The sequence below is a fragment of the Pinus tabuliformis genome, chromosome 4_1, assembly GCF_031772625.1.
Source record: "Pinus tabuliformis cultivar Carrire ecotype Pingquan chromosome 4_1, CPIR1, whole genome shotgun sequence".
In the NCBI taxonomy this organism is placed as follows: Eukaryota; Viridiplantae; Streptophyta; class Pinopsida; order Pinales; family Pinaceae; genus Pinus; species Pinus tabuliformis.
In genome coordinates, this window is record NC_142303.1 from 349060499 (window position 1) to 349204677 (window position 144179).

Sequence of the window (144179 nt, forward strand, 5' to 3'; positions counted from 1 at the left end):
ATATTACACCAAGAAACCAGCAACACTTCCTTACAAGATACAAAATTCCAGCCTCTGGATCTCTGGGATGAGGGATCCGTACATAGATGTTTGCAAGGGGGGTGAGTCAGCTTTTGAGAGTTGATTAGTGTCCTCTCTCTGATAGTTCTTGATTCCACTTGGAGATTGATGATCTCTTACTCATCCATGGGCGAATGCAAAGAGGCAAGTGTCACAAGGGAAGTTTCTAGAAGATTCCATGATCCTCCACCTTGCAGATTGACCCTGCCATTTGTCCACTCTCGCCCATCGCACGCCATAGAAGGGCTTTTCAAGATGCATCACACCTCCTGTGTTTATTTAGGTGGGATGAAGTGTATTGAGATGGTCTAGTTTTGACCACTTCTGAGCAGTTTTTCATGGAGAACTTTTTGGAGAAGATGTAATCAGTTGACCTTGTTTTTTTAGAGGTTGGAACAACACTTTTAGGGACTTAAGAGCCCTTGGTTTATGGACATTTATGATTGGGGTTGCAGTGCCCAAAAATGTCTATAACATGAAGGGCGCGCTCCGGTTGATTCACCAACCGTAGGGCATTACAAGATGGGATGGGGCGAGGGGCCGGAGTCCAGGCTTTCTTGGCAGACTCAAAACCCCCGCATTACTTCCTGTGGTGGCATTACCGCCCTCGGGGTGGTTTCAGGTTTTTCGCATGCCCTTCAAGCCGGAAGCGGTATTTCGGAGTTGGGAGTGATTCCACTCACCACGCAACACGTGGCCAAGGGTGGGGAGAGAATACTGCCCTCATCGCGCGGTAATTCTTGGTGCTTTTGGCTCATGCGATATGATCCTCAACCGTAGGATCAAGCGAGGAGAATCCACGATCAAGAATAAGCGTGCATGTTGGTGGGTCCGAAACAGAGGTTATGTTTCGTGCTTATCGCACGACCTCACTGGAATCGCGTGCAAATGGTGGATTTCGGGCAGTTAAAGTGATTGGAGGTTATGACAAAAACGGACCCGATATGATTATTAATTATGGTCTATTGGGCTCATCGGGTCCGATTTGTTTGTTAAATGGTGTGCTTGTTGGCCACCCGATATGATTTTCATTCACTGGATCTTTGGCAAAGGATCAAATGGTCAATGATGGACTGCTCATTTGGTTTGGTGGGCCCTCGGCCCGTGGTATGTTTTGTCGTCTTGGGACCATAGACTAGGGTGTCGGGAATTTCTGGTTATTCCAAACAAAATACAGTGGAAAAATCCTCTGTTTCCACTGTTGAGAATTTTCTGATAAATTCCGAAACAACAAAAAAAATATGAACAGAAAGTAATACTCTGTTTTCGGGATTTCTGATAATTCAAAAACACAAAAACCGAGCATAAAATAATACTCTACTTTGCCTCAGGATCAAAAATTGATCAAAATAATACTCTGTTTCAATACAGCGAAAACAGAAAAAAAATCGCAACGCAGTTTTTTTCAGTTGTTGTAACTTGTGTTGCAGCAACGCTGTTCCTGGTGTTGCAGCAACATAAATTTTTGACGTCAAGTATTTTTTCAGTTACGGTATAACAGCAACGGGGATTTTTGACGCAATAACTTTTGGTGTAACAACAACGCACAGAAAGAAACTTCTATTTATGAACGATAAACTAACTGATAAAAATAAGTCTTCCTCACGTAGAGGGATTTCCACAACTCCTATTACAAAACATCTTCCTCTTAACAGAGGGATTTACCAATCTATGCTAAAGAGCATCTTCCTCTTTAACAGAGGGATTTACCAGTCTATGCTGAAAAGCATCTTCCTCTTGATAGAAGGATTCACCAAACACTATGCTTAAAAAGCACCTTCCTCTTGACAGAGGGATTCACCAAGGAACACTTCTGTTCCACACAAATAACATTTACCTCTTAACAGAGGAATTCCAACATGCCTGCTTCAGAGGCACTTCAATCTGTCCAAATTGACATTGTTGTGTCTGCTTGATATTTTACACTACTGTGTGTAAAACTTTCAATACATTTATGCTGTTGCATATACAGCTGTCTCAGCACTGCTTGTCTCAGCAACTCTCTCTCTCAGCACTGCTGTCTCAACACTATGTCTCAGTACTGCTGTTTCAGCATCTCTGTCTCACAGCAAACAATCTTAAAACAAAAAACATTCAAATCTGCACTGCTGTGCTTTTCACTATTCTGGAAACATTTTTCTTCACACTACTGCGTGCTCTCATCTGCTCTCTATATATTTCCCCTGTTTCTATTTATATTTCTGTTTCTGCTTCTATTCTTTCTTCACTGTTGTGTCTGCATTTTATAGTGCGGGAAAGGGTCATCACCGCTTTAACTTGCTGATGAAGTTTCTACTGTACTCTAATGCTCATAATGAATAAAATTTGATCTTTCTGACATTCTGTTTTGCTTCTTGAGTCGGTTATGTGGAAACCCATAACTGATAAATGCTGCGTCGGCTCGAGGCTGGTTCTTTTCTGTTTTAGTCGTTCTGCTCATTAATACAGTTGTTGAGAAGTAATGGTGTAGCATTGGATCTGATCTTTCCTCCTTCGGGAACACAAAAATAATTAAAGAGTGAAAATATGGTAATGGCGGTGACTTAAAATATCAGGAATACATGTGGGGCGCCGGATCAGGGCAAATGAATAAAATAGCTGATGTTGTTCAACTATTCACTGCAGTTCTACCGCAGATACGCCGACTCTTTTGTAAGTCCTCTATTGCGGCTCGCTGATGCGATATCGGCGATCACTCATCGGCGATGTCCCGCATCGCTGCTGCTGCACAGCAGTTGGAATTAATATTCCAACACTCCCCTTTTAATTTCAACTGCTGGGCGTTCAATCATACCCAGACATTTCATAAAAAACTCAAAACTTTTCTGATCCAATGGTTTGGTCAGAATATCAGCAACCTGCTCCTTCTCTGTTGTCATGGGAGATTTAATTCCATATCTCTTCCTTATAAGAAGATCTTCATCAAAGAATGATTGTTAATACAGTTCAGCAATAATGATAAAAAAATTACAGGCTCCCCTTTAGTGTATGCATTATCTTCTTTCGGCAGAATCTTCTCAAAAGAAACTTAGATCGGTTGTAGAGCTCAAGGGACTTCCGGACTGTATTTCCTTCCTTCTCCATACTTGTGTAACTTTCTTCTTTTGCATGGGTCTAGCTTGTGTAAAGGCCCAAGTTAAGTTACAGTCACGTGCCATATGCCCAATGTTATGACACTTGAAGCATTCAACATTGTTCATGAATAAAAATTCATGATTTCTTCTTGCAAAATTGTTTCTTGGAGATTATCGGAGACTACAACATCTATCTCTATGAAATGCTCTGCAGTCTTTTGCCATATGACCAAAGTTTGAACAAGAATAACAATAACCAAAAAATGAACTTTGATACTTGGTATATGGAGGTTTCCTTGATGTACTTCCGAAGCCTTTCTGCCTTCAAATTCTTTGCCGATAACCATTGCCTCTCGCATCATTGTCGTCATCAACATTTCTTCTTGGAGCTGGTTTTCTACTTGGAGTTGGATTTCTTCTATTGTAGCCTTGATTTTTCTCCTTGCCTTTGCTGGAACTAGGGGCATCACAATTTCTTTCTGCCTTCTTCACATCTCCTTTGCTTAAAGCATTTTCATTCTTGTTTGTGGGTTCACATACATACCCGAGTCCTGATTTATCATATGGAGATCTGTGATAGCTGAGCATATCATCCAAGGCTTGAGAGCTCTTCAAGATTTTGTTCATCCCTTCAACCTTTTTTCTAAGGAGGACAATCTCTTCTTCCAATCTTTCACACTCATCATTCTTCTTTGTAAGTTGTTCCTCAGTTTCTTCCTTGCTACGAGTAGTTTCAGCTGCTACTACTTTAAGAGAGATAATATCTGACTTCATTTTGGAGATTTCTTCATTCTTTGCTTGACTGCTCTCCATTCTCTTCTCAGCTTCTTGTGCCTGCTTCCTGGCTTCTTGTAATTCAGCCTTAAGAGAGGAGACCTCTGCCTTGTACTGTCCAATCTCTTCTACAAGTTTGTTCACTCTCTTGTGCCTTTGTTCAAGTTGATTTGACAAGATATCTTCCTGCTTCCTTGCTTTATTCAACTGATTTGTCATGGATATGACTTCTTCATGATGCTTCCTTTTGCATTGATCAAGTTCCTTCTTAAGCTTGGCGAGCTCTTCATCCCTTTCTTTTACTTGAAGCTTGATGAGGTCAACCTTCTCATTTTCAGCTTCTATGATAGGTTCAGAATTTCCTTCTTGACTGATTGTCGTGGTCAGTGCTCCCTTTGCATGAAGGTCATGAAGTCTGTCCCATATGTCCTTTGCTGATGAATATTTTCCTATATTCTTCTTTAAAGAATCAGGCAGCCCATCCAAAATTGTCTTTGCTGCTTTTGCATTGTGCTCCTTAGATTCTCTATCCATCTTGCTATCATCAATTACTGATTCCCAAATTTCAATCCCTTGAGACTGTAAGACAGTCCTCATTTTTATTTCCCACATATCAAAATTTCCATTAAACCTTGAAGCCTCAAATAGAATGCTTTCAAGTTGATTGTCTTCTATTTTGGGAGTAGAGGGAGACACATTCTTAGCAGGATTGGTGACTTTCTTCTTTGACCTTGCCATTTGACTGAGTATCTTAAAATAACTGATTGTTTCTTCAACAGCAACACAGAAAATTAATCTGAAAAATACCTTGACAGCGTTTTCACTTTGCTGGATAATTTGCTGCAGCAAGAAATCTTCTTTCAGCTTCTTTGATGTCTTCAAAGAGCCTGGACAAGCTCTGATACCATGTCGGGAATTTCTGGTTATTCCAAACAAAATACAGTGGAAAAATCCTTTGTTTCCACTGTTGAGAATTTTCTGATAAATTCCGAAACAACAAAAAAAATATGAACAGAGAGTAATACTCTGTTTTCGGGATTTCTGATAATTCAAAAACACAAAAACCGAGCATAAAATAATACTCTACTTTGCCTCAGGATCAAAAATTGATCAAAATAATACTCTTTTTCAATACAGCGAAAACAGAAAAAAAATCGCAACGCAGTTTTTTTCAGTTGCTGTAACTTCTGTTGCAGCAACACTGTTCGTGGTGTTGCAGCAACATAAATTTTTGACGTCAAGTATTTTTTCAGTTACGGTGTAACAGCAACGGGGATTTTTGATGCAATAACTTTTGGTGTAACAACAACGCACAGAAAGAAACTTCTATTTATGAACAATAAACTAACTGATAAAAATAAGTCTTCCTCACGTAGAGGGATTTCCACAACTCCTATTACAAAACATCTTCCTCTTAACAGAGGGATTTACCAATCTATGCTAAAGAGCATCTTCCTCTGGCCTTACCATACTATTTCTCTTTTACACGGGTTGATTACACGACACGGTGGCTCGCTACAATGGCTAAAATTCAAATCGACACTGCAACCCTCAAATCGACACTGCAACCCTCTTCCTCTGGTTATGACTGCGACTTAGCATTTATGGCAACAATGGTTACTTGTAATGCACAAGTGACATACATCATAATGCAACGATGGTTGTCAGTGGCTTCTCATAACGGCTAACTACAATGGAGGCCCCTTGCTCGAGTGAAAATAAGGAATGACTACTCTGCTTTCAGCATAACTTTGGCACAAGGAAGGATGTGGTGGCTCTCAGCGGAGGCTACCAATGGCTTGTTCAACTAACAACAATAATGAATAGAGAATTTTCTCCCTGGGTACAGCTCTGTAAAGCTACGGTTGCAGAATTGTAGATACTATAGCTCTTCCTCGGGTTCGAGAGAAAATTAGAAGGGAATGACTACTCACAGCTCCTTTTATGAAAAACTAATAAATAACTGGCTTATTACTCGGTGGTGGCGGAAAACAAAATTCAACTTTCGGGCGTGACATATCGCTCACACATTGCGACACATCAAGCTCATGCAACTGCAGAACCTTGGATACTCTGGCTCTTGAATCCTTTGGCTCTAATACCAATCAGGTAGATGGACAGAGGAGGAAACACATAATAATACACTCAAATATGCTTCTAAGTGAATTTCTTGATTAAGTTGATTAAGGTTACAAAATTATAAAGACCCAAAATCACTAAGAATAGTCATGCTCATCTTAGCTCTCGCACTGTGTCACACATGGATGACAATCAAATTTATCTTTTTAAAAATAACTCAAACTAATAACTAACTAGACTCAATGAGTTTAGTTAATAACAGAGATTATTATCTCATACAAATTAGATCCATTTGTAAGAAAAGAAGATGTCACCAATTATGTGCTAGTTCCAACGCCATCCCTAGGATCCCCAGTTGAAGATTTTGACTGCCTCATAAACACATTTGAAAGCTGGGAAACAAATAAGAAGTTTATTGGAGATATATTGGGACACAAAAATATGACACAGTGAAAAATATGGTGGATCATTGGAACTACCGTATATCACATGGCTCCGTGGGATCGCATGTTGGTCTATATTGTAGAGGCAGAGAATTTTCCCATTGTGGGGAGAACAATCGAGGCTTCAAACATCAAAGAAGAGAGCGGACCTGCAACCAGATCCTGGATGTGAAAACATGGTAGGGTGATGACTTTCATGTCTAACGAGGAGAGACTGTATGTGTCCTTGATGTGCAATGTGATGTGCAATGTGGAGGCCAGTAGGTTGAGCTATTGAAGAATGAAATCAAGAAGCTATAGGAGAGGGCAACATTTGTTGAAGGTAAAGTCTTTTTTTTTAATGGATTGCCACCTTCTTGTGATGAAGAGCGAGTCCATGAGAAATTTAAGGCTTCTGGTGAAATTGACACGAAATATGCCTATATCTAAGTGAAAACATTTTGGTGTTGGAGTTCAATGAAACCTTGCAACATGATTTGACAATTATGGACATTGAAATTCAAGGTGCTCTGACCGATTAGTTGAAGGGATTCTATGAAGTGCATATGTGATCAATGTTGAGAAAATGAATATGGACGTTGCTCAGTCTAAACTGCGAGATGCTCATACGTGTTTTATTGTCAGGATGATTCAGGGGAAATTTAGACACTTGCCAATTGTGGAAACTGGAATGATCATTCTCTACTTTATATTATAAAGTTCTTCTATGATGCCATTGCAAACAAGGAAAAAGTCAAGGCTAAAGAAAATGGAAAAGGAGAGTTTTGATCTATATTGATTTTGTTTTATTCTACAAGTCGAAGGAAAACTAGATAATATTCAAATGCACTGGAGTCCATAAAAATAGCTATGTTGAAGAGGTAATGGAGAAGTGATGAATGGTAAGAGGTGGCAAGGGCTATATTTTTTGTTTAAGAATTTTAATGGTTGAGAATTTTAATAAACTTTTCAGAATTCTTGTTATACCTAAGATGAAATTATGCATATGTGTTGTAACGGGTGGACCATTATTGTGGAAAGCACATGGTGCCTTATGTTGGATGGTGGCTTTATTCATGCGCTAAATATATTAAGCGTGGATATGAAAACTAAGGTCAATATCATAAAATTGCAAATGGATCCAGCTAATTTTATCTCGAAAATGGTAGTCCCATTTGCTAATAAGGTCTATGAAGCTATCAAGGTCTTTTTCTGAGGAAATATTTTCCTCTGAATTTAATATAGGTTTTTTTTTTTTTCAATTTTGGTGAACATTTGTGCACGATAAAAAGGGCAGATCTATGGCTGTAAATCACACCAAATGAGGAATAATAATTCAAAAATCTCAAGCCTTGTTGTGTCTATCACTTCTAGGCATATATCCAAACTCAATACATCATGGACAACCTTTTTTATTTAAGGCGAGGGAATTAATGCTAGGCTCATCACACAATGGATTGCACACTTTGTTTGGTGCAAATGGTACATAAAAATATATACATCAAGAAGAATAGGTTAGAAAATTGTATAAAGATCATACAATACAATATCTAAAACCCATATGCATTTTGAAGCTTACTCTGGTTGACCGATGCTTTTTCTTTCAATGTCAATCGAACGATGCAATGTATTTCTCAATTACTAGTTCACCCATCTTGATAAGGATCTTGTTCTCATCTTCTCTCTAATCTTGGATCTCACCTCAAAGTGATTCTCCGTGGTAGATCTAGGTCTACACACTCATATCATGTTTCCTCTCTCCCTCTATCACGCTACATCCTTCACCTCACCATACAATGCCACATATGTTTGATCTAGCATGGCTCTCTTAGAGCTAACTTGGATTTGATATCAAAAGAAGGAAAAAAAGACAACAATATTTTATTAAATTAGATTTGTATTTGAGACACACATAATCCCAAATTTATAGTAATGTGATCACAACAAAAGATAACCATAACAACCTGGAGGATAAAGACTCCTACTCAAATCCAACTCACTTTTACATTGGAAAATAATAAATTCTAGAATGTGACCTTGAAACTTTAATAACCTAGGACCTTAATTTATATCTTATCTCTAGTAGCAATATTTAATGAGTGAGAGTAGGATTTTTCAATATTAATATATAGTGTTGCCTAGTTATTTTATGTTTTAGAATTTTTTATCAAAATTTGACAAAATATTTTTTGGTGAAATCCTTCGTGTTTGTTTATTAATATAGGATCAAACAATCTATTGAGACATAATTTTGAAAGTATTATTTTATGTGTTTGTGATAAACCAAAAGAATTAAATAAGAAATTATTGAATTTATGGATATTTATTCAATTATGGTTCTACTTTCACAACCATCTTTGAATCAAGCAAGGAGACCTTATAAAGAAAAATAGGACTATGAACTATGTTAATAGTGGGTTTATTGACTTGGGATAAGGGTGTTATTTTTTTCTTAAGAGATTGTGAAAGATATTATGTTTATCAACATATAATATAGTGGTCATTTCAGATAATATTTGTAAAAAAAAATTATGGCTTCTCAATCTATTATTTTGGGAAGAGGTTTGAATTTCTTGGGCCCTACAATTTAACCAAATAGTCTAGCAAGTCTACCTGAATATTTCATTTATAAATTAGTTGAAGGTGTGTTGATTGATATAGAGTCTATTAATATAAATCTAACATTAAAAAATAGGTGGGTGAGAGAGGATAGAGTGGAAAAACATTTAAATCAGTTATTAGTATTTAAGGGAATGCCATATGAGTCTATAAAGTTTTCATAATGTGTCAGTTTTGAAGGTGAAGTAGGTCATTTTCTAGGTACATTGGAGGTGGTTCCTATAGGGAATAGGTCTCGAAGCTTAGTGAAAATTAAAGCAAAATTGCTAAAGGAGGAGGATTCTATCAATTTGGTTAAGGGACTTTGGAGACCATATGACTAGATGGTGGAAAAATGAGCTTAGCTACCTTCTATTCTGAAGGGAATTTGAAAAGAATTAATTAGGAAATTATTAGTCGGGATTCTCCAAAAACAAAAAAAAATGAGAATAATTTAGTAGATGTCAAGGAATCTCTAGGTGGAATATAGATATTGAATCATATGGAGTGGGATTTTTGTTCAAACCTAACTAAACTAGAAATTGTGAATTTTGAAAAATTGAGCAACAAATTATTGGAAGAAATGGCTTCTTGGGGGATAAAAAGTAGGTTACTTGGTTCGAAAAATGTGATGAGAACTTTGAGTTTTTCATCAGTTTTCAAGAATAAATGCTAACACTATTTGGAGTATTTTAAAGTTAGATGGGGGGAGTTGAGCAAATTTGAAGATCTAGCTACAATAGGGGTGAAACATTTTCATGATATTTTCAAGGTGATGAAAGGTTTTCAATTGCAAAGGTTATCAGAGTGAAGCAAGTCTTCACTAATTTCATCTACGAAGAAGATAATATCTCATTAATTGGTGAGGTCTCTCTAGATGAATTAGAAGCCATTCTTTATAGTCTTTAGAAGGATAAAATTCCAAGTTTGAAAAGTCAAACTGTGGAACTTTTTATGCATTTTCTAGAATTATTGGAAAGTTATTTGCTTCCAATGGTAGAAGATACAACATTGTATGGAAGAATGTTCACAATTCTCTCAATATAAAATCAAATAATCCATTCTCCTTTGAGGATATTTGCCTGATATATTTATGCAACAATATTTATAAGATAGTGGCAATGATTTTTGCAAATATAGGGAAAACTTTTTTTTAAGACAATTTTGGGAGAGCACTTGGTTTCTTAGCTGGTTGGAAAATTCATGAGGCTATTTATGTTACTAAAAAGTACATTCGCATCACTAAGGAATTTAAAGGTTGTGATGTTAAAACTAGATTTATTAAAAGGCCCATGACAAGGCCAACTTTCTTTACTTAAGGTTATTGATGGCATATTTTGATCCAAAAAATATCATGGATGTTCCACCGGAAAACTCACCACAGTAGATATGATAATATTATATTAAAAATATGAAGTTCTACATTATTACAGTTTTATTAGATTTTTGGATTTGTAGATTCACTATTAATCGTGCATGCATGAAAATGCAATTATGCAGAAAATAGAGAACACAAAAAGAAAATCTCACACACACATATAACACAAGATATGCTATAGGAAACCCTTTCAAAAGAAAATCCAGCTGGAAGGTGAGGTCGCTCTGCTTTCTTTCTCTGTCTGGAAATATGGTTGCAAGTACAAAGAAGTATGGTCCGTGGTCCATGGGATGCTAAAGTTCACAAATAATTTATGTATTCTCTACCTCCTATCCCTCTTGGCTATTTTTTCTCAGCTAATGAATAGATGCACTCAAAAGAATGGAATCCCATTTCCTCCTAGTGGCCCAGTTATAACACAACCCGATAACCTACTAGTGATTAGGTTTGACTACCTAAAATCTTAAGCAAAGTTACCATATAGAAGAATATTCTAGAGTCTTCTACATCATAATCACATGGATATCCCCTTTTCCATGAATAATGGGGGTTGACATGGCATCCTCTCGAATTATGGTGGTGAAAATATGAAGGTCAACTTCTAAGTGGCATAACTTGCGCATACAGACTCCACTTGACACAATTCTTGCACCGTTGGAAATATATCCATGTGTAGAATAGAATAAGAAGGTGTATCACTAAATAAGCTAACTTTTAGTCCAAAAAAATTTATTTTGATGCCTAAAAACCAAAAGGTTTGAGACCCTATTTTTCCAAACTAGGTCTTGTCAGTAAAAACAGTCCCATGAGCTTATTCCTCCACTTTTTCCACTTTGAATGCATCAATATGGATGATAAACAATTTATAATGATCCAATATAGATTAAACCTTCCCATTTTGAGAGGCTTTTGTTCCCAAAAGCTTCTACTAAATGAGGTGAGGAAAATTTTGCTCCATCGTCTCTTTGGTCTACCATTTAGCTTTGCATGGAAGTTGTCCTTTCAACCCAATCTACCAAAGTTCATGTTATCCCTGTCTTGTAGCTTTGGACCTCTTTTGTAAAATTATATCTTTGTTAACTCTACCTAACAAGCTGGAGCCAAATCCTCCACAGAGGAAAGGACATGTTCTTCTTCTTTATCTAGCGTGGAAGGCTCATAGAGTTTCAAATTCTCTACATTCACAATTGAGTAAATGTGCATATATGGTGGTAAATTGAGTCGATAATAATTATCACCCACATTTTCTAGTATCTCAAAGGGACCATACCTCGGGGCCTTGATTTTCTTACCAAGCCCCTACAACCTCTCCTTGTTCAAATGTATCCATACATTGTCTCCCATCTTGAACGATTTCTTTGTTTTATGTTGATCATGTCTAGCCTTATACTTCTCTTGTGACTTTTGTAGTGTGTCATGTACCTATATATGGATTTTCCTGTTCTTATCTATAAATTTATCATCCCTTAGGGAATCTCTTGTAAGGTCTACCCTCACCCCTCCTTATTTCTCATATGAAATATCCAAAGGTGAAGGCGAAAAATATCAAAAACAGGTTTCAAATGGGGGATTTCCTTTAGAAGTATGGACTTATTTGTTGTAGGAATATTGTATATATATCATATTTTCATCTCAGATCATTAAATGCTTCTAGATATATCACCTTAGAAGCTACACCAAAGTCTTATTGACTACTTCTATCTATCGATCTATTTGTGGATGGAATGTTGTAGATCTCTTCAACTTCGTGTCCATATTCTCCCACAATGTAGTTCAGGATGCACTGAGAAATCTTGTATCCCTATATGAAAGGATGATCCTCAGTATCCGAAAGTGCACCCAGACCTATCCAAAGAATAATTTTGTTCCTTCTTGTCCACTAATGGTCTTCTTACAGGGCATAAGAACAAACATCTTGTTGAACCTGTCATCTACCATAAATAGGTAGTCATGCCCCTTATTGGTTGTTGGTAAACCTCCCCAGAAAGTCCATCCAAATGCTTTTCCAAGGATGAGTAGGTACATGTAAGGGAAGATATAGACCATGTTTCGTATGGTTAGGCTTGCTAGTTCAAAAAAGCATTCATTGTCTTATGAACCTAGCTACTTGCTCTTGCATATTAGGCCAATACACATACCTTTGCATGTTGGACATAGTCTTCCCTACATGAAAGTTTGCTACAACCTTGGAGGTGTGAGCCATTTAATCATCTACAATCACTTACTTTAAGGGACACATAGCTTATCTAGCTGTTATAGACATATTTGGGGAATGCAACCCCAATCACATATGTCCATAAACTGAGGGCTTCTAAGTCCCTAAAAGTGTTGTTTCATACCCTAAAGGAGCAAGGTCAGCAGATTACATCATCTCCCAGAAAGTTTTCCATGAAAAACCACTCAGAACTAGTAAAAGCAGGACCATACAGACTGCCCAGTGCAAAGGGTGCGATGCATCTCACTTGCCACATGCAAAAAGTGTGATGCATACTGGAAAGCCCTTCTATAGGGTGCGATGAGTGAGAGCAGACAAATGGAACAAGTAGTTTGCTAGGTGGAGACCCTGAGAATCTTCTAGAAGCGCTCATTTGACACTTGCCTCCCTGAGTTCGCCCAAGGATGAGTAAGAGATCATGAAATCTCCAAGTGGAACCAAAAACTATCAGAGAGATGACACTAATCAAAATCCTAGAAGCTGACTCACCCCCTTGCAAACATCTATATATGGATCCCTCATCCCAGAGATCCAAAGGTTGGAATTGGGTAATTTGCAAAGAGGTGCTACTGGTTTCTCTTTGAAGACATTGTTGGGTGATCTTGCTTTGTATGAGGTGAAGAGGGCTTTCAAGTTGGGAGGATGGCGTTGGGTCAGACCAAGTGGTTGTAATCCCCTCTTCTATTACTTTTATCAATAAAGCTATTTGATTTTTCCTCCATATTCTTGTGTATCTCTTAATATTGTGTTGATATATGCATTTGTATGGTCAATATATATCTGATCCTATATTGTTTACAGTGATATATCTCTATGCTTTGATGGTATTATGATGTTGTGACTCTACAGGTGCTCTTTGAAGCGGCACAAGTAAGGAAGCAGTGGCGAGATTCTGTCACAGGGGAAAGGAAACAAGCAAGGAGCCAAGCAGAAGACTGAGGTTGGTACTCTCTGCTTCTTTCTCATCTATCTCTCGTAAATGAAAAATACAAGTGACTTTAATCTGTTTTTTTCTAAGATATCTACCCATCTTAGTGGGACTAGCAGTTCTGAATAGACACTAGATTTCCTGATAACACTAGCCTCTAGAGTAACCCATCCTAGAGATTGTAGTCAACATTGTTGTCACCATTGTGCACATGACTGTGAATCTGCAACTATTGATACACCTCCTTGAAGTCCTCATAATCTAAATATGCCTCTTTGTATGCATCATGGTTGAATGGCTCCATGTGCATAAGAGTCCCCAAAGCTATGATATTTAATGTGGGTGGTCTTGAAAGCATGTCAACTAACTTGTTTGTGCTTCCCTTCTTATACTTGATCGCCAAATAAAACTATTGTAAAAACCCCATCCACTTGTAATGCTTGGTTTGTTGTAGCTTACTGTAGCCCCGCAATTACGGTAAAAATTGGTGATTTTTGTGGAGGAATGTCTCCTTTCCCATTAGATAGTGCTTCCAATTCTTCACAACTTGTACAAGGGCATAAAGCTCCTTATCATAGGTAGGGTAGTTAAGAACTGATCCCTGAAATACTTCATAATGGTAGCATAACGACCTTTCTCCTTGCATCAAGATAGCTCCCATAACATACCAACTTGTGTCTGTCTCCACTTCAAAGGGCCACTTTAATTTTGCTAATGTTAGAATTTATGATTGATTGATCTTATTCTTTAGGTCCTCAAAACCCCTCTGCTGACCCATTCCCCATTGGAAAACATTGCCACTTGTTGTTATGGCATGTAGCAATGTTGTTACCACTAAAAATGAGGCTATGAATTTCCTCAGGTTTTGTGCTACCCCAATAAAACTCCTGACCTCATAAACATTAGTAGGAATTTTCCAATTCATGATGGCCTCCATCTTGGCAGGGTCTATCTTCAAATCTCCTCCACCTGTCACATACCCCAGATACAACAAATACTGAAATGCAAACTCATACTTCTCAAGATTTCTTAGGAGTTTGTGCTTCTTTTATGTCTCCAACACCTGCGTCGAATGTGAGATGTGCTCTTCCCAGGTAGCATTTTATACCAATATTTCATCCAAATAGACAATAACAAATGAATCTATAAAAGGGAATAGTACATCATTCATTAATCCCATAAACATAGTTGGTACATTACATAGGCCAAATGGCAAGACTAACCACTCATAAAAACCTTGACTAGTTTTGAAGGTGGTCTTCCAAGTATCTTCTTGTTTTACTTGAACCTAGTGATATTCAGACTTTAACTCCATCTTGGTGAAGTATTTTTCTTGCTACAACCATTCCAACAGATCATCTATCCTGTGCTTGCGGTATTTGTTCTTGGGCATGATTTTGTTCAATACCTTGTAATCTATAAACATCCTTATCCAGATCTCTTCAGCCAGCAAAATTAGCCAAGAACTTTCACTTCTATGATGTTACCGTAATTTCATATGAAAGAGTATGAAAAGCCACATGTGCATATCGTAAAGAAGAGGAAACATAATGACGATCAACAAATCAAAGACACACACACACAATGAAAATGAAGTTCACCCAATGTGGGTTACGTCTCCAGGACATGGTGTCAATAGTGAGGAGGACACTTCATTAAATGTTGCAAAATGATGATGAGTACATGGTACATTCTTTGTCATTACAAGGATAAATACCCTCAACCAGAGTGGAATGTCTATCCACAAGACATTCTCCCCATAGGAACTCTCACTCATATGGGCCTCCCTTTAGCATGAAAAGATAGTAAATTCGCAAATTACATGGCACACAAGTATCCTTAAACATGATGGAATCAAGTATCTCAACAATAAAATCATCATCTCAAAAAATCAAAAGAAAAGCATGGCATCACTACATCATATACCTCCGCTTTCGGGGATGGCAAGAAAATGTAAAGCTCAGCCGATGAAATGGTCTGCACTGTCGAATTCATGGCGTGAAATTGTGTCAAACGACTATAAACTTGGCCCCTTTTTGACACCAGAAAATTTAGGACCCTCAAGAACCTCGAAGATTCCCCTAAAGGTTCCTTCTTGGAGATGGCTGAAAAATCCGCTGCTCGGATGAAAATTCTAAGCACACCATTGTACGCCCTGCAAAATTATGAGAAAAACGACTTTAAAGTCAGCATAATTCTACATCTGTCTAAAATCAGCCTCCAAGGGAATCTTTTAGATTCCAAAAGATTTTGCAAAGATTCCTTGTTGTTGGTCACCTGAATATCTATTGTTCAGATGGGGAAATAGATGACAACATCACGTTGCCTCTGACATTTTGGTTCTTTTGAGTATAAAATTGAAATGATTATATCACTGAAAAATCACCCTCTAGGGAATCTTTTAGATTCCTCACTGCATCAATGAATATTATTTGGAATATTGCCCTAGAATATTACATACCTCAAAATTTGTGCCCATACCTAGTTGGGTTGCATCTGTACCTAGTTCCACTTGGAACTCTCTCTACTGATCCAATGAGAAAATCATTAAGGGTTAATATATTTTTTCGCAGCATTACAAACCAAGCAAGGCCACTTGGGCCATTGGTGGATGCCAAAATTACGTTGGGGGCCACCCGGGTTCCAGCCCCATGGCCATCGATGATTACAAAAATAGCATGTTATTTTTTTTGAAATATGCGCGACGAAGTGTAACATGTAACCATTGGTGGTGGACATAACGTTTGGTGTTGATGGTTTTGTATCAGTGGTTTTATGTGCTGTATGGCGTATCAAATGGTTAATGCTTTTGGTTATGGGACTGCTGTTGGCAAGCTGGCCCACCAATCGGAGCGGGTTCAACATCCGTTGCCCACATCATTGTATTGTATGGTGGGCCTTTGTAATGTGATAGGTGGCAGGGTTTGACCTGATCCAAATCATAGGGGCAGACCCCCAAGAAAAAAATAAATAAATAAATTGAAATGGACCTTGGGCAGGGAGGCCTCCAAAATTTGAAAAATTGAAATCCCAGAAGAAAATAGGAGAACACACATTAAACAAAACCACCAAGAAACTTTTAATTAAAATAGAGAATAACTGTAACAACTACATTATGGTGGACAATATGTCCTTTTACAAAAAGCGACTTGTTACTTATAGTATTTTTTACTTATAATACCACAGGTAAATTCCAAGGGTCAGTAGATACCAAGGGTGAAAATACCAGGGGTGGATCTCACTTACAATACCATGGGTGGATGCAACTTACAATACAATGGGTAAATTCCATGGGTAGATAAATACCTTTGGTGGATGAATACCATGGGTATATTACATGAGTGGATAAATACCATGGGTGGATGCCAATTTCCATTCAGATCATTCCTCCCTCCTTAAGAAGCAATGGTCCCCATTTCATGAAGTTCCCTCCTAAGAAACCTTTGTTTAATATGAAGAGCCACTGAAGAGAAGGGTTTTGTGTGGTTAACCCCTAACCATGATGAATGAAGATCGGAAGATAGAGATACCCTGTAATGCATGTGACCAATTGTGATACTGACAGTGTGTGGCCTAGAAAATGGACTTCAATGAAGTGTGGGTTTGTGGATGACCCATTACCATGAAAAACAAAGATCCGAGGATAGAGATACCCTATAATGCTTATGACCAACTGTGATAGTAACAATGTGTGGCCTAGTAAATGGACTTTGATGTCAAGGGTTCTGTGCAGTTGATCCATAATCATGAATCTAATTGTTGATGAAGTAGTAGGTGCCTACATAGCTTGGGGTGGGAAGGCATGTCGCCAAAGGGAACCCACTCTAAATGTTACTCCAGATATAAAAGCTAATTTAAAATGGGCATAACTTGGTCAATATAACTCATAATCTTTATTATAACCTATTTTGGGAAATAGAATGACCATTCTACATCTTCCCATGGGATTGAAATCGCTATCTGGAAACTCAGATTCACATTGCAAATGTCCCATCGTCACAAACATTCTAAAAAAATAGATGATTTTAAATCAGCGATATCTCCCTCATTTGACCTTCGATTTGGCCAATTTTTTTTTGAAATTGGGTAACTTTTCGAGAAGAGCTCAGATCTGCAATACACTTTCTGAAATTTTGCACAAAAATTGTAAAAAATGATAGGAGATTTGCCATCCATGAATTTCCATCAGAAAAATTTATGCAACGTAGTTGATTTTAAATCAACGATATCTCCCTCATTCAGACTCTAATTTGACCGATCTTTTTTTTTTTTTTTTTGGTATTTTTTTGCAAGGAATGGAGATATGTTATTCTGTTTTATAAAACTTTCACCAAAAATTTCATATCTGATATGAAAGCTCAGCACCCAAAAAATTCCCTCAAAATAGTGAAAAATAAAATAAAATATTACTTCCCACTTTGCCCAAAAAAGTGCTTTATGGAGGTCATATCACGTGTATGAAGTTTGTTGAAGATTTATACAAAACTTTGAAACTAAAATATGTGTAAATATCTCATTCCCATGGAGCCATAAACTGAATCTGATACCACTGACCTAGATCTTAGGGGGAGGCCCCCAAGATCTAAAAAATTGAAATGGATCTTGGGGGTAGACCCCCAAGATCTAAAAAATTTAAATGCCAGAAGAAAGTAGGATAACACAAATTAAACAAAACCAACAAGAAAAATTGAAATGTCAAAGGTTCGAATATTTCAAATGGCATATTATATGGCAACGTTTTACATATATTGGAATGACAAAGTGTATATGGGATTGGCAGAGGTGGGTTTGAACCCGTGACATCCCCACCCAAACTCCATGTGAAACCAACTGACCACTGGCGGGGATTTAAAAATCATTGCCACAAAATTGTATTTAATGTTGAAGTTATGTCCGATGATAGGGGAAAGGAGGGGAGCCAGCCCTACGGCTAGTCCCCACCCCATGCGACCACAAGAGCATGACCAAGGGCTAGCGGATAGGATAAGCTCTTAGCGCTAATCAAACTTAGCTTAAATTAATTTTGTTTAGCCTTACTTAACCCGAGTTTAAGATGGTGACAGTTTTGGAGAGAGCACCAAGTTCGGAGGAACTACCAATTTTGGCGGTGCTAACTTGAGTCTTCTCCATATTTAGCAAGGTTTCCTAAGGAAAAATTGAATGTAGCATATTTTGCTCAAGTTTCGACCAATTTTGGAAAATGAATATTCAACTGTGGATGATTTCCACCTTCTGAAGACATTGGTATGGGTTTCAGAGGAAATAGAAGATTTCTACAGGTGATTTTTACACAGGGAAGTTCAGGGAAGCTTAGAGCCACCAAGGAAGGGGGTCATACCCAAAGCAGCCAGAGTCAATTTTCAGAGATCCAATATTCAATTTGGGCTAATTTGGACATTTTGAACACATTGGTGTAGGTATCAGGAGCCATAGAGCTTTGTAGGTAGAATTTTTGCCACATTGAGCTAATATAGAGGCCAGAGCCATGGAAGCTGGACCAAGGAGATGTTACCCAGGAGGGGTGAACTCCTTCATCAAAACATTGTGTTAATGAGTCTCTTTGATGGTTTACTACACTGTACATATTTGTTGTTCAGTATTTCTTTCTGAAGCTATTTTTCTCATGGATGTCTTTTTCTTAACTTAACGAAAATTACCTATTTGTAAGCACCAACAACTAAGGGAAAATTAACATAAAAAGAAAGAAGCAAGCACATGTTTATAAACCTGTAATTGTTATTAGCACAAAAAAACTAATCATACAAAAACAAATAAAGTTGGTATCAGAGCTCAAGGTTCAATTGCTTGATTGCTTGAGTTTGTGCAATTAGGGTTTTACTGGTTGAAAATTGTGATTCTTACAAGGTTAAAGTTGTAGAAAGGAGAAGCGAAGCTATTGGCCGCAACTCTTGAGGTAATGCCCAGAAGAAGGAGAGCCACAAGGCCAAAATATCCACCAACCAAAGTTCCAATTCCGGCTACACTTAAAACTCCTCAAGTTTTCCCTTCAATTGAGATTGAGGGGGTACAATCAGTACAAATTTCTAATCCTGAATCCATAGCCATTATGTCTGGAGAAAGAGAGCTTGAAGGTTCCTCTTCAGAAGTGGGAGAATTCAAGAAATCTTTCTATACTTTGACTGAGATGGTTAAATTCCTATATGAAAAGAGGAACACCAGAATCATTGGAGAGGGTTCTAAACCTCCACACGGAGAAGGAAGATGAGAGGACAAAAGGATGAGAAGAAGGATTCCAAAGGGAATGGTAGAAATCCATCTACATCTCCACCATCCTCATCATCTCCATCATCTAACACGGTATCATCTTCCACTACACCACTGAAACTGCCCATGTTCATTCCAAAACCCAAAAAAGAAAAACTCCACTACTAAAAATGGACTTAAAATTCGAACTTCCCATGTACAATCGAGAAGTGAATGCAGAAAAGTTGGAAAATTGGATTCGATAGTTGGAGGTATACTTCAGAATTGAGAACCTTCAAGAAGATGACATAAAGATCCAGTTGGCTTCACTGAGGCTAGAAGGAGCTGCACTAGTTTGGTGGGAAGCAAAGACTCAAGAGGAAATGAGAATCCATTGTAAGATATCTATCACTTGGGTTGAATTCGTTTATGTAATTAAAAGACAGTTTTATCCTTTAGCCTATATGCAAAAAGCCATTATGATTTGGCAGAATTTTAAGCAGCTTAAAGGCCAGACAGTCCAAGATTATACATAGGAGTTTAGAAGAAGGGCTTTGTTATTAGCAGTGAATTTGAATTCCCTAGACACACTGTTGAAATATATTGGGGGTTTACATTCCTATTTGAAACATCTTATCCTTATGTTTAATCCAAAAAATTTAGATGAGGTATGTGTGCAAGCCACACACCTTGAATCTATAAGAAAGAACATTCAAGAACAGGGTAGTAAGATAAATCCATTTAAGGGTAAGGAGAAAGAAAGGGGTGGAAAATTGAAGGGAAAGAAGAATTCAAGCATGAAGAAAGAAGGGGAGAAACTTATCTGCAAACACTATTCAAAAGAGGGACATAATGAGGATAATTTTTGGAAACTCCATCCAGAAATGAGACCAAATAAGTTAAACAATAATGGGAAATAGAAAACCATTGTTATCACTTAAGAATATCTAGGTTCTGAATCAGGGGATGAAAACAAAATCACCATCATGGGAATCAAAGGAAAATAAGATATTGCAAGAACTAGTTCGTAAAACTGTAACACTACTACTGCTCTAGATGAAAAGAGACGAATTGAGTTATTTCATGTTAGGGTCATATCTAAACACACCAATATTGACACACTCTTTGATAGTGGGCCACAAGAGAATCTAATCTCTGAAGACTTAGTCAAAAGATTGAATCTTGAAACTGTACCTCATCATAAACAATACCCTTTGGGATGGATAACAAGAGACACTAGTTTACAGGTTATAAGAAAATGTTTGTTTAAGTTTGCAATCACTATAAATTTTGTTGACGAAGTAGAGTTAGATGTGGTACCGCTTGATATTTCATGTGTGGTGTTGGGTAGTCCATATTTCTATGACCGGAAAGCAGTCTTTTACCGCCATGAAAACAAGTGTCACTTGTTCAAGGATGGTGTTGATTACATAGTGTGATCTGATAATGAGATCTAAGACAAAAATAAGGTATTACATGCTTATGTGCATGGATTAGTCTATGTCATTTTATGCAATGGATCGATAAGATTTTGAAATGCACAGACAATGAAGTAGTAAACAAAACATAATAGACAACACATAACACAGCAAATTTAATGAGGAGTTCACCCAATACTCCTGGGCTACATATCCTGGTCCAGCCTTTAGTGGTGGCCTCTCTATTATGTCTTCAGCAGAGTTTATTTTTACAACAGTGAACTCAATTTGAGTCTCACACACAACAAGTTACAATAATAGGAACTTTACTTGATCCTCTCAAGTTTCTCTATGAATACACAGACTCTCTCAGTGCTCTCTACCTCCATGGAAACTCTGTCTTGGCGTTTTCCTGAGATATTTCTCCCCCCTGTTGTGCTCTCTGTCTATGGATTTATAGCCAAAAATGTGTTGCCTGTTCATTTCATGTTCCTATCTCTCGGTCTCCCCGGCATCTGTCCACTTTGAATCCCTCTCTCAGCGTGCTACAATCATTTTTTAATGCCTAGAGAGGAGGTGGCCACCCATTTTGTAATGCCATAGTGTCGCGAGCCTCTAAAACTCCTGAAACAGCTGTGCTCTATTAAACACAGAAAAAATGTGTTTTAATAGAGAAAGTCTGCCAAAATTCAATATATTGGACTTTAAAAGTCCTTAAATATGATTCATTCCCCTATCGGGTCTGCCCACAAGTCACTATCGCATATCGGAAGGCTTCGTCCCTTTGTGTCTTGGAAATACAACGAAAATACATTAAAAATGGCTCTATTTATGGACTTGAAATTATATCAAATTTCCTTTATAATGCTATCAGTTCTGGCTGTCACATGGTGTATTGATATCGGCCCCACTCCATGTTCCGATGTGATATCGCATATCGCACATGACCCCCACTGATTGTAATCGCTCCTCTGCATTTGCCGATTGTGATAGCGCGCGTTAACATGGGCCATCGATCTGCGCGCTTGATCGACGGTCCTCGTTGATCCGCGTTGATCACAATCGCAACCGTCATGTGGATTTCACTGATAAGCACTGATAGCCACCACCGATAGCAATTCACCGATCCAATCTAGACCGTTGATCGGACAAATCCGAGGGCTTTGATTCAATGTTGCCTTAAAAACCGCCGATACTTTGTTTTCTCTATTTTCACGGGTTTTGGGCCTCCCGATAGTGTTTCTCCGCCCTGCTAAGGGTGTTTCCTCTTGTGTTAACTTCGATATTTTAAAATATTTTGATCTTTGGCATGATTTTTAAAGAGTTTATGAAGACTTAGAGAGCATTCTTAGATGCATTTGGATCACGCCTTCCCACTGAAAAGGCTTTTGGACCACCAAAAGTTGGTTTTCAAGCATCACTTAAGTGAGGATATAGCTGCCTCACTTGCCCAATCTCTATCCATTTGGCACTGCTGGGTTTTGAACCTTTGAGTCCAATTCTAAGGTACTCCACGTCCCCTCTGTATATTTTCCTCACCTTTCTGTCTAGAACTGTATCTTCCTACAACTCATTGAGGTATTCAGGCAACATATCATCAATGGAAGGCAATTGACTTTGCTCTTCAGGATATTCAATTAAATAAGGTTCAAGCAGTCTTAAATTTTCTACATTTACTACTAAATAGATGTGCATGTATGCTGGCAGATCAAGGCAGAAAGCATTCTCACCAATTTTATCAAGTACCTTAAAAGGCCCATACCTTATTGGCTTCAGCTTCTTTCCTTCACCTTGCATTTTGTCCTTGCTGATATACATCCAGACTTGATCGCCAAATCGAAGTTTTGCTCCACCCAGTGTTTATCATGCCTTGCCTTGTATTTGGCTTGGCTCTTTTCCAGCTATTCCTGCACTGCCTGGTGAATTTCTTGGATATGTTCAATGAATCTAGTTGCTTTGTCCACATCACTGTGTCCAGCAACTGCTATGTCTTTTTCAAAGAAAAAATCCAAGGGAGACCTTGGTATGAAACCAAAACAGGTCTCAAAAGGATATCTTTGTGTAGAAGAATGTTAAGCATGGTTATAAGCATGTTGCACATAGCATAAGTGTTCATCCCAAAGATTAGGATGCTTGCTGCAATAACCCGTGAGCATCTCGATCATTGTCCTACTAACTACTTCTGTTTGGCCATCTATCTGTGGATGAAAGGTTGTGCTTTTCTTCAGTCTGGTGTCCATTAATTCCCACAGACTTGACCAAAACTTCCCAAAAAATCGGGTGTCACGATTAGATACTATGGAAGTGGGTAACCCAAAATGCACCCAGACATGCTGAAAGAACAATTTCGCTGTTTGTTGAACTCTAATCTGCTTATTACAAGGTATTAAAATACACATTTTGTTGAACCTATCCACAATAACATATAAATAGTCATGTACCTTTCTATACTTTGGCAATCCCCCCACAAAGTCCACGGAAACACTTTCCCAAGGATGGGAAGGAACTGGCAGTGGAGTGTACAAGCCTAGTTTTATATTGCTAGGCTTGCTTTTACAACATATGGTACACCCTCTTACATATCTAGAAATTATTTCATTCATTTTTGGCCAATAGCAGTATCTTTGCAGCTGTGCAACTGTTTTTCTTACACTAAAATGCCCTGATATCAGGGAAGTATGTGCCTCCCTAATTATATTAATTCTCTCTGTTTGTGGAATGCATAGCCTTCCAAAATTATACAAAAGTTGGTCCTTAATGTAGTAATCCAATTCTTCTACCTTTCTTCCATTACTTAAAGTTGCGTATACATCTTTAAAATCTATATCTTGAGCATATTGTTCAATGTAGCTTTCATGCATTTATGATTGGTCTGGACAACATATCTGCAACTTTATTGTGTATACCCTTTTTATATCTGATGACTAAGTGAAACTGTTGTAGGAAACCCATCCACCTATAGTGTCTTGATTGCTGCAATTTAGTTTGTGAGTGCAAGTACTGAAGTGGCTGATGATGAGTATGTATTATTGTTTCTTTGCCCATTAAGTAATGTTTCCACTTATTCACACTCTGAACTAATGCATACAGTTATTTAACATATGTAGGATAATTAATTACATCAAAATTAAATGTCTCAAAATGGTAGAATATGGGTTTACCATGTTCAATCAACATTACTCACATGGCATAATCACTGGCATCTGTTTCGATCTCAAATGGTTGTTGAATATTTGGCAATGCTAGTACTGGTGTTGTACTAATTTTTTCTTTCAAGGTGTCAAAGGCTTCCTTCTGTTTGCCTCCCCATTGAACACCTTGTTCAATCCTATCAAAGCATGTAAGGGAGCTGCAATTAAGGAAAAGTTAGCAATAAATTTTCTCCAATATTGTGCTGCCCCTAGGAAGCTTCTAACTTATGTAGCAGACTTGGGTTTAGGCCAGTTTACAATGACTGCAACCTTAGAGGGATCTATCTTCAGTTCACCACCCCCTACAATATGACCCAAATAATTCAAAGATGTTTTACCAAATTCACATTTTGATAATTTAACATAGAGATTTTCTTGCTTCAAAACATCTAGAGTCTGCTTTACATGCTTTAAATGTTCTTCCCATGTTTTACTAAATACAAGAATGTCATCTAGATATACAATTACAAAATCATCAATAAAAGGCCTGAGTACATCATTCATTACTCTCATGAAAGTGGCAGGAGCATTAGTTAAACCAAAAGGCATAACTAGCCATTCATACAACCCTTGCTTTGTTTTGAAAGCAGTCTTCCATGCATCTTGCTCTGCTACTCTAACCTGATGGTAACCACTACGTAGGTCCAACTCAGAAAAGTAAACAACCTCTTTCAGCTGATCCAATAGATCATCAATGCGAGGAAGGGGATAACGTTCTTGATCATTATTTTATTCAGTGCTCGGTAATCAATGCACGTCCTCCACGAACCATCCTTCCTTATCACCAACACTATTGGTGATCTGCATGGTGATGTGTTTGGTCTTATGAACCCTTTCTCGAGCAGCTCATGTACCTGCTTCTTGATTTCTTCATTCTCTAAAGCAGATAACCTTTATATTCCGATGTTAGGCAATGGAGGATCTTGCTGCAAATTAATATCATGTACAATTTCCCTTTTGGGTGGCAGACCTTTAGGTTCTTGAAATAAAATATCATATTCTAAAACAACTTTTTCTAAATCAGCTTGCTGTTTAGCATCACAACCTTCAAATACATTGGTTTTATCAAGTTTCTTTTCCTTTACAACCATCAGTAAAAATTGCTTGCATGAATTTACAATCCTTTTCATCTACCCTGAGTTTATGAGAGTATAATTATTTTTCAGTTTGTGAGCTCTTACAGTATATTCTATTCCATCTTTAACAAGTTGATACTTATTTTCAACTCTATAGAAAATGTATTTTCTATCATACAAGTAAGGACTTCCTAAAACAATCCCACATATATCCAAGGGAATTACATCTAACTCAACCTCATCTACAAATGTTGAACCAATGGAAAACCTAAGTTTACATTGTCTAGTCACTTGTAGCTTTGCTTTATCACATAACCAACCTAATGGGTATGGCTTCTTATGAGGTGTGGTTATTAATCCCAGCTTCTTTACAATTGCTTCAGAAATTAAGTTTACTTGTGAGCCAGTATCAAATAAAGTATCAATATTTTGATGCTTGGAAATAACTCTAATATGAAAAAGCTCATGTCTTCTTCTCTCATTTTCTTCACTATCACTAGTTTGGGTAGAATTACTATTAGATGCTTCATAATTTTTACCTTGTATACATGTGGCTGTGATGGTTGTTTCATCACCTCAATCTGACCCCAAATCTCTCTGAACAGTATTAGCAACCTTCTTCTTCTTGCCATCGAACTTCTTGGGTTTCAGCTCTGGATGTAAAGACCAACATTGTTCATCATCATGTCCATCCTTCTTGTAGTGAGTGCATGAAGGTTTGGAATTTTATACAACATTTGCCTTCCTCTCTTTCTATTTCTGCTTCCTCTTTTCCTTGTTCTTGCTCGTAGTGGACTTTGATGATCCCCCAATCTCTAGGTTCACATTCTTGCCTCTGGCCTCTAGATGGGTAGCTTGAACAGATACCTCATCTATGCCAGTAGGGTTAAACATGAGAATGGTATGCCTCAAATAACTATGTAGACCACCTATATACTTTAGCAAAGTTTCAGGTGAGTCTAAAGAAATTCCTAGAATCAAAGCTCTTTTTCTAAATTCTTAAGTGTAGCTTTGTACACTTTGCCCTTTTAATTGGCAAAGAGTTTGCCAAATCATCATAGCTTGCTGCATATAAGCTAGTGGATATAATTGTTTTGTAATTATAGAAACAAATTCACTCCAGACAGAAAGAATTTTGCGATGCTTCTTCAAGTTAGCTTGTGTCCTGCCTTCCCACCATACCAAGGCAGTTCCTCTAAGGCGTAGGCTGGCCAGCTAAATTTTACTTATGTCTGAATCAATGCTCTGCATCATGCAATACACAAAAAATCTATTGAATCTAGTTATCTAGCTTCTCTGCATTTAACTCTCCATCATATATTAACAAATCAAATTTAACATCTAATTTAATCAAAGATGTCTTCTTCTTTGTTTTTTCAGGGCTATCAAGAGGTGTGGATAGAGGAGCCTTTTTTCCTTTCCCTTTTCCTTCAGAATGGCCATCTATAAGAGATTCTTTTGTTCCTTTGTCTTGTTTGGAAGTTGAAGAATCTTCATTTCGATCTTTCTTAAATTCTCTATACATTTCCTCTACCATGGCTCTCATGGTCATGAAACTGTCCATGAACTGAGAGTCTGATTCCAAGGGAATTTCTTCTGTCATTTTCCTCTTAGGATAGACTCTACCAATTTCTGGGTTAGTTTCAACCAGTTCTCCTTCTCCTAATTTAAGCTTTGACCTAGTTAGCATTCACAAACAATCCAACACAAGCTTGTCTAACCTTAGAAACCTAAAGCTCCGATACCACTTGATCTGATAATGAGATCTAAGACAAAAATAACGTATTACAAACTTATGTGCATGAATTAGTCTATGTCATTTTATGCAATGGATCGATAAGATTGCAAAATGAACAAACAATGAAGAAGTATAAAAAACATAATAGACAACACATAACACAACAAATTTAATGAGGAGTTAACCCAATACTCCTGGGCTACATCTCCTAGTCTAGCCTTCAGTGGTGGCCTCTCTATTATGTCTTCAGCAGAGTTTCTTTTTACAACAGTGAGCTCAATTTGAGCCTCACACACAACAGATTACAATAACAAGAACTTTACTTGATCCTCTCAAGTTTCTCTATGAGTACACAGACTCTCTCAGTGCTCTCTGCCTCCATGCAAACTCTGTCTCAGCATTTGCCTGAGATACTGCTCCCACCTGCTGTTCTCTCTGTCTGTGGATTTATAGCAAAAAATGCACTGCCTGTTCGTTTCATGTTCCTGTCTCTCGATCTCCTTGGCCTTTGTCCACTTCGAATCCATCTCTTAGTGTGCTATAATCATTGTTTAACACCTAGAGAGGAGGTGGCCACCCATTCTGTAATGCCGTAGTGTCGCGGGCCTCTGAAACTCCTGAAACAACCGCGCTCTGTTAAACACAGGAAAAATGTGTTTTAACATAGAAAGTCCACCAAAATTAAATATATTGGACTTTAAAAGTCCTTAAATATGATTGATTCCCCTATCGAGTCTGCCCACAAGTTGCTATCACATATCGGAAGGCTCGATCCCTTTGTTTCTTGGAAATACAATGAAAATTGCGAAAATACATTAAAAATGGCTCTGTTTAGGGACTTGAAATTATATCAAATCTCCTTTATAATGCTATCGGGTCCAGCTGTCGCATGGTGTATTAATATCGGCCTTGCTCCATGTTCCGATGCGATATCACATATTGCACATGACCCCCGCCAATTGTAATCACTCCTCTGCATTTTCCGATTGCGATAATGCGCGTTAACATGGGCCATCGATCTACGCACTTGATTGATGGTCCTCGTTGATCCGCACTGATCGCAATCACAACCGTCATGTGGATTCCATCGATAAGCGTCGATAGCCATCACTGATAACGATTCGCCGATTGGATCTGGAGCATTGATCGACCAGATCCGATGGCTCTGATTCAATGTTCCCTCAAAAACCATCGATACTTTGTTTTCTCTGTTTTCATGGGTTTTTGGCCTCCCAATAGTGTTTCTCTCCCCTGCTAAGGGTGTTTCCTCTTGCGTTAACCTTGATCTTCTAAAAGATTTTGATATTTGGCATGTTTTTTAAAGAGTTTATGAAGACGTAGAGAGCATTCTTGGATCCATTTGGATCATAGTGAGAGCCCATCGCAAAAATATGAAAATTTCTTTGGTTAATGCAGGGGACGCCAAAAGACTAGTGAATTCAAGTAAAAGTTTAGTACTTCTCATGTTCAAGCCAAATGGTGATATTGTTTATGAAAATGTTGTTCCATGTAATACAAGTTTCAATTCTAATTTGGTTGGTTCAGTTCATCAGAGTCATGAAGTATTTAAGGTTTTGAAAGAATCGTCCTTCAAGGAGAAAGAAACTTCACATGAAATATCTTTGCAACAAGAGGTTTCTCTTTGTGATGTTAGCATGCAAGCACTGACAAAATTGAAAATTGTAGAGACACCAATGAAATGAAAAAATTTGTTGAACAATGGGCTCATTCAATCATACGTTACTCCATGTTGTGCACTGATGGTTATGGTTCCAAAGAGGAATGGTAATTATTTCAAGAAAGAGGACAAAAGGAGTCATTTTTGCCAAAGAAAAGTTATAAGAAGAGGTCAGTACAAGAATATACATAACACTAAACAAGAATGGTTTGTATGGATTTTAACGTTGTATGTTCTTTGTAGCACTTCTATTACATACATGTATTTGAATTATGGCAAAAAAGAGTCCTTTATTGAAGAAATTGTCCACTTGGGTGACATAAACATGTTGAGAAAGTTTCCTTATGCACATGTCATCTATGAAGGAAAATTGTTTGATGTTTTGAAGATATAAAAGTACAGGTTTGGTTTCACTTCTTTAATGCATTTGGGCCATGATATTAGAGGAGGTAAGTTAAAGGCAAGCCTCTCCAAGTTGGATTCCATTGTTTATTGGTCAACGCCTAAGATCATCATTTTGATAAGAGGTTTGTTGGGAACAACCCAATGTTGGAGGAGAGTTTTGGTTGACATTTCTTCTTTCGAAGCTCCTTGGCATGCATTATCATGTGTGTGCAAAGTCTTCCAGTGGGGATGAAAACAACAAGAGGCTTGTGTTGCTTCAAACTAAAAGATCAGTTCAATTATTTTTTATGCTCTTTCAAACTTGAAAGATTCATTTCAGTTTCAGGTTTTTGCAAGCAACTTCACCATCTTATTTCATTTAGAAGATTTCAATGGTGTAAAGATTAATTTGCAGCGATCCATGCACTTTTATTGGATGGATACTTCTCAAAACTTTCACTTGGTTTGAAGTTACAAAAGAGGTATAAGCATCAACTTCATTTTTATGCCTTTTAGGCCTATTGGTTATGTAATTGTTGTATTCAGGCATCATTAAGTTTTACATCAAAGTTATGTTCAAAAAATTTCATACTTTCAAGATGTACAATCGGGCTTGAGTCATATAAACCAAGTAGTGAAGTTTGTCATCCATTTGCATTATGTTTTTTTTATGATGTCATGGTAAGAAGGATGTTGCTTTTGATGCCAACATGGAAAAAACCATGAGTTTCTATGAACAACTGAAAATGGTGCAAAAAAAGTGCAACATCATCTTGAAAAGGGCAAAGACATGTACGAGTATAGAATGAGGTCCTCAAGGTAAGTGAATGTTGATTTCCATAGAGAGGATCTCAAGAAAATAAATTCATCAAAATCCAATTGGATCATGCTTGAAAAGGTCAGGGGGTTGTACCCTCATCTACTTGTCAGATAATAGTATCTTTTTCGGGTCCAAAATGCTTCTAGTGGGGAGGAATGATCAGGTGCTAAGTATTTAGCTCAAAAATCAAAATTCTTAGATTGGCTCAAAAACTATACCAGTGCGCCTATCTCGTCAAGATGATCGCAACACAATCCGTTTCACTAAAAATAGAGTCTGGATGAAGGAGAAAAGGCCTGTTGTTCATTTTCCTAAATAGTTGAAAAAATTGCAGAATGGGACAGAATGATGACATGGCAGGCTAGTCAGATGTCTAGTCAGCAAAGGCAATGTTCTTCAACTTTCACCCAATGGGGCTATGATAAGTGTCACCTCCAGATTTGCTAGTTTGGTTGTGTGAAGGTGAAATTGCCTAGTTGGCTCCAAGGTGGAATTTGAATTTGTTTTTATTTAAATATTATTATATATTATATATATAATTATTATTATAAAAATAGATCGATAAATACCTTGGGTGGATGAATATCATGGGTGGATGCCACTTACAATACCATGGGTATATTACATGAGTGGATAAATACCATGGGTCGATGACTACCATGGGTGGATGCCAATTTCTATTTAGAACATGACTGCATGCCACTCGCATATATTAATACGTTGTTATGTGGTATGTGGTTGGGGTATGGTTGGCCGAGTTTGACCGCTGACCAACCGACCCATACAATATATTTTTTTTTAACCCATATTAGTTAAAATTTCGATTTCAGATTTTAAGGTTTATTAGGAAAACGAACGAGGAAATAAATTTTCCCTTTCTAAACGCCATATTCTTTGCACTGGGAAATTTCCAAATTGTTGCCTCATTAGTGGCTGCGACTTGGCCAAATTTGACCAGAACTTTGACCATGAATATCTTGAGCTTATAAACTCCAATTTGAGTGTCATTCATTCCATTGGAATCAAGACAACGAGCACTACGATATGGTCCTAGTTTCAATTCAAGCTGAGGACACTTATTTTTGATCTTTTTCATAGCCAATACTGAATTTTGAGCATTTCTGGAGCCACCTGAATCACATATACCAAGTCCCATCCTTTTTTTGCACTATGATGATGGATGAAACACATGGTGATGTACTTTGTCGAATTAAACCTTGTTCTAATTGCTAATGCAACAGTTTCTTCACCTCACTTGCATCTATAACAGACTTGATCTAGAACCCAACATTTGGCAATGGGGAGTCTGGCAATAGTTGGATCTCATGCTCCACTTTCCTCTTAGGTGGTAGTCATTTAGGCTCTCAAAACACATCCCTATATGTTTGTATCAACTCTTCTAGTTGTTGTTTCTATTTCCTAGTACACCCCTCTGGGAATGCCTTGCCTCTTACTGAACTTTCTACACACGGATTTTCTCTTAAAAACAACAAAATATACTTCTTTCTGAAAATGATCAATATCTTAGCTTGGTTGGCACTTACCAGTGAAATTTTTTACTTGCCTTTGTGCGCATTGATGATGAATGATTTTCCATCCTTGATGACTCTGTACGAGTTGGCTCTCTGCATGAATATTTCATCTTAGATGTACATGTAGGGGGACTCCCAAACAAGACTCCACATGAAATGAAACATGATTGAAAACAAGAAAAAAATGGAGAACGAAACAAAAAAACTAAAATACAATAAGCATTTAAAGTAATACCATCTAGTATAAAAATTGAGATGTAACAACAACTAAAGAAAACCACTTGAAACCATGCAAATTACTGAAAACCACTTGAACTCATGAAACATTAAAAACCACTTGAAACCATGCAAGTTATCGAAAACCACTTGAAACCATGCAAATTGTTGAAAACCAGTTGAAACCATGCAAATTATTGAAAGCCCCTTTTTGAAACTACTTGAATTCTTTCAAATTATGAACCACCATTGAATTGTAATGGTTTAGGATAATGCACAAAAACTAAGGATGTGACTTAACCAAATAAAATCATTACATTTCCATATATTATTTACATGAATTACAATTCATGGAAATTTATTTATAAGAGGGATTAGCAAAAATGGTTGTCACATAGGTGCTCCAAAACTTATAAACATTAGCTCTATTGATGCCTGATATCCTTGTAGGAGTTAAGAGAGATAAAATGTGTCAAGATCTAGAAGGAGAAAAAGTGTCTCTTCCTCCAATGTGCATGTTGAGAAGACATTCTTTGTTAAAAATATAACATCATTAAATTTTCGTGACATCCATCATCATATATATAATTTAATGTTTTCTTGAATCCTAAATTATGATACGTACATTTGAAAACTTCAAAAGTTTCTTCTTTCAATCCTCACATGAAGGTTATGAGAATTTTTTTAAGAGATCATGTTTTTTAAAGACATACAAAGTGTAGTGTGGATTCATGCTTGCACAAAAAGGAGTGTATTATTTCCTGTCACTATAATTCTCCATGGAAGGTTCATGTGATTAATCAATATTAAATTCGTAGATAGTAAATGCAAAAGAAATAAATTATCATGCACGTATTTATGATATGCTAGGAATGTTTAGAATGTTAATATTCTTAGACTGTGGCCATGTAATGTTGATTAAATTCATCTAGTTGTTTATCAACATGTAACCATGAAATATATTGCAAAGTATGGTTCAAAACTAAAATAAATGAAACATATTTTAAACATTTTCAGTATTTGATGAAAATGATTGAAAACATAAAAGACATTGGATATCCACTATTTCATGTGCATAAAAAGGTTCCTTGTAGAAACATATAGTTTTATAAGTGCTCTTACCCCTCCTTGTTCCCTACTTGATTGTTGTGCTAAAATTTCCATGTACATTCTCCCAAAAAACACACTCAAATCACTTGTGCCCCTCTTCACCACAAATGATAGCAATGTACATACATTGTTGATAAGACCTTGAAACATATTCGTTGTTCTCTAAATCCACTAACAATTCTATCTCTTGATTTATTTTTGTTTCCTTATAAACAATTTCATTGGTCCTCCCATACTTCTCATTCCACATTTTTTCCACTTTTTGTTTCGAATTGTGAAATTCACTATAGTTATGATAAGTTCTTCCTTGAAGAAATTTCTTCTTACTATTGTTTTATGGTCATTCTAGTTACATGTTTTAAAAATATAAATTATATTGTGCTTCTAATGAAGAAAAACTTTTCCAACTAATTTGATCTTGTATAATAGGTTGTCAAATATTAACATACTTAAAAACTAGTTGAACAGGTTCCTTCTTGTATCATGGAGTGTGCATTTATGTATTGTATGGTTTTTCAATCACAAATTATCTAATATAAAATCAAATTTGTATAAATTTATAGATATAGATTTTTTTTCTCTCATGAAACAAACTTGGCCCTTCAATTTAGTAATCACTAGCTTGATTTTTCAAGAATCTCCCATTCGCTCAAATTCAAAATATTTCCCATAACATTAAGTTACTAATAATTCCCTTTGAAATAGGTATCTAGTCTTCCGATATACGAATTTAAACTTAATTTCTATTAATCTTTAGTTCAACAACCTTGCAAATTACCACACAATATCTTCTTAATTAACTTTGCTAGATCTTCGTCTATGGGTGGTAGCACAATTGAAAAAAGGCATGTTGGCAAGCCCTTATGTATCCTAGTGATCAGAAGTTCGATCACCTGAGACATGTCTCACTAGCCAAATTGAAAATAATGATAAAATAAAAAAATAAAAAAAATTGCTAGATCTTCATCCTCTTGAGCCACTCTCTTTGGCTTCTTTAGTAAGCTCTCCGAATTTTCTAATTTTATTCCTAACACCTATTATTTTTTAATCACTTAAATCTATTTCATTCTCTTTTGGCACTGGATTTTAATTGAAATATTTGATAAATAATCTCTATGGACAAAAATATAATATATCCTTATTATAGTAGGTATCACTTTTAGTTTGGGATTTATATAGTCTTTTGAAGAAATGAAATTTTTTTGGTACGATGAACTAATTTTGAAAAAGGTTGAATGCTTCACTTGGTAAATGTGACTTATTGTGAAACCAAACAAACCTTCAAACCTAGATTCACTAGTAAAATTTTGGTGTTATATCTAACAATAGATCACCTTTTTTTATGTGATTTACGCCGAAGAATCTCTCATAAATTTGATATGGATCACAGAAGCCTCAATTCAACAATAGATCACCTTCACAAACCCTTCAATCCTATTCTAAAATGGTCAATGTTTTTTTTTTATTAAACATGTGTTGGCAGGAGAGTGAAGAGTTATTATTGCTTGTGGGATTAGATTACTTGGGAAATTGGTATATTGACAATTTACTCTCCATTTTTTCTAATTTTATTCTTAACACCTATTCTTTTTAAATCATATTTCTCTTTCCTTTTCTTCTCACAATTCGTTTTAGTTGGCATTGGATTTTAATTCAAATATTTGCTGAATGAGATATATGAACAAAAATATAATACCATCCTTATTGTAGAGATCACTTTTAATTTATAATTTATATAGTCTCTTGAAGAAATAAAAAATTGTTGCTAAGAAGAACTAATTTTTAAAAAGGTTAAATGTTTCACTTGTGAAATGGAAAGATGGAGTTAGATATATTAAAAAATCTAAAATATTAAAACATATATATTTATAAATTTGTTTTTTTAAATTTTTACATTATTAAATGAATTTAAAAAATCCATTTTTTTTAGTACTATGATACATTTTCTTGAAATAATTGATTAAATACAATAATTTTATCTAAAGAAGATTAAAATATATTAAAAATTTTGAATTATGATATTGGAAAAATTATAAAAATAAATTTAAAATAGTATATTTAAAACAATTCAGTATTGTATTTTATTCAATTTTATAGAAATATATAACCACACATTATAACTATATAATACATATTTCCAATGATAATTTGAAAACAATGAAATTATAATCATTAAAATTTATATATAATTATTTATTATTTTTTGGCAACATCTAGTCATGATTTAATAATATAAAACATAAATTTAATTTTTATCATTAAAATTTATATATGAATGAGTTATTTTTTCATTATTAACATAGGATCATATTTAAAACATAAAATATAAATTGAAGTGAAAATATTTTAAAAATTGCATAACTTCAACAAGTTTGCAAGTTTATTATCCCTTACATGGGGGTTCTTCTATTGGGTGTTCTCAATTGTGGAATCTCTTGTTCAGTTACTTCATGATTTACGCATAAGCAAAAAAATCTAGTTATTTCAATGGCTTGGTTTGTTAAAATTTATTTGTTCATATGCTTAATTTATAATGGTTTCATGTGACTTCGATTTGTTCTAAACATCATCATGTATAATTTGAGTATATATTAAGAAAATGCATATTAATTTAGGTAAGCATACATATATTTGAATGGTTATTTTAGAATATTTAATTAGATCAATTTACATAATTCAATTTAGTTGGTAGTGGACTTATAATGTTTCCCAAAGCACTAATTCTCCATCTCCCTATATGCTCACATATAGCATTATTTGGAAATGTGAGTGGCCCATTATCTACACACATCTTTTCTTTTGCAAGGAACAAACATCACATAGTGTAAATCAGGGAAATCGTATTAGAGGATCGTGAAATGCATATCCACATACTTGCAATTCAAACACTTTGCATATGCAAGTTCTTCACCTTTCACACACCATCACTACTAGCCATTACAAGTAGAGTAATTGGCTATATTCTACTTTGAAATTTTGCTCACAAACATAGCTTAAAACTAGGAGGATTTAAGTAAGTGGCCCTAATCCACATATATTTTTTACTTGTTTTTCTCATTCCAATTCACACCACACCTAGCTTAACTAGGAGGAAAGTAAGTGGCCCTAAATCCACAAATCTTTTTTACTTGTTTTGATAACCAAAGACTTTATTTCATCCATTTATTTTTGGGACTAGGACTTGGAGTTAGTAAAGAAAGAAAGTAGACACTGCCTCCCTTACATCCTTGTGGCAAACCTATTGTGGCACCTAGACCCTTACTCAAAGCACTAAAGCTTCCATCTACCTATATGCTCACATAGTATAATTAGGAAAGTAGTAAGTGGCCTATCATCGACACATCATTTCTTTTCTGGGAAGGAACAAACATCATATAGTATAATTAAGGGAATTGTAATAAAGGATCATGAAACACATATCCACATACTTGCAATTCAAACCATTTGTATGTGCACTATTCACCTGGCACAGACCATCAATACTAACCAATTTGTTTTACTAAACATTATATCTAAAGTAATTGCTTATATTTTAACTTGAAATTTTGCACACAAACTTAGCTTAAAACTATGAGGATTTAAGTAAGTGGTTGTAAATCCACAAATAGTTTTTACTTGTTTTTCTAACCAAAGATTTTATTTCATTCATTTACTTTTGGAACTGGTACTTGGTGTTAGTAAAGAAATAAGGTAGGCACTGTCTCCATTGCGTCATTGTGGCGAACGTATGTTGACATTTGGACCCTTTCTCAAAGCAGCAAAGCTTCCATCACCATATATCCTCACATAGTATAATTAGGAAAGAAGTAAGTGGCACACCATCCACACATAATTTCTTTTCTTGCAATGAATAAGCATATCATAGTGTAACTAGGCGAAATCTAAAGGATCACTCCACACTAGTTCACACTTTGTATGCTCACAATTTCACTTGAACACGCATTCACCCCACACACTATTCTCACTTCAACTTTGTACAAAGGGTATCCTATTCCCAAAATATTTGTACTTAGTTTCTTTGAGCTTATATTTTTTTGCACACCCTGAGTGAAGAAAATCATTTCTAAAAACAACCTTAACGTGGACACACTAAATTCCCCATGAGGGCCACAAGATAATTTATAGTTTAGGATAAGACCACATCAATAGACAACACATAATCCCTCATGGTTTTTTTTCATATTGAAACATATAAAGTTGTCTTTTAAGGAGCTCAAAATCCTACATTATCCAGTGACAAATCCAATACATGGAAATAAATTCATGAAGGAGGTAAGGCTTAGGTGGAAAATAATCAAGAACCTTCATGGTTTCTTCTGACACGTCATAGGTGTTCTCGGTCCAAACTTACAACTAGAAGAAGATATTCATACATTCCCACAGGGCGTAGGTAACGTAGCGGCCAAATCTTATGGCATATTTCCCAATAGGTTGAGATGTGGGATTACTTAGACCTAAGGTGATCTTGGTTAGGCTACTGGAAGCATCGCTAGCTCTTTCTGGATGTAACCCAAGTACGTTAGGCCACTATAACCCTCTCCATACCTTTGTTGTTTTTTTTGCTGCTAGAAGCATCATCAGTGACATTCATGATGTGGCCCCAATAACCTATTCTAAAATATTCACAAGACCCAACTACTAATTTAGAAGAAGGATGCTAGGTATTTTTAGGAATTTTGATAATATACAAAACCTCCCAAAACATTTTTTCTTGAGTGTTTCACACATTAGAAATAAAGGGAAAATTAACCATTTAATTTTTGCTTTGTCTTATGGATGCGAATCATTTTGTTTTCCTAAAGAAAATTCCCCTCACCATATTTTCCCACAAACGTATTAGGGAACCATAGGGGACCAAACATGGGTTACCCATCACTCTAGGTACCTACAGTATCTCCCACCATTATCAGGAGGAGTGTGTGGTTTCTCACCATTCTTGCACAAAAAATAAGACCAAGCCACCCTCTTTGGCACGTCCATTCTTGGAGCTACCTGTTATCACTCATATTTTCCTTGAAGTTGTTGGGAAGAGGAAAGGGGTCTGAGGTAACCACAAACCAACTTTTAGGTACAGAATCTAGCCAATCTGTACCTAGAGAGGGCTCTCTCTTTAAGTTTTAGCTTTGTTTTGAAAGATATTAGGCTAGTTATGAAAGTTTAGGGGTTTTGATTATGTTTGGTGGTGGAATTCGATAGCAGAGTGGCAGGACTGAGTAGTTTAGGTCACTGGGCTAATGGAGTCAAAGAAGATGGCTTAACTAGATTTAGTTTCTTAACATAGGATGGTCTCACAAGGCAAGATGGTCAAATAGGGAACGAATAACAACTTGGGATAGATGGAATGGGCTCAAAATCGGTGAAGGGCAGTTAAGAATCCTTCAGCATATTTGAAGAGGGAAATTGAATGATTACTACTAAAGAGAAATTAAGTATTCTTTAATAAATAATCAAAATGAACGAATTAGAAAACAGCAGCAATTAAGATTTCACTGTTTATCCTAATTCATAAGAAAACATGGAGAATAATAACGATTGCAAACAGAGTGCAATCAAGCATATTCTGAATTAATCTTTTTCATTTATCATTCAGATGTGAAACATAGATGATATAATAAACAAGGAAAACTTTAAAACATAAGGTATAGAGGACTTATTGATCCGGTGCTTAATTCAAGAAATCTGTGAAAAGTCCTTTGCTTCAATTCTTTATCCAGCTAGCCATACAAAAGTTGGTCCAATCAACACTTTATTCCAAAATAATCAATATTATAGCAATGCCTAAGAATCCACACTCAATACTCCAATTGAGGGAGTATTTATACAAAAAAATTTACAAAAAATATCTCATAATAGAGTGAGATATATTCTAGGATGACTATGAATATGTTATAGAAAAATAGAGACAACTAGTCTCGAAGATAGGAGAAAAGGCTAACTGATGTTGTGTTGTTCCTATTTTCGGTGAGTGTGCTGGAGGCAGGTCCTATGATTTGGTTTGTTGATGTCTTCTTAGTAACTTTGTGTTGGCTACCCTATTTTGACTGATACTCTTTACCTGTTCTGATACACTTTGACCTGTTTGATCTCTTTTCATCTTTGTTCATTACTTACTATAGTAAATAACCAAAATTTACATTTTACCAAGGATAAATTTACAAAATTTCCAACATATCTTCCCACCATTTTGGCTCTGGCAATCTGTGTTTCTGAATTTTTCTTAGGGTCTCATCAGTTTCTGTATATCTGAAAAAGGTAGGCTGGATTGGGAACAAGTGCTTTATCTCATGCTCAACATAGAACAAGTTCTCCAGACTGTCATAGAGAACTCTACCTGTAGGCAATGCCTTTGTTCCTGAGGCACTTGTTGATGAACCTGCTTGGTTGCCTGCATACTGATACAACTTCTCCACATAGTCCTTATGAGTCATTAGTTTATCATGAATAACTAGAGGACTTGGTAAACCTTTACTTTGCAAAACATTAAATCTCTTCATGAAGGCATTAATTTCTTCCTGCATGTCATGGCACCTTCTTTCTAAGTTCTGCATCAGAGTTCTTTTAGTAAAAACCCTTTTAATCTCCAAAATTGTCCCTGTTCTATCTTGAATGCCCAGCTCTTCAAGCTGGTACTTATTCCTGGTATTTAAGAACTGTATGAGATTATTGGCTTCCTCAGGCATATTTCCTAGTTCTGCCCTTGTCTTCTGAATTTCTTCCTGAGCTAGTTTCACTAAATCAATTTGTTCAAAAATTATCTGAATTGATGGCCAAGCATCATTTATGGATTGAGTGATGTTGGCCCAAAGAATTTTCTTAATTTCTGCCAGGGGCTTGTCAAAAGTAAGATCCTTTTCTAATGATTTCACTTTGTTTTCTAATCCTTTAATCTCTCTTGTTTTTTCTGCAACACTTATCTTTGAGAGATCATAGCTTCGTTCTATTTTGGCATATTTCTCTTTTACCTTATTTAGTTCTAAAACTTGTAGTTTCAAGTCTTCCATTGATTTGACTAGCTCCTCTGTGCTCAAATTAGCAGCACTGCCCTGTGCTACCCCTGCTATTCCTATTGTTGTTGTACCTGTAACTGCCCCTGCTGTGACTGCTAGAATATTTGTTGCTAATGTTGCTCCAAGAGTTGATGGTACTGTTGTTGATACTACTAGTATTACATTGGGAGGCCGGAAGGTTGACTCTCCCTGCTTATCCTTCAATTCTTTTTCAAGTGCTTGTTCAGTATCATTCAGTATTTCATTAAGATTTAAGAGAAAATCCATCATTTCTTCTTCAGATTTTTGCTTTATAACCTCATCAGTATGTGGGTGCCTTGAAGGAGGCAGCTTTAGTTGTTTCCTTAGGGCAGCAATATCTTCATCTTTCTTTTTGATTAGTGCTTCTACACCTTTCACATCTTTGGGATCATGTCCCAATCCAATAATTATTTCTACCAAGGACTTTATTCTGTTATCTTTTGCCTGAGAGGAGGCCTTTTCCAAGTGTAGTTTAGCAGTAGTATTGTCCAAAGAATTTTGTAACCTGTGGACCATCATTGCCTTTGCCAATCAAGGTTGAGTAAATCATTTCTCCCTTTTGCTTATGCAACTCAATTTGATCCAAAGGATGAATATCCTTTGCCATAACTTCAAAATTTGTTCTAAGATAATCTGTGGCTGATCTAGGCTACTGCACCTTGGGCTTGAAATAGCTCATTATCATCTTGCCTTCTTTGATATCATAGGCTGACATCAATCTCTGTTGATTTGTACGAGCCATCTTCAAATATTGGTTACAAACCTGCAGCCTCAATGGATCATTCCTGGCTTTTATTCCTATGAATGTTTTCATGATTTTTGAGGCATCACTCCCTGGTAGTTTGAAAGAAGATATCTGTACACTTTTCTATCCTTCTAGCTCCTGCCTCTGAGAGCTAGTGGATGTTCCTTCTGCTGGGAAAGTTTGTTGTCTTTCCACTCTTTCTTCCCTCTGACTATCTGTATTTTCTTTAGCAAATTACTCCTCTGAAAGGGGATTTAATCTATGTCTCTTTGTTCCAGGTTGTCCTGATGGTTCACTGGCAGGGGTAGTTTTTTCCCTATCTCTCTTTTTGTTTATTTCCTCATTTAGAGGAGTTTGTAGAACTGGAGGCTCTCCCATATTGGTCTAAGTGGGAGGAGTCTGTATTTGAGCCTGTTTTTTGGAAGTTTCAGGCTGTTTGGACATTGTAGGCTGTTAAGTGTGTTGAAAGCTAGTCTCTAATTCCTTGCCCTTGGATGACTATGTAGCTGGAATGTTTGTTTCCTATGAAGGTTGCTGAGAGGTTCCAGCATTGGAGGCACCAACTCTTGACCTTTTTGATAACTTAAATGGTACCTACCCAAAAGAATCCAAGTCAAGTGTTTTCTCAAGATCTCTCATAACTTTCTCAAAATTGACCTGTTCACTATCATGCTCGACTAGGGTACCTTCCCTCCATTCATCCATATTTGCATATTGTTTAATTTCTCGAATCCTATGGTGAATATATGGGGACAACCTGTTCTTCATTCTTCTATTGCATATAAAACTGTTAGGATCATATGGTTTCCATTCAAAACTCTTTTGTAACTTAAGATGCTCTTCTAAAAAAATTTCTGCTTCTTTCCATGCTTCCCCAGTGTTGCAGACAAAAGGGCCTAGTTGATTCTTTATTCTAAGTTGAGCTTTCTTCTTGGCATTACAAAAATGGACTAAGTTTGCATTTATCATTTGCCTGAAATATTCCAATGCAAAGAGTCTCAATGGAACATACTTTGGTAACTTAAAAGGGAAGAGTTCACACCCATAAATCCTGATTTCTGTGTGATTCTTATATAGATACCAGTCACCTATCCTGTATTGCTTGGAGAGCTGAAGGATTTTCTTCATATCACCATTGATCCTAGGAGGGGAAACTCCTGTCAATAAAGTGGTTTCTGGATGGAAAAATAGGTCAATGAACTCATTGTATGTGTAAGGGGACTCAATGGTATTATGGAAAATAGGACTCCAAAAAAGGACAGACCTTGGATTGTCTCTGGTGTCAAGTTTCTTGATAGGGAAAGGAAAGTTATCTCACTAATAATACAACATAAGATGATAGATAAAAGTGGTGTATTTGAAAACTCCTTCATTGTCTAGTCTTAGGAATTGGTCATGAATTTTCTTGGCAATATAGGAGGAATAATCATATTTAATAATAGGGGGTTGTCCTGGAGTAAAAATTGACAATAATACTAAGGTTATCTCATCAACATACTCTTTGGAGTTGAATCCCATGATTGAGGCTATCATATCAACAATAATTTTTCCTGTATCTGTAAAGAAAGCCTGCAGATAAGGAGGTGGGCCTTTGGGCTGATGTTTAGGGTCCATGAACATCTGACAGATGCGAGTCAGTTCTGATTGAGATAATTGGGGAGCTTTTTCAAGTAAGTATCCCATGGAAAGGGGAGTAAGAGCATGACTGGAGTGGAATTGCAGCATTTCATTGATGGACTGAGCAGTTATGGGAAAAAGGACTTCTTGACTTGGGGACATGACTGCTCTTTGATTAGGGTCATAATTGGCACAACAGTGATGAATTATATCTGGGAACACATGGATTGAAGGGAGGAAGTACATGGGAAGGTTGGATTCCCACAGTCCTAAGATGTCAGAGCCATTAAGATAACTGTCTCTGGCTTGGAAAAATATCTTAAGGTGGTTTTCATCACCGGATAAGTCCTTTATCTAAAAATCTTTATCGGCGAGAGGCAAATAATCTAAATATTTTTTAGGAGCATTCATGGGTATGACATTCAGAGATATAGGAGTTTCCATCTCTGGTTCTTGTGGATTCAGGAATGGAATTTGGGGTTTCTATGAAAATAGTGAAAACAGCAGGTTTGGGAACCTATAGAGTGAAACAAAGTTTGGACTTGTACTGAATTTAGCTCTTTCTTGTGGAATTTTCAGTATAAAATCAGAATTTACAGGGTTTCAGTGGAAATTGGATAAATACCTGTAATGGGGAAGTGAACAGTATAATGGCTGGTTGGATAACCGGTCCTGAGCTGAGTTGTTGCAAGTTTCTTGATTAGGTGGCCTTTGGAAAGCTTTGGCAGTTGACTGGGACATCACTTTGCATGGGAAAATAGTAGCAGTATATAACAGTGAAAATGACATTTTATTGGTTTTATTCGCAAAATCTAGGTTGGCAGGGTTTTTTTTCGATTATCAGGCGAGTGACGTATGCAGGGAAATGACGTTTTGTCGTTTTATGGAGGGTGGTAAGTCGTATGTGCTCGCACTCCTTTTGGAGGTGGGTGGTTTTCATTCGGGGGACCGCGATTCCATGGATCGCCTGTCGCATGGCGGGGTATGCTTTTGAAAACCGCCTAGTGATGGCGCGTTAAAGTGCAGTCGCCAGGGGGAGGAAATATCATCGTCGACCTTTGGATGATAGGGACGGGATCGAACGGTGGACAAGAGGCGTATTGTGGCGGAGTTTGACTATGGTGGGCCCAACACAAAAAGAATATTTAAATGTATTGGGGGTAATGCGATTGTTTGGGGGGTCGTTCTTAATTAACCGTAAGGGTTAATTAATTCCAATTAATCCTGTTTGACCAATATCTATGGTTATATTTAACCGGGGCGGGATATGTAATATTTCGGGGTTTGATATAGTTAAATAATACGGGAGTGGGTTAACTTTTCCAACAGATTTATATAATATAAGTCAGAAATTAATATGAAGCAATGTGATCAAGAGCGCTAAGTAAAAACATTAGAATATACATTTAAACTTAGGCTTAAAGTGGAAAAGGAGTTTTTATGTGATATTACACATTTTTCCTAAGTAAAATAGGATTTTACTTAGGAAAAGACTTATGAGAGTGAATGAATGATTTATGGATGGTTTTGAGTACTTAGTCCATTTAAATTATTGGGTCGAAGGTTTGGTCCCTCCAAAAGTCAGAGAAATGCTCTGAGCCCCTTTAATTTTCAAAGACCTTAATACTTTATGGGCAATTCGTGAAATATTTAGGGAAAAATGTGAATTGGAGTTAATTATTTGACCTTGTTTTGCTTGAACCACATCAAGTGTAATGCTTGCCTAGCCCTTGTGATAAAAGTGAAAATTGACACATTTAGAGACATTATCCATCACAAGTAATTCTGCAACATCATCTACTTACCCTACCTACTTTAGCCTGACATTTTTTCTCCTTTATTAGGGTGCACTTGGACTGGCAAACCCTTATCACACTTTTTCTTTTACATATAAAAATCTATCTAAGTCTAACCTTATTACATCCAAGGGCTCAGATTAAACTGTTGAGATCCTTTTATTTACTCTACCTATCTACTTATTTGCCAAGATTAAACAATTTGGTTAGATTTTATTATCTATCTATAAAACATAAAATTGAAAGTATGAACTAGTGAGGTTTAAACTATTTGAATGTTCACCAATTGTGGCATAAGTTACAAGTTACACACAATTTGTTTATTACATAAGAGTAAAAAGTAGTGGAATTTAGACTTGCACACTTTCCTTGGTCTTTCTTTTGGTGGGGTTCATTTTCTTTCACTTTTTTGACCATTTTATTTCATTTCACCCTTTGATTTTTCTTTGAGGGTATACCCTCTTTACATTTTTTAAATTTTTTTATTTTTTTGACAATATGGAAAACCTTTGCAACAAGGAAGGGTATGAACATATTCATAGCTCATCAAGTCAATCATGAAATATGACACCTGTTGGTATAGGAGCATAACACTGGCTCCACTTGGGGATGGCTTTTCCTGGTGGAAGGTCAAGAACAGTAGGTCAGGTGGCCTCTAAATGACTTTGGCTGTGCTGTGAAATTTCCTTCTGCTTGTTGCTTTGTTGTATGTATGATGACAGTAACACTTCTGAAGCTTAGGGCCTTCTCTTCGGGCTTCAACTCCAGCAAGTTACTATCCAATCCAAACTATGACATTACCAAGGATATAGTATTTACATGTTAAAATTAGAATACATTAAAAAGTAGGATCATAGTAACGTTTCAACATCCGACCATTAACTGGCCCTTCTTCTGTCTCTGTGTCATCCAAGTTTTTGAGATAGTAAGTATTGTTCCCTTGTAAGGCATGGATAACAGAAGGTCCTTTCCATAGGAAGTCAAATTTCCCATGTTTTCCCTTATCCTCTCTCCTGGAATCCCATCTTAAAACCTTGTCTCCAAGGTAGGAATCTTTTGCCTTGGTTCTTTTATAAAATATTTTCTTGAGCTTCTCCTACAACACTTGGGATCTCTGATACACTTCCTCTCTGGTCTGATGCAGATGGATGGTCTGGTTTATCCTCCTTTGAATATCATTGGGTCCCACTTGAGCTTCTTGAAGTAATTTCATTACAGGAACCCCTTAAGATGAAGGAAATACAACCTCCATGCCATAGACTAATTCATAAGGACTAATTCCAATAGATTTCTTGGTGGTTAGTCTGTCTGCCCATAGTGCATTTGTAAATTTCTTGTGCCAATTTTTCTTGTTCTCCTCCAATACTTTCTTAATAATATTAATTAGGCTCTTGTTGGAAGACTCAGCCAAACCATTAACTTGAGGGTAATAGGTGGTGGAATGGCCTAAAGTGATATGGTATTTGTTACAGAATCTTAACATTTTCTTGGATCTGAAGGCAGCAGCATTGTCAGTTATGATTTTATCAGGAGAGCCAAATCTAGACATTATGTTGGTTTCTAAGAATCCTATAATCACTGTGTCATTGGCTTGTCTAGAAGGAATGGCTTCTATCCATTTAATGAAATAGTCTGTGGCAGTGAGAATCCATTTGTGTTGGCAAGAAGAGGGAGGATGGATTTCTCCAAGGAAGTCGAGGCCCCATTATTGGAAGGCTTTTTCAGTGGAAATTGGTCTCAGTGGTAAAGGTAATAGTTTTCTCTTGCCTTCAAAAATTTGACATTTATGGCAAGTTGTGACAAATTTCTTTACATTAGTGAACAAAGTTGGCCAATAAAATCCAGCCTTTAGGACTTTTTTCTATAGTTGATTTCCAGTAAATTTGTCTACCACAGTCTCCTGCATGAAATTCTTGGAGAACCTTGTCAGCTTCTTCTTTTAATAAACAATTCATTAGAATACCTTCATGATTTTTCCAAAATAGAGCATTATCAAAAATACAAAACTTTGAAGCTTTCATCTTTAAAAACCTTTTCTTTGTCCTGGATAACCCTGGAGGAGCCTGCAAGTTTAGTAGTACATAAATTATATCAGCATACCAAGGTGAATCTAAGAAGGCCTGACTGATTTGCGGAGTCGCCATCTCCTGTTCATTATCCATTTCATTAATGTCTAGGGCTTGACAATTTGTTTCAGTCATGAGCTTGGCTAATCCCTGTCATTTTATAAGCCTTGTAGGTTTTATTTCAATATCATACTCCAATATAGTAGCAATCCATTTACCTCTTTTGCCCTCAATTCCATCCTGGGTTAAGATGTCTTTGACAACAACATTTGGTACATAGGCTATTACATGAGAGTACAATATGTAGACTCTAAAGTCTTTAATAGCTTTTACAAGTGCAAAAGTTTTTTTTCCATTATTTTGTATTTTAATGGTGCATCCCTAAGTGCTTTACTAAAAAAGGCTATGGGTTTCTCACATCCTTGATCATCCTTTTGTAATAAAACAGCTGCTATGGTGTGTTTTGATGCAAATGAAAATATTATGAAGTCTCTATCAAACTTTGGACTTGTAAGGACCAGTGTTCTGGTCAAAGCCATTTTAATTTCCTCAAAGGCTTGATTGGCTTCAGCTGTCCATTTAATACTTGAATCCTTTTTCAACATATTATTAAGCAATCTAATTAATTCAGCTAAGTTAGATATGAATCTTCTCAAAAAATTGATCTTTCCTAGGAAAGCTTGAAGTTCTTTGACATTTCTAGGGTGGGGTATTTGCAGAATAGCTTCTATTCTAGCAGGATCAATTCTAATGCCCTCTTTGGAGATAATATGGCCTAAAAGCTTGCCTTCCTCTAGACCAAATAAGGACTTCATAGGATTTAAAGAAATACCATATTTTCTACATTTCAAGAATACTTGTCTCACATGATCCAAATGTTGCTGATCTGATTTAGAAAAAACAGTCAGGTCATCTAGATATATAACCAGAAAATCATGAATTTCTTTTGCAAATGCTATGTCCATTGCTCTTTGGAAGGTTGCCCCTACGTTTTTAAGTCCAAATTTCATTTTGACATATTTCAATGTGCCCCATGGTGTTGTAAAAGCAGTCTTTTCCTAGTCATCATGATGAACCAGAATCTAGTTATAGCCTGAGAACCCATCTAAAAGTGAAATCCTAGAAGCACCTACCACCCTCTGTAAAATTCGATCCATCTTGGGTAAAGGGTGATTGTCCTTCAGAGAAACCTTATTAACATTTCTTAAATCAACACATAATCTGATTTCTCTAGTTTTCTTCCTAGTAGGTACTAGATTAGACACCCACTCTGAAAACCTGATAGGAGCAATTATCCCTGCTTCATACATTCGTTTGATTTCTTTTTCAATTAAGGGCAGCAGTACAGGGTTAATTCTTGTGATTTTTTGTTTGAATGGTTTCTGATTTTCCTTCAGAGGTATTGTATGCGGAATTATGGAGGTGTCATAAGATTTCAAGTGTTCATAACTCCAGGCAAAGACATCCTGGAATTCTCTCACTAGTTCAACATATTTGAGTTTTTGGTCAGGGGGCAAAGATTTAGATAACTTTACTATTTTCGTATTTTCTTCAATGCCCAAATTATAGTCCTCAATATCTGCTTTTAAGGGTTCCATATTAGGTTTCTTTGGAATATCATTGAAATCAAAGAGATCTTCCAAAGGAGTTAATCCCTGAGGCAAGTTATGTTTTCTTGGGATTTTGGCAAGCTTAGTTTCCAGAAATGTATTGAGAATCTCTATCACTGTATCTCTGTAATACTTCAGTGTGGGATCATTTTTTGAATACTTTCCTTTGATCTGTTGAACTATTAACTCAGAATCTCCTAAGACAGAAACCCTAATTGCTCCTAATTTCTTAAACAATTTAAGACCTAGCAACAGAGCTTCATATTCTGCCATATTATTGGTGCATCTAAAGTTTAATCTGTAGGCATGGCCTTCAGCATGATCATTTTCAAGATTGTGCACTGTTATGAAACCAGCTCAAGAAAATATGGAAAAGATAGATCAACGCCTTAGAATTCAGCCTCTTCGAGGGGGCAACCTCCTTTACATTACATAAATGAACAATTCTTGGATGATACAAATGACAAAACCTCCTTTCTATATATAGGAGTCTAAGGAGTCACAATATAATCCAGCCGACCTAACAATAATAATATAAAGCCACAAAAATAACAATAGAGGGATTCTATGGGGCACAAAAATAACAACATGGGGGTAATAGGGGCACAACAATATAAATAAGGGGTATAACTACAATAGTAATGGGGTAATCACTAGTATTATAGGGACCCAACATGCCCCTCTCCTTCAAAAAAGTGTTGTCCTCAACGCTTGAGTAGTTCTGGATACTTCTGCATAAAATTCTCATCCTCCCATGTGGAATCTTCAGGGGATAAGTTCTTCCACTTGATAAGATACTCTGAAATTGATCGATTTCGTAGCTGTCGAGTTCTTGTTTCTGTGACTGCTTCCAGTTCCAATATAATTTTTCCTTCCTCGTCAAGTTCTGGCAATATTGTTTGAACTGGGAGCTTGTCGCCTATAACCTTCTTTAAACATGAAACATGGAAAACTGGGTGCAATCGAGAAGCTGCAGGAAGCTCCAATTTGTATGCCATAGTACCAATCTTTTGCAACACCTTGTACGGACCATAATACTTTGGTGATAATTTATTATCCTTCTTAGCTTGCTTTAGGGACATTTGCTTATATGGTTGTAGCCGTAGGAATACCCAATCACCTACATCAAAACTTCTTTCACTGCGATGTTGATCTGCCTGTTGTTTCATTCTATTTTGTGCCAACACGAGGTTATCCTTTAAGAGTTGGAGGACTTGTTGTTGATGTTCGATGTGATGTTCCACTGCCTGAACCTTAGAATTTTCTCTTAAATATGATGTGATGGATGGTGGTTGATACCCATAAAGTGCCATAAATGGGGTCATTTTTGTTGCTGTATGGAAGGAAGTGTTATACCACCATTCAGCCAGAGGCAACCATTTGACCCATTGTGTCTGTTTATCAGATACAAAGCAACGAAGATATCCTTCCAAACATTTGTTTACTATCTCAGTTTGCCCATCAGATTGAGGATGATAAGATGAGCTATGAGCTAACTGAGTACCAAGACAAGAAAATAATTCTGTCCAAAAATTTCCAGTGAAAATGGGATCTCTGTCACTTACAATAATCTTTGGGTTTCCATGTAGCTTTTGAATTGTTTCCATAAATGCAGTAGAAACTGTACTGGCTTTAAATGGATGTGATAATGCACAAAAGTGTGCATACTTGGTAAGTCTGTCAACTACCACCATGATGACACTCTTTCCCTCAGACTTGGGTAAACCTGTGATAAAATCCATTGAAACCTCCTCCCAACGTTGGCTTGGAATGGATAAAGGTTGTAATAGACCTGGTGTCTTAATTGTTTCAACTTTATTTTGTTGGCAAACCAAACATTTCGCCACAAACTTTTGAATATCTGATTTAAGGCCATCCCAAAAAATTCCTTCTTAACCCTGTGGTAAGTTTTTAAAAATCCTGAGTGCCCTCCTAAGGGAGAAGTGTGCAATTCCATAAGAATCTTTTGTTTTAGCTGGGAATTCTTACAGAGGTATAAGCGATCTTTGTACCATAACGAATCATTTTGCCAGCTAAATGTATCAGACGTACTGGAATCTTGTTGTAGCTTTCGAATAAGTGCCCACACTTCTTCATCATTCTTCCATTCCTCCCTTGCTTCATTTATCCAATCTGGTTGGATAATAGAAATGGCACACAACAATGCTTCCACATCCTCATCCTTTCTTGAGAGTGCATCTGCCACCACATTTTGCTTCCCTTTTTTGTAGATGATTTCAAAGTCATAACCCAACATCTTTGTGACCCACTTTTGTTGCTCTTCAGAGGATAATCTTTGTTCTAAAAAGTATTTAAGGCTATCATGATCCGTTTTTACCTTGAAGTGTCTTCCCATTAGGTAGGGTCGCCATTTCTTAAGTGCATGGAGTATTGCCAACATTTCCTTCTCATAAATAGCTTTGCTTAAAAACTTTCCCTTGATTGGACGACTTTCAAAAGCAATGGGTCTTTCATCTTGCATTAGAACAGCACCAATTCCATTTCCTGAAGCATCACATTCCACAATAAAGGTTTTTGTGAAGTCCGGTGTAGCTAAGACCGGTGCTTGGCACATTGCCTCTTTAAGATGTTCAAAGGCCTTTGTTGCTTCCGGAGTCCATGAAAATGCATCTTTCTTCAATAATGTTGTTAGAGGTGCTGCTATTCTCCCATAATTCTTAACAAACTTGCGATAATACCCTGTCAACCCAAGAAATCCTCGCAGATGCTTTATGGATGTGGGGATTTTCCATTCCTTAATGGCTTTAATTTTGCTAGGGTCTACCTTAACTCCTTCATGAGATACAATATGACCCAAATATTCCACCTCCTGGACTCCAAAGAAACATTTGGATCTTTTTGCATATAATTGTTTCTCCTCCAATAGTTGTAGCACCCTGTCAACATGTTCAACATGATCCTTCCAAGACTTGCTGTAGATTAGTATATCATCAAAAAATACTAACACAAATTTTCTAAGGAATGGTTTGAAAATTGAATTCATCAAACCTTGAAATGTTGAAGGTGCATTGGTAAGGCCAAAAGGCATGACCAAAAATTCATAATGACCCTCATGAGTTCTAAATTCCGTTTTCGAAATGTCTTCAATCTTCATTCTGATTTGATGATATCCTGAACGAAGATCCAACTTGGTGAAGTAAATTGATCCATGCAATTCATCCAGTAATTCATCAATGACAGGAATGGGGAACTTATCTTTAATAGTGAGCTTGTTGAGCTCCCTATAATCTGGACACATGCGCCATGATCCATCCTTCTTGTGCACCAATACTACTGGAGCAGAGAAAGAACTTTGACTTGGTTGAATTATACCAGCCTCTAGCATTTCTGCAACCATACGTTCAATTTCACTTTTTTGGACATAGGGATATCTGTACGGCCTGATGTTTGGAGGAACACTTCCTGGAATCAGATGAATAGCATGATCATGATCACGCATAGGTGGGAGACCTTTGGGAGTCTCAAATACCTTGGAATGATTGTCCAGGACTTTTTGGAGATCTGGAGAAATAGATGATTCCGATGTGGAAACATCTAGCGAACATAATTGTGCAATTACACCTCTTTGCTCCTTTTTTAGAAGCTTTGTCATACCATTAGAGCTGATTATCTTTCCTGGTTTCCCTGCAATACCCCTTAATTCAACTTCCTTTCCTTCCGTAGAAATTTTGATGAAAAGTTCTTGAAAATTAAAAGCTATTGTACCCAAGGATTGTAGCCATTGGACTCCTAGTACAACATCAGCACCTCCCATTGGAATGGAAAGCATTGGGCTAGTCAATACATATTCTCCCATGGATAGCTTGATATTATGGCACTTTCCAGAGAAATTTATTGTTCCTCCATTTGCAATCATCACTTGACACTCTGGTGCTGGATATAGGAAGCAATTCAATTCTTTTGCTACCCTACAATGAATAAAATTGTGGGTGCTTCCTGAATCAATCAACACTATTACCTTTTTCTTCTTGATTTGTCCTTCTATCTTGATGGTTTGAGGAGTGGTAATTCCCGCCAATGCATTACAAGATATGGTCAGATTTATTTGTTCTTCATCTAGGCTTTTTTCCTGGAGTATATCTTCTTCTTTTGACCTTTCTTGCTCCTTTTCTTCTTCCTCTTCACAATCTATGTAGAATAATTTCTTCTCAGCACACTTATGACCTTTAGTGTATTTGCTATCACAACTGTAACAAAGCCCTTTTGCTCTTTTTTCTTCCAATTGTTGTGGTGTCAACCTTATAGGTTGTGGAAGACTAGGGGCAACAACACTTCCGTCTTTATAGTTGTGAGTGGTATGCTTCCTGGTTGCCATAATTTTTCTTTCCATTTTTCTTGCTAACCTGAATGCCTTCTCTAATGAATCAGGTTCCCAAAGGCGAACATCATGTTGGATATTATCCTTTAAATACCCTATGAACACATCAATCCTATGCTCCTCTGGAATATCTTTTACCCTTATGTTCAATTTTTGGAACTCCTCAATGTGCTCCATTACTGAACCCTTCTGTTTGAGACTTATCAATTGGCTAAAAAAAGTGTTTCTTTTTGTATCTTCATAATGTGCTATCAATTCTTCCGTAAAAATTGCCCAAGTGATAATTTTTTTACGAGAGCAAAGCCATTGATACCATACAAACTGATTTGGTTCCAAATATACAGTTGCCATATGTACCTTTTGTGTGTTTTACACATTATTGAGATCGAAGAACTGCTCCATCTGTAATATCCATGTGGCGGGATCCTTGCCATCAAACTTCCTCATATTGATTTTTGGAATATGGTGGGTCTTCGATCCAACATTAGAGTCTATAGAATCATGATTAACATTACTTTTGTTCACATCATGAGTTTCCTTTACAACCTTTTCACCATTAGTAAGTATTTCTTGTAGAAAATTTGTCAAATCTGTCTTCAAATCTGCCATGTCTGTCTTCAAATCTGCCATGTCTCTCTTCAAATCTGTCTTCGAATCATCCATCTTAGCTTCCATGCCCTTTATCTTAGATTCCACGCCATTTATCTTAGCTTCTGTTAGCTTTTGTGAGCGTGACATTTGTTGCACTTGTTCTTGTAATTTTGATATATCATGTAGCATTTCTTCCTCTTCTTCATGAGTCATGCTAGAGCTTTCAGGTTCCTTACTAGTTGTTTGCATTTTCTTTCCTTGGGGCATCAGTTACTGATAATAATACTTTACTGTGCCCTTTGAATTCCATTAAACCAAGCTTACACAAAAATTTAAAAAAAGCTACACACCTTTTTTCACTTTATAGAAGCCTGATATTGAATCTGATGTATCTCTGTAATTTCGGATCATCCAGTTCTAAAATTGCGACCTATAGTATCCTTATGCGTCCTCTTTCTAATGCCACAAGTCTGACCCAGATTGGATTCTCCAAGGAAGAGTTATGTGAAATCTCCCACAATGACTTGCTTTTAGACTAGTTCAGTAGAGAAAACTTGTACGACATGCCACGAGTCATTGTTTCAACCTTTGGATCTGAAACATGCATACAAGAAACTACAATCCATCCTATTTCTGTACCTTCTTATGAAATTTCAATCCAATCCCCAGAGAGAAAGTTATGACGATTTTCCCCAGGTCACCTATTTTGAATATAATTCAGGAGTCTGCAAAAATACCAACTTCCTCAGATCATATCTTCGCAAATATCGCGTGAAAAGCTCTAAAATTCGGACCCAAGGTTTAGCGCGATTTCTTCTCAAATGGGTTTTTTTTCGACTTCTGAAACGTCACAGAAAAAAAGTTATAGCGAAAATTCCACGATGACCTGTTTGGAGCAGCGAAACGCTAGAATTGAAAGCTCCGATACCAAATGTTATGGAACCAGCTCAAGAAAAGATGGAAAAGATAGATCAACGCCTTAGAATTCAACCTCTTCAAGGGGGAAACTTCCTTTATATTACATAAATGAGCAATTCTTGGATGATACAAATGAAAAAACCTCCTTTCTATATATAAGATTCTAAGGAATCACAATATAATCCAGCCGACCTAAAAATAATAATATAAAGCCACAAAAATAACAATAGAGGGATTCTATGGGGCACAGAAATAACAACATGGGGGTAATAGGGGCACAACAATATAAATAAGGGGTATAACTACAATAGTAATGGGGTAATCACTAGTATTATAGGGACCCAACATGCACCCAAACTCCTGCTCCTACTCCTAATTTGTTAATTGAACCATCAAATTCTAAGTGCCAGAGAATTTCATGTTCATAATTGGTGTCAGGAGTCTCAGGAATCTGTTTAATAGGGAGATCTAGTTTTTTGCTTTCTTCTGTTTTCTCTTGGATATCTGATGTTTCATTGTTCTCAGAAATTTCTTGGATTTGAACACTAGACTTTTCATTTGTAATTTCTTTTGGTTCTGCTGCTAAAACTTCCAATTCATTTGAGGAATCACTTTCAGCATTGTAAAGAATGAAAGAATCCATATCAGAGTGTACTGAGTAGATAGGGAAATTTTGGGGTTTCTCCTGACTACTTACTACATATTTCATTAAGGTTTCTCTGTATAGTTTCTTGGGTTGACCGAATACTGAAATAGTAGCATAAGACATGTCTAATTGTAGAGATCCTTGAAGCTTTGCACCCCAAGATTTGGATAATAACATGCCATACTTTGGTGGAATATCTGCTACTACTATGTCCATTAAGATTGTTTTGGCAGGATATTGAACAAGTGATACACACAAGTCTTTGATTAATCCTAAACATCTGACCTGACTGGAATCAAAAGAAAAGAGGTCTTTGTATGGCCTGGTGATGTCTAGGTCTAATTTCTCCATTACAGATTTAGGCATTAAGTTATGAGATGCACCAGAATCAAACATGGCATTATGAAGTATTTTATCATGTATGTTCAAGCTTACATAGAAAGGAGGAATTCCTTTATCTACTAGCTTCATGTTCACTTTAGGGCCAAAGATCAATTCAGGCTGGTCATCAAAAACATTTACTGAATCTTCATTCATAGAAATTTTGAGTGACTTGTTGATTTGGCTTCTGTAGACATCATGTTTAGCTAATTCAGACAATGGAACAACTATTTTTAATTTTCCTACTTCAGCTTCCATATTAAAAGGTTTTTCAGTCTGAGTTCTTGTATTTCGGATAGCTGGATTCTCTTTATTTTCTATATTTTCTATGTTTTTTCTCCTTTTCAGGAGTGGGGTTATGAGCTGAAGTTGTTTCCAAATCAACTTCTGGAGGTTCTTCCATGTTTCCTTTGGACGGAATAGAAGTGGAAAGTTGTCTATTATTGGGTTGACTATCGGATACATATTCAATAATTGGATTAGCAGGGTTAGGGTCTGTTCTAGAAAGAATATGTACAGGGGTGGTATTGGTCTTACCTTTGTTGGGTTGTTTGGTATTTTTCTATCTGTTGGTTTCAGGGACATCTATTCTTCTGCTCCTTAGATTATATTGTTTGTGGACTTCATAAATGGCTGTATCATATCCCTCCCTAAAGTCAAATGATTCACCTGACTGAGTTTGGAATTGTTTAAGAATGTGAGCTTCTTGATCCTCTTGGGTCAAGAAAACTTGTTGTTCATTGTTGAGTCCCATCAAATTGATTTGGATATGTTCTGTTGGTTCATCAGAAGTTGAGGCTTAAGCATAATTTTCCTGGAATGGGGGCCTAAGGTTTTGATCAGAGCCAGTCTTTCCAGTGTTCTGGTTTTGGTTCTTCCTGAAATTTGGATTTCTTCCAGTATTGCTTGGTTGACCATCCCAAGGGGATTTCCTTTCAATTGTTTCTAATCTATCTCCTACCCTATCCATTCCTTTAATAATAGCGTCTAGTTTCTGTTCAAAGGCTGAGGGTTCTTCTTTCAAAGGTATCCTCCTTTCACTTCTAGCTTTAGCTCATTTGGATATAAGGTTGGCTTCAACACTGACAGCTATACCTTGCATATCTTCTAAAGCTCGAGGAGCTCTTTCCCTACACTAGTATGCCATATCAGAATCAAATCCATCAGGGAATTTGATCAATGCTAAATCTAGAGGAGGTCTGAGATTTTGAGGAATAGCATTGTAAACATTATTGAACCTAGTGCAGTAATCTTGCATAGTTTCTTGTGTTCCTTTCTTCAGGTTTTCATATTCTGATAAAATATGGAGAGGATCTTTCTTCTTTTCCCATTTGTTTAGAAGTGTTGTATAAAGAGTTTGTAGGTCATTGATACTGTTTGTAGGGAGGGCTCTAAACCAGGTTCTAACATCACCAGTTAGACTTTAAACAAATACCCTCATTCTAACATCATCAACATCAACCTCATATATCTCAAACTAGTCTGCCATCTTTTTAGTATGTTGTTGTGCAGTGTAAGTACCAGAGCCATTGAAAGGAGTTATTTTACTTTGATAGTCTTGGGGCATATCCCCTGGATTGGCAGGTAAATTGAGGGCGTATACCTATTTGCCGTTGTAGTAGGTTGGGTTGAAACAACAACTGGGGTTGGTCTTGGAGTGGTGGATGGAGGGGTGGAAGGGGTGGCTTGAGGTTGGGATGTCTGAGGTGCTGATGATGAACTTGGAGAAGTTGTAGTGATCATAGAAAGGTTTGGTGTTCCTACAGAGGTAAGTTCAGATTGAATGGAATTTTGCAAATGTCTGTCAAGATGTGAAGTGACAACTTCAAGTTGTAAGTTTTCAATAAATATTGGGTCATGAACTGTGTGGGCTAACCCAGAGTCAGAAAAGGTTACAAATAAAGAAGTTTCAAAAAAATCATCAAAGGGTTCGTCCTCAAGGTAAATCCACTTCACAGGATAGGATCTTGATCTGTATAGAAGCCAAGGACTAGCAGAACTCTCTTGGCTTTCTTGTCTCCTAAGAATCCTAGGGATCAGATTAGGGTTTTCAAACACAAGTGGCGGATTTGGATCAGGGTTAGCTCTGGTGTAATGAGTCCTTTCTGAAGCCAGGTTTCTAGGTATGTTTTGGTTTTTTCTCTAAATGGATTGGACAATACAACTTCTTAGAGTTTCTTTAAGAGGCTTTAGGTATGGGATTTGAACTTTGTTAAAGACTTATTTGGTAGGAGGAACTGATCAAGTATAAGAAACTAGATGTTTAATCCATAAACTAGACAGGAGATAGACTGAAGCAACTTTCATTTACTTATGCAATTGCAAAGCAATAGCAGTTCAAAGGCCACCTGGGTAACTTCAGGCTCCGTCTATAGCTTATAAAGTAAACAATAGTAACAAACAAATTATTCAGGTACCCAGTGGAGTCTCCACTATGTTATCACTCAAATTTTCCTTGAAGTTGTTGGGAAGAGGAAAGGGGTCTGAGGTAACCACAAACCAAATTTTAGGTACAGAATCTAGCCGATCTATACGCAGAGAGGGCTCTCTCTTTAAGTTTTAGCTTTTTTTTGAAAGATATTAGGCTAGTTATGAAAGTTTAGGGTTTTTGATTGTGTTTGGTGGTGGAATTCAATAGCAGAGGGGTAGGACTGAGTAGTTTAGGCCATTGGGCTAATGGAGTCAAAGAAGATGGCTTAAATGGATTTATTTTCTTAACAAATTATGGTTTCACAAGGCAAGAAGGTCAAATAGGGAATGAATAACAACTTGGGATAGATGGAATGGGCTCAAAATCGGTGAAGGGCAGTTAAGAATCCTTCAGCATATTTGAAGAGGGAACTTGAGTGATTACTACTAAAGAGAAATTAAGTATTCTTTAATAAATAATCAAAATGAACGAATTAGAAAACAAGAGCAATTAAGATTTCACTGTTTATCCTAATTCAAAAGAAAACATGGAGAATAATAATGATTGAAAACAGAGTGCAATCAAGCATATTCTAAATTACTCTTTTTCATTTATCATTCAGATGTGAAACATAGATGACATAATAAACAAGGAAAACTTTAAAACATAAGGTATAGAGGATGTATTGATCAAGTGCTTGATTCAAGAAATCTGCGAAAATTCCTTTGCTTCAATTCTTTATCCAGCTAGCCATACAAAAGTTGGTCCAATCAGCACTTTATTCCAAAATAATCAATATTACAGCAATGTCTAAGAATCCACACTCAATACTCCAATTGAGGGAGTATTTATAAAAAAAAAATTACAAAAAATATCTCATAACAGAGTGAGATATATTCTAGGATGACTATGAATATGTTACAGAAAAATAGAGACAACTAGTCTCGAAGATAGGAGAAAAGGTAAACTGATGTTGTGTTGTTCCTATTCTCGCTGAGTGTGCTAGAGGTAGGTTCTATGATTTTTCTTGTTGTTGTCTTATTAGTAACTTTGTGTTGGCTGCCCTATTTTGACTGATACTCTTTACCTGTTCTGATACACTTCGACCTGTTTGATCTCTTTTCATCTTTGTTCATTACTTACTACAGTAAATAACCAAAATTTACATTTTACCAAGGATAAATTTACAAAATTTCCAACATATATTCCCACCATTTTGGCTCTGGCAATCTGTGTTTCTAAATTTTTCTTAGGGTTTCATCAGTTTCTGTATATCTGAAAAAGGTAGGCTAGATTGGGAACAATTGCTTTATCTCATGCTCAACATAGAACAAGTTCTCCAGATTGTCATAGAGAACTTTTCCTGTAGGCAACGCCTTTGTTCCTGAGGCACTTTTTGATGAACCTACTTGGTTTCCTACATACTGATACAACTTCTCCACATAGTCCTTATGAGTCATTAGTTTATCATGAATAACTAGAGGGCTTGGCAAACCTTTACTCTGTAAAACATTAAATCTCTTCATGAAGGCATTAATTTCTTCTTGCATGTCATGGCACCTTCTTTCTAAGTTCTGAATCAGAGTTCTTTTAGTAAAAACCCTTTTAATCTCCAAAATTGTCCCTGTTCTATCTTGAATGCCCAGTTCTTCAAGCCGGTACTTATTCCTGGTATTTAGGAACTGTATGAGATTATTGGCTTCCTCAGGCATATTTCCTATTTCTGCCCTTGTCTTTTGAATTTATTCATGAGTTAGTTTTACTAAATCAGTTTGTTCAAAAAGTATCTGAATTGACGGCCAAGCATCATTTATGGATTGAGTGATGTTGGCCCAAAGAATTCTCTTAATTTCTTCCAAGGGCTTGTGAAAATTAAGATCCTTTTCTAATGATTTCACTTTGTTTTCTAATCCTTTAATCTCTCTTGTTTTTTCTACAACACTTATCTTTGATCATAACTTCATTCTATTTTGGCATATTGCTCTTTTACCTTATTTAGTTTTGAAACTTGTAGTTTCAGGTCCTCCATTGATTTGACTATCTCCTCTGTGCTCAAATTAGCAGCACTGCCCTGTGCTACCCCTACTGTTCCTATTGTTGTTGTACATGTAACTACCTCTGCTATGACTTCTGGAATATTTAGTGCTAATGCTACTCCAGGAGTTGATGGTACTGTTGTTGATACTACTGGTATTACATTGGGAGGCTAGGAGGTCGACTCTCCCTGCTTGTCCTTCAATGCTTTTTCAAGTGCTTGTTCAGTATCATTCAGTCTTTCATTAAGCTTTAAGAGCAAATCCATCATTTCTTCTTTAGATTTTTGCTTTATAACCTCATCAGTCTGTGGGTGCCTTGAAGGAGGCAGCTTTAGTTGTTTCCTTAGGGCAGCAATATCTTCATCTTTCTTTTTGATTAGTGCTTCTACACCTTTCACATCTTTGGGATCATGTCCCAATCCAATAATTATTTCTTCCAAAGACTTTATTCTGTTATCTTTGGCCTGAGAGGAGGCCTTTTCCAAGTGTAGTTGAGTAGTAGTATTGTCCAAAGAATTTTGTAACCTGTGGGCCATCATTTCCTTGCCAATCAAGGTTGAGTAAATCATTTCTCCCATTTGCTTATGCAACTCAATTTGCTCCAAAGGATGAATATCCTTTGCCATAACTTCAAAATTTGTTATAAGATAATCTACTACTGATCTAGGTTGTTCCACCTTGGGCTTGAAATAGATCATTATTATCTTGCCTTCTTTGATGTCATAGGCTGACATCAATCTCTATTGATTTGTAGGAGCCATCTTCAAATATGGGTTATAAACCTGTAGCCTCAATGGATCATTCCTGGCTTTTATTTCTATGAATGTTTTCTTCATATCTGAGGCATCAGTCCCTGGTGGTTTGAAAGAAGATATCTCTACACTTTTCTGTCTTTCTAGCTCCTGCCTCTGAGAGCTAGTGGATGTTCCTTCTACTGGGAAAGTTTGCTGCCTTTCCACTATTTCTTCCCCCTGACTATCTGTATTTTCTTCAGCAATTTCCTCTTCTAAAAGGTAATCTCTGTCTCTTTGTTCCAGGTTGTCCTGATGGTTCACTGGCAGGGGTAGTTTTTTTCCTATCTCTCTTTTTGTTTCCTTCCTCATTTAGAGGAGTTTGTAGAACTGGAGGCTCTCCCATATTGGTCTGAGTGGGAGGAGTCTGTATTTGAGCCCGTTCTTTGGAAGTTTCAGGTTGTTTGGACATTGTAGGCTATTCAGTGTGTTAAAAGTTGGTCTCTAATTCCTTGCCCTTGGATGACCCTGTAGCTAGTATGTTTGTTTCCTGTGAAGGTTGCTGAGAGGTTCCAGCACTGGAGGCACCAACTCCCGACCTTTGAGATAACTTAAATGGTAGTTGCCAAAAATAATTCAAGTCAAGTGTTTTCTCAAGATCTCTCATAACTTTCTCAAAATTCACCTGTTCACTATCATGCTCGACTAGGGTACCTTCCCTCCATTCATCCATATTTGCCTATTGTTTAATTTCTCAAACCCTATGGTGAATATATGGGGACAACCTGTTCTTCATTCTTCTATTGCATATAAAACTGTTAGGATCATATGGTTTCCATTCAAAACTCTTTTGTAACTTAAGATGCTCTTCTAAAAAAATTTCTGCTTCTTTCTGTGCTTCCTTAGTGTTGCAGACAAAAGGGCCTAGCTAATTCTTTATTCTAACTTGAGCTTTCATCTTAGCATTACAAAAATGGACTAAGTCTACATTTATCATTTACCTGAAATATTCCAATGCAAAGAGTCTCATTGGAACATACTTTGGTAACTTCAAAGGGCAGAGCTCACACCCATAAATCTTGATTTCTGTGTGATTCTTATATAGATACCAGTCACCTATCCTATACTGCTTGGAGAGTTAGAGGATTTTCTTCATATCACCATTGATCCTAGGAGGGGAAACTCCTGTCAATAAAGTGGTTGCTGGATGGAAAAATAGGTCAATGAACTCTTTGTAGGTGTAAGGGGACTCAATGGTATTATGGAAAATAAGACTCCAAAAAAGGACAAACCTTGGATTGCCTCTGGTGTCAAGTTTCCTTATAGGGAAAGGAAAGTTGTCTCACTGATAATACAACATAATATGATAGATAAAAGTGGTGTGTTTGAAGACTCCTTCATTGTCCAGTCTTAGGAATTGGTCATGAATTTTTTTGGAAATATAGGAGGCATAATCATATTTAACAGTAGGGGGCTGTCCTGGAGTAAAAATTGACAATAATACTAAGGTTATCTAATCAACATACTCTTCGGAGTTGAATCCCATGATTGAGGCTATCATATCAACAATAATTTTTCCTGTATTCGTAAAGAAAGCCTATAGATAAGGAGGTGGGCCTTTGGGTTGATGTTTAGGGTCCATGAACATCTGACAGATGCGAGTCAGTTCTGATTGAGACAATTGGGGAGCTTTTTCAAGTAAGTATCCCATGGAAAGGGGAGTAAGAGCATGACTAGAGTGGAATTGCAGCATTTCATTGATGGACTGAGCAGTTATGGGAAAACAGACTTATTTAATTGGGGACATGACTGCTCTTTGATTAGGGTCATAATTGGCACAACAGTGATGGATTATATTTGGGAACACATGGACTGAAGGGAGGAAGTACATGGGAAGGTTGGATTCCCACAGTCCTAAGATGTCAGAGCCATTAAGATAAATGTCTCTAGCTTGGCAAAAGATCTTAAGGTGGTTTTCACCACCAGATAAGTCCTTTATCTAAAAATCTTTATCAGCCAGGGGCAAATAATTTAAATCTTTGTGAGGAGCATTCATGGGTACGAAATTTAGAGCTATAGGAGTTTCCATCTCTGGTTCTTGTGGATTTAGGAATGGAAGTTGGGTTTTCTATGAAAAATAGTGAAAACAGCAGGTTTGGGAACCTATACAGTGAAACAAAGTTTGGACTTGTTCTGAATTTAGCTCTTTCTTGTGGAATTTTCAGTATAAAATCAAAACTTACAGGGTTTCAGTGGAAATTGGATAAATACTTGTAATGTGGAAGTGAACAGTATAATGGTTGGTTGGATAACCAATCCCAGGCTAAGTTGCTGCAAGTTTCTTGATCAGGTGGCATTTGGAAAGCTTTAGCAGTTGACTAGGAGGTCACTTTGCATGGGAAAACAGTCACAATATATAATACCGAAAATGACATTTTATTGGTTTTATTCGCAAAATTTAGGTTGGTGGTGGTTTTTTTTGGATTATCGGGTGGGTGACGTATGCAGGGAAATGACATTTTGTTGTTTTATGGAGGGTTGTAAACGGTATGTGCTCGCATCGTTTTTGGAGGTGGGCGGTTTTCGGCCGGGGGACCACGATTCCATGGATCACTTGACGCGTGGTGTGGTACGGTTTTGAAAACTACCTGGTGATCGCGCATTAAAGCGCGATCTCTAGGGGGGGCGATATCATCGTCGACCGCCAAATGATGGGGACGGGATCGAACAGTGGACGAGAGGCATATTGCGGTGGAGTTTGACTTTGGCGGGCCCAACACAAAAAGAATATTAAAATGTATCACGGATAATGTGATTGGTTGGGGGATGGTTCTTAATTAACCATAAGGGTTAATTAATTCCAATTAATCTTGTTTGACCAACATCTATTGTTATATTTAACCGAGGCGGGATATGTAATATTTCGGGGTTTGATATAGTTAAATAATATGGGATTGGGTTAAATTTTCCAAAGGACTTATATAATATAAGTCAAAAATTAATATGAAGCAATTTGGTCAAGAGAGCTAAGTAAAAACAGTAGAGTATACATTTAAACTTAGGCTTAAAGTGGAAAATGAGTTTTTATGTGATATTGCGCATTTTTTCTAAGTAAAATAGTATTTTACTTAGGAAAAGACTTATGAGAGAAAATGAATTATTTATGGATGGTTTTGAGTACTTAGGCCATTTAAATTATTGGGCCCAGGGTCTGGTCCCTCCAAAAGTCAGAGAAATGCTCTGAGCCCCTTTAATTTTCAAAGACCTTAATACTTTATGGGGAATTAGTGAAATCTTTAGGGAAAAATGTGAAGGGAAGTTAATTATTTGACCTTGTTTTCCTTCAACTGCATCAAGTGTAATGTTTGCCTAGCCCTTGTGATAAAAGTGAAAATTAACACATTTAGAGACAATATCCATCACAAGTAATTCTGCAACATCATCTACTTACCCTACCTACTTTAGCCTCACATTTTTTCTCCTTTATTAGGGTGCACTTGGATTGGCAAACCGTTATCACACTTTTTCTTTTACATATAGAAATCTATCTAAGTCTAACCTTATTACATCCAAGGGCTCATATTAAACTGTTGAGCTCCTTTTATATACTCTAACTATCTACTTATCTGCCAAGATTAAACAGTTTGGTCAGATTTTATTCTCTATCTCTAAAACATAAAATTCAAAGTATGAACTAGTCAAGTTTAAACTATTTGATTGTTCACCAATTGTGGCATAAGTTACAAGTTGCACACAATTTGTTTATTACATAAGAGTAAAAAGTAGTGGCATTTAGACCTACACACTTTCCTTGGTCTTTCTTTGGGTGGGGTTCATTTTCTTTCACTTTTTTGACCATTTTATTTCTTTTCACCCTTTGATTTTTCTTTGAGGGTATACCCTCTTTACATTTTTTAAATTTTTATTTTTTATTTTTTTCACAATATGTAAAACCTTTGCAACAAGGAAAGGTATGAACATATTCATAACTCATCGAGTCAATCATGAAATATGACACCTATTGTTATAGGAGCATAACACTGGCTCCACTTGGGGATGGCTTTTCCTGGTGGAAAGTCAAGAACTGTAGGTCAGATGGCCTCTGAATGACTTTTACTGTGCTGTGAAATTTCCTTCTGCTTGTTGCTTTATTGTATGTATGACAGTAACACTTCTGAAGCTTAGGGCCTTCTCTCTGGGCTTTAACTCCAACACGTTACTATCCAATACAAACTATGACACTAACAAGGATATAGTATTTACATGTTAAAATCAAAATACATTAAAAGTAGGATCATAGTATTGTTTCAACATCCGACCATTAACTGGCCCTTCTTTTGTTTCTATGCCATCCAAGTTTTTGAGATAGTAAGTATTGTTCCCTTGTAAGGCATGGATAACAAAACATCCTTTCCATAGGAAGTTAAATTTCCCATGTTTTCCCTTATCCTCTCCCCTGGAATCCCATCTTAAAACCTTGTCTCCAAGGTAGAAATCTTCTGCCTTGGTTCTTTTATCAAATATTTTCTTGAGCTTCTCCTGCAACACTTGGGATCTCTGATACACTTCCTCTCTGGTCTGCTGCAGATGGATGGTCTGGTTTATCCTCCTTTGAATATCATTGGATTCCACTTGAGCTTCTTGAAGTAATTTCATTACAGGAACTCCTAAAGATGAAGGAAATACAACCTCCATGCCATAGACTAATTCATAAGGACTAGTTCCAATAGATTTCTTGGTGGTGAGTCTGTCTGCCCATAGTGCATTTGTAAGTTTCTTGTGCCAATTTTTCTTGTTCTCCTCCAATAGTTTCTTAATAATATTAATTAGGCTCTTGTTGGAAGACTCAGCCATACCATTACCTTGAGGGTAATAGGCGGTGGAATGGCCTAAAGTGATATGGTAATTGTTACAAAAACTTAACGTTTTCTTGGATTTGAAGGCAGCAACATTGTCTGTTATGATTTTATCAGGACAGCCAAATCTAGACAATATGTTGGTTTCTAAGAATCCTATAATCACTGTGTCATTGGCTTGTCTAGAAGGAATGGCCTCTATCCATTTAGTGAAATAGTCTGTGGCAATGAGAAACCATTTGTGTTGGCCAGAAGAGGGATGATGGATTTCTCCAATGAAGTCGAGGCCCATTGTTGGAAGGGTTTTTTGGTGGAAATTGGTCTCAGTGGTAAAGGTAATAGTTTTCTCTTGCCTTCAAAAATTTGATATTTATGGCAAGTTGTGACAAATTTCTTTACATTAGTGAAAAAAGTTGGCCAATAAAATCTAGCCCTTAAGATTTTGAATGTAGTTGATTTCCAGTAAAGGTGTCCACCACAGTCTCCTGCATGAAATTCTTGGAGAACCTTGTCAGGTTCTTCCTTTAATAAACAATTCAATATAATACCTTCATGATTTTTCCAAAATAGAGAATTATCTAAAATACAGAACTTTGAAGATTTCATCTTTAAAAACCTTTTCTTTGTCCTAGATAACCCTGGAGGAGTTTACAGGTTTAGTAGTACATAAATCATATCAGCATACCAAGGTGAATCTAAGAAGGCCTGGCTGATTTGTGGAGTCGCCATCTCCTATTCATTATCCAGTTCATTAATGTCTAAGGCTTGACAATTTGTTTCAGTCATGAGCTTGGCTAATCCCTGTCCTTTTATAAGCTTCGTAGGTTTTATTTCAATATCATACTCCAATATAGTAGCAATCCATTTACCTCTTTTGCCCTCAATTCCATCCTGGGTTAAGATGTCTTTGACAACAGCATTTGGTACATAGGCTATTACATGAGAGTACAATATGTAGACTCTAAAGTCTTTAATAGCTTTTACAAGTGCAAAAGCTTGTTTTTCCATGATTTTGTATTTTAATGGTGCATCCCTAAGTGCTCTACTAAAAAAGGATATGGGTTTCTCACATCCTAGATCATCCTTTTGTAATAAAACAGCTGCTATGGTGTGTTCTGATGCAAATGAAAATATTATGAAGTCTCTATCAAGCATATCATGACCTTTCACCTATGGTGATTTCTTAAATAAACTTATGTAGATCTACTATTCACTTGTCTTATGATGGTGATTCAGTTGAATTACAAGTATATTTTGTATTCCACTATGAAGGATTGGAAATTGATCAGTGACATGAGGAACAATATGTTTCCTATCAAGATGATCAACCACATGATGATCAAGATGTTCCCTATCGAGTTGATCAAACACTAGAGAAACATGTTCCCTATCAAGTTGATCAACTTTCACTAGGGGAACAATACATGCGATATCAAACTAATCAACCACAAGAGGAATAAGATATGCCCTATGAAGCTCATCAACCACCAGAAGAATGTGTTTCTCCCTCTCAAGTGGATAGGATAACAAGGAGTTGTGGTGGTTTGGAAAGGGGTGGAAGGTTTGCAAAAATCGTGGATGCAATCACAATAGAGGACCTTGGGGAGCCTATCATTGCTTGCACTATTAGCGATCACATCAATAAAATTATTCAATAATATTTTTAGATACATTCAGTTGTTGCATAGGCTAAGATACTACATGGATTGATCAAACATAAGAAACTAGAACATTCCATTAAACTTTTGGGTGTCCAAGATGATAAAATAAGGGAGACACATATGAATGTCATTAAAAATATATCAAAGTAATTCACTTTGTTTGGAAAATCAAGAAAACCCGATGTTCAAGCTGATCATAAGGAAATTACAACTGCTAGTGTGCACCAAGTACATCAAGACAACAAAAGTTGGAAACAATTTCAAAAGTGCTCTATGTCTCGAGAAAAATATTGCACAAGCATATGAAAATCAGGGTTCAAGTAAATGAAAATGATGAATCTGCTTATTAGGCTCTTATAACTCGGCAACCCTACCAAGAAAAGCTTACAGTATGAATCAGAGCAGTTGTGGTAGAATTTTGGAGAGTCATTCCCATGCTATTATAGATAGAAATCATGTCATACAACATGGCATAGCTAAACGGAGTATGTAGATCACACTAAGCATGTTGCAGAAATGATAGTAGTTTCACTGTTCAAGGAATTTCAGGAAAGAAATCACCATGTGAAGATATCCATAATGATGTTTCAGAAATTGAAACCATGGTTTATTAGGCCTAGTACAATCCGTGACATGTGATGTTGTTGATGTCATGTTGAATTTCCAATTTATTATGAAACTTCCCAAAAATTTTACAAGAATAATTGTCACAGTGACCCTCCTTCTTCTACAATGCAAAATTTTGTTTCATCAATATTTTTCAGAAGGGAGCCAAAAGAGTTGTTTTACAAGAAATGATGTATAGGTGGGAGAAGATACACTGAATATGGTGATTTGATATTGTTACATTGGAATTTTCCTATTGATCCCAAACAATTTTGGATGTCAAATATCACCATCACATGGAAGTGATATGAGTATGATGTAGGAAACCAACCATCTTCTTCAACTCTGGTGCCTATGAGGATCATCAATGTTGAGGATGAGATTCCTATTTCACAATTCATATAGGTGTTTAAGAACGAAATATATAAACATATCAAACACTCGCATAGGTTCGTCCAGGTAGCAAGATTTTAAATTCAAGCATTCTCGTGAAGTATTCCATCCATGCACAATCTTATCAGTGGTAGACTATTATGAGAATAACACATTTTCTCCTCGGACAAAAATCCATAGTGAGTACTATCACTCACACCAAGTGTGCATATTCGTACACGTTTTGTAAAGACATGCACAATTGAATGTTAATGGTAGGGATATCATTGATGAATGACATGATGTTTAATATGTAGTGCTTCATGTAAAGGTTTATTCACAACTTGCACAAGTCTCCACGGATAGGTATACAATATTATAAAGCAACATTAACACGAAATGCAGAAATATCTTGGAATAAAATTGTATGTCTTCAACACACGCTTACTCTTTCACATGTGCTGCAATCAAAACACACACTCTTCAGCACTACAAATGATATTTTCTCTCACAATAGATGGATTTGATACCAAATGAAGAGAAACACCAACATAGTAAAAGAGAAAAAACATTTAACAACAATGACATAGCTCTCAACAAATTTATCAACCTCATATATTTATACATGTGAGGAGGGGTCTCGGGAACCTGTCATCTACACAAATATCTCAATCAATCACTCGATATTTTTCTCACTAAAAATAACAACTTACAATAACACTAACAATTTACTAATGAATCATTATTCCATCAATAAGAGTATCCATTACAAACCCACATTCATAAACATAAACAATGAAAATTGGAATTGAACATGAGTTCCTTTATTGAAATGATAACAACAAGAGGTGTTTAAGCTACAGCTTGATCCTGGCTAATGGCACTAAAGAAATCTTCCTTTAGATCCTTCCTACCCAAGCCAACAAAGACCTCCTCTCCAATAAAATCAATCTAATGCAAGATATAAGGTGCTCAACATATATGCATGGAAAAATGTGTTTCTTATAGATAATGAAGCGTGGAGAGCATAGGATAACACGAACTTGATCTAGGGATAATTTCACAGAATAAGGATGCCAATCATTTGGATGCTTATTAGGCCAACCCATAGGGTGTATTTATACCACCAAAACCCAGTTAATATTGTTAGTCAATGGGATCCTATAGGTCGGTTTCCAGTTGAACCCATAAATGTCACTCGAAAAATAGTTTTTTATATATTTTTCAATTTTAAAAATATGTACATTGAAAGATTTCATAAGAGATATGTACATGCACATTTTTACAATGGGAAAAGTGCATATAAATTTTGAAATTTGTTATTTTGAGACAAGGAAAAGTTTGAAAGGGAAAAGGGATCTCCCCATGCCAATTAAGAGTGTCTAATAAATAGGAGTGGTGAGAGATGTTATAACAAGGTGGGCTAATTTACCATCCTTTAAACCAAAAATAAATAAAAAATCACCATTTTCCATACTTTCTAAATTTATTCACCCAAATTTGATAGTATGTAACTACTTTATATTAAAAATCACCAATTTTTTATGGATATTATATAAAATCATTATAAATTTGAATATTTTTACAAAAATATTGCTAAACATTTTAGAGTTTGCATATTCGGGACTAGTAAGATTCACCAAGATTTCTAAATTTTTATATAAATTTCCATCTCTAAAATTTTTCTTACTTAAAAAAAAGATAACTTCTATACAAATTTGTTGATTTCCCATGGTAATTAATTATTTTTACTATCAAGTAACCATCATGTGAGTATCACGATCCGATGGTTGTGTTTTGGTTCATTACAGACAATGGTCAACAAGTGATCATAGACAGCTACTACGCTTGTAACTTGATAAAAAATTATTCAATTCTTAAGTGGAATTTATGTGGCCATTTATTCTTGCTTACCTTCAATAAGGACATATAATCAATGGGGAATTGGTGGGGAATTACTATCAAATGTGAGGATTGAGGGGTACATGGAAGAGTCCTAATTGTAGATGGAATCCTAGAACTACAATACTTTGATACATCTTGGGTGGTTTGTGATCAGAGAATAAGAAGAGTAGTGGTAGAGCTTCGTGGACTAAAGAGGTAGATTTTGGGTGCATTACCTTGATTTTTGTAGGTTGGGAAATGTGATACTATAGATAAGGAGGACACTGGAGTTGGTACTTTCCATAATATTTGTTTGGTACAATCAATATGAATGTAACTGTCTCTAATGATCCTTTTCCCTTGTGGAGTCTAGCCCCAACTCGAAAGTGAGCCAATTGTGAGAGGTTTAGAGTAATGAGGTTTATGGATAAGTGGATCATATAACATCTATATCTAGTTGAAAAATTGTATAACATAAATGGTTCTATTATGTGTTTAAATGCTCAATGATGTGTTATTTATTATGTATACATTTTTTTGTGTATTATGTATTTTGTACATGTTTATATTATTTCTCTAAATATGTTAAATGATGTAGCACGGTAACATGTCTAAGAAATTCATGGCATACTTTTGTAGCTGCTACAACGACCCTCTAAATATTTTCCTATGCTTTGATTTTGGAGCCTTCCCTTCTGTTTACACGAGCTTATATTTGACTGTCATCAAGTATTCATGATTGCATCAAGAATTATTCCGTTCATCCATGATTTTGTTTTATTTCTTTCATACTTAACTGATATTTTGAGGCACAAGATAACCTTCTGACTTGACCTTGTAGCAGTCCTGGGCTTGCCTCCAGAAACTGCGCAATCATGGAATGTAAGCTAGCATTGATGATGGAAATTGCACAATCCTTCATGGAAGCTTAGCCTTGAGCTTGAGAACTGCATAGTCATGCATGTTAGCCCATCACTAAGCTTAGAAAATGTGCAATCCATTCCTTGAGCTCAAAAACTATGAAATGCACTGAGCTGAGAAGTTCTCTAGTTCCCTAGAATTACGCAATCTTCCTTGGCACTGTGGATGGCAAGTTTCCCGAAAAAGAAAAAAATTAAAAAGTGAAAAGAAATCCCTTGAAAATAGGGGTTCATCATTACTTTCCTGAAGGTTACACAGTCCCTCCTTTTAGAAATTTCCGCCAAGTGTCACCTTTTCCTTGACTTTAGTCATGCGCGTCATAAACCCCAATTGGCCAAAATATATTTAATAGATGCCTCTAGAGCTCATGTACATTCTATCTTCGAGCTCTAGCATTCCTAATGATATCAAGGAGCCTTTGGTGGAGTTTGCATCTCTTCTCCAGGTGAGTTTTTCTTTTGCCGTATTTTGTCACCTTTTTTGTCGCTTTTTGTCATTTCGCTTCTCTGAGTGTTATTTTTCTTATTTCTCGTCATGGTTGCTAGTGTTTTAACTTTTATTAACTCATAGAATTTTTTTTTTTAGTTTGTCGATCATTGTTTCAGCAACTCTCCTCACATATTTGTTTTTTCCTTTTGTTTTTTTATTTTTTGAACTTGATTCACATTGATATATCCATACTTAGTCAGATCCATGTTTTAAATTTCATTATCTTGTAGATTTTCTTGTTTCCCACACCTTCATCGGCATATCTACACTTCTAGTGGCCATGCACTGCCTTGCCCAGCTAGGCATTGCACAAGTCAAAAGCTCAAGCTAAGGCTTGGCCTATGGTACTAGGAAATGCATAGTACATGTTGGCCCAAATTCACATTTTACTGTCCGAGGGCTCAGTCCTGCCACCTTGGCCACTGAGACTATGAAATGTGCAGTCTCTCCCTATCATTTCCGAAGCTGAACTAAAAAATACACAGTCTCAAGCCCCGGGCTACATTAATAGCTACTAAGACTATGTAGTGCACAGTTCCCTAAGCTAATCTCCCTCCCTTGTTTATACGAATTGCATAATCTTGATCGTAAATGCACTAGTTTGTTGGCTTATCTTGCTTTGAAAGTAGATTTGCAAAAGATAATTTATTCTTGCCACGAGTGCCTTTTCCTTTCCATAGGTACCAAATTTGTTGAGCACCTCTCTCCAAAAGTCACTATTACCATGGCACCCAAGAGAACTGCCTCAAAAGATACCATAGAAAAAAGTATCGGGGAAGGAGTTGAGAGGACGCCAGTAAACTTGATAGTATACTAAAACAATCAACTATATGTGGAAAAGGAATCATATCTTACATGGTAGAAATTGAACGAGGATTTTTCAGCAAAGAAATTCGTAGAAAATCAAGAGGACCAAGGGGAAGTTGTTCAACTAGTCAGACTTGTTGGCTCAACAGTTAAGTATCCATGTAGGTAACGCCCTGAATCCTCCCAAGGGCAGGCAAGCGATATTTCATATGTATGGATATTTACCTGATGCAATCTATGCACATAATGCATTCCATGCCATGAATTAGGCTTGAACATCTTGAGACTCTGTCGTGAACATCCACTACAAGTTTCTCTCAGATTGTATTCATCAAGGATTTATGGAGAAGCTAACTCACAACTTCCTCATCCCGCTATACAAGATGATATTTGAGGAAGAACCACTTTGCATGTTACCTTGGGAAATGGAAAAAGTATTGGATATTTCAAACTAGTTTTCCTCATTGGATGGCACTTTCCATAGAGTTTTCAGTGGTCAAAAGTCGCCACATCATTTTCCAAGGCATGCCACCGACAAGCTTTTCATGCAAGAAGTGTCATATCATCTATCCACATGATTGTGAAGGGCCTCCAAATTAGACATAAATTAAGGCCTATCTAACCATCCTTCAACACATTAAACCTCTCTTTTTTCATTAGATAATGTATTTTTAACTTTAGTATGTTCATTAGGAAGGTTTATGGATAATTTCATATTTGTGCCTAATATTATCTATTTTTGTAGAATATTGTAATAATATTGGGCAGATTATGAAAATTTGGAGGAGGAGATAATTTAGGGACTTTCTCCCTAATACAGGAGGATCAATATTGAATAATAAATCAACAATATATCATGAAATCATGCACAAATTCTAGAGCTCCAATGATTGAGAAAATCTAGGAATGTGTTCCCTGTCATTTAATGCAGATTCCTAGTGTTGGGAACCAAATCCACTATTTAAAGTATTTTTTAGGGGAAAGCTTCCTCCTTTCATGAGGAATGATTCATAATTATTTTTTATAAGTAACAAGTTGAATTTTCCTCTACGGGTTGGTTTTTCTTAGTCTTCTTGTGGAGAACACTTGTATTTTTGCAGCTCCACTTTCATTTCTTATAGGGATGTAATTGTATTGATGGAAATAATGAAGATTGGTACCATTTTCACCTTCTAAATTTTGGTCTCCTTCACATGACTCTAATTTTCCTTGGGCTTGGCCATCCCAAGAGTGTCAGAGCCCTTTTGCATAATTTATTTTTCTTCTTTTCACTTCTTATTCACATGCATCTCTTGTTCCTTTTTTTTTCTATTTCTGCATTTAGTATTGATTATTTCCTGTTTTAGGATTGGGTTAAATGGTTGAACTAAGCTATTATGCACAATAAAAAGCATGATTTCATCCTTGGAACATCTTTGGAAGGTTATAGTAATCATTAAGCTACTTGGGTTAGTTTGCTTATTCCCAAATCTAAATTTCTGGAAGTCCCTTGTTGCAAAGAGTAGTAATTTTCTTCTATTTTTAAGAAGATTATAATAAGCTTCAATTGAGTTTATTCCACTTGAATTAGGTCATAAAATAATCCAAGTTAATAAAAAACTTACCCCATTTCGTTTTCACTTGATTAGGTTAGGCATTTTATAGATTAACTATTTCACTAGTTCTCGAATTTCTATATTTTAGAGTAGTAATTTTCTGCTATTTTTTAGCATGTGTTAATAGGGGTATTTTGAGTGATTCCACTTGGAATGGAGACCTAAGACATCCTATTCAATAAAAAAAAAAAAATTCCATCCAATTTGAATTTGATTTTATTGGACATTCGGCGAAATATATCTTCCTGTAGAAAATCATGTAATTTCCTGTAGCAGTGTGTAACTTCTTGTAGCAGCACTTGTAACTTCCCATAACACTTTTCTAGCATGTATGTAGTTGTCCAGATTTTCTCAAAAAGATTTTTTTTTTGTCCATTATGGTTTAATCACATCTCCTAGGCTCTAAATCAATGGTTGAGGAAGAATAAACACCACTTAGGACTTTCCTTTTTACCCTTGCAAAACATCTCAACAATTTGGGTTAATGGATAGATTTACGAATTGGATAATACAATAATGATTTTCCTAATTTCCACATACAATCAACTCTGTCAATGGATATAAACCCTTTGAAATTTAATGATTTATATTTAGTTCATGATCTTTAATTTATGCAATTAGAATAGGTTTTCCTTCCTTGTATTTTCTTTCCTGCAATAAGTTAAGGTTCCCATTTCGAGCATTTCCATTTTTGCAATTAGTTTTGGATTTGATTTCATTACATTCACTCCATTACATCATGAAAGTGAAGGAAGGACACATTGTATGCTGCACATATAGTGTCGATACCTCTTAATTTTGTATGAACCCCAGGTTGATAATTAAATTTGGTAGCCATCGGAGTTGCAACATTCTTGTTGGAATATTGAGGCTCATCAGTTTTTGGCATCATTGTTGGGGAGGTGTCAAAGTATGCATTTTTTTCTTCCCTAGTTGATTTATTTCTTTTAATTGATACAAAAACAAAAAAATTGATTAGGCATTTTTCGTTTGAAGAATAGAAAATTGCATTACATTAGCATTCTTATTCCAAAAAAAGATACTTCTCCAACACCAACCCCCCCATTTGATGACGTGGCACATTAAGAGCCATATGACCATTCATTTTTGTATGGAGAATAAGAATAGGTGACATAGAATGTAGGAGAAATGGATGGAGATGATCACAAAAGATCCTCTTGGATTTCCCATTCAAGATACTAATGTTAGTGTGCATATGAAGAGCATCCCTCAATCTTTTCTTCCAAACTTTCCTGGTCTAAGGTCAGAGGATCCAAAAACCTTTCTCTTTGAATTTGAAATCCTTTGTAGATCTTATGGTTACTTAACAAACACTCAAAACTTGAGATTGTTTCTGGAAACGTTGAAGGATAGAGATCTTAAATGGTTCATGCTTTTAGGGACTAATTCAATAAGATCATGGCATGATATGCAAAAGATATTTCTAGAAAAATATAAATATCATGATCTTAAAGAAGAAATATGTAGAATGAATAAAAAATAAGATGAAAGACTTGACGATATAATAATGAGGTTCATGTATAATGTTAATACGAAAAGATTACATCATGTAGGATCTGACACACTAAAAACCCTCTTAATTAGAACGATTAGGGAGGATTGGATTGTATTTCTTGATCTCATGAGTAAAGGTAATGTATACCAATTATCATTTGAAGAAATTAGTGAAACATGCAAACACATATCAAGAGGAAGGGCAAGAGTAAGTCAATCAACATCTAGATTGGTAAGTCAAGTTAAACTTGGAAATTTCCTTGATAACTTTAAAACAAAAATTCTTAGCAATCTAAGTGAAAAAGTAGAAATGTTAAGAATGGAAAATGAGCAAAACGAAGATGTTGATATTTTTGTTGTCCATGTAGAATCACATGCTATTAAATATTGCCCCTCATTACCAAGCTTGAAGGAAGTTTACCAAGAGTATAATGGAGCAAGTTAATCACCAAAGCAACTATGTTATATAGCTCCAAGAGGACCATGGCATCCTAGTCAACCTAGTATGATGCAAGAGCCTAATTCACAGTTTCAAGGTTATGCACATCCATCTGAAAGTAATTGGAACCCACCCTTTCCTTGGCAACCTTGGTCATCTCAACCCCAAAACCAATCTTGGCAACAAGGTTGGCACGGAAATTATGAGAGGTATCCACAATATCCTCAATATTTTCCTCAATATCCTCCATATCCAACTCCATGTTATCCCTACCATTCACCTCCACCACAACCACAACCCCAACCACATTCATCTCAAATATCCACTCCCACTCAACTACGTGTACCACCATTTCCAAACCCACACAATGGAGTACATCAGCCCAATTACAATGTTGAGGTACAACCTTTCCAAATGTCTCCTCTTGATCTAAATGGTATTAATCTTCGATCATGAAGGGTATTGAAAAAAAGAGATTCTCTTGATGTCATTGAAGGAAAACATTCAGGAAAAAGAAGATTCAAATGAGAAGACCAAAGAATGATGGGTTGCACTTGATGAAGAGCAGACATCAAAATCAGAGACTGAGAAAGTTCCCTCATGTTTACAATTGGATCCTCTATGTGTTCAAGAGAATAATAAACAAAAAGAAGAAGATCTGAATTTCATGGAAGAAGAAGACATCCAATATGATCCAAATCAACAAGTGGACTAGGGGCATTAAAACTATATTGAAATATGGTTCCAGATAATTAGTAATTTGTAGTCACATACTCTTCTTCATTAGTTCCTAATCTCATCACAATCAAAGAATTTGGTCTCTGAATTCTAGGTACATGTCAAAGCATATATTTCAATCCTACACATCAGTTTATCTATCATCTTGATGTGCACTTGGCTTCATTGGAAGTATTCCTACACTTGAAAATGATTTTGTTTTTTCAAGTAGAATAGGATAGGAAAATAAATAAAAAATGAAAAATAAAATCTCAAGTGAAAACCTCCTTTGAGGTGCTTGATATTGTCTCATTGATTGAAAACCTCCATGAGGTGGTCAATGGGTTGGGAAAAAGGAAAAAAAGAGAAGGAAAAAAGGATCCTAGGTGAAAACCTCAATTGAGGCACCTAGGAAGACATACTAGTTGAAAACCTCATTGAGGCAGCTAGTAGGCTAAAAAAAAAAACAAAAACAAAAAATCGTTGCTTCATGTATCTCTCTCTCATGAATGTAGGTGCTCTCCAACCTCTGCAAGCAACAAAAAGAACTTGGCACCAAAAGAAAAGGTTGGTCAAAATTCTAGTCAATGGAAGTCAAACTTGGACTTTCTCCCCCTTTGTTCAAATGCTCCAACAGGACCAAGGCCATGCCAGTCCATCACCCTCATCTATTTCAACCATCCACCCATAATTCCCAAGCTTTTCCCATTAATTTTCTTTCTTGTCCTAAAATGCTACAAGAAGGCTTTGTTTTTCTATGGGAAGTAACAATACATAGGAAAAAAAAAATTGTTTTTGTCATATCTTGAAAACTATGCATCAATTTCTCGATCTGTTTCAGGGGAGATGCATATGGATGATGGTAACATTCCCCAAAAAATTCAAAAAATTATGATGCATACGTTTCGAGAGATAAACCTCCATCACCTACAGCCATTTTTATTCTTTTTCTCAATATTAATGCCTCCATTGACCAAAATTTTTTATGGTGAGGTGCATAACGATTATTTCCACATGCTCAGAAAATTTCATGTCAATCGACTCTACCGTTCAAGAGATATGCATAAAACAAGATTGCTATAGGAAGATCTTGTAGCACTATAGGATGGCCGAGAAGAAGTTACAGGAGGCAATATGATTGGAGAAAGGGGTCAAAATGTCATGTCTTCTTTAGGGAATGTTTAGAGAGGTCCCCCAACACCACTTTCATCACTCATCCACTCCACCAACGGCAGATTGGGCACTGGAAATAAACTTGCACACAACAACCTTATCAGTAAAAGAATCATGAAGCTATGGAGACCTATGCAGAAGGAAACAAAGGAAATTATCACCTCCGGAGAAGCATTGATCTATTAGCAACTCAACAGAAGTATGCATGCCTCTCCAGCAACCATCAAGTAGGTACAGGTATGCAATATTATTCACCTCTTCTCTTGAGCGTATTATAGCTATAAATTTGTTGTCAATGCATGAGAGATGAGGTTTTATAAGCTAACGATGGGCCAGAAGCCTCAACCTCCCTCAGTAACCGTAATCACAATTAAGAAATCGACCTGTCAGCAAAAGGAAGAATTAGAGGGAAGTAAGGAGCAGATTGAAGGAATAACCTCCCTCCAAGCTAAGGGGAAGCAAGCCAAGCCTCATAGAGAAAGCTAAGCACCTAGGGAGTCAAGATTGACCAGTTGGAAGAGGATTTTTTGCTGCTACAAGTGAAAACATAGTTGATACAATAGAAATAGGGTTGTTACATGAAAGACAAATTGTGTGCTACAGGTTAAACAAAGATGACACAAGAAGGCAAAAGTTACTACAAAAGACCCCGATTTTGAGGAATTTCATTCCCAAACCATAGGATTCGAAGGACAACACCCAAACAAAGGGTAAATACATATTTCGCCTTTCCATATGTGAACAAGAAGCATGCAAAAAAATTAATTTTTTTCAATAGTGCAGCCTATGGGAAACTTTTGATAAATGTTTACAAATACAAAAAAATTAAACATGGATGTTTCCTTTGAATTGAGCCTAATAATAAGGGGAATTGCAATTATTTTTTAGTGAGCATGAAATCGTCCTTCCTCCAGGAAATATAAGAAAGTTTTTTTAAAAACCCTCATTACACAAGAATATCTAAAACTTCTAATAGAAATAGACAAGTGCCTTGCCCACTTTGGAAAGTTGTATTGAAGGCTATGGGGGGTGTATCTAGCCATAGAAATCCCACAACCAAGAATAAGCAGAAGAAGAAGTTAATGAAGAAGAATAAGAATATGGAGAAGAGGGAAATTAGCTAAAATACAAATTTAAGGAGGAAGAAGGAAGAAATGAACAAATTGTGCTCAAAAAGCAAAATAATAGTGCCTAAGAGAGACCTAATCAAAACAAAGAACTCCAAAGCCCATTAGGAAATCTTCTAGACCATAAGAAAGAAGAAGAAGGCAAAAAAAGGCAAAAAGGAATTCACGATCAAAATAGAACTCAAACCATAGTGATGAAAACGGGTTTTCCAAGAGGTCTCTAATCTCTTTCTGATTTTAGTCCAAGGCCTAGAAGATGTTATAGAAAGGCCAGAGGAAAAAATTAAGCATGAGGTGCAATTTTTGTCAATAATTGATAGATTTTGTGACGTGCTACATAATACTACGGGTTCTCTACAAGATGCTCTATGTTGCTCCATGATCTCATCTAAGGGTGTTTTGAGGGTTTCATAGGTGTCCAAATGGTGGAAAAAGGTAGTAGGATATTGGAAAAGGATGTGGAAGGCCTAGCCAAACCGAAAAATATTCAAGAACCCATATTTCATAAGGGGAAAAAGGTAGGAATGTACAAGAGAGAGGCAAGTGGGACAATGAATGAGGCACAATGAGGTCACTAAGTTTCTCAGAAGATGAGCAACACTTTTAGTGGGGTTTATGATGGGCCTCCAAATTAGACATAAATTAGGGCCAATCTAACCATCCTTCCTCACATTAAACCTCTTTTTTTTCATTAGATAATGTATTTTTAACTTTCATATGTTCATTAGGAAGGTTTATGGATAATTTCATATTTGTGCCTAATATTATCTATCTTTGTCGAATATTGTGACAGTGTTTGGCAGATTATGAAGATTTGGAGGAGGAGATAATTGAGGGACTTTCTCCCTACTACAGGAGGATTAATATTTAATAATAAATCAATGAGATATAATGAAATCATGCAAAATTCTAGAGCTCCAATGATTGAGAAAATCTATGAATGTGTTCCCTATCATTTACTGCAGATTCCTAGTGTTGAAAACCAGATCCACTATTTAAAGTATTTTTGAGGTGAAATCTTCCTCCTTTCATGAGGAATGCTTCCTAATCATTTTATATAAGTAACAATTCGAATTTTCCTCTACGGGTTGGTTTTTCTTAGTCTTCTTGTGGAGAACAATTGTATTTTTGCAGCTCCGTTTTCATTTCTTACAGGGATGTAATTGTATTGATGGAAATAATGAAGATTGGTACCATTTTCACCTTCTAAATTTTGGTCTCCTTCATAGGACTCTAAGTTTCCTTGGTATTTTCCATTCTAGGAGTGTCAGATCCCTTTTGTATAATTTATTTTTCTTCCTTTCACTTCTTATTCACATGCATCTCTTGTTCTTGCGCTTTTCTATTTCTGCATTTAGTATTGATTATTTCTTGTTGTCGGATTGGATTAAATGGTTGAAGTAAGTTATTTTTCAAGATCACAAGCATGATTTCATACTTGGAACATCTTTGGAAGGTCATAGTAATCATTGAGCTACTTGGATTAGTTTTCTTATTCCCAAATCTAAATTTCTTAAAGTCCCTTGTGGCAAATAGTAGTAAATTTTTGCCAATTTTTAAAGATGCTAATGATATTAAATTTAGATGATTCCACTTGAATTATATCATAAAAAAATTCAGTTTAATAAAAATAATCACCCCATTTCATTTGCACTTGATTAGGTTAGGCATTTGATAGATTAACTAGCTCACTAGTTCTTAAATTTCTAGATTTTAGAATAGTAATTTTATGCTATTTTTTAGCATGTGTCAACAAGGGTATTTTGAGTGATTCCACTTTGAATGGAGACCTAAGACATGTTATTCAATACCAAAATTTGTCCCATCCAATTTGGATTTAATTTTCCTGTCATTCGGTGAATTGTATCTTCCTGTAGCAAATCGTGTAACTTCCGGTAGCAGTGGGTAACTTCCTGTAGCAACACCTATAACTTCACATAGCACTATTTCAACATGTATATATTTGCCCAAATTTGCTCAAAAATCTTTGTTTTTGTACCTTAGTGTTGAATCATAACCCGTAGGCTCTAAATCAATGGTTGAGGAGGAATAAATACCACTTAGGACTTTCCTTTTTACCCCTACAAAACATCTCAACAATTTGGGTTAATGGACATATTTATGAATTGGATAGTACAATAATGATTTTCTTGGTTGCCACATCCAATGAAATCTGTCAATGGATTTAAAATCTTTGAAATTTAATGATTGATATTGAGTCCATTATATTTACTTTATGCAATTAGAATAGGTTTTCCTTGTATTTTATTTCCTGCAATAGGTTAAGGTTCCCATTTCGAGCATTTCCATTTCTACAATTATTTTAGGATTTTATTTCATTAAATTCACTCCATTACATCATGACAGTGAAGGAAGGACACATTATATGCTACACATATAGTGTCAATACCTCTTAAATTTCTATGAACCCCGAGTTGATAATTAAAGTTGGTAGCCTTGGGAGTTGTAGCATTCTTGTTGCAATACTGAGGCTCATCAGGCTGCCAGCAACTTTGCATGAGAATAAGAAAGCACCTTGGCATACTCTTCCTATTCAAATTGGATTGTACAAGGTAAAGAACTTGAAGGTCATGGATAAAGAAGGAAAGGCAATAGAGAAGTTTTCATTTGGTACTCAAGACTTTAATATGTATGATCCTCATGGTATTTGAAAAGACCACTGATGATAATTCACTTCTAGTGGCTCAGTTGGACATTTCACTAGCAAGAGGAGGATCCATGGAAGAATTTCTATAATGCCTCCAAGACCCACGAGTTGGTCAATTTTGTAAGAACTTCACAGGTGACTCCATAGAAGGAATCTAATCCGGAAGCAGTTCCAACAGAAGGGAACAACACCATGTAGGATAAGGAAAAGATAAAGGTTGCTTATAGTTCGTGGGGAGAAAGAAGCCACAAGATGAAAGTGGATCCAACTATTACGAAAGTGGCTTAGCAACACAGGCAAAGAGGAAGCAAAGAATGGAGAGAGTAGAATAGAAGAAGAGGTAAGAGTATAGGAGATTGGAGGAAGCAACGAAGAAGAAAGAACAAGAAGAGAAGTAGAAGTAGGAAGAATAAGAAATGAATAGTGCAATAACAGAAGAAACAACGCGGAAACAAGTTGAAGAGCAAGAAAAAAATCGACAACCAAACGAGGAGGAGAGAAAACATGTGGGGGATTGGGAGCTTTCTCACCAAATTGAAGAGGTTATAGAGATTTATGACACAAAGGCAGAACCATAGCCACAAAATTAAGATGTCGACCTGATGCCTAGCACACAACATGTCACTATTCAGTTTCCACCATTTCTAGTAGCAGATTCAACTCCATGCAAGGAAGGGAAAGTTGTTCCTCTTGACGATAATTCGGTTATGGATATGTACAATTTGTCATACAATGAACTTCAAAAGAAGATTGTACAAGAAAATAAGAAGCATTTTCCAAGTCATTTGGCATCTCTTGCATTTATTAGAGAAAGGGTGATTATGGCCGACACTAGGAATCCCAAAGCCATTGCCTCACCCAACTTTCCCTTCATAGGCATATTAAAGTCAAACACACAGTATCTGATGGCCAAGAACAAGCAATTGGAAAAGGAATTGTAGGCTATCAGGCAAGAGGTTGAACATCTTCATGTAGCAGCTTAGAACGTAGCTTCCACACAGGTCCATCTGGAGGAAATAAGAGAAGTGATACTTAGCGAAGTATCAACACTTGAAGAGACCATGCAGAATCACTATGAGGAAAATGTTTCCATGCATAAGGTAGTTGTCCACCTGCATGGATTACAGCAGCAGTGTAAATACTTTTCCAAAATTCTTGGAAATGTGCAAGCTGCAATCATTGTCATGTATGAATGGGCAATGAGATACAAAGGGGCACCGCTTGACATGGGTAAGAAAATGAATCCAAAGATAGAGCTAGAGAAAGCAAGGATGTTGATGTTGATCCATAACAAAAAAAAAATCACCTCATTCATTGGTAACATTCAGGACTCGTATGCATGATTATACAATAATCTAGATTTATTGGTAAAGACACACATGATCCTATCAGTTGGCTCACCCACTGAAGCCAAACCTAGGAACTAGGTTAGGAGGGAGATATAGGAATACTTAGAGTAGATTATATAGATTTCCAGGAAGGAATATTTGGAGGTGAATAGACAGAACATACAGAACTACATTGGTGGCCCTATCCAAGTTTAGACAATGTTGCTCATGCTTCAGAAGGAAGTTGAAATTGGTTCCAAATAATTGTACTTGGATGCCATGGAGGCTATAGTTTGCTTCCATCTAGACACCATCACATAGTTTGGGGATCTCATCGCACAATAGCAAGCTTGGCATCGATATGTGACTGAGAAACATCAATTGGAATTTGTTGAGCTTGAGTTCTATCAAAATCAAGCATGATAGTGTTTTGTCTTATTAGGCTATCTAGCTGGCTCTAACCTCTTTTGTAATATATGGGTATGAGTGTAAATTGTAATATTATTTTGTAATTAATTTATAAGTGGAATTCCAAGTGTCAATATTGGAATGTGAAGAGTCATTATGTAATGTAATGAGTTATTTTGTAAAGAAGTTGAAGAGTCATGAGGGTATTCCAAAAGTCACAAAGGGGAGTTGAAGAGTCACCCCCTCTTGTTATAAAAGGAACCTCATAACTCATGTAAGGGGCTTTTGGGGGCCAAACGTTTGGCTAGGCTTAGTCTTAGAATCAAAATGTTGGGACTTTTGCGAGGGCCTTGGCTTCTCCGTAGCATAGAGGAAGTATATTTCTTTGGAGGAGCAAGTGATGTTGACTTCACGTTCCACTATTGGGGCTAGGGTTCCATCAATGGTGTATGTATGATTAGAAATTTCACTTAATAAAAGCTTAGAACCAACATGTTTTCATGCATATGTTGTAAATATAGTAGGAATATTCTTGTTATGTTTGCAATTTATGTTATTTAAATTACACTTATGCTAATGAATTATTTCATTTTCATTGGCACAAATCTTGTTGAATATGTGTTGTTGTATGAATTCATAATTGTTAACTTGTGAACTATTTCGCATATTATCATGTGATTTCATTTATGCGTGTGTGTTCCTTTCAAGATGTGTACTATTAAAGGCTTCTAAGGGGCTCACTCATGTTCCCTTCTGTGTGGAAGAACCTTCATGCATCGCACTTGACTCTCCACAGGGTCACACACTTTCTCTCACCAAAGTAACTATACATCACTCTATGCGTTATTACAACTAAGGCACATCATTAAAACCCACTACATCGACAACCGGGTCGTATTCCGGATGAGACTCTTACACCAAACGGTGCAAGGTCTAATTGGGACTTCACATCAGGGAGGTCCCTTGAATGTTGGTGGGTCCAACACCATTAACACATACCTAAGTTATAGTGAAAGGGAATCATAATAGGGGAACTCATCTTGATAATGTACAAAAAATATTACAAACTTGTTAAAATGATGTCGATTTTCATTAGATCCTAGTGGGCATGATTGTTGTACGATGAAATAATGTACATTATAATAGAATGGTAAATGAATAATAGACTCATTTATGTAATTGATGATAGTTTATGTGTGTTGAATCTATACATAAAATTAACTAATAGCCAATTGTGAGTACAATCAACAAATAGTAAAATGTATCTTCAACCAACATGTAGTTGATGGGAAATATATTTCATGTATGTTTGAAGAACATCGGATGTTTGTAAATTATCTAAGTTGAATTTCCTTCCAAAATAGATTTAATAATAAAGGTAGAGATGAGTGGTGATGTCCCTCAGCTAGGTGGCTAGTGGGTGTTATAAGATATATATTAGTCTCTATGGGGACACGATATGTGGAAATTGAATAAACATCTAGTAATTCAAAATTATTTTGAGCATAGCAAGAATACCTTGAGATTATGTTAATAGCAAATTCGATCATCCAATGGGCATGGAGAAAATTCAACTTGACTTTACTCCATGCAAGTTGGATCACTAAATTATATAATCAATATAAGGATGGCCACAAGGAGAAGTTGGATTGGTAGTTAGTTAAAAGAATATTCATGACATTTAAAATAATATAGGCCATTCCTACATCTAAGTGATAATGAGAAAGGGCTATAATCTATTGAGAAAGACTATAGAATTGAGATTTACTATAAAATATGGATGTCTATCAAGATCAGTTTAATGATTCCATTAAAGGATATCTTATAGACTAATATATTTGGTTTGTTACTAAAAATGACACTAGCATATGTAGTGTAGTTATATTTTATGTACACCATTATTTGATAGTGCATCTAATCAAATGATTTTTATCACCACAACATAAGCTTTCCTTAATGTTTTGGAATTTGAACCATTGAATTCTTGCAATTGAGACACTTTCTAAATATTGATGTGTCTTAACAATAATTTTCTTACAAGGTTGGAATACCTATAAAGCACTCTCTTATATAGCGAAGAACCTTATAAATCTTGCAAAATTTATTTTCTACCATGAGTGGCATAACATAATGTAGATGTATTTAATCAAACTCTAATAATGCACGAAATTAATTATTGTGGATTCAATTTTCAAAGGGTTAGTATTTTCATAGCATAAGAGTTTGGGATAAGAATCAATTGAAACCTTAATATAAAAAATCATCAAATTTGACTAATGGTTTTGCTTTGAAATTATTACCCTAAATCACCAATGCTAAAACAAATATTCAACTCCTCTACAAGGCACATTACTAGAAAATCCAATAATTAAATAGCACTAAGTGTTATAAAATTATATATTACGGAGCAATGGAACACATAAAATATTGCAGAAATATAAACACAGAAAAACGCATAAAACAAGAGAGACACAGATATACGTGGTTCACCTAGTTTGGGCTACCTCCACCCCGAACAGCTAGTCCTTCCTTTCTATTATCCAACAAAATGAAGAGACACAACCTATAGCAAATCCACTGTAATATCCTTTGTTTTCTCTCACAGTCTCACCCCTCTATTTCTTGCTCAGAGAATACACATCTATATCTCAGCCTCAAATACAATGCCCTCATACAAAGAGAGGGGTTGCCTTCTAGGGAAAAAAAACCCTAAACTAAACATAATTTCTACCATCAGATCATCTGCCTAATGAACGGCCTAGATTGACTAGAAATTACTATACTTTTACAAGCCAACTTTACATGTATTTTTGGCTTCAAGGGCTCTACCCCCGAACCCCCGCTGTGGGATAGCTGGCTCCCGGACCCCTACGGGGGGGACAAGTCCCCCCTGCACCCCCCGCGTGGAGGGGTGTACAAACTTCCTGGGGTATACATCCACCTGAAACAAAAGACCTTAGAACAATCATGCTCCACACACAACAATCTCCCACTTGTAGAATGATTGTAGCAACTCCACCGCTGCTTCATTTGCTGGACAATGACTCCTCTTTGGACCTGGTTGTTTCTCATCTTCATCGTCATCCTTGAGGACCAATTGAAACTGAGCATGTTCTCAGTTTCTCCCTGGTTACAACTTTTGTTAGCATGTCTGCAGGATTCTAGCTAGTGTGTATCTTTTCCAGCTTCAACTCTCCATCTTCCAACACTGATCATATGGAATGGTACTTGATCTGTATGTGTTCAGTCCTGGAATGAAATGCTGAGTTCCTTGCAAGATGAATGGAACTTTGGCTATCACTGTATAACGTGCCCATATCATGCTCCTTACCCAATTCACCCATAAACCTTTGTAACCAAAACATTTCTCTACTAGCCTCTGTAGCAACAACATACTCTGCTTCTATTGTTGAAAGTGCAACAATACTTTGGATTTTTGAGACCCAACTAACAGCTATTCCACCAACAGTAAATACATATCCTGTAGTTCTCCTCCTGTTACCTCTGTCACCTGCCATATTTGCATCAACATATCCCTATAGAGAAATGTTTGAACCACTAAAGCATAACGCTCGATTTGTGGTACCTTTCAAATATCTGAGAATCCATTTCACTACCATCCAATGTTCCTTTCCAGGATTGTTCATGTACCTATTTACAACTCCCATCGCATGTGCAATATCAGGCCTTGTGCAGACCATTGCATACATTAAGCTTCCAACTGCTGATGTATATGGAACTTTAGACATATAATCCATGTCTTCTTGGGTCTTTGGGCACATTTCCTTACGAAGTTTGAAATGGGTAGAAAAAGGTGTACTAACTCGTTTTGCATTGTGCATATTAAATCTTTTCAACACGTTTTGTATGTACTCATTCTAAGACAATGTTAATTTGCGATTTTTCCTATCTCTAGTGATTCTCATACCAAGGATTTGTTTTGCAGCTCCCAAATCCTTCATTGCAAATGAATTTGCCAATTTTCTTTTGAGCACATTTATTTCCTGCATGTTAGAGCCTGTAAAAAGCATGTCGTCTACATATAATAATAATATAATATAGTTGCCATCATTTTTCTTTTTCAGATAAATACAATGATCAGAGTGACCTCCAGTATAACCTTGTTCAGACATAAACTTGTCAAATTTTAGATACCACTACCTTGGAGCCTGTTTTAAGCCATACAAGCTCTTCTTCATCCTGCACACTAGTTTCTCCTTCCCTTTCACCTCATATCCTTGTGGCTGCTGCATATATATCTCTTCCTCCAAATCCCCATGGAGAAAGGCTGCCTTTACATCTAAATTCTCAAGATGCAAATCTTCAGCTGCTACTAGACTTAAAATAGTTCTAATTGAAGTCATTTTAGCAATAGGAGAAAATATTTCATCAAAATCAATACCTTTCTTCTGTGCAAACACCTTCACCACAAGTCTAGCTTTGTACCTCTATTTTCCTCCATCTTCTTCCTTCAGCTTGTAAACCCATTTATTCTTCAATGTAGTTTTTCCTGCAAGCAACCTGACAAAGTCCCAAGTCTAGTTATGCATTAAGAAGTACATTTCTTCTTCCATGGCTACCTCCCACTTCTTCCTGCTTTCAACCTGCATTGCTTCTTCATAACATTCAGGTTCACCAAAATCAGTCAACAATAAATAATATAATGAAGGAGAGTATCGTTCAAGGGGTCTACTTATCCTGGTAGATCTTCTAACACCACTTTCATGTGTTTGGGGTGCTTGTTGCTGTTGTGGTGGTTGCTGTTGTTCTGGTTGTTGATTATTATTATTTTCAGGCACCTTTACTTTTTCAGTGATTTCGTCAAGAACTGCATATTCCTTGTTTTCTTTTTCTTGCTTCTTTTCCTACAACTAATTCTTATACAAGACCTTTTCATTGAATATTACATCTCTGCTCCTAATGATTTTGCGATTTTCATAATCATATAAGCGGTAACCAAAATCATTAACACCATATCCAATAAAGGTACATTTTTTTGACTTTGCCTCAAGCTTTGTTCTATTTTCTTTATCAATATGGACAAAGGCCTCACAACCAAATGGCTTTAAAAAGGAGTAGTTTACCTTTTTACCTGTCCATGCTTCCTCTGGAACACCACCATCCAAGGAACTTGAAGGCCCTCCATTTATTAGATAAATAGCAGTATCTACAGCATCTATCAAGAACTGTAAAGGCAATCCTGCATGCAATCTCATGCAGCTTGTGCACTCCATGATTGTTATATTCATCATTTCTGACACACCATTTTCATGTGGTGTTCTTGGAATTGTCTTCTCTCTACGAATTCCATGCTCTGAATAGTACCTATCAAACTCTTTGCCGCAATATTCACCTCCATTGTCTGATCTAAGACACTTCAATTTCTTTCCTGTCTCAATCTCAACCAAAGCTTTCCATTTCTTGAAAGTATCAAATACATCAGATTTATTCTTAATACAATAAATCCAAGTTTTTCTAGTTGCATCATCAATAAAGGTAACATAATAACAAGATCCACCGAGAGATGATACCTGAGCAGGTCCCCATACATCTGTATGCACAAGCTCTAATTTTTCGCTCTTCTTTTCTTTCCCAACTCTGAGAAATCTGACTCTCTTCTGTTTTCCATAAATGCAATTCTCACAGAAGTTCAAATCAACATTCTTCAACCCGGCAACAAATTCCTTGAGTGAAGAATCTTCATCCCATTTTCACTCATGTGTCTGAGCCTATGATGCCATAGTGTTGCATCTACTCCTTTGGAAGTTAAAGAATTGACAGAGTTAGAAATACCATTGCATAAATACAATGTACCAACCTTTTCGCCTTTTGCTATTACTAGGGCTCCTTTGGTTACCTTCCAAGCTTTATCTATGAATGTTGTCACACAACCTTTAGTGCCTAACTGTCCTGTTGAAATCAGATTTTTCTTTAGATCTGGAACATGCCTTACCTCCTTTAGTAGCCATTGGTTTCCATTCTGCTGTTTTACAAGAACCTTACCCATTCCAACAATTTTACAGGGTTTATCATCACCCAAACAAACTTGTCCAAAATCTCCTTGAACATAGTCATGAAAGTATTTCTTATCAAGTGTGGCATGGAATGAGGCCCCTAAATCTACCACCCAAGAATCAGTAATATTTTTGAAAGAAAGAATCAATGCATCTTGTAACACCTCACCTGTCACATTTGCTTCATGATTGTTTTCTTGCTGTGCATCTCCTTCTTTTCCCTTCTGAGATCTACAGTCTTTCTTTAGGTGTCCTTTCTTTCCGCATTTCCAGCACACTATCCTCGATCTGGACTTGGATCTTCCTTTCCTTTATTTACTACGATATCCTGAGCTCTTTCCTTTTTCCATTTTTCTTCCCTTAGACTCTGCACTCAAAGCATTACACGATGTCTCACCAGATCTTTTCCATCGCATTTCCTCGCTAAGGATAGCACCGACCACATCATCAAACTTTAAAGTACTAGATCTAGAGACAGAGTTAATAATGGCCATTACTAAATCATTCCAACTTTCTGGCAATGAGCACAAGAATAACAGAGCTCTAACTTCATCTTTAAAGTTTACCCCTACAGAACTTAATTGACTTGTAACTGTATTAAAATCATTTAAATGATCTGCAACAGATCCACCTTCTGACATCTTCATATTAAATAACCGTTTCATAAGAAATACCTTGTTGGAGGCCAAGGGTTTTTCATATAGTTTCGACAACGCCTAAATCAAACCCTTTGTCATTGTTTCCTTTGAAATGTTGAAGGCGACTGACATAGCAGGGCACAAACATATTGTTCCGAGTGCCTTTCTATCGAGAAGGTTCCATTCTTCATCTGTCATAGCCATCGGCTTCTTTGTTTTTCCGCTCAACGGTAGGTACAGATCTTTCTGATACAGATAATCTTCCATCTGCATCTTCCATAGCGAGAAGTTTGGGCCGTTAAATTTCTCGACACTAAACTTACCATCTTCCGCCATTGCTCCCACTCGAACGATGAACCCTTCTTTCGCGCGCGTTTATCAACCAAATAGACTTTCAGCTCTGATACCAGCTGTTAGAAAATTATATATGACGGAGTAATGGAACACATAAAATATTGCAAAAATATAAACACAGAAAAACGCATAAAACAAGAGAGACACGGATATATGTGGTTCACCCAGTTTGGGCTATGTCCACCCCGAACAGCTAGTCCTCCCTTTCTATTATCCAGTAAAATGAAGAGACACAACCTACAACAAATCCACTGTAATATCCTCTATTTTTTCTCACAGTCTCACCTCTCTGTTTCTCGCTCAGAGTATACACATCTATATCTCAGCCTCAAATACAATGCCCTCATACAAAGAGAGGGGTTGCCTTCTAGGGCAAAAAACCATAAACTAAACATAAGTTCTACCATCAGATCATCCGCCTAATGAATGGCCCAGATTGACTAGAAATTACTATACTTTTACAAGGCAATTTTACATCTATTTTTGGCTTCGGGGGCGCTACCCCCGAACCCCCGCGTGGAGGGGTGTACAAACTTCCTAGGGTATACATCCGCCTGAAACAAAAGACCTCAGAACAATCATGCTCCACACACAATACTAAGAAGTAAAAAATTTCGAAGAAATCTTGTCAAACATTTGCTTCTTCTTGCATACATAAATTTCTTATACATCTCAATGATTTCATTGGAGACATTGGGCATAAACCAACTTCTAATCATATTATCATGCACTTCCTCCACTCTTCTAGTGCCTTCAAATTCATGGAAAACTACATAATGCAAACATAACATATGGAATCCATAGGAATAACCTATTATTGTATATTTCTAAAAATATTCATAGCTTCCTTAAACTTCCCTTTATTGGATGCAATTCTATATTCTCTCGCACGTTTCCATAGTACAAGGATTATAAGATTTCCTCACTTAACCTTTAACATAAGTTGGGGTTTGTCCCAATGTGTTTATAGAGATGTGAATGGGACTAACAAATATGTATCTGGTCCTAATTGAAGTGAAAGGTTGGGCCTCTTTAGGTGTCTTAGAGCATAAAATCTTGGACAAATAGACATGGTTGTGATCATTTGGGTTTTTTTGTCTCTTACTTTTGAAAATCCCATCACCTATATCAAGCTACTTGTGCCTATGATTATTTGCATCAATATAGATGAAATCACATCTTTCTATATTTCTTGAATAATGGTGAATGTTTATCCCTCTTCACTTGAAAAATAGCGTGGGAGAACAAGATAAGATATAAAAATGGGATTTGGCCATATTTGTTGCACAAACAAATGCTTTAACAATCACTAATGATAGAGAGGTTACAAAGGGCATGTGTGGTTTTAACCCATATATATCCATTATTTAGTTTGATCTACAATCTCTAAATCTTCCCGAAATTCTTCACAAACTTTTTAGGAAAACAGTACGATACCATCAAATGAGTCACTCCATTTATGAATAATCTCTATGTTATATCAATGTTTCCTTTGATGATTTAGTAAGTCGTTAACAAACACTCCATATAGATCAAAATGCCTAGCCTTGTGAAACATGAAAGTATTGGTAACGATTGACTTTGTTGGAAGGAAGAAGTGACTCAGATGTGTGACTTTCTATACTAATCACACATGGAATTAGAAATCTATACCATTAATTACATTGAATAATGTCCATAAAATTAATTAATGATTTAATGCCATGAACAATTCTCTACCCTGTAATGATTAATAGTGTAATAATAAGTATTAAAATTCTTTATGCTAATCTTAAGGACTAAAACTAATATTAATGAGTTGTTGGCACAAGATAATATATAATAAGATAAAACAAACATGTATATATTAGAAATACAAACATATTTCTAATTAATATTATCACTGTTAAAATTGTCAATAAAATCACATTGGGATGCTATCTATCTATCTATATACATACATATCTATATCTATATATATATATATATATATATATATATATATATATATATATATATATATATATATATATTATATATATATATATATATATATATATATATATATATATATATATATATATCGATCACACTAGAAAAAATGTTAATATCTAAACAATTTAACTAATGTAAGTCCGTTTTAAACTAACATCAAGCATCATAAAAAATGGTCCACTTTATTAAGCCATAAATTTTTATTATTATTTATTATGAAGGAACTAATACATTATATGGAATTAAATGATTTTTAAAAAGTAGCTTAAGCATTGCAATATTCATCAAAGGATATGTAAATTATTATCAACCATGGACCTTAAAAATGATAACAAGTCAATGAGTACAATCCACTTCAAGGGGGAACCTCTCTTTACAATGGGTTCAGTAGAAAAGTGTAACTTCCCCCTCACACATTTGCCCAATTTCACAATCTCACCAGGGTAAACATGAGATGAGTGTCACTATGACATGACTCAAATTCCAAGTTCCACTTAAGGAAGTGGGGCCTAAAAACTAAAAACATATTGACATACTATAGGGACTATAGATCACTTAGGAGCTAAAAACCCACCGCAGGTGATCAATCCCTAAGTTGGAACTTTTTTTCTCTAACCTATATCACCAACTACATGCATAACAAGGCAAGGGTGTGGTTATAGGCCCCCAACCGCACACACACACCTCCTTGCATGCAGTTATGGCCTAAATCCTTCAATTTTTAGCATGTGGTTCTAGGATCTATGCCACCTGTTCAAGCTAGCCTCCATACCAATGCCCATAATTGCTTGTAACATTCCATAATCATAATTTACATGAAAACAATATCAATCATTTAAAATCAAAGCAAGAACTTAACCCAAGCTACCTAATCTATAAAATTATGGAAAACATGTAAGTTGTATGGCATGAAAGCATATTTGATCATAAAGTGATAATCTTCATCTGAGAATCACTCTGTATGATCTAAACCTTCTCTCCCTAGATGAAACAATACTTGTTAGTCCATATATACATCAAACATTCGATAACTTAACAAATAATGATAAGAGTCATGGATAAAATACACCATATAACCAACATATAAAAACAAGATAAATAGCATAGAAAAATGAAAAATCAGCCATAACGTCAACATGATAACCAATATAAGTGCTCATAAATCACAATGGGAAAATATCTCATATTAACACATGAAGTGCCAACCAAGTTAGGGACTTCCACATACCACCCATCCAAAGGTTGGGCTGAACCAAATTTCTTTTTCAACCAATCACCCCCATGCCATATTCCAAGCATGAATATGGGATGTCATGGAATAAACTAAAATGAAACCAACCCAGGGCTTCTAAAGGCCAAACCACCTCAACCCTCATCTACAGTGGTTCCACCTCTACACAAGTTGTCCAAGGCTCCAGGAACTAGTAACTCAACCCATATCCTTTTAGGGCTCTAGAGAATTTCTTCAAACAACGACTCAAGGGATTAGTAACTCAACTACCCAAGGGCTCCAAAGTGTTTGTCCCAACCTATGACTCTAGGAACTGGTAACTCAACCCAAGTTTTTATAGGGCTTCCAGAGTGTTTGTTTCAACCCATAACCATAGGGAAATTGAGAACCAATAAGAAAAACAACAAGTGGGAAACCCATAACACCATGGTTATCCAGGAAATGGCAAGGCAACGATAAAACCATTTTCAATCTAGGAAAATTTTCATGTCAATGACAACACATAACTGGAGAATCACATGCATATACCATGCATCCAAAAATCAACAAGGAAATCACACATGCAACCTATTACCTGCAAGGCAATCAACTTGTAGTTTTTGATCCAACTATTTCCTTGTGCTTCCCTACTTTCCTTTACCTTCTTTCTCCAAATCCAAGTGAATATTAGAGTGCTCCAAGCATGCTCCAAGAATGCTCTAAGTGTGCAAAAGTATGAGATAATGAGAGTGTGAAATGAGAGAGCCAAAGATGAACCAACAAAAGGATTAACTGAGAAAAAAAAGAAAAAAAAACTATGAATTGATCCTTAGAAGCCTTTTTATCATTGAGGCCTCTCTTTTCTTCATTTTCCTTCAATTTTCATCTAATTTCTGTGCATGCAAATTTGTGTCTCTTCACCTTCCTTTTCTCCTATTTTCCTTTATTTTCATAAATAAATGTCAATTATTTCCACTTCCTTTGCCAATGCCTTCACTAACTTCCATAGCCATTATTAAACTCCAAGTGTTGCCCATTATGATGTTTACCCAACATTCAGCCTAGAATACATGTCCCGTGACCTTAGTCTTATTTTTATTTACATGGAAAAACACCCAGAGGTTGTTACAAAATGGCAAGATATGATCCCCTAAGACTAATCTTCCTTGACATATATAAAGGAGACAAGGTATACAATTATAATGAAGGGCACAATGAAATATTCTAGTTAACCTACAAATATAATAAATAAACTAATAATGAATGTCTATTAGGGAATTAATAAAGGGACCCAACGTCAATAACATAGTCCATGTCTTTTAAAATCAATTTCCCCTCAAAGTAACAAATTGAGGGTTTTTCTTCACGAACTATTCATTTTTCTATGTATCTTCTTCTAAAGACTTGTTCTTCCACTTGATTAAGTACTCCATAATGGTTTTATTTTGAAGAGGTAAAAAAACATTTGCTTCTTCTAAATGAATATTCCTCACTTAATTAAGTACTCCATAATGGTTCTATTTTGAAGAGATAGAAAACATTTATCTATAAATTTTTCTGCTTCAAGAACTAACATCCCTACTTCATATAATTCTAGAAAATTTGTTTGCAATGGCATAGTTTGTCCCATAACCTTTTTGAGGAAAGATGTTTGAAAAAAACTTATGAATGTGAGATGAACGAAAATCTACGTCATACACCACTTGTGTAATCTTATGAATAATCTTGTAGGGTCCATAAAATTTTGGAGCTAATTTTTTACTCTTTTATTACGTGACTATATTTTTCTTATATGGACATAGTCACAAAAATACCTAATCACCCTCCTCAAATTCTCTTTCACTTCGATGTTGACTAGCTTGTTCATCCTGTTTTGTGCCATCTGAATGTCTTCCTTAATAATTATCACAGTTTCTTCAATATTCTCCATATTTGTCTCTATTGTATATACTTTGGACTTATATTGAAACAATTATGAGATAATATGGCCTTCATATACTAGATGTGAAATATGTAATATTATACCACCATTCTATTAGAGGAAGGCACTTCATCCATTGATATTTTTTTATTGAAGAATAACATCATATTTATTTTGATAATGCCTTTCGGATTAATCACATTTCATGTTTTTGGTCGGCGTTTTGAACCAACTAATGTGGTTCATCCTCAAGACAAACATCATATTTGTTAATTGTTTTTGTTTGGCCATCTATTTGTGGATAATATTTTGAAATCATCACTAGTTTTGTTCCACTCACATTCCATAATTATTTCCAAAAATTTCCTAGAAATTCTGGATCTTTGTCACTTACTATTACTTTAGAAAACTTAGAAGGTCTACGAATTTCCTTCATGAACATTTCTGCCACCTGGATTTCTATGTTTGTACTTTTAATTTCACAAAAATTACATCCCAACCTTCAAATTTTGGTAGCCCTATAATAAATTCCACACATATCTCTTCCCATATTTTCTTGGGTATGTGTAATCGCTAAAATAGCATCAAATATTTTACTACCCCTCCTTTATTTATTTGGAAAACCTAATTTTCTCTTATAAAATTTTTAATATCTTTCTTCATTCCTTCTCCAAAAAAATCTTTTTCAATTCCTTGATATATTTAAGGAACCCTATATGACCTACCATTGGAGATTCATGGGACTTCCTTAATATTTCTTAATTCAACTTTGATTAAGGGTATAAAAATATTCTACCCTTGTACCAAAGTATATCTCTCTTCCGCTCAAAGTTCATTCCTTCCTCTATACATTGTATTTTTTGTTTACTATTTTTGCCACTTTTGCATTGATGGTAAGCTTCTTATAGTCATAAAAAAATAAAATATGTAATATAATATCAACTTGAGGTCTCTTCTAATCTAAAAATATTATCTTCTATGACATTGTCCTACCACTTTTGTGGATTACTTCAAAATCAAACTCTTGCATTTTAGCTATCTTTTTTTTTTCTCTTCAAATGAAAACATTATTTTCCAAAAAGTACTTTATGCTACAATGGTCTATCAAGACTCTAAAGTGGCTCAGAATGAGATATTTTTCCCATTTTTTTATTGCATGTAAAATTTCTTCTATTTCATTTTCATATGATGATCTCACCAAATCCTTTCCCTTCAATTGTTTTATTTCAAAATCCAATGGTATACCTTCTTGTGTTAATACCACTCTAATACCTTGTCTTGAAGTATTATATTCTATTATGAATTTTTTACCGGATTCAGGTGTTGCTAGTACTAGTGTAGAGGACATGACATCCTTTTAAGAGAGAGAATTCCAAAGTATCCTCGTTATTCCATACAAATCGATTTTTCTTCAAGAGAGATGTGTGTGGTCCTGTAATGTTTGCATAATTCTTAACAATTTTTGAAAGTATCCCATGAGTACAAAAAGTCCTCTATTACTATTGATGTTCTTAGGAATAGACCATTTTGTAATATCTTCTATTTTTTGAGGGTCCACCTTCATATCTTCCTTTGAAACAATATCACCAAAACATTCTGCGTCTTGTTTCCCAAAAGAAAATTTGGATCTTTTTACATACAATTAATTTTTATCGAGAATTCGTAGAGCTCTATGGGCATGTTTAATGTGCTCTTCCCATGTTTTCCTATGAATAAGTATATCATCAAATAAAACCAATACAAATTTTCTAAGATAGGGTTGAAAATTATTGTTCAAAGGCTTTGAAAAGTGTAAGGATGAACACTCAACTGAAAATGGATGACCAAAAAATTATAGTACTCTTTGTGTGTTATAAAACTAGTTTTTGGAATGTCTTCTTTTATTAATGATCTAGTGCCATCATGAGTTAAGATCAAGCTTTGTAAAATAAGCCACCTCATGAAGCTCATATAATAGCTCATAGAAATTTTGAAGGGAGAACTTATCCTTAATGGTGATTTTGTTTAGATCTCTATGTTCAGGACACAACCTCTAAGAATTTTCTTTATTTCTCACCATCACTATCTAACTTGAAAATAAACTTCTACTAAGGTGAATAATAATTTAGTCTAACATGTCTCATACCATTTTCTCAATCACCCCCTTTTGTTGATGAGGTTATCTATAAAGCCTTTTATTAGGAGGAGTACTTCTAGGTATTATTTTTATTTGATGTTCATGACCTTAAATGGAAATAGATCCTTAGGAATTTCTTCAAATACCCTACATTTATTTTACAAGGTGAAATTTAATTCCTTTAGAATATTTTCATATTCCCACTTAAATCCCATAAAATACAATTTAACCATAACTACCTTTCTAACATTTTTAGGATATTTTCCATTCTTTGAGAGTTGATGACTTACGAATATGTATATTTTAATTCTTTACGTTCATATTGAAAGCATTCCAATTCAAATCTCTTGAATAATTAATCATACTTTGTAGAAATTGTACCTCATGTTCTCAACCATTGAATCCTAAAATAACATTTTCACCTCCAATGGAATGACGTAAAATGGGGTTTCCATATTCTATTATCACATACTCATTTTAATGTTGTGGATTTCTCCCACAAAATTAATACTCCCTTCATTGCAACAATAACTTGAAAATTGTTACTCAATACATTAAAAAGTCGAATTTCTTTGCTTCTGTTTTATCAATCATGTTATGGGCACTACCTGAGTCAATAATCACCATGCCCTTTTCCTTCTTAATTTAACCATGATTCTTCACGATTTAAGGTGATGGAAAACCTAACAATGCATGAACAAACATTTCACACCTATTTAAATCAATTTGTGCAAAATTTTGGCCTCTATTTCCCACTTTTTTAAGTTTACAAGTTATTTCTAACTTCTTTATGTAGTTCCTCTTCATCGTTATCTTCCATGACATACAATTTTATTTCTATAGATTTATGCCATTTTGTCCATTTGTTGTTACAACTTAAGCATGGTAGTTATGCTCTTTTTTTCTCCATTTCATTCTATGATATTCAAGCAGGTAAAGATAGGGTTTCCTTATGAACCCTAAATTATATTTGCTTCATGTGCATTCCCTAATGACAAACTTGTGTATATTTCTATTCATGGCTTGATTATGATGAGAAAATTACATAACTTTCTTAATATTTTAGGATATTTTAGGAAAATATCATGTTTAATTTCTTATTTTAATCCACCCATATACAAGCTTCCAACAAATTTACATCACTTCAGTTAATTACCCTTGTGGCCAATATCTAAAATTATATATTATAATCTTCAATGCCAACGAATTGATTGATTCTTGTAAGTTGGTTGAACTAGTCATGTTCCCCAATTTTTCCATATTCTACTTCTAAGTCTCTTGTAAATAAAATCCAAAGGTAATTATAAGAATAGGGTTTCCTTTACCATTAATAGGTTTATATCTAAAAGTTTTAAGTTTCTATATGAATCCTTTTCTTATCATCCATAATATTATGCAATTCAAAAAAAAAATCTCTATTTGGTTTAGCGAGGTAAATACCTCTATTCCGCCAAACATATTTAATTCAACCTTGGGAATTTTCTCTTTGTTTGGAAACCATCCATAAGTAACTCCATTATTGGATTTAAATCTCCTCTAAAATATTCTTACTATTCAAAGCTGTTCAAAATTGATATTATCTTTATTTTCATGAGCCCTTTCCTTCATATTATCAATTTTAGGAAGCCTCTCATCTAGGACTTGTATAATATTTTGTTCCAACTATTTCATGTTCTTCTCCATTTCTTACTTATTTTTATCCATATTTTGTTCCATATCCCTTCTAACTAATTCTTTCATCTATGACAATTCAACCTTCACAATATCATTTATTTTCTTAACTTGCTTCTCCAACTCTTGTTTATGATATTGCATGCCTTCTATTTCGTCATGATTCATGGAGGACATTTCTAGAGGTTTGGTTAATGAAGTCAATTTTGGATCTTTCTTTAGAGCCATGGAAAAAAATTATTGATTCATAAGCTCAAGGAAGTTCTAGGTTTTATACATCTGTGGTATATGTGTGGGATCCAACAATAGTGCTCGCTCCAATATATCAGGGAACTAACTAAGAAATATCGACCATTACCTAGCACTCAACTACCTAGTTATTATAGCACTCAACTACCTAGTTATTATACTGTGGTATCATTTGGTGTTGTTCCCAATGTACTATAGAAAAAATATAGCTAAATAGATTATCTAATGTTGGTTTTATGTATACCTACGGGACTTACTAAATAACCTCCATGTACAAGCATTATCTAATGCAATACTACCTGAAGGGTACCAAAAATTATTTCCAAATGGGTGAAATCATGTGTAGTTCCTACGCATATTGTTTCCTAATCATAGTTTTGCCTGCTAAATAAAAAATCCTATTTTATTTGAAGGCGTTGAAACACATCATTAAAAAATAAAACAAAGAACTTATTAAGCCCAAAAAATGCTCTTAAAATCATCTAAATTTGTGCAAGATATACATCATAAATCATAACTATTAAAAATCTAAAATAAATTCCACATTTAATTTGCTACATTTCCTCAAGATCCTAAAAATTTTAGAGTTTGAAACCTCATTGGATAAAAAAAATATAGTGAAAACTCCAAGATCATTGTTTTAAAAATAATTCGTCACAAAGTCTACCTTCCGCACAAAATATATATATATATATATATATATATATATATATATATATATATATATATATATATATATATGTATACATATATATATATGTATACATATATATATATATATACATATATATATATATATATATATATATATATATATATATATAGATATATATATATGTATATATATATATATATATATATATATATATATATATATATATATATATATAGATAGATATATATATATGTATATATATATATATATATATATATATATATATATGTATATATGTATATACATATATATATATGTATATATACATATGTATATGTATATATGTATATATATATATATATATATATATATATATATATATATATATATATATCTATGAAATTATAATGGATCAGAAATATAAAATTTTGACCATATTATTATGATATGTCTCCTTAGTCTCCATAAAATTTCACTATTTGAAACTTCCGCGAAAGGAAATTGTAGTGAAAATAAAAAGATAACTCATTTGAGATTAATTTTAGGATTAGTCACTAAATCTAACTTCCATAAGCCATATCACCTAATTTATAGTGAAAAGAAACTTGAAATTTTGACCATGTGTACATAGATATTTATACTAAATTTTCTCAAATCTCTATCTATATTAAATTTCCCAAAAAAATTATAATAAAAATTACAAGATGGCTTGTTTTAAACTAATTTGTGGACCATACATAAATCCTAACTTCCAATTTTTACCACTTATACATATAAATTTTTCCTCAAACTTCTCAAAATTTCTCTAACTTAAGATTATAAAAAACACTTGTAGTGAAATTTCCAACATGACTTGATTGAAGTAGAAAAACCCTACCCTAGGACCATAGTTTTGATACCAAATGTTTTGAACCATGGACCTTAAAAATGATAATAAGTCAATCAATATAATGAAATGTGGTGGAAAACATTCCTTTACAATGAATTCAATACAAAAGTCAAGACACTATCCCTGAGACTAAGCCAACTTGGTATATATATCTATATATATATATATATATATATATATATATATATATATATATATATATAGGAGACAAGGGGTACAATTATAATGAATGGATATATTGAAAGGTTTGAGCTAACATACTATCGTAAAAATAAAATAATAATGAATGTCTATTAGGGCCTTAATATATGAGAATATCACTAAAATTAAGCCAAACTTTTCCACATACTATAATCAATGATTTCCAAACAATGTGAATCAAATTCAACTACACACTATATTCAGTCCTAGTTAACCATATTTAATGAAAGTCAGTGTATAGTCAATAATAGTTAACCATTAAAAATCAACCATTGTTAAACTATAGCAAGATTCAAAGACCAAATACCACAAAAACACACGCAATACTAAGAAAATGAGAAAGAAAATCAAAACCCACAACCCCTAACACTACCACAATCCTTATTAGAGACATAGTATAACCCAAATGTGAACAACATCCTTGCTAATGTTTGGAACTCTTAAAACCCCTACAACACTATAGAATCACCAAGCCCAAGAACACATCCATAAGAATAATCATAGAAAGCTAATGAACATAAGCTGAATACAAATTGAACAATGGTTAAAATTCAAAGTCGTAGGCCCATTTACCTTAGTGGAAGTCAAAAAAATTTATGGACCCCAAAATTAGGCATGTGAGAGACCTCTCTAATCCAAAACAAATTTTTTGAAAAGCATGCTTCAAATGTGCGAAAAGGGAAAATTGGAGTTTCTCTAGTGGTAAGATGGAAATGTGTGCCATTCCAAGGGAAACTAGAATGCTTTTTGAACTTCTAAAGAAAGTATATGTTCCACCTCACCATTCCTTTAGATGTCAAGAACTCTTACGCTACCAAGGAATCATTAAGCCCACACCTTTAAAGAGAATATGAATAAAAAAAATACAATGGAACCATAGAAGTGAAATCATATCACAACTCTACATTAGCAATATTTGATAAGAAATTTCCACACATGTAGACATATGCACACTAAAGAACAGACAATAAAAAATAAAAGGATGGTAATCTACTTTATTTCTTTAATGTATTCAGGTTAGGATTTACAGTGATAATTTAAGTGAAACATCTTCCTAGATAACCCAAATATGAGATCAAGAAATTCACCAAATGAAGACAAGTTATAGACCACCCACTTACCTTGTACACCACCTAAATTCATAAACAAGGCCATTTCACCACCACATTCTAGGATCACAAGTCAAACATTAAGTTGATAAATATTACATTCTAATATGATAAGATAAAGACTGTAAAGTTGATACTATATATCCCTACACTAAGGGACATAATAACAAGATTTAATCATTTCATTTTGTTTTTCTATATAAATCAACACAACATATATGTATGAAACATGTTTATTACTTAGGAAAATCTTATTATGTGGATAGGCATATCTATTTTGGAAAAGGGCTTTCAGAATTTTAATTTAATTATCAATAATTAATAAATGGATTGTATGGGTTTAACATCTGATTATCCACTTAATAGTGGTAGTCAATATGGTGGGTGGTACTTTATATCACAAATAGTTATGCCCTTTGTGCTTTTCAATTAAAATATAAAAAAAATGTTATAAAAACTTTTAATTTAAATTAAATTTGCCTTTTTCTTAGTAAGTGATATTCATAGATCATGGTATGGCTCATGATCTTGCAATTAAACCTATTTAAAAGGGAATGAATCTTAGTGGTTAAGAATAACAATAATAATGATAATTTAAAATAAAGTTATAATTTAGTTGATTTTAAAATATATATATATATATATATATATATATATATATAAATTAAAATAAAAATTAAAAATAAAAATAAAAAAATTTGGCAAATATGAGATGTATAGTAAAATAATTATTTTAATCTTTATTATAAGTTGATGTCTATCTAAACTTACAAATACATATAACTAAACTACTCTCTCAATTTTCATCTATAAACATGAATAAGGTATTTTTTTCCTCGTGTTTTACCAAAATCTTATTTCTCTCTTTAATCTAATTTGCAAGGGATTCATTGTTTAGTCTTTGGTTTATTTACATTGTTTTTCGGTACAAACAACAAATTTTTCCCACATACATGTGGTATGCATTTGCTTTTGAAAAAAAGAAATATTGGCATAACAGTTAAAATTAGCCTTAATATCAATTCACCCTCCCCCCTCTTAGTATTAAACATTGTTTCCAACATGAACGTTGAACAATAGTTTTGGATATCATGCATACATCTCCCAAGAATACAGGACTAACACGGTGATGGCTAATAAAAAATTCAATGAAAACACATAATGTGTGACAACGATTATTATTTTCATTCTCAAAACTTTGTAGTTATATTTACTCTAAAGCTTGAAAATATTATACGTATTAATATTTTAATGTTGTACGGGGTGTGGAGATGTGGAAAATGCTTTGTTCGTGCTTCTTCCACACCTATGTGAGACCGCATAAATCCACATAGTGTTCAAGAACCTCCACACTCTGCACAATGAAAGCTTATTTTACACCTTGGTGTTTTCCTTGCTTCGATTTAATCAAATTGCTTAATATGAATTTTAGATGTTAATACTTTGACTAAGTCATGCAAATTTATTTTTACCGTAATCAGTATTCTTCACTACAAGCTTTCATAATGGTAAATAAAAAATCCAATGAAAACATATAATGTACAACAAAATTTATTATTGTGATTATCTAATTAAATGCTTTGATTTTAAGAAAAATGAAAGCTTCCTTTATACTCCGCACAATAACATCTTCCTCCCCACCTTAGCACTTTGTACAAAGGAAACAGGCAGCCTATATAAAAGAATTTGATAAGTTCTTTTGAATTTGTTGTTACATTTAAGAATGGTTTTCTTCATCCAAAATGATTAAAGCCTCGAACGTATATAAAATTGTCGACAAAATTCTTTTTACCTTTGATGTTGCTATTAAATTTATGCATTTTTAAACCTATTTTTATTCATTTTCTATGTCCTTTTCGATGAAACACAATTAGAAAAAATGATATTTGTTATAACGTTGATACATTGTGCAAAGTGAATTCGCGAAACTATTGTAATGATTGCAAAGTGAGTATATTTAAGGGTTTGGATTTCATTGTGTAACTCATGGAGGCACAAAAGAAGATTTCATTTTGTTTCTTTTGCACATTCACATTCCTGCATCTCCACACTCTACACAATGAAAGCTTCTTCCAATCCTTGGAGTGAAATTGAGATATTAATTTTGTGGGACTTAAATTTCCAAGTATGAATTTTCCCATTTTCTCCAATTAATATAGTTGCTTAATATGAATTTTAGATGTTAATAGTATGAGTAAGTCTTAATTATTTTTCTAATACTAGGTGTGAAGTCCTCTACATTGCAGTCAATATTTATCACCAAATTATCGAATTATATGTTTTACTTTTTTATTTTTAACTGAGTTAATTTCACTGAGTTAATCTTTTAAAACTTTAGTGTACAAAATAAGGGATCTATAGAAGAGGCATATGTGCAGGGAGAACTAAGTGCAAAAGAATCATAATGAAAGTGTTCTCAGTACTCCGCATAGTAAGAGCTTTTGCCCCATCTTCACACTTCATAAAATGAAAGCATGTTCCACACCTTTGCACTCCTGATAATGAAAGATTCCTTTGCATCTCAGAATGAATTTGGAGCAAATTCTATTACAATTGCAAATTTTGCATATCTCAGGTTTTGGTTTTCATTCTGCTCCTTTTGCACCTGCGTGCTCTCGCATTTCCGTAGTCCTCACAATGAAAGCTTCTTCCTCCTTGTAGCGAAATTGATATATTAATTTTGTGGGACTTAAATTTCTACTTATGAACTTGCTCCTTGCTTCCATTTAATCCAATTTCTTAATATGAATTGTATATGCCAATAGTATGACTAAGCCTTAATTATTTTTTTAATGTTGGGTGTGGAAAGTATGTTTGACAAATTTTATTTGTCACTCGAATTATATGTTTTAATATTTTGTTTTTAATTGAGTTAATTTCATTGTGTGGAGTGCATAGGAAGAACAATGAGAGCTTGAGAGCTTCGTCTGCACTCCACACTCTCCACAATAAAAACTTCCTCTCCACCTCTACACTTCGTAAAATGAAAGCATTGGTCGTAGTTCCACAATTCACACAATGTTAAATTCTCAAAATGAAATTGATATATTACTTTTGCGGGACTTCCATTTCTGCGTATGAACTTGTTCCTCGAGCCTTCCATTGAATCGAGTTTCTTAATATGAGTTTTAGATGTTAATAGTAGGACTAAGCCTTAATAAATTAAATTTTTTCCTCAACTCCATTTAATATAGTTGCTTAATATGAATTTCAGATGTTAATAGTATGCCTAAACCTTAATAAATTTCTTCATACTAGCTGTGGACTTTGATGATCTAATGAGGGATTTTTGAAACTAAGTTCGAATTTTATCTTTTATTTTTAATTGAGTTAATTTCATTCAGCGAAGTGTGGATCAAGGACAATGAAGAGGTGTGAAATGCGGAGGTGCAGAAAAATCTTTCAGAGTGCGGAAACACAACATTCTTAAATAACAACATACTCCAGAAAAACGAGGTTTAGCTTTCATTGTGTGAAATGTGGAGGTGCGCAGAAAGCTTTCATTATGTGGAGTGAAAAAACACAATGTTCTTAAATAGCAACAAAACGCAGGTCCCCACAGAAAGAGGCAAGGACTATACACTATCACCCTTATTATATATTGATGTGTATCTAACAATCTCAAATTTAAAAAAAAATCATCTTCGAACATGAAAGAAACAAATAGATTTATCTAATGTTTAATTTATATAACTAGAGTAACATATCAAGTTTATAGAGGTTTCATATGGAAACATTAACAAGGAAGCTTTTGACCAAATCTCAATAATGTGATTAATTGCAAAGACAATCCTTTTATCAATATGGATCACAAAAGTCTAAGATCTAAGCTTTAATGGTGTTTTACCAAAATCTTATTTCTATTATTAATCTTCGTGTTCGTGTTGTGTTTAACTGTGTCATGTAATTTCTCATAAACTAGTTAGCATTTTTGTTCGTGTTCGTGTTCTATTTAACTGTGTCATGTAATTGTTCATAAATTAGTTAGCATATTTTGTGTAGATTCATAATTCTATCATCATAATTAGCATTAGAAGTTAGTAAGGTAATTTATAATTAAATTAGAAATATGTTGGCCATATAATAATATATTCATTAAGAAATTCCAATAAAAATTGAACTCATGCAGGTAGATCCCCACTTTTCTAGTTTTTATTCATTAGTTTTTTTTTTACATGTTTTCCTATAAATTCTCCTAATACATTTAACATTGCGTTCTTCAATCTTTGGCTTATTTATTTGTTGCTCTTAATAGATTAAAACCCACACAATACTAAGCAAGCGAGAAAGAATATTAAAACCCACAACTCCTAACATTACCACAGTCCTTATTAAAGACATAGTATAACCCAAATGTGAACAACATCCTTGGTAATGTTTGGAACTCTTAAAACCCCTACAACACTATAGAATCACCAAGCCCAAGAACCCATCCAAAAGAACAATCATCGAAAGGTAACGAACATAAGTTGAATACAAATTGAATAATGTTGCAAATTCAAAGTCGTAGGCCCATTTACCTTAGTGAAAGTCAGACCTTTTTATGGACCTCAAATTTGGGCATGTGAGAGACCTCTCTAATCAAAAAAAAAATTGTTGAAAAGGGAAAATTGGAGTTTCTCTAGTGGTAAGATGGAAAAGTATGCCATTCCAAGGGAAACTAGAATGATTTTTGAACTTCTAAAGCAAGTATATGTGCCACCTCATCAATCCTTTAGACATCAACAACTCTTACACTACTAGGGAATCATTAAGCCCAAACCTTTAGAGAAAAGATGAATAACAAAAATACATTGGAACCATAGAAGTAAAATCATATCAAAACACTACATTAACAATATTTGATAAGAATTTTCCACACATGTAGACACATGCACACTAAAGAATGAGGAATAAAAAATAAAAGGATGGTAATCTACTTTATTCCTTTAATGTGATCAAGCTAGGATTTACGGTGATAATTTATGTGAAACATCTTCCCAGATAAATCTAAATATGAGATCAAGAAATTCACCACATGAAGACCAGTTATAGACCACCCACTTGCCTTGTACACCACCTCAACTCATAAACAAGGCCATTTCACCACCACATTATAGGATCACAAGTCAAACATTAAGTTGATAAATATTACATTCTAATATGATAGGATAAAGCCTGTAAATTTAATAGTATATATCCCTACACTAGGGGACATAATAACAAGTTGCAATCATTTCATTTTGTTTTTTATATAAATCAACGCAACATATATATGTTTGAAAGATGCTTATTACTTAGGAAAATCTTATTATGTGGATAGGCATATCTATTTTGGAAAATGGCTTTCAGAATTTTAATTTAATTATCAATAATTAATAGATGGATTGTAGGGATTTAACCTCTGAGTATCCACTCAATAGTGGTAGTCAATATAGTGGGTGGTACTTGATATCGCAAATAGTTATGCCCTTTGTGCTTTCAATTAAAATAAAAAATGTTATAAAAAATTTAAATTTAAATTAAATTTTCCTTTGTTTAAGTATGTGATATTGATAGATCATGGTATGGCTCATGATCTTGTAATAAAACGTATTTAAAAAGGATTGAATCTTCGTGGTTAAGAATAACAATAATAATGATAATTTAAAATAAAGTTATAATTTAGTTTATATATATATATATATATATATATATATATATATATATATATATATATATATATATATATATATATATATATATAATTTTTACAAATATGAGATGTATAATAAAATAATTATTTTTATATTTATTATAAATTGATGTCTTTCTAAACTTACCATCCACTTAATTCATATAACGAAACTGCAACCTCATGTTCCATAATTTTCATCTATAAACATGAATAAAAAAATAAAATTCTCATGTTTAATTTATATAACTATCATCCCAATTTTCTAGAGTTTTCATCTATAAACATGAATAAGGAAGTCTCTAATCTAATTTTCAATGTTTTCTCTATTTAGTCTTTGGTTTATTTACTTTGTTTTTCGATACAAACAACATATTCTTATCAGATATGTGTGGTATGCCCCTGCTTTTGAAAAAATATATAAATTGGCATAACAATTAAAATTAGACTTAATATTGATTCATCCTCCCCCTCTCAGTATTAAACATTGTTTCCAATTTGAATGTTGAATAATAGTTTTGGATATCATGCATACATCTCCCAATAATATAAGACTATGAAAACACATAATTTATGACAACTATTATCATTTTCATTATCGAAGCTTTGTAGCTCTATTTACTCTGAAGTTGGAAAGATGTTATATGTATTATTATTTTAATGTTGTAGGGAGTGCGGAGATGTGGAAAATGATTTCTTTGTGCTTCTTTAGGGCCTATACAAGACCACAGAAATCTACATAGTGTTCGGGAACCTCCGCACTTTGCACAATGAAAGTTTCTTTTGCACCTTGGTGTTTTCCTTGCTTCCATTCCATCAAATTTCTTAATATGAATTTTAGATGTTAATACTTTGACTAAGCCGTGCAGATTGCTTTTTACAATAGTCATTATTCTACACTACAAGTTTTAATAATGGTAAATAAAAAATTCCAATGAAAACACATAATGTACAACAAATTTTATTATTGTGATTATCGAATTACAAATTTTAATTTTAAGCAAAATGAAAGCTTCATCCCCACCTCATCACTTCGTACAATGGAAATAGTCAACCAATATAAAAATTTGTGATATGTTCTTCAGAATCTGTGGTTAAATTTAGGCATTGCTTTCTTCATCCAAAAGGCTTAAATCCTCGAACCTATATAAAATTGTCTACAATTTGTTTTTTTACCTTTGATGTTGTTATTAAATTTGTGCATTTTTAAAGCCATTTTTGTTCATTTTCTATGTCTTTTTCAACGGAATACAATTTAAAAAAATCATATTCACTATAACATTAATAGATTATGCAGAGTGAATTCGAGAAACTGTTGTAATGATTGTAAAGTGTGTATATTTCAAGGTTTGGATTTTATTGTGCAACTCATGGAGGCACAAAAGAAGTTTTCATTTTGCTTCTTTCGCACATGCGCATTCGTGCACCTTCACAATTTGCACAATGAAAGCTTCTTGCGGTCCTTGGAGTGAAATTGAGATATTAATTTTGTGGGACTTAAATTTCCAAGTATGAACTTACGCCTTTTCTCCATTTAATCCAATTGCTTAATATGAATTTTAGACGTTAATAGTATGAGAAGTCCTCTGCACCGCAGTCAGTATTTGTCACTAGATTATCGAATTATATGTTTTTATTTTTTGTTTTTAACTGAGTTAATTTCATCGAGTTAAGCTTTTAAATTTTAGTGTGCGAAATAAAGGATTTGTAGAAAAGGCATATGTGCAGGGAGAAGTAGGTGCAGAAAAAGTAGAATGAAAGCGTTCTTCGCACTTCGCATAGTAAAAGCCTTTTCCCCACCTTTGCACTTCATACAATGAAAGTGTTTGTTGCACCTTCGCACTCTGCATAATGAAATCTTCCTTTGCATCTCAAAGTGAATTTGGGGAAAATGCTATTATGATTGCAAAGTGTGCATATCTTGGGTTTTGGCTTTCATTCTACTCTTTCTGCACTGACGTGCTCTTGCATTTCCATAGTCCGCACAATGAAAACTTCTTCTGCTCGTTGTAGTGAAATTGATATATTAATTTTGTGGGACTTAAATTTCTACTTATGAACTTGCTCCTCACTTTCATTTAATCCAATTGTTTAATATGAATTATAGATGTTAATAGTATGAATAAGCCTTAATTATTTTTTTTTATGTTGGGTGTGGAAACTATGTTTGACAACTTTGATTTGTCACTCGATTGTCGAATTATATGTTTTAATCTTTTGTTTTTAATTGAATTAATTTCATTGTGTGGAGTGTGTAGGAAGCACAATGAGAGCTTGAGAGCTTCATCTGCACTCCACACTATGCACAATAAAAACTTCCTCTCCACCTCTGCACTTCGTACAATGAAAGCATTGGTCTTAGTTCCACACTTCACGCAATGTTAAATTCTCAAAATGAAATTGATATATTAATTTTCTAGGACTTAAATTTTTGCACATGAACTTGTTCTTCACCTCCATTTAATCTAGTTTCTTAATATGAATTTTAGATGTTAATAGTAGGACTAAGCCTTAATTAATTAAACTTGCTCCCCACCTCCATTTAATACAGTTGCTTAATATGAATTTCAAATACTAATAGTACGACTAAACCTTAATTAATTTTTTAATACTAGTTGTGTACGCTGATGATCTAATGAGTGATTTTCAAAACTATGTTTGAATTTTATATTTTATTTTTAATTCAGTTAATTTCATTCAGCGGAGTGCAAGACAAGCACAATGCAAAGGTGCATAAAAAGATTTCAAAGTGTGGAAACACAACGTTCTCAAATAACGACACACTCTGCACAAACGAGGTTTAGCTTTCCTTGTGTGAAATACAAACAAGGTTTAGTTTTCATTGTGTGAAATGTGGAGGTGCAGGGAAAGCTTTCATTATGTGGAGCGCGAAAACACAACGTTCTTAAATAACAAAAAAATGTGGTCCCCACACAGAGGCAGGGACTATAAGCTATCACCCTTGTTATATATTGATGTGTATCTAACAATCACAAATTTCTAAATTTTTCATATCTAAACTTGAAAAAATAATAGCTTTTACTAATGTTTAATTTATATAACTAGAGTACCATCTCAAGTTTCTAGAGTTTTCATCTAGAAACATGAACAAGGAAGCATTTTACCAAATCTCAATAATGTGATTAATCCGAAAGACATTCATGTTATCAATATGGATCACAAAAGTCTAAGATCTAAGTTTTTATGGTGTTTTACCAAAATCTTATTTCTCTTATTAATTTGTGTGTTAGTGTTGTGTTTAACTGTGTCATGTAATTGCTCATAAATTAGTTAGCAGATTTTGTTCTTGTTCGTGCTCTCTTTAAGTGTTTCATGTAATTGCTCATAAATTAGTTAGCAGATTTTTTGTTTGTAAGTTATCATAATTAGGACAGCAAATTATTAGATGTAGTTAGTATTACAGTGAGTCATCAAAATTAGGACAACAAATTATTAGATATAGTTACTATTAAAGTGAGTTATCAGAATTAGGGCAACAAATTATTAGATATAGTTGGAATCTAAGTGAGTTATCAGAATTAAGACAACAAGTTATTAGATGTATTCAAAATTATTATTCAGCAAATAGTCAGAAGCAATAGATTCATAATCCTATTATTATCGTAATTAACCTTAGAAATGAGTGGGATAAATGATAATTAAATTAAAAATATATTGGTTATGTAATGATATATTGATTTCTTATAAGAGATTTGAATAATAAAAAAAATTGAGCTCATTCACTTAGATCCCCACTTATCTAAATTTTGTCCTTTTTTTAATGTTTTCTCATAAATGCTAGTGATATATGTTGTCATATAAATGCTCGGAATAGATTTAACATTTCGCTGTTTAGTCTTCGGTTTATTTTCTTTGTTGTTCCATACGAACAGCACATTCTTTCCACATACCTTTTAACATTTTTATTTTAGACTTGAGGAAACGTGCATCTTACGTCTTGACATGGACTTTTCATATTCTGCTTATTTCTACGCTCCCAATAGTCATATACATCGTCTTAGATTAATAGTGTGGAGGACATTACCAGTATTTATACCTCAAATAGTGTTATTCACATATGTGTGGATGAGATTGCCGGCAATCCCATTATCCCAGACTCCGGTCATATCTATGACTTGAAGGGCGTATTGGTTATCGTGTCAGACTTCGCCTTGCCGTTAATTTTCCATGTTTATTATCAATAAACATTGTCTTCGTGCCGTGTGATGGCATCTGTTACCCCTCCTCTACGGCATGACCATTGATTAATGGGCCATTGACAAAGCCACTCCTATTTCAAACCCATAGAAAAGTAAACGCACCTCATAGAAAAGTAAACGCTGCCCGACATGCTACGTAAATAGGTTTCGTTTTCTGAGTGCATTTACTTAAGCCATTCCTATTTTTAACCCCATAGAAAAGTAAACGCTGTCTAACGTGGAAGCAAATAACTTTCGCCCTCTGAGTACATTTACAAGCAAATAACTTTCGCCCTCTGAGTACATTTACAGGCTGTTTGACGTGGAAGCAAATAACTTTCGCCGTCTGAGTGCATTTACTTTTGTATGGGGTTGGAAATAGGAGTTTCCCGAAATATATATTTCTGTACTAAATTAAATTATTCTGTTTCACTTATAATCTTTTGTGTTCCCAACGCTTATGCGATGCCTATCATTTCGTCTTGTCCTCATGGAATTATCTGTTCATCTCAACGCCTTCTTCCTTCCCTGCCTCAATACCTCTTCTTCCTTATCGTTACCTCTCTAATCCTCTGCTCCTTGAGCTTTGACGCGCAATATCAGTGTTGTCAAAATAACAATAAATGTGGAAATAAGGAAATACAGTACCCTTTTGGTGTAGGAAATCGTGGATGCGGCGTCCCTAGCTTACAGATCAACTGTGTGCAGAACTCAACTTCTGTTATCCCGATTCGTGGCCGGAATTACACAGTACTAGCGCTTATCCCTCCTGCTACACTACTTATTACCGGAGGTCAGGATTGTCAATTTTTGAAGAATCATAGCGTTAATGATCCAATACAGTCTTCAGAATTTTCAGACACAGTCTTCACATTAAAGGCTGCAGCTAACCTGACTCTATACGTCTACAAATGGAAGGAACAAGATCAACTAGATCTCCCGAAATGTAATGCTACTGTCTATTACTCGTACGAGAAGGGCAATTTGACTTCGAGGTGTTCTGTGGAACAACTACCAGTGTATGGGGCATTAATACAAGAAGCTTCAGTTCCCAAAGATGATAAGAGCTGTAGCTCATGCGCAGCAAGTCATGGAATATGCGGTTACAACGCTTCGGTTTCAACTGAGACTCCTCCGTTCCTTTGCTATTGCAACGATGGACCCCGTACTGACAAATGCCCCCGGCATGGTATGCTTTATCTTAAATTCCAGCAAAACCACTTGGAACCGCTAGTTTAGTTAAGGTGTTATAAATTTAATGTTTGGGACCAAAGAAATGGGGTTGTTATAGGTAACACTATATGGCTCATCTTCATTCACATTAATATCAATAGGTGTATATTCTGAAGTGAAAGCAATCTTATTAGATGTAGAACATTAATATCAATAGGTGTATATTCTGAAGTGAAAGCAATCTTATTAGATGTAGATATGAATACTTCCTTTTATTCCTGATACACGTTACGGTTGTGTTACAGGTCCTCGAAAGAAAGCCATTATAATACTAGGTGAATTTATTATTTCTTCCTCCTATGTTTCTCCGTTTTATCGCTACCGTGAGTTGGTTTCTGTTATTCCCCTAGGGGTTTGCCGATAATTGCATTGAGAGATCAATCTCTTCATTCCACCGCAGGTTGCTTCATTGGAGGAGCTGCTCTTACAGCGGGACTGTTCATGGCATATTATCTAAACAACAGAAAACCTCCTGCTGACGGCGTTCTTCCTAGAGATTTGAGTGAGCTCGAAATGGGCAATTTACCAATATTCTCTTACGAAGAACTTCGTCAGACTACAAATTGCTTCCACAAGGAGAACGAACTTGGCGTTGGAGGGTTCGGGGCAGTCTATCTGGGTAAACTTTGGGGCGGAAGACTTGTGGCCGTAAAGAGACTTTATCAGGATAACTTTAGGAGACTGGAGCAGTTCATCCACGAGGTGAAAATATTTTCGACGTTGAACCATCCACATGTCGTTCGTCTTTATGGCTGCACTCCTCTAGACAGTCCAGAACTGCTGCTTGTATACGAATATCTCTCAAATGGCACCCTGGCCGATCATCTCCATGGCAATCGCAAAAATCCCAAGGGATTGCAATGGAATACTCGTTTGAAGATTGCTATTCAAACTGCTGAGACGCTGGCTTTCCTTCACGCCCTTGATCCGCCTATATTACACAGAGATGTAAAAACCTCTAATATTCTCCTCGACGAGAATTCAGATATCAAATTGTGCGATTTTGGGCTTTGCAGGGTTGTGCCTGTAGATGTCTCACATGTCACTACGATCCCACAAGGCACACCAGGATATGTTGACCCAAAGTACTATCAATGCTATCATCTGACGGAGAAATCCGATGTCTACAGCTTCGGGGTTGTTTTGCTGGAGATTATCTCTGCCAAACTAGCAATGGACATAAATCGGAAGAGAGGAGAAATCAACCTTGCTAACTTGGCTATAACAAAGATTCAGGAAGGAGCTTTGGATGAACTAATCTATCCACAGCTAGAAATTGAAGCAAATCAAGAGGTGAGAATAATGGTAAGCGCAGTTGCAGAGCTAGCCTTCAGATGCGTGGCGTCAGAGAGGGATGACCGGCCGGATATGGAGGAAGTTGTTGATCAGGTTGAGGAAATTCGGCGTTCTTGTGGTACAGATCACAACATCAGTTTGAGTCATTTTCTAACATGAAGGAGCCAAACATAACGCCATTGCTTACCGTCTCTGTGCAAGACACGTGACCGAAGATAAGCTCCACTCCCAACATTATCAGTGCATAAATTTTCTTCTCAGCAGAGTGTATAAATCTGCAACATTTGTCGGGAATTTCTGGTTATTCCAAACAGAATACAGTGGAAAAATCCTCTGTTTCCACTGTTCAGAATTTTCTGATAAATTCCGAAACAACAAAAATATGAACAGAGAGTAATACTCTGTTTTCTGATAATTCAAAAACACAAAAACCGAGCATAAAATAATACTCCACTTTGCCTCAGGATCACAAACTGATCAAAATAACATTCTGGTTTTGACATAGGAAAATACTCTGTTTTTAACTCAGCAACACAGTTTTTTTTCAGTTGCTGAAACAGGTGTTTCAGCAACGGTGTTTCAGCAACGTAAAAATTTTGACGTCAAGTATTTTTTGAGTTACGAGCTGTTTCAGCAACTAAAAGTTTTGACGAAATAACTTTTGGTGAAACAGAAACGCACAGAAAGGAATTTCTATTTATGAAAATAAATTAATTGATAAAACTAAGTCTTCCTCACATAGAGGGATTTCCACAACTGCTGTTATAAAACATCTTCCTCTTAACAGAGGGATTTACAATCTATGCTAAAGAGCATCTTCCTCTCAACAGAGGGATTCACCAAACTATGCTGAAAAGCATCTTCCTCTTGACAGAGGGATTACATCAGGAACGCTTCAGTTCCACACAACAACTATCTCATAAAATTTCAGCACTGCTGTGCAAAATGGCCTCATTCATGTGAGCTCATGCTGCTGCACATTCTTTCTTAAAAACACAGAAATTACATTCCAGCGCTGCTGCGCTATATTGCTAAACTCTTAACACTGCTGTGTGCTGCGTTTCCATATTCACTAACAGAAAACTATACTCACGCTGCTGCGTGCTCTCCTCTGCTCTCTATCTTTCTCTTTCACACATATATTTTACTTCTGTTTCTGTTTCTATTTATAGTGCAGGAAAGGTTCTTCACCGCCTTAACTTGCTGATGAAATATCTGCTGCTCATAATTAACAGATTTGATTTCTTGCTGTATTTCTTGAGTCGGTTGTGCTGAAACCCAAGACTGATAAGTGTTGCGGCTGGTACTTTCCTTCTCGGCCATGCTTCTTCTTTAATGCTGTTTGGTGAACTGTTATGGCGCAGAGCCCAGATCTGATCTTCCTCCTCCTTTGGGAACACAAACAAGCAAACGGTGAAAAGATGGTAATAGCGGTGATTTAACAGATCGGGGGAAAAGTGTGGGGCGCCGGATAAAGACAAATGAATAAAGTAAAACAGCTGTTGCTGCTGCACAGCAGTTGGAATTAATATTCCAACACTCCCCTTTTAATTTCAACTGCTGAGTTATCAGTCATATCCAGAAGTTTCCTTAAAACTCAAAACTTTTCTGATCCAATGGTTTGGTCAGAATATCAGCAACCTGCTCCTTCTCTGTTGTCATGGGAGATTTAATTCCATATCTCTTCCTTATAAGAAGATCTTTATCAAAGAATGACTGTTAATACAGTTCAGCAATAATGATAAAAAAAAATTACAGGCTCCCCTTTAATGTATGCATTATCTTCTTTTGGCAGAATCTTCTCAAAAGAAACTTAGATCGGCTGGAGAGCTCAAGGGACTTTCGGACTGTGTTTTCTTCCTCCTCCATACTTGTGTAACTTTCTTCTTTTGCATGGGTTTAGCTTGTGTAAAGGCCCATGTCAAGTTACAGTCACGTGTCATATGCCCAATGTTATGACACTTGAAACATTCAACATTGTTCATGAATAAAAATTCATGATTTCTTCTTGTGAAATTATTTCTTGGAGATTGTCGGGAACCACAACATCTATCTCCATGAAATGCTCTACAGTCTTTTGCCATATGACCAAAGTTTGAACAAGCATAACAATAACCAAAAAATGAACTTTGGTACCTAGGAGATGGAGGTTTCCTTGATGTACTTCTGAAGCCTTGCTGCCTTGAGATCCTTTGTTGATGACCATTGCATCTTGCCTCTTTGCCATTAGCTACATTTTTTCTTGGAGCTGGTTTTATGCTTGGAGCATGATTTCTTCTATTGCAGCCTTCATTTTTCTCCTTGCCTTTGCTGGAACTAGGAGCATCACCATCTCTTTCTGGCTTCTTCACATCTCCTTTGCTTAAGGCATCCTCATACTTGTTTGAGGGTTCACCTACATACCCAAGTCCTGATTTATCATATGGAGATCTGTGATAGCTGAGCATATCATCCAAGGCTTGAGAGCTCTTCATGATTTTGTTCATCCCTTCAACCTTCTTCCTGAGGAGGACAATCTCTTCTTCTAACTTTTCACATTCATCATTCTTCTTTGTAAGTTGTTTCTCAGTTTCTTCCTTACTACAAGTAGCTTCAGCTGCTACTATTTTAAGAGAGATAATATCTGTCTTCATTTTGGAGATTTCTTCATCTTTTGCTTGACTGCTCTCCATTCTCTTCTCAGCTTCTTGTGCCTGCTTCCTGGCTTCTTGTAATTCAGACTTAAGGGAGGAGACCTCTACCTTGTACTGTCCAATCTCTTCTACAAGTTTGTTCACTCTCTTGTGCCTTTGTTCAAGTTTGATTTGACAAGATATCTTCCCGCTTCCTTGCTTTATTCAGCTGATTTGTCATGGATATGACTTCTTCATGATGCTTCCTTTTGCTTTGATCAAGTTCCTTCTTAAGCTTGGCGAGTTCTTCATCTCTTTCTTGTACTTGAAGTTTGATGAGGTCAACCTTCTCATTTTCAGCTTCTATGATGGGTTCAGAATTTCCTTCTTGACTGATTGTCGTGGTCAGTGCTCCCTTTGCATGAAGGTCATGAAGTCTGTCCCATATATCCTTTGCTGATGAATATTTTCCTATATTCTTCTTTAAAGAATCAGGCAGCCCATCCAAAATTGTATTTGCTGCTTTTGCATTGCACTCCTTGGATTCTCTATCCATCTTGCTATCATCAATCACTGATTCCCAAATTTCAATCCCTTGAGACTGTAAGACAGTCATCATTTTTATTTCCCACATATCAAAATTTCCATTAAGTCTTGAAGCCTCAAATAGAATGCTTTCAAGTTGATTGTCTTCTATTTTGGGAGTAGAGGGAGACACATTCTTAGCAGGATTGGTGACTTTCTTCTTTGACCTTGCCATTTGACTGAGTATTTTAAAATAACTGATTGTTTCTTCAACAGCAACACAAAAGAAATTCTTGAGAAATACCTTATATTTTTCTTGGCTGAGTCTTCACGCTGCTGGAGAAGTTGCTGTTGCAAGAAATCTTCCTTCAGCTTCTTTAACGCCTTCAAAGAGCCTGGACTAGCTCTGATACCATGTCGGGAATTTCTGGTTATTCCAAACAGAATACAGTGGAAAAATCCTCTGTTTCCACTGTTCAGAATTTTCTGATAAATTCCGAAACAACAAAAATATGAACATAGAGTAATACTCTGTTTTCTGATAATTCAAAAACACAAAAACCGAGCATAAAATAATACTCCACTTTGCCTCAGGATCACAAACTAATCAAAATAACATTCTGGTTTTGACACAGGAAAATACTCTGTTTTTAACTCAGAAAAACAGAAAAATTCATTTGCTGGAAACGGTGTTTCAGCAACACAGTTTTTTTTCAGTTGCTGAAACAGGTGTTTCAGCAACGTAAAAATTTTGACGTCAAGTATTTTTTGAGTTACGAGCTGTTTTAGCAACTAAAAGTTTTGACGAAATAACTTTTGGTGAAACAGAAACGCACAGAAAGGAATTTCTATTTATGAAAGTAAACTAATTGATAAAACTAAGTCTTCCTCACATAAAGGGATTTCCACAACTGCTGTTATAAAACATCTTCCTCTTAACAGAGGGATTTACAATCTATGCTAAAGAGCATCTTCCTCTCAACAGAGGGATTCACCAAACTATGCTGAAAAGTATCTTCCTCTTGACAGAGGGATTACATCAGGAACGCTTCAGTTCCACACAACAACTATCTCATAAAATTTCAGCACTGCTGTGCAAAATGGCTTCATTCATGTGAGCTCATGCTGCTGCACATTCTTTCTTAAAAACACAGAAATTACATTCCAGCGCTGCTGCGCTATATTGCTAAACTCTTAACACTGTTGTGTGCTGCGTTTCCATATTCACTAACAGAAAACTATACTCACGCTGCTGCGTGCTCTCCTCTGCTCTCTATCTTTCTCTTTCACACATATATTTTACTTCTGTTTCTGTTTCTATTTATAGTGCAGGAAAGGTTCTTCACCGCCTTAACTTGCTGATGAAATATCTGCTGCTCATAATTAACAGATTTGATTTCTTGCTGTATTTCTTGAGTCGGTTGTGCTGAAACCCAAGACTGATAAGTGTTGCGGCTGGTACTTTCCTTCTCGGCCATGCTTCTTCTTTAATGTTGTTTGGTGAGCTGTTATGGCGCAGAGCCCAGATCTGATCTTCCTCCTCCTTTGGGAACACAAACAAGCAAACGGTGAAAAGATGGTAATAGCGGTGATTTAACAGATCGGGGGAAAAGTGTGGGGCGCCGGATAAAGACAAATGAATAAAGTAAAACAGCTGTTGCTGCTGCACAGCAGTTGGAATTAATATTCCAACAACATTCTCTTTGCTTAAAATTCAAGCATAAGGATATAACTCCCAGATTTAATAATCGCACTTAATTATTTTTTCCGGAGAAAAAATTCGAAACTTTTTATTAATGGTATAAAAAGTTACATATTTCGGAAGATCATCATCTAACCACCAAGAGATGGTTTCTAAACTGATTGGTCTGTTCACTATTTTAGATCTGTGAGCAGTGAGAAAGAGGGACCCGTAGTCAACCTCCAATTTACAAAACCAAGAGTAAAAAACAGAAACAGAGGAATCTGAAACTGTCGATAGTAAGCGAATTTATATGTTCAGATTCTCTAAATCCATACAGAAAACTTCTTCATGACTATGCGGCCTCCTTCACTGGACATATAAACAGTCACGAATATACTGTATCAGCTTGTACAGGATCAAAAAGAAAACCTGTTTCAGCAATTTATGAATGTACAGGATCAAAAAGAAACTGTTGCAGCATTTTATGATTGTACAGGATGCATGAAAAAACTCTGTTTCAGCATATTGTGTGTTTGATATAATGAACGCTGCCCTCTTGAAAACGACACCATGGAAAGAATGACAGGATCAAAAAGAAACTGTTACAGCATTTTATGATTGTACAGGATGCATGAAAAAACTCTGTTTCAGCATATTCTGTGTTTGATATAATGAACGCTGCCCTCCTGAAAACGACACCATGGAAAGAAGATGACCGTAGAGCATAACCGAGTTTCAGCTGTGAGATGTTTTAGGAAAAAACCATCAAAGAGGCGGAGCAAAAGGAGGCATCTGTGATGTGGTAACCTGGCCCTGACTTGTTTCTTCAATAAACCAACTCCCCGTCGCTTGCTGAAGGCCTTTTTTTGAAAGCTGGTCTGCTGATGCATTGTGTTCTCTGTAGATATGGCAAATAGAACAGTTATTAAAATGAGATTTTAGAGAAACTATATCATCTAGGATAGTCTTCAATATCTGGTTTTGACACATGGAATTGCCATTAACCCATTTGACAGCGTTCATGGAGTCACCAAAGATTTGAATGGACAAAATATTCTTTTTTAATGCCCAGCACATGAGGAGACGTAGTGCAGACATTTCTGCATAATTATTTGATCCTTGACCCAGACCCACAGAAGCTTTAAATGACTGATCGTGGTTCAAATGAATACATAATCCAGCACCTGCCCTGTTCTCTTGGGAAGCACCGTCGAAGAAAGCCCAGGGAGAACCTTCCTTTATCGCTGGAGGACTGTTTCGATTTTGTGCACTTTTTGGTTCAGGAGGAGGGATAGAAGTGTATATGGCCACACAGGTTGATGCAGTTGTTGTTGTAGTTATGGCCTGGTCTTGAAATATGCTCTTATTCCTTGCAAGCCATACACCCCAGAAAAAGATTGGGGGGAGGTTTCGAAGGTTACCATCGGGGTGGTTGTTCCACCAATTTCTCCACGCATCTTCTAATGGAGCGTGTCCCCAGTGGTCTTTTATTTTTAACAGATCTGTTATCTCTCCCCAAATTTTTAAGGAAACAGCGCAGGTTGTGAAAAGATGGTTAATAGTTTCCTCATTCGCCTTGCAGAGAGGACATCTCCCCGGCCCTATGAAGAATCTGGACTGAAGAGTGTCCCATGTTGGGATTTTCCTCTTCAGCATACACCATAGAAAGATCCTGGATTTCAAAGGACATTTAAGTTTCCATAAGTTTTTCGACCACCACTCCGCAGCAAACCATCCTTTCTTCTCCATCAGGAAAGAGTAACCCTCTTTTGGAAAATAATTTCCTGTTTTCCCATGAGCCCACATCAGCTTGTCATGTTCATTAATTATTCTAACATGGGAGCGATGGAGTTCTTCAACATACGAGGACCATTCAGGATGCCATCTAATATTTAATCCAAGGTCTTCGGCACTTTTCCATGCCTGTCCCCATATGTTTGACTGACCCACTTTCTCCACTTGATTTACAGTGTAAATACCTCTACTTCCCAGATGTCTCAAGAGGCCAGGGGAGAGGGCAAATGATTCGTTACAGCCAACCCAAGGATCCCTACCAATTTTGACATTATTCCCATTGCCCACTTTCCACGCCAAGCCCTGTTCTATCACTGAGAAAGCTTCAATTGTTGCCTTCCATATTACTGAGGACTGTTTCGTCTTCTTCTCCTGACTTCTGATCCATTCTTCCAGGGGGGTAGGATCAATATATTTTCTTTTGATCACCCGGGTCCAAAGGTTTTCCATTGTGATAAGTCTCCAACCAGATTTTGCTGCCAATGAAAGGCTGAATTCTGGTAGTCTCTTGATACCCCATCCGCCCCACTCCTTTGGTCTGGCAATCTTGTCCCAGGCCACCCAAGGGAGAACAGATTTTTCATTTGAGCCTGCCCATAAAAATCTGCTACAGAGCCTTCTAATCTTCTCCATTATGCCCTTTGGGATCCAAGTTAGAGCAGCCCAATAAACAGGAATGGCCAATAAGACAGATTTTAGAAGTGTCATTCTTCCTGCTCTCGAAAGCCATCTAAAGCTCCAATGGGATATTCTTGTTTCAATCTTTGATATGAGCCAATTCCAGTCCTCATTTCTGTAAGCATCCGGTTTTAACCAGAAGCCCAAGTATTTAAAAGGAGAGGCCAAGGGCTGTAAATGGAAAGGGAAAAGATCGGACATTGTATTGCATTCTCTCCTATTAAATCCTGCAACACACACTTGTGATTTTCCATAGTTTATCTGCATTCCTGTAGCTTTCATAAATAGATCAATAATAATTTTATATTCCTTGAGTTCGTCATAAGATCCATTAGAAAAAATCAGAATATCATCAACAAAGAGCAGGTGGGTGATATAGAGGTTTAAGGCCACCTCAATACCTTTTATCTTGTTTGACCTTCTGGCTTTGTGGATCAGTCTACTAAGACCTTCTGCCACAATCAGGAAGAGGAGCGGGGATAAGGGGCACCCTTGTCTGAGACCCCTTTGGCTTTTAAAAAAAGGGGATGCCGCTCCGTTGATCAGCACAGCAAAACTCACATTGGTAATGCATCCCATAATCCAGCTGGTGAAAGAGTAGTCAAAGCCCAAATGAGTGAGCAGCAATCTGATATATAGCCAATTGATACGATCATATGCCTTTGAAAGGTCTATTTTAAGGACTACTCCTTTCTTCTTCTTTTGTTTGATGCTATGAAGAACCTCTTGGGCGACACCAATCGCCTCATGTATTTGTCTGCCGTCCAAAAAGCCAAATTGTTCCATTGAGACATTTCTGGACAGAATTGGAACAAGTCTTGTTGCTACCACTTTGGCGATGATTTTGTAAATGCAGTTACAAAGAGATATGGGTCTAAAGTCTTCAAAGGTCTCCGGCTCGTCTTTTTTAGGAATCAGAGCGATGAAGGTTGAATTAAAGGGTTTGTATATTTCCCCTTTCAACCTCGATTCCTCCACTACTTCAGTGATATCAGACCCTATCTGATCAAAAAAATGAAGGAACAGTTCAATAGTCCAACCATCCGGACCAGGGCTTTTGTCCTTACCCATGCTTTTCATTGCCGCCTCAACCTCCTCCTTGGTGACAGGGCTTGAGAGCTCAGCTGCTTCATCCTCCTCCAGGAAACTAGGAAAACAGTGAGCTGTCCTCATAACCTCAGCTATTGTGGCCTCTCCTGAATTAGAAAAGGTTATTTGGAAGTGTCTCTGACCCAAGCCCGAAAGTTCTGAGAAAGTTTTTACCACCCTACCTTCCTCATCTTTAAGGCTCCAAATTGTGTTAGCAGATTTCCTCCCTTTTGCATAGTTATGGAAAAAACTTGTATTTTCATCTCCTGATTTTAGCCATATTGCTCTGCTCTTCAGTCTCCATTCCTCTTCCTTTGCTAGAAGGATCTGATTTTGGGCTTTTTCCAGAGAGAGGATTCGGTCCTTAGAGTCCTGCGTGGAGTATCCATCTGCATCAATGCTTTCCAATGACTTCAATTCCTCCCTGATTTTTAACAGATCTTCATTTTGCTGTTTTTGTCTTTCTTTTGCCCAAGAGATGGTTGCTTTCTTTAATCTCTTCAGATTTTCCATAAATAAGAAACTCTTACAGTCATTTGTAATTCTGTCAGGATGGATCCATGTGGATTTAAAAAGATTGATGAAAGAAGTTTCTTGCAGCCATGAGGAATTAAATTTGTAAGGTGCAGGAGGCTTTGGGGGGGGGAAAGAGAGATCCAAAAAAATCGGGAAATGATCAGAATTCCCGATCTCGTCAATCCATTGCCGAAAAAGAGGCACTCTTGTTATAAAGCCTTCAGAAAGCAGAAACCGATCTAGCCTTTTTGCAATCCTGTCCTCCCCGGCTCGTCTATTTCTCCAAGTAGGCTTTAAATTAATCGGGATTGGATCGATGAGTTTATTATCTGTAAGGGCTTGGAAGAAGAAGTCCGTCAGGGGATCCTCCCTAGCTGAGGGACCCCATGCCTCTGCTCTGCCCAAAGAAAAATTAAGGTCCCCACCCACAACCATCAAGGGCTTGTTCATCAAAGATTTTGACAACAAATCTGTCCAGAAATGTTCCCTCCCTTGACATGGGCCATAAATATTTACAACCTGAAAGGATGTAGGAAAATCTGGGCAGACTACTTCCATTCCCATAACATTCTTCAATCCCCACATGTTTAAACATTTTATTTTTCCTTCTCTATAGCCTATGGCTAGGCCCCCCGAATGGCCTGAGGAATCAATAGCAGAGAAGGACCATCCTGGCATCAATGTTTTCAGCACCAATTCCACCGTTTGTCCTTTCCCCAAGGTTTCTTGAAGGAAAAGGATGTCTGTTTTTGAGGTTTGAAGCCATTCCCTTAAAGCCAGTTTCTTGGGCTTGCTGGCTAAGCCCCTGCAATTCCATGAAGAAAAGATCATTTTTTAACCTGTTCAGGGGTTTGTACTGCTCTAAGTACCCCAGGTATTGAGGACTGCTTCCCATCCGCCACATCGATTTTAGCTTTTAACTTAGCTTTTGAAATGTCTGATTTTCTACCCCGCTTGCCCTTGATCAATCCAGTCTGACCAAGGCCACCAGGGGCCCCAACCTGCTCAGTCTTTGACCCCATAGATCTGAGGTTATAGGGACAAGGAGCACATTGTGTCGGAGGGGTGAGAGGAGGCCAGTTTTTATCACATTTTAGATTGAAAGAGCCCTTATCCGCATAAAGGGGTTCTATAACAGGGGCAGGCGCTGGGGGTATCCCTTCCACAGAATGATTAATAGGATGTGTAACAGAAACTAATTGAATATCATGCGTGGATACATTTGTTTTAATATGGTTTCGTGTAGTCAAAATAGGAGGATTTGTGCACTTTACCATTTCCGCCTCGCAAGGTGTAATAGGTTCAGGCGAAAAGCTCCGGTCGACTTCCTTCCCTTCAGCATTTGGATGGGGGTCCTTGTCTTGTGCTCCCTCGAATTTCTGTTCCTCCACAGAGAAAACCCCATCTCGAAGGCCGCCGGAGTCCATACCGATCTCGGACAGAGGCGTCGAGCCATTCTTTTCCTGAGAAGTCTTTGCATAGGAGTTTCTGTTTGTTCTCTGACCATTTTTTCTTCTGAAACGCCTCTGTCTTCTGTGCACTGGGCACTCCTTGGCAAGGTGGCCAGGAGCATGACATATATGACAGCGGAATGGCAAGCGTTCGTAATCCAGAAATTGTTCATAAATATAATCCTTATACTGAAGAGTAATCGTTTGCGCCAGACCCTTACTCAAATCAATATTTGCCAGGATGCGCGCCGTTGCCCTGATCTTTGTTTCCCTGAATGTCATATCCGCCTCCAAGTAAGATCCCAGTCGATTACCAATGGATTTGAAAACGGCCTCTGTCCATAGAAAAAACGGGAGGCCCGGCGCCCGAATCCAAACTGGGAAGACTTCAGTATTTTCCTTAATGGCATCAAAGAGGGGGGTCCAGCATTTCATCAGCACTGGAATGTTCCCAATGTACCAATTTTTCTCCAGGACCCAGTCGGCTGCTTCCTTTACTTCAAATCTGAACAGAAACCAGCCTTTTACAAGACATTGTGCCTCAAAACGTAAGGGGTTATCATTTATGAAGCGATCTTCTCCCCATAACTGAAGATCCTCTGGAGAGAACCTCTTTCCTCTTGCCCGGCCAACAATAGTGCAGTCTGCAACCGTAAGGGTTTCATCAATTGATACTTCCATACCTAATACAAGGTTTCCCTCCAGATTTTGAGACCCTATCGATTTTTGAGCCTTCCTCTTCTCTCCCTTCTTTCTCAGAACATCTTCAAAACCCCCGCACTCCTCAGGAGAAACCGGCCGAGCTATATCACTATGAGACGCAGCCACCTTGTCCGCCGAATGAGTAGCACCAGTTTTCAGATCTTCCGCCGCATCTCTCTCCTTATTTCTGCCAGAGACCCCCTGATTAGGAGCCGAAACATCCACTGCAACATCTGGTCCACCATGATGTAAAAAAGGGGGAAAGTCCACCAGTGGAGGGTAATCCGTTCCATTATGTTTTTTAACCCCAAAAAACTGTTCCACGTTTTTGGCAGATGTGTCCTTACCCCACATCGATAATATGTCTTCTAAGGCCGGGTCTAAGTCCACCAGTTCCTCTGGATTATCCATGGTTTGGGTAAAAACAAGAGGTAAAAACGACAGCAATGGCAGCAAGTTGTCCAACGAAGCCCTATTCCAAAACACCGAGCCCGCAATCCATGAAAACGCAACTGTCTGCAACTGTAACCTCGGTCTCTATTCTGTCCTCATCTGTGCTCTGTGTGAACCTCCCAGAATCCGCGCTGCCACCGCCAAACCCTAACCAGACCCATCGCTCCCATCCAATTACGAGAATGTATCAATCGCACTTAATTATGATTGGTTTTGTATTCATAATGTATTTTCGATTTTTGGTATATAAAATTGAAAAAAAAAACAAACATTTTACATCTGGATTTTCTTTTTCTCATTAAAACAATGAAAAAATGAAATAGCCCAACTTTTTCAAATAAAAACTGAAGTTCGTTCTTTTAATGTTTAATCCATTTTGTATTTTGTAAACCTTTTCAAATAAAACTATTTTTTATTTTTTATTTTTATTTTTTTATTTATGTTTTATCATGTAATGTTTCCTTTCGTATCTTGTAAACCTTTTTAAATATATTATTTTTTTTTAAATGTTTTATCCCGGTTTAATTTTGTAATGTTTAATAGCTTTTAGCATGGCTGTCAGGTAGACAGGTTATATGGTAATAGACCACTAATCTGGAAGTTTATGCGAATTTTGTTTTATTTTAAGTTATACATATAATTATCTTCCATTTATTTTAAAATTAATTTTTTTAACTATAATTTTAAAGTAATAGAATTTTAAGATAATTAAAAAAAAAATACTCTCAAGATTATTTGAAATTACCTTAATGGTCAACATCGACAAAGTTATGTTCAATATATGAAATGTTGACCCATTACATGGGACCCTGATGCCAGCTCCGGCCGTGCACTTCTCAAATCTGACACACAAATTGACTTTGAGATGAATTACGCATCTAATACGTGTAAAACCCATTTGTAACTCTTACGAAAAAGCAAGCAAATTTTTATGTTTCTGGGTCATCTTGTAGAATTTGGTAATATAATTATTTTATTTAAATTATAATTTGAAATACTATGGATAAAGTTGGAGAAATCAAAATCTCTAAGAAAACATAAAATTGCCTAATTTGTTTTTAAAAATGAGAGTGTATTTCATGTTGATTTATACGGAAAGAAATAAATAAATTATTTTAATGTCTAAGAGGTTAAAGATAGCGTATGGGACAGATTGCTTCTTCATTTGATTGTTGTATTCAGCCCTTTTCGTGTGAAGCCTCACAATACATGCTCTCAGCGTCTCGACAAACCCCTCGTTGAATAGATTATCCCAATAGCTAGCTACTAGAATATCTGCATAATTTTCCATGTTGTCTTTGAAGGCCTCACATTCTAATATGAAATGTTTTTATGTTTCCACTTTTTCCGGAAGAACAAAAAATACATACTCCTTCCTCCCACACTTCTTTTGCCCTTTTCTAGCACCTGTTGCACAATGGAGTTGATGAGAATTAGTCCTTAATTGAGAAATAAGAATTTTGGCTCTCCAAGAAATATTGGCCTCTATGTACGCTTTTTGTTGATGATTATGAGTGGGATTAAACACTTCAATATGATTATTAAGCTAAAACTAACACGAAAAAATATGTGGGTGAGTGAGAATTGAGAAGAAAAAAGTTGAGATCAATTTTTAATATTGGAGGGAATGCCATAAGACTCTATGATATTTCCATAATGAATTTGTTCTGCAGATGAATTAGATCATTTTCTAGGTACTTTGAAGGTGGTTCCTATAAGGAATAGTGTTAACAATAAAGGAGGAGGAGTTTATCGATTTGGTTAAGAGACTTTGGAGGCCATATGACAAGATGGTAGTGGAGTTAGATTAGTTGCTTTATAGTGTTAAGATAATTTTAAAAGAATTAAAAGGAAAATTAATATTTGAGATTATGCAAAAACAAAAAAGATGGGCATAATTTGGTAGATGTGAAAGAATCTCTAGCTAGAATCTATGAATCACATGGAATGGGATTTTTGTTCAAACAAACTAAATTAGAAATTACGAATTTGGAAAAAAAGCAGTAATTTATGAGACAAAATGGCTACTTGGAGGCTAAAAGCTAGGATTCCTTAGTTGGAAAATTGTGATGAGAACTTTGATTATTTTTATCAATCTACGAAGGGAAGGAGAGATATTAATACTATGTAAGATTTTGAAGTTAGATGGGGGGATTTAATTGAATTTGAAGAATTGGCTACAATAGGGGTGGAACATTTTCACAATATTTTTAATGTGAGAAGAGGATTTCAATTGCAAAGGTTATCAGACTGACACAATACTTCACTACTTTCATCTTCAAAGAGGATATAATGCCATTGATTGAAGAGGTCTCTAGAGGAATTAAAAGCCACTCTCTGTAATTTTTAGAAGGATAAAATTCCAAGTCGAGACAATTTAACTATGGATTTCTCTATGTATTTTCTAGAATTATTGGAAATTAATTTTCTTCTAGTGGTAGAAGATACAAGGTTGCATGGAAGAATGTTCACAATGCTCTTATTCGAAAATCAAATAACCCATCCTCATTTGAGGATATTTGTCTGATATATTTGTGCAATAGTATGTATAAGATAGTGGAAAAGGTTTTAGCAAATAGGTGACAAACCTTTATTCAAGACAATTTGTTTTCCTAGCTAGTCCATACATTCATGAAGTTATTTTGGTTTCTCAAAGCGACATTCACATCATAAGATTAAGGCATTTAAAGGCTATGGTGTTAAAACTTGATTTATCAAAGGCTTATGACAAGGCCAATTGGATTTACCTAAGGTTAGGGAGGAAACAATTTGGATTTGAGGTATCTTTAATTAATGATATGAAAATGGAGGAGGAGGTTAATTTCCTCCTCCTAAAAGAAGGGATCGTTCTCTAGTGCTTTGCAAGGAAAAATGGGTCTTAACACAAAACGGGTTTTCCAAAAGGTCTCTTCAAGTTATGAGTTAGTTTTTACATCTAAACTTAAGCATAAGCAACACAACATCACATAACTCATACGAGAATTCATGAAGAGTAGAACAAAGGATTTGGTGACAGAGTTCACCCCTCCTGGGCTATATCTTCGAGCTTGCCAACATAGCTAGAATGCTCCATATATTGACTGGAAAATGAGTACACAAAAGTTTATTGATAAAACATGTGGTTATTTCCCCTTCAGGGAAATATTCTCCTACAAACAACTCTCACATAAACATCATGACAACCTACATTCAGTCTTGAAAGCATCAACAACACAAAGTGTCTCCTACAAAGACCCTGTACCCCATCTGAAAATGAGCATACATGAGCATATAAGCACTTCAATTCCACATTGAAGGATAAATATAAAACTTTCCTCAACCAGACATAGTGAGAAAAGAATAAATGAGATGAACCCTATAAGTAAAAACTACTGGAGTAAACATTTTAAGGTAAGAAAACCCCTACAAGGCCTTCTCTATTCTCAAACACCTTCAATAACTCCTCCAAAACACTGATTGATCCATAAACCCATAAACTTGAACCTGCGAAAGCTTCCTTTAAATGTGCTCAAATCAGAAAATAGAGGTCACCATTAGATTCAGAATGACCACAAACCCCTATGTAAACTCTTCTTGAGCTCCAAAAGGATAAAGAATCACAAAGATATGGCTCTACAAGCTCTCCATGTAGTTTTTATTGTTATCTGTCCTAAAAATCGGACCAAGAGTTTAATTGTCCTAAAATTCCACCTTGTTTTCTGCTACGAAGGCGACAAATTCACCCCCCGAAGGTGCAATTTTTTGGATACTTAAATTGCCCAATAAACCTAGTATGAAATAATCTAGCCACATGGGCCATGCGACTGGGGGTCGAGGCTAACTGCCCACCCCCATCGGAGTAGCTCCCTAACATTACATCGGTGGTTACCCACAGGACCGGGGAAATTCCTTAACTCCTGCACACTCCAATTTAGAACCTGCAGTGATCCACCATTGTTTGATGGGATAGTCATAGGACTTGGGGCTAGGGCCTAGAGCCCCGCCGCCCTCTGTTTGCACCTCTGCCTAGTATTGTGGGCTCGTATATGGCAATGGTCTAGGGCCTTTATCCCGCCCCCCATGCATCGACTTCTACATCCATAAAATAGGGTCCGGTGTAATACATGTGGCCTTGGGTTAGGGTTAGGCCCAAGCTCTCAGTCACTACTCCTGTTGAGGTTCTATGTGGTGTTGGTGATGAGGGCCAAGGCTATTAGAGTTGATTATCTTTCCTAGTTTCCTTGCAATACACCTTAATTCAACATCCTTTCCTTCCCAACAAAATTTCAAGAAAAATGCTTGAAAATTAAAAGCTACCGTACCCAAAGATTGTAACCATTAGACTCCTAGTTCAACATCATCACCACCCATTAGAATGGAAAGCACTGGACTATTCAATTCATATTCTCCCATGGATAGCTTGATATTATGGCACTTTCCAGAGAAATTGATGGTTCCTCCATTTGCGATCATCACTTGACAATTTGGTGCTGGATATAGGAAGCAATTTAATTCCTTTGCTATCTTACAATGAATAAAATTATGGGTACTACCTGAATCAATCAACACTATTACCTTTTTCTTCTTGATATGTCCTTCTATCTTGAGAGTCTAAGGAGTGGTAATTCCTGCCAATGCATTACAAGATATGGTCGGATTCATTTCTTCTTTCGCTGGGGTTGATTCCCAGAGTATAGCCTCCTCTTTTGATGTTTCTTTCTCCCTTTTCTTCCTCCTCTTCACAATCTATGTAAAATAATTTTTTCATAGCACACTTATGACCTTTACTGTATTTTCTATCACAACTGTAACAAAGCCCTTTTTCTCTTTTTTCCTCCAAATTTTGTGGTGTCAACCTTGTAAATTGTGGAAGACTAGTACCAGTAACACTACCATCTTTATAGTTATGATTGGTAGTCTTCCTTATTGCCATAATTTTTCTTTCAACATTTCTTGCCACCATGAATGCCCTCTCCAATGAATTAGGTTCCCAAAGGCAAACCTCATGTTGGATTTTATCTTTCACAGTCCCTATGAAGACATCAATCCTATGCTTCTCTCGAATATCGGTTACCCTAATATTCAATTTTTGGAAGTCTTCAATGTGTTCCGCCATTGAACCCTTTTGTTTGATATTTATCAATTGGCTAAAGAAGGTGTTGCTCTTTGTATCTTCATAATGTGCTATCATTTCCTCCGTAAAAATTGACCAGGTGACAAGTGGTTTACGAGAACAAAGCCATCTATACCATATAAATTGATTGTGTTCTAAATATAAATATGCAATACGTACCTTTTGTGAGGGTTGCACATCCTGTAGATCAAAATATTACTCCATCTCTAGTATATAAGTTACAAGATCCTTGTCATCAAACTTCCTCATCTCTATATTTGAAATGTGGTGGTTCTTAAACCCCATATGGGAGTCTCTAAAATCGTGATTGATATTTATTTTATCTTCATCATGATTTTCATGGATTTCCTTGTCACCAATGGGACGCCTTTCTTCTAGCAACTTTGCTAAACCTTCTTTCAATCCTTCTACCTTGACATTCATCATTGCTTCCATGTCTAATTTTAAACCATCATTCAAAACTACCATGTCCCTTTTTATACCATCTATCTTAACATTCATAATGGCTTCCACTTCATTTTTTGTTACTTTTTGCGAGAGCGAAATTTGTTGCAGTTGATCTTGTAATTTTGATATATCATGTTGCATTTCTTCCTCTTCTTCATGTGTCATAGTGGAGCTTGCAAGTTGCTTACTAGGTGTTTCCATTTTCTTTCTTTGGGGCATCAATTAATGATAATTATGCTTCACTATGCCCTCTGAACTCCTTCAAAATAAATTTTCAAACCAAAGTTATGCAAATTTTTAAAAAGACTACACAATGTTTTTTGGCTTCGTAGGAGCGTGATATTAAATCTGTTGTATCTCTGTAATTTTGGATTTCTAAGGTCTAAAATTGCGTCTTATGGTAGCCCTCTCATTCCTCTTTCCATCCCCACAGGTATGATCAGTATTGGCATCTTCAAGAAATAGTTAGGCCAAATATCCCTCCATGACCATATTATAGACTTCTTTGGTAGAGCGAATTTCTACGAAGTTCTACGTATCACTGTTTCAACCTTTGGACCTAAAAACATTACACAAAAACAGTGTTCTGTCCTCTTTCTATGCCTTCTGACGAAAGTTCAATATGATACTCAGAGAGAAAGTTATGACACTTTTCCCAAGGTCACATGTTTGGGATGTAATTCAGGATCCTGCAAAAAGCCTAACTTCCTTGGATCATCTCTCCAAAATTGTAGTGAGACAAGATCGTACATTCGAACCCGAGGTTCGACTATATTTCTTCTCAAATAGGTTTTTGTTTTTAGATTCTGAAACGTCGTAGAAAAAAATTTATAATGAAAATTCCACGATAACCTATTTGGAGCAGTGAAACCCTGGAATCCAAAGCTCTGATAGCAAATGTTATGCAACCAACTCAAGAAATAGAAGAAAAGATAGATAAACAACTTCAAAATCAGCCTCTTCGAGGGGGAAACCTCTTTTAAATTATATAAATGAACAATTCTTGAATGATTCAAATGACACAACCTCATTTCTATATGTAGGCGTCTAAGGGGTCACAATATAGTCAAAGATGACATAACAATAATAATGTAAGGGCACCACAATAACAATAGTGGGCTTCTATGGGGCACAAAAATAACAATAAGGGGGCTACACTAATAACAATGAGGGAATATTGAGCTTCTATGGGGCACAACAATAACAATAAGGGGGCTACAATAATAAAAATGAGGGAATACACTAGTATTATAGGGACCTAACATTGGATATGGTTCATTGTGCATGGTATATATATTACAAATATTTTTTAAAATAAAGTTTGGTGGTGGGGTTTACAGACTCGCCACCCCACACCCATATATTCTATGTAGCATCATTGAACATTAAACGAAATTTGTTAAACCATTGCGGATGGATAAGGGGGGCGCCATACTTGGAGGGAAGCCCAACGCGGTGGCAGAGCTGCCAGGTTTACATTTGTAGGAGAGTTGGTTAAGGTGTGCAGTTTACATTTGACAGGTCTTAGGTTTGAATCATGTTAGGTCCACTTATATCTTAACAAATTTTTGACTTATCCAATGAGGCCACATGTCGCCCTCTGATAGGACCACGTGTCACCTTGGGATTGGTCCCAACACACCCAACTGCAACCTGCCACTTGTCAATGTAACATTGGTCCATATGTGACATAACCTGCCATTTGTAACCTTCTCATGATGCCATGTGGTGGTCACAACTTGACCTCTGACTACCCATTGACAATTACTTTGACTTTGACTTTTTTGAGTTTGCCCTGAAAATTTTGACTTTGAATAACTTCTTCATACGAAGTCAGTTTTTTCACATTCAAGTTGCGTTGGAATCATTTTTGTGAGCTCTACGTGATGGCACTGATTTCGCTCAAATCTGACAGCTTTGAAATTTTTCCTTTTCTGGATCCTTGATCATGCAATGATCAATTTCAGATCATCAAATGACGCATATGGTCAGATATTTTCTCGGAAAAAATTGTAACATCATCTAAATATATGATCACAGTCTAGCTTGTAAATCCTCGAAACACGACTTCTATATCCCATTGGAATGTCACACTAGCCTTGATAAGGCCGAACAACATTCACCTAAACATGAATGCAACCTATTTTGTTCTGAACGTTGCCTTTAATCTATCAGGTTATGCTACTATAACTTAATTGTACTCTGAAAATCTATCCAATAGCGAGAAGATTTCAGATCTAGATATCGTTTGAAGAATTTTCTCCATGGATGGCATGGGATAGTTGTCTTTTTCAAAAGCCCAGTTTACATTTTGGAAATCTACACATAAGTGTATTTCACCAAATTTCTTTATGACTAGAAATAAGTTAGATACCCTAGTAGAATGATGAACTTTAAATATTATGTGACCATATATCAACTTCTTCAATTTTTTCTATATCAAGGGTTCAAGTGTAGGATGAACCTTTCTTAATTTTTAGTGGAACGACTTAACCCTTTCGCATATCGATATCACATGTTCGATGATTCATGTATCATAAGTTTCCAAATAATCATAAGTCCACGAAAATACATCTCAGTACCATTTAAATAAGGAAATAAAATCTTGTCATTCTTGAGGAGAGCAACATGTGCCAAGATTCACATACATTGGATGTTCTTTAGTTACCAAATTAACCTATTCATGCAACAATGTCACGAAATTTTGGGTCTTTGTGTTCATTGGTTCCCTGAAACGATTTTGTAAGTCATGGATCTTTTACAAATACAAGACACCCTTAGGCATGGGATTTTGGCTACGCCCTTCATCTCCATCTTGTAATAACTTCTCATTCTCATCCTCATCGACTGCCACATCTTTGAACACATCAACATTAGCCATGAAATCCAGTATCTATTGGTCATCATTGCATGCACGTATCCAATAACAATTATCCATGACCACATCCTCAATGTGGAACACTACATTGGAACTTTGAGAATATTTGGCATGTTGATTAATGTTATTTTTGAAGAATGGCTTAAAGGACTTGTTACTAGTGGATGCCTCGCCTGACTTCCTCTTGAGCTCAAACACATTGTTGGTCAATAACATCAAAGACTTAGTCAATCTCTTCATGTAAAAAGAATCCTTGTCTTTGGTTTTAGCGGAAGAGACTTGATATTTCCTTCCAGTGTCTTTAGATTAATTTGAATCTTCTTAGTCAATAATGGGTCCGAAAAATCCTAATTCCCTTTCTATAGCAATTTCTTCTGCAAAGTTTAGAGACAATTTCTCTTTCCCAACTCTTTTCATAAAGGAAAAATATATGTAGGTAAGGTAGCAATATAGTAATCCTTAGTGAGAGAATCGTGAGGCTGCACATTTGTGGGGAACTTGTTTAATATGTGAGAAAATATCTTATTAAAATATTTTACTTTTTCTTTGTCCCCCATCTTGAAATTTCCAAGTTTTTTAAGTAGCATCACAAGAGTTTTGTCATGAGTGAATTTCCCCAAGAATAACTTCTTAAACTCCCTCCAACTGTGGATTAAATTTTCTATAAGGTTTTGGTACCATGTTGTTGCTCTACCTTCTAGAGTATCAGGAAACAACTTGTAGGAAACATCATCATACAAGACCTCTAACATTCTTAAATTCAAGTAGAAATCATCAATGTGATTCTCAACCTTTATTTTCTTTTTTAGGTCATACTTTGTAAGCAACTTCTTTGGGTGCTTAGGTAATTGATGAAGTTGAACCAGATGAGAAAGAGGCCCTTCGGCCATCCAATCAAATTGGTCATCAACCATGTGTTTTTTATCCTCCTCCTCTTCACTATCAGATTCTGAAGACTCTTCCTCTTCACTATTTAGATTCTCATTATCATTGAAGTTGTTCTTATCACTTAGTTTCTCATTGTCGAATAAATTAATGTCCTCCCCATCTCCCTCTCGATTTTCAGCGTTAGGTGGTTTGGTGTTCTCTTGAATATCTCTTCACTATCAGATTCTTAAGACTCTTCCTCTTCACTATTTAGATTCTCATTATCATTGAAGTTGTTGCTATCACTTAGTTTCTCATTGTCGAATAAATTAATGTCCTCCCCATCTCCCTCTCGATTTTTAGCGTTAGGTGGTCTGGTGTTCTCTTGAATATTATTTCTGTAAAATGAGTTAGCTAGATCATCCAAGGAGGTAGTCACTAATTCCTGGACAATGGAGACCAAAGAACCTTGAGAAATTGTTTCCTTAGATGATGCTTGTGTGGGAGGAGAGTTGCAACAAGAAGAATTCTAAGGGATTTGGAAAATTCATGAGTGATAAGACATAGCTTTTGAAGTTGATCATAAGTAACCTCAAACACACGCTCCAAACCATGAGGAGATGATTTTTCTTTCTCGGATATGTTCAATGGAGTAGGACTCAGACAATTTATTCCTTAAAATGAAGGTTCTTGATGTGAATGCATTGAATTATCAGTCATACATTGGCTTCTCTCCTTCTAGCGCCAAAATTTTGATGGTGTTGGAAGTCGCCATCACAAGGGGGTTTCCTCGGTATGAAATCCTAACTAGACCTCACCGTATTTGGAACAGAAGCCCCATCCGGGAAATAGGCATGGCTTCCATTATAGTGATCTTAAAATTTTTCATTGGCTACAATAGAAAACATAAGAGAGCATGCATATACTTTTGAAATAAGCATGTAAGTTGGCCTTGTGAAACAAACGATTTCAATGTGTATAATGTACTTTCATGGAAGGGAAAAGAAAGAGTGATCATTTAGAAGGAAATTAATAGTATTATCCTAATAAATACACATGCATACATAGAAAGAATCATTGATTAACCAGCAAAATAGTTCGTAAACTAAAAACGACCATGAAAGTAATTAAGGACTCACAATTCAATTAAGATGTATACCAAAGCCAACAAAATAGTTCATTTTTTGTGGTACTTATGAACACAAACATACATCAAAGACATGAAATAATATTCTTACAACATTCATGATAAATGCATGAAAGTATGCCTAGCTGTGATAGCTTCAAAATATTAAATATTAAGTGAAAGTATCAAAATACACAATTACAAGGTTGGATCACTAACTCCAATAGTGGAACATGAAGACACCACTTGTTCCTCAAAAGAATGATCTTCTCTCATATGCCAAGCTTGAGAAGTCAAGGCAAAAAGTTCTTTACTTGAGCTATGAGGGCTTATTTATAGCAAATGAGGTGACCTTTCACCTCCCATGTGACACTTGATGTCCCTCATGACTCTTGAGCCACCATATGACTTTTGATCTCCTATATTACCCTTGGACTTCCTAGTGACTCTTCACATTCCATGTGTGACCCTTAGGCTTCCACACATTTTACATTTTATAATTTTGGAAATACAAGATTACATCCATGAAAATTGTGGAAAGAATACATGGATCAAAGTAACACTCATGTGTTCATATTTTGAGAAGCTACACTTTGGTGACTATGACATGAGACTCCATTGTAATATGTCGATGTCAAGTTATTTTCGTTACTGCTACATATGCAACTCTTCATGATAGATCTGGAATGTGCTTCATCTTCACCCTCCAAAGGGTTTGGCTAGAGTATTAGAGCCTTCAAAGTCATCCTAGGTTTTTATCTATTTTTCATAGTTCATAATTCCTTTATCTCCTGCACAATGGTCCTTTTGTGTCTCATCTCCACAGGCATCTTCTTGAAAAATCTCCTTGATGACCCCTTTGAACATCATCTTCCATGTTAATATGGTAGGATTTGCAAATGAAATCCAGTCATGGCTAGACAAAATCAGTCCCATAATCACCTATTCTAGCTTGTTTCTCATGCAAGATGTTGACTATGGTGGGACAATGTGATAGGATTGAAAGAGAGACCTTCTCGGACATAGAGGAAAGAGGTGGAGTTATGGGCACCGAAAGTGTCCATTTCACTGGGGCAAGAGAGGGGGACAATCTTGGGTGCATAACACATGTCCTGAAGACAGTGGATAGAGGCTTGAGGAATGAGGATGTGTAATGTGCTATAATTGAGAGGGAGACTCTAGGTGGAGTGCAATTCACAACTGTGAAGGGGTGACATTACTGTCCACTGGGAATGCGAAATGAGCTCCACAAAGCATGATTGTTAAGGCTTGGCACAGAATAAGTACAAGCAACAATAGGTTGGATGATTATGGTCTAGAGATGTGCAATGCACTTGTGAAGGGAGATGACCTCAAGATGGGCATAGGGTGTAAGCGTAGGAGATAATAACATCACAACTAAGACTTAGAACTGCGCAATGCACTCATCACTTGGCAGAAAATTGAACGTGTCCACAACTTTGCACAGTATGTGAGGATAAGGAAAAATCCCAAAATTGACTAAGTGTGAGATTATTGGGATGAGAGAGAAAAAGTAAGAGCATACAAATAGGTCCTGAACATGATCACGAAAACATACACAATCAAAATTGTGATGAGAATATGCATAGTACCCAAAACCAACATGTATACATTGAAATGACAGCAAAATCATACTAATCTCCAAATATGACAGTTAAGGTGGACATTTTTACAACACAAGTGTCGACTGCAATTAGAAAGTGTGCTAGGTCACGGGAGTGTGTCTTGTGCATATCCTTGTGATAAAGAGGATTAACTAATTCTTGAAGGTGTGTTGAACCTGCCTCTATAAGGTGCGCCATAACGACCTATAACAAAAGATGGCACTTATGGTTTCTTTAGAAAGGAACTTGAACACTTAGAAAAACTTGAACAACAAGCATCAAACAACTTTGATGACTTGAAATGACAGTTCACACAATCATTAGGAGGCTCCAAAATTTAAATGTAGGAAAATTTTTGGAGGGTCTTTTAGCTACTACAACATGAGGGAAATAGGTTTCTACATACTTTCCCACATTGTAATTCCACTTACAAGTTTAATATGGAAGCAGGGATGTCTTATGGTAGGCATTCTAGGATTAATAGGCAATAAAAAAAATTATGGAATGGTTTTTTTATCATGTTTAGGAACGAGTCATGCTCAAATCCAGGAACACCGTGATGAGTTAGCTTGGTCATTTTCTCCGATGAGGGTTTACATATCTAAGCTTGGATATATGTTTTTATGTATAGATGAAGGAATGAGACAATTTGGATGGTGGTAGAACTACCTTTTGAAGTGAAAATGTCCTTCTAAAGAAAAGGAATTTCCTTTGTATTTTTTTGATGGGGCATCCCATGGGGATATTGATGTCGTAGAGAGTGAGGGATTCGATTCTTCGAAGATAATCATTGTATTAAGTTTATGGAAGGAATCCGAGAGGGATGAAAAAATATGCATAACTAATGGCACTGAAACTAGTATTATTGCTAGCAAATGAAAAAGAAATTAATGTTTTAAAAGTGTTTGATGATTCTTAGGTTGTCAATAGATCAGTAGAAGATGAACAAAGTTGCCACAATATATTTTTTATTTTTACCTTGGAAGAGGTCAATTTTTTTAGTGTTTTCAATGCGTACATGGAGAAAAATATGAAATATGGAAGTCGATGATTTATCTGAAGCTAGAATTGTGAGGCAACAAAATACATAAATGATAACAAAAAAAGGAATAGGAAAATTTTGGAATAGTATAGCTCTCCCTTTCATGAAGTAATAGTGAGAGCAAAATATGATCCTATATAATGTTTTTCTTATTTCTAATTAAATATTACTCTTAAAAAAAATTTATCATATTATTATACCTTCCGCGAGCATAGTATAACGCATTGAATTTTATCTTTGACCAGGTATTAGTTTGTCTTTGACCAAAAATTTATGATGCTTATCCATACTTTAACATTATCAATTCAATTTTTAATATTTTTAATATTTTTAAATTTATTTATTCGTAACGTGATTAGTTGACGTCTTATTATGGGTTCTTTAGTAACTTCCATTTCTATTAGTTATTGATTTTTTGTTTTTAGTTTTATTTCCTTTTTTTATAACTTTTTGATTTTTTGTTATATGTATGTTAATATAAACAATATTAGTTAATCATATTTCTTAATTTTTGGTGATGACATTCAACAATGCAATATTTTATTAGTTGTTTTATTTTTGTAATGAAATTTTTGTTTTTGTTATTTTTTTTTTAGATAAGCTATATTTAAGCTAAGTAGCAAGAACTAGTTACTATGTAGCCCTTGTTTCTAGATATTAAAGTCATATCTTCAACATGAAAATGATATATATTTTTAAATGAATAAAATATAATAAATTTGAAAAGAACACCTCAATATATAGTAATAAAAGAAAAAAAATGGTTAATATTATTTTATTTTAAACGAAATAAGATTTTATTCAAAAAAAAATGTGATTTTTTGTTATTTAAAATGCATTTATGCACTCAAATTCTACAGAGTAAAAAACTTAAACTCAAGTTTTTAGAAATCTCTAATGAATTTGGAGGAAAAAAATATAAATATTATTATTATGCCTAAAAAAAGTAGTAAATAATATTATTATGATTATGGGAGAAGGCTAACCCAATGATACAAACTCAATAAAAAGTGAGTGGAATCATTTTAGTGTCAACTTATCACTTGGTTTGCATTAATTACAAGGTTGGATATCTTTCATACTAATTATAACAACACCTTTCGGTAAAAATCACATAGAAGATAATCCTGTCGACACGTTTCGAACCAACCAGTGTGATTCATCTTGAGGACAAGATGAGGAATCGGATCTAGGCAATGAAATGTCACACATCTACTAGTCAATTTATATATATATATATAATTTATCTTATTCCCTAAAACAACCTTATAATTCCTATTTATCTCCTAAGCATTAACATTCCAAGGAAATCCTTTACACATAAATTGATTCATATCAAACTAATTATGAATAAGATCTATTATTTGAAATTACATTAATGTTACCTCTCTAGCTTTAATCTAAATATTTATCCAAAGATTATGAAGTCGAGATGAGGACAGTTGTTCGACTCTTATGGTGGCTCAGCTTACCAAGTCCACTTGTTCCTTTCGTGATTTTTCTAATTAAATGAACCTGGTACTATATGTTAACATCGTCGTTGATGGAGGTCTAGGTTCCATCCTGCAATTAATTCTTACCTCATGGTTCTCCATCCTGCATTAACTCTAGCTGTCCGTTGCTCGGCTTAGGTGGAGGTGGCACTTCACTGGAGTCATTACTGCAGTACCTTGTTCACTGTAACTTTGGGATCCACTCCAGATCAACGGCATCAGTTTCTCCACTATATCGGACGGAGGAGAGGGTTCTTAGGGTTTCTAACCTCCAAATGGGTATGCTCGCCATTCATTTTTCCTCTTCTGTTAATTTTTCTGGTATCTTATTGGATGGTTTCTATTCAGGGTTTGAGAAGCCCCTGCTAGATGTTTATTGAGCTCTGAGACTTCTTACTACCCGTGTTCATTTCTAGGAATACTTGAATGTCCGAGTTTCACTATTAGGCCATTGGGGTCTACTGGCATACATGGTGTGAATCTATCAATAGACGATTCGCCCCTTCGAGTTAACTAGGTAATTTAATTTGTTTCTTGTTTCATTCTTTGTTGATATAAATTCCTAGAGAAGCTTATTAATCCTTATTTTCCCCACCAAGTCGAGGTGGAGGATTTTGCAGAGACAACATGATGGAAAAGATGTTGGTCAAGCCCATTGTTTGTCTCCCTCGTCGACTTGAAAATCATTTTATTTACATTTCGGCTATGCAAGGTTTCTGGCTTGATTCTAGAAGTTAAGGTTATGACTTCGTAGGGAGCTTGGCACTTATTTTTTCTGTGACTAAAATATTGAATACCCTCTGTAATTTGAATTTAGTTTAAGTTTATGAAGCCTTTTGGCCATGAACATCCTTCAAGGTTATACTGGCTTGTCGATCGGGTTTAGTTATTTGTATATTTATACTTAAGTCCGAGGGCGAAGCGATTCGAACCCTGGCTGGAATCATTATAATTTTGGTTCTGAGATTGTTGAATGAATATATATACTCATGTTTATGTCTTTAAGCAGTTTTTGGAATGCAATATTTGTCACTGTTATTTGTTTTTCTTATGGAATTTATCCCTACAACATTTTTGTGTGTTTTTGCTAGCTTTCCTCTTGTGTTCAATGGTCGAGTGGTTCCACATTATTGTGTATTTAACTGTTTAGAGGATTTATATATATATTATGTTGTCTCCAGCAGTAAGGGTTTGAATTTTAGAAAGGATAAGACCACGATTTCTATTTTGCAATGTAATTTAATGTTTTTAAGAGAACTCGGAGATTACATTTCATGTCTTATACATATATTGGGGAATCTTAGTCGAGCTCTTCATTTTCTCTCTCGATTGGAAGTTCTTGTTGTAAAACTTTCCCTACTTATTTAACTAATTCCAAAATATTTCGAAATGGAACCTCATTTCTATCTTTTTGGGCTCTTAGTATGAGTTATGGTTTAGGGCATGTCTCTGGCTCGAATATCCATCTTTTCCTCTGATTTTCTAAAAGGTTTGCTCAGTTGTATATTTTAAGCAGTACCTATCAAAAAAGATTTCTTTATAGTGAAAAATCTCTTCGTTGTTTTCCGAACAGAGGGCTTAGTAATCTAGTCTTAACATGCTGGTAAATTCTATTAAGAAAATTCCAACTATGAAATGAAGTTTTGTTCTCTGGTTCATAATTATGTTCAGATTCATATCTATGCTTACCTTTATAGAATAACTTGTTCAGTTTCTATGAAAACCATGAGATTCACTAATATTAGCGTATCTGCCCTTTGCATGAATTTATCTATACACATACTATCATAATAAATTTAACATAACAGTTTATCATCATTAATCAAGCTATCTCATCCTAAATCACTGAGAATGATCATTGTATTTTCATCATTAATAGAGCATAATATATTCTAATAAGCAATAGATAATATTACTTATTGAACTGTTGTCTAGCTTGAAATTTCTGTATTTCAATCTTGCAACTAGATTTGAAATTCTTTGAATCTTTTCCTCCAAACCTTGAGACTACTTTAGTAGTCTGCCCGTGAGTTGTTCTTGATCACAGGAACTCTCTATTTTTCTTGAGACTTACAGTCTCACTGCCCTATGGTCCAAACTAGACATGGCCTTATAAGACTGCGTGAAATTTCAGCACAACATGTTCCTTAGTAACTTTTTCTTTTCTTTTCCTTGATCTCAGATACCTATATCCTCTTGATCTCTAGAATAAATCCTCAAGAAATTAGTCTCAAGAACTTAGTTAGGAACACGTAACTATTTCACTAACTTATTATTAAGTAAAAATAATATTTATTGTAATTGTTGTCTTCATTAAAACAAAATTAACTTCCAAAATAGTATTTTTTTAAATTAAGAAAATAAATAGTTTGTTCAAACTGCAGTAATTAAAATATTTACATGGTCTAGGGAATATCACATCTTACCTCCCTAAGATGTAACATTGTCCTGATGTTTTCCTTCTAAAAACGAATTCGGAAAGGTCTCTGTCATAACCTGCTCATCTTCCTCGGTGGCCTCTTCCAGCTCATAGTGCTGCCATTGCACTTTAACCTGGGTGATAAATTGTTTCCGCAGCATTACTTCTCTCCAATCTAGTATACCTAGAGGTTTGACCAAGAACTCAATTTCTAGTTCGACCTACATAGCAACAAAATGACTTAAGTCATCAACCAACTTGTTTAATAAATCTACATTTAAAGAAAATATTTCTTGAATATTTTACCTGAATGTTTTGCCAATTGATTACGTGTTTAGGATCATAAATGTATTTCTTAAGTAGAGAAACGTGGAAGACATTGTGCACACGAATGTGGCTTGGTAAGGCAAGCTGGTAAGCCATTGGCCCAATCCGAGCTAAGATTTGAAATGGCCCGCAAAACTGGGGTGCTAGCTTAGCACATCTAGTCCATTCCAATTTACTTTTCTTAGCTCGTACTCAAATGTGAACATGGTCCCCTACTTGAAATTCCTGAAAGCTCCTTTTCCGATCAGCAAAGTTCTTTTACTGGCCTTGAGCAGCTTTTAAGTGGTTCGTACTCTTTTTAGCATTTCCTCCATTTCCTCCAACGTATCTAGTCCTAACATCAACTTGTCCTCTGGTCCACTCCAACTCAAGGGTGTTCTGTAATTACTTTCATATAACACTTCAAAAGGGCTCATCTGTAGAGATGTATGGTATCCATTGTTATAAGAAAATTCTACCAAGTGTAGGTAGTCCTCCCATTTCGATGGATGCTGCATAACATAAGTTCGCAACATGTCTTCAACCACTTGGTTTACTCGCTCCGTTTGTCCATCCCAGGATGATAGGCGGTGCCGAAGTGTAGTTGTGTGTCCAATCCTTCAAAAAGGGCCTTCCAGAAGGCTGATGTAAATTTCACATCGCGATCTGAGATGATCATTTTGGGTATTCCGTGCACCTTAAAACTATGTTGCACAAAAATGTTAGCAACTTGCACTGCTTTATAAGTTGACTGGACTGGTATGAAATGAATAGATTTGCTCAGTTTGTCTACCACTACCATGATAGAGTCATTTTTCCTTTTTGACTTAGGAAGTCCGGTAATGAAATGAATGGATATGTTTTCCCATTTCCATTCAGGAATAGGTAAGGGGTCGAGTAAATCTGTTGGGTGTTGGTGCTCGGCTTTTATTTGCTAGCATTCTAGACATCTCGCTAGGTATTCTGCTACCTCCTTCTTCATACCAGGCCAGAAAAATTCCTTTCTTAAGGAAAAAATCATTTTCTGGTATTTGGGATGGCCTACACAAGGAATCTTATGAAATTGATCTAAAATTAAATTTTTAAGATGTTTTTTGTTAGGCACATATATCCTCTTCCTATAAATCATTAATTCTTCTGAATTTACCTCATATCCTAATTGTTGTTCATGGCTGTTTGGAACTTTTGCTTGCTGCCATAAATGTTTATATACTAAATCTTGCATGGTTGTTTCATGAATCTACTCATAAAAAGTTGTTCTTGACTCACTGAAAGAAATTTCATATAAACAATTTACCTTTCGACTCAAGGCATCCGCAACCCGTTTTCTTCCCCCTTCAAATTCTTGATTTCAAAATCGAATTCACTTAGGAAATATGCCCAATGAACTTGTCTAGCGTTTAGAGTAGGCTTCTTAAAGTATCTTGTTAGACTATGCTGATCAATCAATAGCAGAAATTTCTTACCCATTAGGTAGTGCCGCCACATTTTTAAGGCATGAATCACCACTGTTAGTTCTAATTCATATGCATAATACTTTTGTTGCTACTCTTTCAGTTTCCTTGATTCATAAGCTACAACCCTGCCTTCTTGCATTAATAC

The 144179-nt window shown here is 35.7% G+C and overlaps 1 protein-coding gene across 1 annotated transcript; it reads left to right on the plus strand.

Moving 5' to 3' along the window:
- Positions 1–111636: 111636 nt before the first annotated feature.
- On the plus strand, positions 111637–113997 carry LOC149175713 (LEAF RUST 10 DISEASE-RESISTANCE LOCUS RECEPTOR-LIKE PROTEIN KINASE-like 1.2). The gene is made up of 3 exons (XM_089422942.1): positions 111637–112417; positions 112707–112736; positions 112862–113997. Exons 1-3 carry the CDS (start codon positions 111694–111696, stop codon positions 113914–113916), a joined length of 1809 nt encoding a protein of 602 aa, XP_089279068.1. The 5' UTR covers positions 111637–111693; the 3' UTR covers positions 113917–113997.
- Positions 113998–144179: the final 30182 nt, after the last annotated feature.

What these genes read in the sequence shown, in the direction of transcription:
- LOC149175713 (XM_089422942.1), top strand. Translation starts at nt 111,694, where the DNA reads ATGCCTATCATTTCGTCTTGTCCTCATGGAATTATCTGTTCATCTCAA. An exon ending in TGACAAATGCCCCCGGCATG is followed by an intron (nt 112,418 to 112,706) that starts GTATGCTTTATC and finishes GTTGTGTTACAG; the next exon opens with GTCCTCGAAAGAAAGCCATT. An exon ending in GAAAGCCATTATAATACTAG is followed by an intron (nt 112,737 to 112,861) that starts GTGAATTTATTA and finishes ATTCCACCGCAG; the next exon opens with GTTGCTTCATTGGAGGAGCT.